This window comes from Acinonyx jubatus, chromosome B1 (assembly GCF_027475565.1).
Source record: "Acinonyx jubatus isolate Ajub_Pintada_27869175 chromosome B1, VMU_Ajub_asm_v1.0, whole genome shotgun sequence".
NCBI classification, from domain to species: Eukaryota; Metazoa; Chordata; class Mammalia; order Carnivora; family Felidae; genus Acinonyx; species Acinonyx jubatus.
This window is the reverse complement of record NC_069382.1, coordinates 119,441,818-119,585,996: the sequence shown is the minus strand read 5'-3', so window position 1 is coordinate 119,585,996 and position 144,179 is coordinate 119,441,818. Positions and strand designations below refer to the sequence as shown.

The following is a 144,179-nucleotide window of genomic DNA, read 5'->3' as shown; positions in this document are numbered from 1 at the left end:
ATCTGCCTCCTCCCCTCTATCCATGTTGTTAAAACCTTAGTTCAGGGCTGTATCATCTTTCCCCTGAGTTACTCTAGCCATCCATCTCCTATCTGGCCTCTTTGCTTTTAGTCCCTCCTACCACCACCATCCATTTTCTTGCGTTGACAGGGTGATCCATATAAATCACAAGCCTGGCCATGTCATCCCTCTGCTTGTAATCCTTTAATAACTTTCTAGTGCCTTCAGGACAAAATCCACACTTCTTAGCGTGGATATAGGACCCTTCATGATTTTGACCCCTGCTCTCACCTTCTGCTTCTGAAACAATGTACTGGTTCATGTCAAGTCAAGGTCTTTGTGTTTGATGTTTGCTTTGCCTAGACTGCCCTTCCACTCCTCTGCCCCCTTCTCCTGAGCAAGCCCCACTTAGATGTTACCTCCCCTGGGAGCAATTTGGAGGTGAAAGTGGGACCACATATTGAGCAATAAAAACACTTCTGCAGCCCACAAAGTGTTTGAAAGTAACAGTCTTGGTGGAAAGGTCAGCAAGAAAGTCATGCCTCTCCCACCACACACTGATTTATAGGGATTCGATGCTAGTGGCAAGAAGTTCAGAGAGCTATACAAAAAGAAAGAGCCATGCTGAGCCCATTCCACTCTGTTCCTTCCTGGCCTCTGGGCTGCCGCACAGAGATAATCAGATGGCAGAAAAACCCGAGGAGGGGCAGCCTCAAGTCACATGGGAAATAAAAGTCAGAAAACATAGCAGAAAAAGTGTAAGCTCGGGAACCAGGAAAACTGAATTCTGGCCACAATATCTAGATTTCAGTTTATTATTTCATTGTGAAAGAATTGGACTCTGTCCAAGGTTTGCATATTGTGCTTCACACAGCCCTAGGTGTTCCAGATGTTTCTCAAGGGCCACCTCAGGGGAATAAAAGGGGCAGAGAGGGGATGAATGTGATTCCCCAAGAACACTTCCATACCTGTCAGATATTCTATTCTTCTGCATAAGACTCCATCAACGCTGCTTAAAATGCATTGCAAGACCCTAAAAGAGACTAATGAACAGTAGGTATCCCATGAACCCACCTTTTCCCAGAGTTAAGGAAGACTTATTGACTGATGCTCCAGTGGTAGCTGGGCATTGCTTCTGGCTGCTTGCTCAGTCACCTCCCTGCTCCACCCCCTCAAACTGTGCTGCCTATTGTCCAAGGATCAGTTGGACTTTGTCCCCAAACCACTCAATGCCAGTTGTATGTGTTGGTGATGTTCTTTTTTTTTAAGTTTATTTATTTATTTTGAGAGTGAGAGAGTGTGAGTGGGGGGAGGGGCAGAGAGAGAGGGAGAGAGAGAGAGAGAGAGAGAGAGAAAATCCCAAGCAAGTTCTGCATTGTTAGCATGGAGCCCAACATGGGGCTCCAGTTCACAAGCCCTGAGATCATGACCTGAGCTGGAATCAAGAGCTCGATGCTTAACCAACTGAGCCACCTAGGTGCCCTGATTACATTCCTTTAATTACGTATTATATAAGCCAGTGAAATACAATGAAATGAGAGCCCTTTTTTCTACAAATACTAAGGAGAATGCTTTGGAAAGACTTAGTAAAAACAACTAACTAAGAATATCGCTGTGGAATTATGTATGGGGAAGTAAACTCTGTGGGGAAAGATTGTATAAATCTAAATGGAATCTACTTTCAGACTGTTCCACAAGGAGCTTGGAGTTCTAATTCCACTTTAAAGAAATCCAACCTAGAAATGGTACATTTCTAGAAATGGTGCATGGTACATCAGAAAGGGGTTTCCTTAAAAGGGGCAACTCTATGACTCCAAACAGCATGTCCACCCTCAAATCAAGCCTTGGCTCTACATGAGTCACTGGAAAATAGGCACCTGTGTTTTAAGATAAAATGAAATATGTAAATGTATATATACATATTATTTTTATGATTCCCCACTTTGAGACAAACCAGAAAATATTCTTTCTGTAAAACCAAGCAAGTGAACAAGCAAGCAGACAAAGCCACAGCAACAGTCCAGGCTCTGAGGGGCATTTCTGTTGGCATTTTTTTTTTCCAAACAGAGAAGTCACTTCTACTGAAGGAGACCCTGACTGGCCCTGCATTTGTGCAGCTGTCAGGCTCAATGGCCACTATAACACAGACAACATGGTCATTTCCAACTACAACAGGTGTCCCTGATTTTTAGTCTTTCTTAAATTTCAGCAGAGACTGCAATATGATCATGAAAAAAAAAAAAAGTTGGACCAGAAGAGGAAAGATAGTCAGGGGTGCAGAGTGAATGGTGTGAGCCGGAGACTCTCTCTCGAACTGGTCAGTACACTTGTAGTGCCAGAGAGCTGTGCTTGGCAAACCCACCATTGCAAAGATTTACTGATTCTACTGTCAGCTGAGATCAGTGGCTAAATGACTTGTTTCATTTTTGTTGGGTAGGGACAGGATGGTGATCATACAAAGCTGTCCGTGCCCAGTGATAGTAGCAAAATCAGCACTGTTAGGGGTCAACAGAAATGTGCCAACTAAGTGGGCATCGACCTAAGAAGTGTAATACAGTAGCCCAAAGAAGATCCATTACATTCTTTGGTGGAAGGTGTAGCCATTCTGAAATCAGAGTGTGGATCCCTGGCGTGTAAAGCAGTTTGTGAAAGACTTAAGTATTTTATCAGGAGTCTCTAGTATCTGTAATTAAAGTATAACCTTTAGTAAACAAATGAAGAACCTGATGCCTTAAATTATAGATAAGGCATGATCCTTCAAAATGGCATCTTGTCACCTATAGAATTCTACCTGGGAAGTGGACTAGTTCTTAAAACCTTTAAAAAGCAAACGTCACCTACATCCTACCAGTGTCTGACCTCTTCAGCCCCTCTTCTTTCTGATAAGCCATTGTCTGAGCCCAGACATATTTTGTACATATTAAAATATATTTCCTTTTTATAGCACAGTTGAAATCACATCTTCTATACTCTTCTGCCACTTGCTTTATGCATCTTATTTTTAAAACTACCATAGGGTATAGTTCCATGTTGTTACTAAAGATTATTTAACTAGCTAGCTCAAGTCTTACTTTATAGAGGGAATAGGGGCATAATAGGAAAAATCCATTAAAACCATACAGAAGGATATATTAAAAAAAAAAAAAAACAAAACGCTGACAATATGGGAGAAACAAGAGAGAGTCTGAGGGGTAAGAAAGGGGCTGACATCCAGAGGATAAGTAATTTATATCAAAAGCAGGAATAGGCCTACTCTGATGAGCCTTTCCATCTTCTGTGAAATTCAAGGCTCACCTCAGGCTCAATGAGCATCTCTTTAATTTCCCAGGAAGCAATCTGTAGAATAAAACTTGTGTAATGTTGGGAAATGTCCCCTAACTTTGCCATTATCCATTACCAATCTCTGTTACTTAATAGGATCTCAACTAAGGTACTAATTATGTTGGAATCAGAGTTTTTCAAAGTCATACTTTCTGGTAGAGTGGGAGTCAAGCCATTATGAGGCCTGTTTATTCCCTTGGTTAATATTTTTCCTTTCATCCAGGACTGTACTTACTTTTTTTTTACAGGAAGCTGAATGAGCTTACCAGAATCTTCGAAACTAAAAGAGCCAACCACAGCACAGTTCTTAATGGGATAAAGAATTGTGGTCCCCAGTTTTCATCAACAGGAAGGAGTCATGGAGTTCCACAAGAGGGGCATTGGCTTTGGGGGTCAGACCATGCGCTTGGGTTCAAATCCAGAGTCTACTACATCCTAGCCATGTCATCTAGGCATGATTCGACTCTCCAAGCCTTTATTTACTCATATATAAGCTGAGGTATATTAATCCCTCCATAATATGGTTATTGGGAGAGGTAAATAAGATAATGTATGCTCTCATGGGCCAAGTCCTTATGTGCATTGCATCAGGCACTGTGCTAGATTTCCAGAAAATGACACATGCTAAGTATATGGCAGACAGTAATTAAAGACTTGTTGACTTGAACTCATTAAGCAATAGGGACACTCAAAAGGTAGACAAATAGGAGACTGTGACTGAAAGGTCTTTGTCACTGTCCTATGAGAGAGTAGATTAAGTCATTTTTTTCCACATATGCTCCCCAGAACTTCTTTTCCAGAAACAGACATAGAGGGAAGAAACAGGGAAGATACATCTTGAGACTGAACAAAAAGTTATAAAAATGATGAATACAATATGTCCACTGCAGGGTGATTATTAATGAAAAAATTCTGTTGTGAAGGGCCATAGCTTAAACTCTAGTCCTGGTCACTTCCAGGATACAGACACTGAGGGCAGTCTTGCACTACTGACATTTTGAGGGAGATAATGCTCTGTTATGGGGGGCGGGGGGAGTCCCATGCATTTTAAGGTGTTTGGCACCATCCCTGACCTCAGCGCACTAAATGCCATTGGCACTCTCCACCAAGTTGTGACAACCAGAAATGTCTCCAGACATTGCCAAATGTCCTATATTCCACAGAATAGCTCCTGGTTGAGAATCACTGCTCTAGGGCCTATTTGACCAACGAACGTAAGAAAAAATGTATTCTCAAGGAACAGACCCAGCACCCAGGCTTAACCCAAGATGAACACCTCACTTGCTGGGACACTTCTGAGTGCAGATGTTTCTGTCATCCAGGTTAGCCCTCCGATCAGCTGTATGCTTGTGCCCAAAGGGGAAAAGGACTACAAAAACTGCAAGGATCTGTTTTCATTCAAGTCTCTCAGAAACATCGAGAAATATCATCCTTCCTCGTCATCTGTCCCTCTTGCTAACTCTATTTTGACTGTTCTCCTCCCTGATGTTCCTCCAATATACTGTATTAATCGTGTCTCTTACTCTATACTTTTGATCCTTTGACATCTTGGGGCTTGCTGAATCTGGAAGGAATCCCTTCCCAGGGCTAGACAATTTCTAGAGATAGCAAACAACCTGCTGGTGGGTGGGACTTTCATATGCAAACCAACCCATCCAGAGCCCACACTACCACCCACCTCCTCTATGGGCTCTCACACTCAGGGCCACTATTTCCTGGCCTCAGTGATCCCCCAGAACCAGGTACCAGATAATTAGGGACAGCCCCTTTGCCTCAGAGACCGCTGAAATTATTCAGATTTGCCAATCCTAAACTGCATACGTTGCCTTGCCCGTTCCTTCCCACAGAAACCACAACAAAGGCTCTTGCCCATGTGTCTCCCACATTCCCTCAGCCTTCTGACTGACCGTGGTGCTTCCTCATGTGCCCCTTCCTCTTGGGACCTGTGGTTATAATAAATTATCTTTTCAATGGCAATTGCCCCCTCATCAGTTGGCCCCTCTGTACCTGTAAAGTAAAAAACAAAAAACAAAACACGTTTTAAAAGACATGCCTGGTATGCTGCCACCACAGATGGCACGTGTTGTTTCCAGCATGGGTTCACTCAAGCCCCAGACATTTCTCCAAGCACGCCGGGTGTCCTCCTTCCACAGAGCTCTTGCCCTTTTGCCCACAGAGCTGTTCCTTTTGCTGGACATGACCCTCACTTTCTTCAGAACCCCATCACCCAGACCTCATGAACTCCTCCACCCTCCTGATCTTATCTCAAGCAGGAACTGCCTCGGAGACCTTCCTTGAGCCCCAGCCAAGGTCAAATCCATCTGCCATTGTTACCATAGCAATCTACTTGTTCTTCTTAGCACTGAACGTAGCTTGCATTTGATTCCCTAAGTGATTGTTTGATTAAGGTCTGGTGTCTTCCATTTTAGATTGAAGACACCAAAAGAACAGCAGCTGTGTCTTTCTTCTCACTATCGCATCCTTGGCACAATGTCTGGAACATGGTGTGTGCTCAATGTTTGTTAATTGAATGAATAGATGAATCCCTTGGGGACTCCTAGAAATGACACGAGTCATCTTTGAAGAGGGCCTAAAGCCCAGCAAAAAAAGTTGGAAGAGTCAGAAAAATATATTTGATTACCGTTAACATGGTTTCACTGTCCCCAGGTAGCTGGATCATAACACACAACATAGTGTAAATACAATATAGCACATACACATGATGGCATATTATGCAAACATTAAAAATGATGTTTGGGGGCACCTGGGTGGCTCAGTCGATCGGGCATCGGACTTCGGCTCAGGTCATGATCTCACAGTCCGTGAGTTCAAGCCCCGTGTAGGGCTCTGTGCTGACAGCTCAGAGCCTGGAACCTGCTTTGGATTCTGTGTCTCCCTCTCTGCCCCTCCCCTGTTCATGCTCTCTCTCTGTCTCTCAAAAAATGAATAAACGTTAAAAAAATTTTTTTAAATCATGTTTGCAACCTAATGTCTCATACATAGTCATGGAAAAAAACACCATGTAGTTATTCAAATTATATTGCAGGTTTATGTTTGTTAACATGTAAAAATGATCCTGATATATATTATTCAGTTAAAACACAAAGCAGGTTGTAGAACAATTTATAAAGGTTGATAATATTTTGTTTAAAATTAGCATAGGGGCACCCAAGTGGCTCAGTCGGTTAAGCGTCCAACTTAGGCTCAGGTCATGATCTCACAGTTTGTGGGTTCAAGCCCCACGTCGGGCCCTGTGTTGACAGCTCAGAGCCTGGAGCCTGCTTTGGATTCTGTGTCTCCCTCTCTCTGCCCCTCCCCTGCTCACACTCTCTCTGTCTCTCAAAAATAAATAAACATTAAAAAAATTTTTAAGTAGCATAAAATTATAAATATGTTCTGATGATATGTCAGGCACTGTGAGAAACATTTTACATTTATATGGAATTTTTTATAACAGCCCTATAAGGAAGATACTATTATCTCTATTTTAAAGATAAAGAAAATGAGGCTTTTATAGGTAAAACTCTTGCCTATGGCTCTATATTAATATGATAACTATATTAATAACTAAGTTAATAGTTATTTTCTTGAGTTAGGACTATTTATTTCCTCTTTTTTCTAAATTTTCTGCAATGAACATGGGTTAATTTTGCAATATAACATAATTAATTTAAAAGAATACATAAATATTTTTAATGACAGAAAATGTTCTTTAAGCAACGTTCTCAGATAAGACAGTAAGATAAATTTTATATACAGTATAATTTCAATTATGTTTTCTAAAAAGCAGAAAGAATATACTGAAAGGAAAAGGGTACAAATGTTACAAACAGTTTTTTCACTTTATTTAAGCACTTTGGCATTTCCTAGATTTCTTACAATGATCTTGTTACCATTATTAAGCAATTTGCCAAAGTTGCCTACTGTATATCAATTAGCACTGAGATACTTTAATTGCTGGCTAAACCCCCAAAAAGTCTCTGAGGCAATTTGAGCTCTTACCCCACGATGTCAGGTTATGCAGGGGATTTAATTTGTTTTTTCTATAGCAAAACTAATTTTTATTTCAAATTTAAGAACAGAAAAAGTCTTGGGGTGCCTGGGTGGCTCAGTTGGTTAAGCGTCTGACTTTGGCTCAGGTCATGAGCTTAGAGTTCGTGGGTTCGAGCTCCACATGGGGCTCCATGCTGATAGCTCAGAGCTTGGAGCCTGCTTCCGGATTCTGTGTCTCCCTCTGCCCCTCCTCCACTTGCACTCTGTCTCTCAAAGATAAAAAAAAAAAAAAAAAGAATAGAAAAGGTCTTGATGCCAATGCATTTCACTCCCCTTTCTTCCCCAGCCCACCCCTTCCTTCACACCTGCCCACACCCCCTTCCTAGGGATTAGCCACCAGTTTTACTGCATCTCAAAATATTAGGGAAAAGAAACACGTTAATATTTCAGAAATATTATCCTTCCTCACATCGAGGTACTGAAACAATCAGACCCCAAACCAGACAAACCGGATTTACCCCTCTGAATGATTGACACATGGCCTTTTCCAGGTAGAGCTAAGTTAGTTGTAAAACCTCCGCCCTCCTGGGACTTAAAGTCAGCCAGGCAGCATGACTCCTCTTTCCTCAGGTTAAGGATTTATTGTCAAATGGAGATAGAATCCTCTTTACCTAGAAGGGTGGTCACATCAGGTCATCCTGGAGGGAACTGAGAGAGTACATTGAAGCCTAAGCTGGCAGCTGCTTTTGGCTATTAAGTAGTCTTTCTGCTCTGGAGCAGATGGTGTTGGTAGTGCCTTACAAGTCACCCTGGAAAGACACAAACACATCGGAAATCGGCTTTGACTTTCCCCATTAAATCTCTTTTGAGTTTATATATAAATATAAACATGTGTGTATATATATACATATATAGTTGTGTTTGATAAATATATGACATCTACATACCACTAGCATTTATATAATGTTTACTCTGCAGGCTCGTCTGTCAGTGTATTTTCAACGTGTACCTAAGCCAGTGCTTGGCACACACTGGGCACTCAATATCAATTTGTTATATTTGTGATAAATAAATGGTAAGTGAATTCTAAAAGGTGAATATCCACAGATAACGTGCACATAACTAAGATGAATTCAAATGTATTCTGTCCATAAAATGACACATGGGCAGTCTTAAGGGGTAAGAATGTAACTTGTTGCCTTTCCCAAAGCTCCACAGTTGGAGCAGGGATCCGTCTGGAGTAGGGAATGCTGAGTTGTGCTGTGCTCAGTGTGGAGAGGGGGTAGTTCCTTGCTTTGTCCGTGGATATACTAGGTACATACCAGAGCGGCCTTCTAGGTGGAGGCATGCCAGGGGACCCAGAGCCACTGCAGAGTCAGTCTCAAGCTCAGTGTATCTCCCAACTCAAAAGAGTCTCAGGTAGAACCACGTTCCCTAGATACCCAGAGCCAGCCAGAAGCATATACACACAAGCAGCAGGTCCTTACGGTGGCTCCAGAGTGTTAAGAGTCTTCTGAATTTGGTTTTGGGGTCAGCCAAGAATCCAATCACAAACATAGATCTTATAATGACTTTGGGAATTTGGAACTCCGTGCCTGGTGACATTCTCTGTTTCCATTATTATCGTCATGATCATTAACTTTGCAATTACATTTATTTGAACACCTACACACTAGGCACTCTGCCAAGTACTTTGTTTCTAATTGTTGTAACCTCTCTAGAAGGTATTATTATCTACATGTTACAAAAGAGAAAATGAGCCCTAGAGAGGCTAAATAACTTTCTTAAGGCTCACAGCTAGGAAAAGGCTTGCCTTCTCAGTTCAAAATCCATTAATGACTCCTCATTTCCTAAAGTCGCTGTTTGTCTCTGTATTTCAAAGAACACTGGGGGTGCCACAGAGGAGCCCCAGGAGCCATGTCAACGGCAAGATCATGTGGCAGGTTCCAGGGTTCCTCCCTGCAGTGCATATTTTGATAATTCTCTGATTTCATCTATTTTCAATACCAGTCATCCGTGTAAGATTTAATTTGATTTCTTGAGGGCTCTGCTGACATTTGAAAAAAATAACAGAAAGAAAGGAAGGGATTGAAGTAGGGAAAGAGGGATAAAAGGATAAAAAAGCCATTGACCTAAAGAAGAAAATCTAAACTTCTTAATTTTGGCATTTCTGGACTTGCAGAAACTGAGACATCATTTCTCCTGTGACAGCAATCCCTGTTCTTGAACACTTCTTCTCCCATCATACTGACCAAATGTTGTTTCTGGAACTCTCCTCTTGTCTATTTGCATCTGTGTCTCTCTTCTTCAGTCTCCCAAGCTTCTGCTGTTTCTTTCTGCCCTCCATTTCCAGCTGCCCCACAGCTTCTGTCCCCTGAAGACTTCACTACTCCCCCTGCCTGGAAGTTATTCAAAAGGGCAGAGGGGTGGGAGGTGGGAGGTGGGGGTGGGGAGAAGGTGCCACTGGCATCTGGTGGGTAAGGCCAAAGATGCTGCTAAACATTCTATAATTCACAGGACAAGCTCAAATTGTCAGTGGTGCCAAGGGAGGGAAACCCTCCAACAAGACACAGAAACTAAATAACAAAAACGGAAAAGAAAAAAGTAAAACCATCTTACTCTCAATGTGATTATTAACGTAGAAATTCCTAAAGAATCTATAAAACACTATGAGGACTAGTAAGGAATTTATAAAGGTCATAGTATATAAGGTCAATATACCAAAAAGTTAATTTTATTTGTATGTACTTGCAGAAAACACTTAGAAAGTATTTTTAAACATAGCGACAAATACATAAAATATTTCAGAATAAATGTAATAAAAGATGCACAAGGGATGTGTGGCTGGCATAGTCGGTTAAGCATCTGACTCTGGATTTCGGCTCAGGTCATGATCACATGGTTTGTGGGATGGAGCTCTGTGCTGAGGATTCTTTCTCTCTCTCTCTTTCTCTCTGTCTCTCTTCCCCTCTCTCTGCCCATCCCCTGCTCTCTCTCTCTCAAAAAATAAATAAATAAATAAATAAATAAATAAATAAATAAATAAACAAACATTTTTTAAGAAGACATGCAAGACCTCTACACTGAAAACTATAAACATTGCTGAAAGAGATAAAAAAAAATCTAAATAAATGGAGAGATTTCGAATTTTCATGGCACAATATTGTTAAGATAGCAATTCACCCTAAATTAATCTACACATTAAATGTAATCACAGTTAAAACATTAAGACTTTTTTGTAGAAATTGACCCTACTATGAATCCAACATGATTCCACAAACATTTGGAGGACCCGCGAATTTTTAAGGTGATTTTAAGACCTATTTTAAAGCTACACTAATCAAGATAATGTGGAATTATCAGAAGTATAGACAAATACATTGATGGAACAGATTAGAAAGTTGGGAAATAGACTCATACATACAGAACTTTTCTACAAAGGTTTCAAGATAATTCAGTAGGAAAGAAAAGTCCTTTAAACAAATGGAACTAGAAAAACTATAATAAATATATGGGGAAAAAATGAACCTCAACCTATACCTCAAGCTTTACATAAAAATTAATTCAAGATGGGTCATAAACTTAAATGTAAAATCTAAAACCATAAAGCTTCTAGAAGGAAATGTAAGAGATGTTTTGAAATTTGGAAGGCAGAGATTTATTAGAGATAATCCAAAAAGCATTAATTATATAAGAAAAACAGATGAAGTTGAATTTCATCAAATTGAAAACTTCTACTCATTTGAAGACACTGCTAACAAAATAAACAAACCATAGACTAGGAGAAAATACTCATATATACATCTGACAAAGACTTATATCCAGACTATATATACTAAAAAGAAACAAAGCAACCCAATTAAAAAATGGGCAAAGTATTTGAATTGACAATTCACATCCCAAAATGAGCATTAATCCATAGGGGAAATCAGCACACATAAAAATGACTGTTTATACTCCTTACTTTCTTCCTGCTTGTGGAAGTCTCACAACTTCACTATCAAAAGAAGATGGGCTAGCCTACTTACAAGTCTAAGATATGAATCCTCTAGGCTTAGATGTTGTTGTTCCAAGTGAAGAGAAAGACAAATTTGAAAATTCTATTCTCATGCAGTAGTCTTGACCTCTGGTAAACTATGATGATTAAGCACAAATATGTATCTCTACACCTTTCCTTCCAAATTCATTAAAACAACAATGAAAGGATAAACATGTTCTAAAACCACAATAAAAGAAAAGAGAATAGATGACAGGAGATGAAGAAAGTCAACAAATTCTTGGCAGCTAAAAAAGATGGTGGATGGGTGGTAACTGGCTTAGGCAGAGTAGAGAAAGCTGAAATGTTAAGTGTCTAAGACACACAGGGAGATTCTGGAAAGAAGCAAACCATTTCATTTAGCAGAACCATGGATAGTCTCAGGAATTGTATTCAACCAGTTACTTTGGAAGGTGAAACAGAAATGAGAAAAGAAATAGGAAAAGTTATGGATAAGGAGCTTGTCACCTCCCAGGTAGCCCCCACGTTCCTTCAGAGCCTGGTGAGTACTGCTGTTCACCCTAGCAAGGGCTGGGATGGGTATTCTCCAGAGAAGTTGCATCAGAGTTTATGGGCTCAACTAGATCAGGTACTGCTTGGATAGAAGATATTGTAGATGATACCTGCATTAAAATCAACCAGGACATAAATTTAAGGAGTGTTAAAAGACAGAAGATTGTATTATTTTAAAGTTTAACTCCCTTTTGTATTTCTTTTTACTGAATATAACCTTTGAATTACTGTGCACCAGGCATTATTTATGGCCAATGATACAATTCAATTTCAAGCTTTTAAGCAAAATTTGGAATCTTAGAAAATTTGTATGTACAAAGAGGCAGTTTCCAAATACTTAAAGACTTTTTCATTAGATAAGTGATACAATAACCAAGTATTTATTTAATACTGTATAACAAGAAAGTGCCAATATTTGGAAGATCTGCAAATGTCTGTGAACCAATCTTTTCCCAATGACCAATGCACCATGTTATAAAATTATGAATGGGTAAAAGATCCACTTAAAAATCCAAGATAGAAAATTCTATTGTAATGTAACAGAATAAGAAGACTTCGTTGATAGAATTTCAGTTTCCACATTGCAGCTAATATTTAGAAAACTGCAACTATATCAAGATATAGTATAATATCACAATTATATGAAAATGCTATTAAAGTACTTTTTCCTTTCCAGCTACTATTTTTGTCAGACCAGACTTCGTTCGTGTACTTGAAACAAAACAACATAAAGCAATTGTTTGAATGAAGAAGCAGATATGAAAATCTAACTATCTCCTAGTAAGCCAGACATTTAAAAATTTTTCCAAAAGTAAAAAACAATGCCACTTTTTTTTTGTTTGGAAAACAATTATTTTTTCATTTAGTAAGTTATTTGTGTGTTTATTATTGTTGTAAATAAATTAATGAAATATTTCAAAATTTCTCAGTTTAGATTTTTCATACTACATAAAACATATCAATAAATAGAACCCACAAAATCAAAAGCTCTTTGAGGTCCTCAATAATTTTGAAGATACAAGGGATCCTGAAACCAAAAAGTTTGAGAAATGCTTCTCTAGGAAATCTCTTATATATCTTAGAAGTGATCTACGTATTAATTGTGTACCAGTAACAGGATGCAATGAGGAAAGTACGGCATGAATTCAAGGATATATACATCTTAGCATATATAGATAGAATTATAGGTATATTCTAATTATATATACTATATATTTAATTATATACTATATAGTCTGAATAAATAGGATTATTAATCAATTATCAATAAATAGAATTATTCAGGGCCACAGACAGGGAGAGAGTCCCAAGCATGCTCTGTGCTGTCAGCTCGATCCCACAAAATGTGAGACCATGACCTGAGCTGAAACCAAGAGTCAGACGCTCAAGTGACTGAGCCACCCAGGCGCTCCAACAGGTAATTGATAATTTTTAAAACACCCTATGGAGGCCAGATTCATGTGTTTTGTGGGCAAGAAAACCACTTTTAAAATAGAGACTGTGGGCTTTTCCCAATATTAATCTTAGGGGTAATTGATACTTTAGATTTGTCAGTTACTAAGTCTTCTTTTCCCTTAGTGGAAACCATATCTGCTGCATTTATAGTCAGTGTAAAATAGTTTTGCTGTTGTAAAACGGGCATAGGATTCCAGAAAGGGACACCTCAGAGTTTCCTCAGAGGTGAGTCACCCAGCAGAACCTGGAGCCATGAGTGGAACTGTCTATATGAGTTTTATTACTCATTAAAACCTTCTCTGTTCCAAAGATGAGCTAAGAACTTAGTGGGAGACCCAGATGAGAGTGGATACTTTTCAAAAGAAGAGACAGAGATTCTGTTTCTCATGGTTAGAAGTAACTGGTAGAGAATTGAAATGGGGATAGGTGGCGTGTGTCATCAAACACAGATAAATAATGAGATTAGGATCCAATGCTAACTAAGCTTATGTTGAGGTTCAAATGAACCTTAGCATCTCACTAGGTAGTGAATATGTATCGAAAACTTCATAAAAGTTGGAGATAAATGGGTGATGGCTTAAGGCTGGATATCTAGGGCCCCAATGTCATAGAGCCCTTCCTGAAAGGGGCTGATAAAATACTGATGGCCTAAGACGGAAAACCTGAGGATACACAGACACGCTGAGAAATGTCTTCCTCCCCAGGGACCAGTGATAAGGACAGCACTAAGAACACAGTGACCAGGCAGCCCAGGACCCAGCCTTGGAGATGACATTTTGAATCTACTTTTGGTGAGGCTGTTACCATATTTTTAACCGTGCTAATCCAAGTCTTTTTAATTTAGTCTAGCATACACAGAGTGGGATCAATAACAAGGAAGGGTATCTAGGGTAGGGTATCTAGTTAAGATATATGTGATTAGGTTTAGGAAAATTAGATGAAATCTATGAAATCTATGAAATCTATGAAATCTATGCTTTCTGTGTGAGCCAATTCTATGATGGAGTCAAAGACTAACCCTGCCTCAGGCAAACTAAGAGATGAAGTCATTTTCCTAACCTGGTGACAGTGAGGATGGGGTGAAGGGTGCAACATGGGGATAAAGATGCTGTGTGTGGATGTCAAGGGCCATCCTAGCTCAGGATGCTAGAAAAAGACAGTGGTACAGCAAAATGAAAGGTGAAATACAGGAGGGAAAGCATTAGGACAGCTTGAGAATTTTTAACCTCATCCAATCGGGAACTTTCTCTTGTAGATGTGTTACTCTGCTTGATATGGTCCTTCAGCAGCCGGAAGGCAGTTAAAGCTCTCAGAGGTTATCAGTGGATACTTTTACCATCACTGAGCAACAATACAGGAAATTTATTTAAGTGACTGCTTTGTGAACACAGCAGCAGTCCACAATGCTTTGCTTCTTAACCCCACAGCAAGGCTCAGTAAAGATGCTCAGTGTGAATACAATTTATCACAGAAATCTTGAAACACTACATGTCTTGTACAGAATGGGAACAGCAAGCCCTTCTTAACTGCCCAGACCTGCTAGGGCCTCTTCTCAGCCCTTGATCCTGAAGAAATCATTTCTCCTGGGCTAGTTTTCTGAGCTCAATCTCTGGATTTTGACTCTTGAGAATGAAACTCCCTTTTTCCCAACTTCCAGTCATTCCCTACCCCCTTTCTTATTTTCTACCCCTACACAGCACCTTTCCAACACACACATGCTCTTTACTTGCCCCATGCTTCTGGTTGAGTGTTTGATCCAACTTGATTTTCGTAGCAGACTGCCTCAGCCCAGTCTTTTCCTAGACCTGCTTTATCTGGGTCAGTCTTGAATAAACTCGCAATGCCAGTCGCTTTCAGAAATGAGTTGCTGATGACTGTTGTTTGTATTTACTATATGCCCTAGCATGTATATTCAGCACCACAGAAAGACATGAAGGGGATGTCTACCCCACACTGGATCGTCTTATGCCTGGTCACAGAGGATCTCTAGGCTGATGAAATTGCTTTCCTTCAAGTTCAAGTAGAACTTGGAATAAGCAAATTGCATCCAAGAAATATGAATTTGTAACGAGACTGTCAGTTATCTCACTGTGAGAAACACTACTGGCTGGAACATTATATTTCCCACTAGAACAGCAATCTGAAAAAATGATCAATGATGTGTTTAGTGTATACAGCCCGAATTTGGCTTGTAAGGGATATTCTGTGAGATTTAGACAAAACCTAGTGGCTTTTCTTGCTTCTAGTACTCTTTTTAGTAATCTGGATGAGGCCAAATGCTACAAACTAGCAGTTCTTACCTCCATAGACTACGGAGATCAGATCTTAAAAGGACTGCTTTCCAGCCTAGTGATTTTCTCTTTGAGTCTAGCGATCTTTGTTATTGAAATTATGTCTCTCTGAGCATTTTATCTCTCAGTATATCTACCGTAAAGTAATTTGGGGGTTTAGACATAACAATTTTGCTTTGGAAATCAGACTATCTATATAAGATACATAATCCTGCAATGCCTAAAAAGTAGATGGGGCTCAGTAAATATGAAAAATGAATGATAAATACATGAGTATAAGTAATTCAAAATTAACTAAAAACCTTTGAAGAACTTCATGAAAAAAATGGACTCAAAAGTGGCCATTCCTTGTTTCAAATTCTCTTGAGAAGAAATTGGTTTTATAGAACTAGTAGCGAATAACAATTTATAAATCATTCACTGAAATGCTTCACGTGCAATGGACCACTCATGAAGGTGGGAGAATACCGTATCATTCACTTGGAATCTAAATTTGCAAGACTTTCTGTTCAGGAAAGCCCAGTAGTAACAACACGGCAGGAATAAAAACCTGCCAATGCAAATCGAGCACATACTCAAAGCTTCTCTTTCCTCCAGTTATAAAAGGGGGAAAGAGCTCTTGGGAAGAAGAAAAGTAAAGAAGAATATGTAGGGTGGTTTGCCATGCGCGCTTCACACATTCAAGTATATCGGCTCAGTAAGGACCAAATGTCATTCTCAGACATAACCCTCAGCCAGTTTTGTTCATGTACACTCTGCCTGAAGCCATAATCAGACTCTCTTGGAATGAATGAATAATCTTTTATACAGCAGTTATCATGCTTTGTACCACGTGATGGTGTTACCGCGAGCACAGCTAATTGGCTAAGGGCAGGTTTTTGAGCCAAAGGCAGTCATTTATCATCTGGCCAGCAGCTTATGAGTTGGTTGTATCCATAACAATGCATAGTAAGGATGTTCCCTGGGCACCCAATGCATACTGCAGTCAGATGCTGTCTCTCTCCAGGGAGTTTAACTCAAAGACAGACATAGCTGGTGGAAAATAAGAGGACCTGACGGGCACAGAAATAAGGCAGTAAATGGAAGCCTGTGACTGCAAGGGTACAGAGGCGGTTTTCACTGGTAGCAGGAAGTGAAAGCAGTGGAGCCAAAGTGCTGAGTCACCAAAATGGTGGAACACTGGCGTAGAGAGTGAATGATATGTCCTGTCAATGGAATGTGAAGATAAAAGCTAATCAAATGAGAGCAAGAAAGGGGCACCTGGGTGGCTCAGTCTGTTAAGTGTCTGACTTCAGCTCAGGTCATGATCTCACGGTTTGTGGGTTCAAGCCCCACATTGGGCTCTGTGCTGACAGCTCAGAGCCTGGACCCTGCTTTGGATTCTGTGTCTCCCTCTTGCTCTGCTCCTCTTCCACTCATGCTCTCTCTCTCTCTCTCTCTCTCTCTCTCTCTCTCTCTCTCAAAAATAAGTAAACATTAAAAAATTTTAAAAAAATGAGAGCAAGAAAGACTATCTATTCTGATACTGTTATAGCAAGGGAGCCTGCCACTGTCACTTGCATTTTGACAGAGACTCAAAGGTAGGCAGAGGATTGGGTAAACTTTATAGTAGAAGAAGGAGAAGACATCTGGTGTGCCCTAACTAAGGCTGTTGGCAAGGGGAAACTGTAGGTGGGCTAACTAGAAGCAGGACATCCTGAGTGATTGGTTAGGGGGGCATATTTGGCTTTCTCTGATTGGTCCTAAGTTGGAAGCAGGGGCAGCAATTAGGGCAACCATCAGTTATTAATCAAGTCCTGGACATTTGGGGCTGATTGTTTCAGAAGTTATCGTTTAGCTTCCTGGGTTGCCACCAGAAATAGCGACCTGGCGTCCTGCAAGTGGGACATGGCAGGTTGTTCATTGCAGACAAGGGGCTGGCTTCCTGGGCAGGTTGCTGCAGATTGCGGGTCAAAGGTCTGCTTATATATATGGTCTAGCCATTGCCCATTGGTATGTTCAGTCTCTACAGAGTCTGGCTGTTGTGTCTGAGCTGGGAATCCAGTTCTCCATAGGGCCTGACTCTGCACTTGTTGAGATTGTTTCCTATATTTTCTGCTTTAAAACTGTTTCTGTTTTTGGGGTGCTTGGGTGGCTCAGTCAGTTAAGTGTCCAACTCCAGCTCAGGTCATGATCTCACAGTTCATGAGTTTAAGCCCCAAGTCAGGCTCTGTACTGACAGCTCAGAGACTAGACCCTGCTTCAGATTCTGTGTTTCTCTTTCTCTCTGCTCCTCTCCTGCTCGCACTCTGTCTCTTTCTCAAAAATAATAAATAAAACATAAAAAAAATTTTTAAAAATTGCTTCTGTTTGTTTTTAAAACTGGGATTCTCTGAGGTTTAACACAAAACTCTCATATCCTGGGAAGGCCCTCAGTTCCAGGGCAAATCGGGATGGTCGATTGCCCTACCTATTAATATCCTTTTAATAGCCCTAATTAACTGAGTGAACAAACAAAGCATCAATGGCTTTTAACATCTCATCCTGTTCAGTGTTCTCTATCCCTTGAAATATAAAACAGCCTAACTAACACAAGGCAAAATGACATCCTCAGTTTTAATAAGCGGAGTAGTGAAAATACATTTGTTTCCTGTCATTTGCATATGAGTGCAATAGAGCGCTGCATTGGGAATCAGGCGGCCTGTCTTTGCTGCCAGCCAGCTCTGTGACCTTGCATAAATTGCAGAAAAGCATAATGGTAATGTGTGCACTTTCTGGAGACAGTGTATGGACTTGGTTTTAACAACTCATTCTCTATAGCTGTGGGAACGTCGCTTTATTTGGAACCCAAAGTTTTCTCATTTGTAAATAGCAATTCCAGTAATCTAGCTTTGGGGATCATTGTATATGAAAGAAGTATATGAAATAATGTATGTAAAACAGTTATCCCATTGCCTGGCATGTAAAATACCTCAATAAATTTATACATTTAGCAAATATATTTTTCTTGCTAAGACCTCCTGTCATGGGCTGAGTCGTGCCCTGCAAACTCCACCAATGCCTTTCCCACACCCCCCCCACCCCCACCAATTCATATGCTGAAGTCCTGATACTCCATACCTCAGAATAAGACTGTATTTGAAAATAGGGTCTTTGAAGGGGCGATTAAGTTAAAATGAGGGCATGGGATGGGGCCTCATTCAGTATGACCAGTGTCCTTGTGAGTAGAGATCAGGACACATGCAAGTACAGATGAAAGATGAGGTGAAGACACAGGAGGAAGGTGGCCATCTACAAGCCAAGAAAAGAGGCCTCAGAAGACACCAGCCCAGCCCACACCTTGATCCCGGCCTTCTAGCCTCCAGGATCATGGGCAGATTCCTGTGGTTTAAGCACCCTGGTCTGGGTACAGTTGTGAATCTTCAGGTGCTTCTGAGCCCTAGCGCACTAATGACCACACAGTGGGGACCCTCACCCAGGAATCTGCTGCAGGGCCAAGGGAGGCCGTTGTCTTGAATCTGGCATCGTGACAGCTTAGCTTTTGATGAAGTACCCAATTAAGGGAGGGCAGGATATTTCAGTGACTGCAGTTAAAAGGTCAAGGCTGCAACTTCAAGCCATTATGCTTTGAGTTCCTTTTTGCTCTTAATCTGTTTGATAATAGGCATGGGTTATCTGCAAATGCCTGACTGGCTTTGAGAGAAACTAAAGTTGTCTCATTTCCTACATCCCAGAAGAGACTGTGAGCTACTCTCACTGGAGAACCAACTATCAGCATGGTTTGGGCATAAATTTTCTCCAAGAAGACAGGAACAGTGCAAGGGTGAAACAAATAATGAAATGAAATGAAATGAAATGAAATGAAATGAAATGAAATGAAATGAAAGAGGCAATCTTGCCATGCTGAGTGGGGACCACAAAGTAACACCACAGCAAATATGCTGTAAAAATAGTAAGCATATCCTCTCAAGAAAACAACATGATAATTTCCGATCCTTTCATGTAGAACATGCAAAAGAGCTTTGAAGGAAACACACACACACACACACACACACACACACACAATACCTGAGATATCCAAGCTAATAGAGGTTTAAAAAAAAAAAAACAGCAGCATGCAGTATCTAACAAGGAAGAAAATATCTAGGGTATAGAGTGCCAAAGTCCCTCATCAATGTCATCATTTGAAGCCCTGGTTTGGTCAGTCATCTGCAACCAGCCCACATGCTTTGATTGACTGAAATTTGGATATTTGGGTTTCCTGTATCATCAACCTCCACGTGACTTCTGAACTCAATTGTCTTCTGCCCCCTTGATGTCATCTGGGGAAAAGGACAGAGTGAAGGTTGGAGGGGGCACGAACTGCTTCTCAGACTGTCAGAGAAGCGGCTGTTTCCTCTGAACAGGGACTGAATTTCAAGAATTTTGTCGCAATGCTTTTTACCTCTTCTCCATCTTTGCAAATTTGGATTCTATAAACATCTGTATGTATTTTTGCATCACTGTGAAAAATAGCTACAACTTTGATTTAATTTTAAAGTATCTTTTTGAATATTTTGAAACCATTTAGATGGTACTATGATCTGAGAATCCTTAGTTTGGAGGATGCATTGTTGTCCAAGGAGCCAAATGGCACCTTCCAACCAACAATTTTAAAATTATGAGAAGCTTGCTGGTGGCTCTGAACTCTCACCTTTGCTTTCTATCAAATGAAAAGGATGGTCAGAAGAAAAGAGACATTATTTCTTTAGTCTTTGCAAAGTTTGCTCAGTCTATAAAATCTCTACTAGACTTTTTCCCGTTTCCAAGGACTGTGGCTCTGAAGTGCTTACTGACTATAACTTAAACAGGTTTCATAACTTTCTGCAAAGGCATGGTTTTAATTCAATTTCAAACTTCTACCCTCTTAAATGATGACTTCTCTCATGCTTGCTTAATTTTTTTCTTGCCTTGTGCCACTGTAATTATTTTAATATAAATCAAATGCAAGAGGATAGAATTTTCAACCATAACCTTCTACTCGATAAAGTCCTACTCTACACGGAACTCAACTCAGATCCCTCTAACAACCTTTAAGAATCTTCTCCAGATGGATACATCCAGTCCTACCCTTCCTAAGCGTCCTACAGCGTCATGTATGCCCATCTAGAATATCACCACATCAGAAATGTCCTTCAACACTGGATTTTACACTCCTTGAGGAGAGAAGCAGTACATGATTTTTCTGTGTTCCCGGGCCTGTATATACAATCCCCGGAATATAGTCAATGCTCCACTAATCCTTGTTGAATTGACTCATTAAGGCTCTATTGAGATCAAAGACACCATCAGATACCTCTGTTTTATGAAAACTCGCTCATGATCAAGGTACTAAAAAATAAAGACTATCCCAAGATGATGTTTATACATGATATTCCATCTTTGGGACGATTTTCCATAAGGTTACCAAAACAGTCTCACATCTGTAACATGATTCTTTTCAGGGCCATTGTCTTTGGAATTCATAAAAAAAATACTACTGAGGAAAGAGCCAATGTCAATATCCTTGCTACTCTGAGAGCTACAATGAATATAAAGATGGCTAGAGCAATTTTAGGACCTTCTGAGTTCTATCCTTTTTTCTCAATATATTTCGTCAAGAAGGGTGAGAATCGAAAAGAATCAAATCAATCTTTGCTTTACATGCTTACTTCTGTGACCATGAAATTTCCTCAGGGGTGTTTGCTTAGTATTATAGATAGATAGATAGATAGATAGATAGATATAGATATAGATACATGAGTGACACCTGAAAGGGGCTTAGCATTTTAGGATTTGATGTTTTAAGGCCTCATTCAACAAATACATACAATTTACTATTTGCCAGGCACAGTGCTAGATGCTGGGATTGTAGCAATCACTGCTGGTTCCTACCCCAATCCAATTCCTGCCCACCCCCACCCCCACCCCCAAATTCCTTATTAATTTTGATCAAGATGAGAATATACCTGGCTAAAAATCTCAAGCTCCCCAGACTGTCAGAATTGGGTGTGGCAAAGCAACACCGTTGCAGATAAGAAGATATAAACCAAGGGCTTCCAGGAAATCATTCTTATAAATTTAAACCATTCTGGGGACAGCTCTCTGTTACTTGCTGCTGAGTAAATTTCTCGCAACGCAGCAAGGCAAACCCAAGGACTGTTGTGGTGTGGCACTTATCCGCCAGAGGAATGATAGGGCTTAAATGTTCACGTCTCATATCCTGAGGCTTTTATTTCTAGACCAATCTGAAATTGTCTCAGTGGGTGGATGAATGAAAAGAATTGAGGAAACACACCTTCCCCTGTTTTAGGGAAGGAAGTGGATTACAGGCCCATATTATTACCACTAGGCCTAAGATACAGTGTGGGTGTTTGTTGTAAGGCAGCATCATGCTAATGAATCCAGCTGGAGTTTGTATTCTGGGGATGGGTGAAGCAATAAAGCTGTAAGCGAAGGATCTGTTCCCACAGTGCTATGCAACACCTCTGGGCAACAATCTGGCCCTTCCAAGGGAGGCAACATGATCATTATAGGAAGACTCGGAGGCATTCTCTATTCTTCTAAATCCAGATTTCCCTACCGACACTGCCGCTTAATGCCCTTGAAGAGAAGGCAGTCCAGGACAAGAGTTTCCTTATTAGCAAACAAATTATGACTAGAAGCCAAAAACAACCAGCAGAGGAGTATCTGGTTTGGGGAGAGGAGGCGATGCTAAATGAATTTAAATAGAGATATATTATTGCATTTCCTGCCTCTCTTTTGAGGTCACCTCAGTCCTTAGATCATCTTTTGTAATAATCATTCACCTCTGACTGGAAAAGCAAAGTCACTCCCACTGGCCATGGGTAAATATAGTAAGACACTTGCAAAGCAATGCCTTTGAGGAGCCAGCATCCTCTATAGGGAGCAACCTCATCTCAATAACAAAGAGATAGTGAGGGACCTCCAGCTGGCCTGCTGGGTGTTCTTGGACTCAAACAGCTGCTTCCGGATGTGTCATTCCCACCTTTCACTGCCTTTCGGCGGAAATATTTACTGGCTCACGCATGGAATAGAAAAATCTTTCCAATTAAGCAAGTTGGTATAAAAAAGGCCCAAGGTGAGAGTTGGCGAAGTTTCCTGGAGGGACCCACTTCATGTGGCAACCTGAGTCCCAGCGGAGAGCCAAGGGGGTTCCGGGCATGTCAGATGCCTTTGGTCACAGATCTGGGACCGGGTGCCGAGGACGACGTCCTTCTCATTTTTTTCCTTTATTATCTCATTGCTGCTGTTGAAGCTTTTAGTTTTTCCAAGGCATAATCACAAATGCCCTGCTCCCCTGACAGCTGTGTGTGTGTGTGTGCGTGTGTGTGTGTGCACGCGTGTGTGCGAAAATGCCCATAGGTTTGTAGAGAAGGAAAAATGGGTGGGAAGAAAGAGCCTCCTGCCCCCTGGAGACTGAGGTATTTGCAATTACTCAAGACATTTGTAAATAACTATACTTACAGTACTGTCTGAATATTTAAAATATAACAAACATGGATAAGAAGGGAGTGGACTAAAATAAAGAGGTGAGTCTTAGGAAGGGGCCTTGCTGCGTGGTTTAAAGAGCAAGGTTTTTTTTTTTCTCCCTCTATCACCTGCCTACCAGGTCCCGGCCAGCTTGTCTTGCCAAGGCCAGTGACTCAGCAGAGCATGCCTCCACAGCTACTGAATGACACCCTCGGAACAGTTACTGTGGGTCTCTATACTCAGGAGCAGCATAGAGACTGATGAGGCATTGTATCTTTGCTCGTGCCGTTTTCATCTCACAATGCATGCCCACCACTGTGTACATTTTCTGCACGTCTCTACATTGCCTCAGTGCTGTAAGTAATGCAGTAAGGGGCCACGAGAGAGGCCTCCTGCAGTCTCTCCAGGCTCCAGCTTGCGATTTTCTTATCTGACTCTGCATTTGGAACAGCTGGATGGCTCCAGCCCTTGCCAAATGTTGCTTGGAGCTGGGCACTGGGGGTATCTTGCTTTGTGACATGATTAAGTGAAAGCATACGCTTTCTCTTTCGTTGACTTTCTCTGTGCCCGGAGCTGAAATCAATCCAATCAGTAAAATCCTGATGCAGCAAATGGTAAACCTCAAGGCTTACTACTGTTACTGAAAAAGGGTCAAACACAGCTCCCTTGACACAGCTGGGGGGGGGGGGTGCCTTTACCTGGAGACCATGAATTTCCCTCTGTTGAAGAGCATGAAATTGCCATTAGATGGAGCTCAATGAAAGAAAAAATAGAGGATGGGCTTTTTCTGGGTTAGAAAGAGGTTTTTCCTGGGAAATCTGGAACTGTTAAAGGGACAAGTTTCATTCTGGTATGTGATTTTACAGAGGAAAACTCCATATAAACTCAGCAGATGTCTCTCTGACATTAATGTTACCAGTGCAAACCCATATGCCTAACCATCAGAGAGGAAACTGGCAAGTGGGAAATATGGGGACCGAGGAAATGACACCAAAATAAAAAAGAATAGGGGTGCCTTGGAGGCTCAGCCAGTTAAGTGTCTGACTTCCACTCAGGTCGTGATCTCTCAGTTCGTAGGTTTGAGCCCCACATAGGGCTCTCTGCTGTCAGCATGGAGCCTACTTCAGATCCTCTGTCTCCCTCTCTCCGTGTGCATTCTCTCTCTCTCTCTCTCTCTCAAAAATAAATGAACATTTTTAAAAAATTTTAAAGAATAATCTAGTTTATGTCATGTGGGAGGTAAATTATACCAGCAAAGTCAGATTTCCTTATAATTTGTATAATGAGCTCTTTTCTAGCTTGTTTCCATCTCTCTGCTCCTCAGTCATCCAGGCCACCAGGAGACTTTCTGGCATTCATACATGGAACAAGCTAGATTCAAAGAGATGGATGGGCTGGGAAGAGAAAGGCAACTCAGAGTGTATGGTGAGAAGGAAGTTTCCAGTCTGGCTTTGTGTGAGGGTTTGCAGGACGGAGTCAACTACTACGGCCAGGCACGATTGTTCTTTGCTTTATGGGGAGGGTCAACTCAGAATGTGTGCGATCCTGTGTAATAGGGAAAATGCATGTGTCATGGGAAAAACATAACCCTTCTGAGTATCACAGAAGAAAAAAGAGTGTAGTTTTTTGTTAATACCCAGCTAGTAATATTACTTAACTGTATCATAATTATGGATATTCCATTGAGTGACATTGGAAATTTGCAAAGGATGTTTCATTTCAGAGCTTCCGCACGCTGAAGTTTCAAACTACCATAGAGTTCACACGTCAAGAGAAAGAAAATAAAAATTAATCATTTCTCTGAGTTTCTTCATACCCACATGAAACCACAGTACGAGATTTTTATGCTATAAGCAGTGAAGAAATTATGGATTTAAAAGGTGAATTTGATTCTATGAACTGATCTGTACCAATAGATTTTTAAAAGGAGTCATTTTCCTTCTGTTTTCTTTTTTTATATATAAATTCTTTTTAACGTTTGTTTATATTTGAGAGAGAGAGACAGAGTGCAAGAGGGGGAGGGGCAGAGAGAGAGGGAGACCCAGAATCTGAAGCAGGCTCCAGGCTCTGAGCTGTCAGCACAGAGCCTGACATAGGGCTGGAACCCAGGGACCAGACTGCGAGATCATGACCTGAACCAAAGTTGGACGCTCAACAGACTGAGCCACCCAGGCAGACCTCCTTCTGTTTTCTAATTGTACCTATGCAATTCTTCCATCAATGTACAGATTGTCCATTTGTCCTTTCCCTTCCGCCCTATACACATCACTTGACATGTCAGAAGAGATGTGCCTTTAAAGTATTTGTTTGAAAATCAAAATATATTTTAAGCTTTTTTTAAACTGATGGTTGCCAGAGGGGAGAGGGGATGGGTGAAATAGATAAAGGGGATTAAGAGGTACAAACTTCCAGTTATAAAATAAATAAGACACAAAGATGAAAAGTAGAGCATATGGAATATAGCCAATAAGATTATAATAACGTTGTGTGGTGACAGATGGTGACTATACTTATCACGGTGAGCACTGAGTAATGTATAGAATTGTTGAATCACTATGTTGTACACCTGAAACTAATATAACATTGAATGTAATTACACTTCAATTGAAAATATGTTTTAATCTCACTGAAAGAGTCTTTATTACATTATTATGGATAATTTCAGACAAAACATCTTTTAGAGAATGAATAATTAAACTGTTGTAAATCATTCTACATAGATAGGAGTTCACATACTAAATATGCATAGTACAAAATACTCCATACAAAGTAGTACATTGTGGTATCCTTTGTGTAGGTGGCAGGTGCTCTCAGTTGGGTCAGCTAGTTAGTGCTTTCTGAAAAGACATCCCCGAGGTCCTTAAAGATGTCAAAGATCTGAGCTCCTTCACTAGAACTCAAATGATGCTCTCCCCCACGCCTCCACTTACATCCTAATTTTCACCCTAAACACAACTATCCACCTGGTCTTGAGTCTGTTCACACCCGAAAACAAAGGTGGCAACGTATAGGAAACAGTAGACTTGTTACCGAGTCTCCAGGAAGATATTTTCTCCCAAAGAATAAGGGAAGAAATCTCCAGGGGCAGGAAGGCAAGACGGAAGAAGAGGAAGAGGAGAACATCGCTTAATTAAACAGTGCCAAGCCATTAGTCTATGCTTCAAAGCTAATTTCATCAATGAGTGCCTGTGTGGAATGTTAATTTGGATTTCTATTCTTGCATTTACCCCCTTTAACAAGAAAAAAAATGTAGATTCCCAGGACTCAGTGACTGATTGGGGAATGAGAAAAGGAAAGGATCAAGGAGGGTGTGGCGTTCCTGATTGGCAACATCAGTAGATGATGGTGTTGTTCACTGAGATCAGGGTGGACACTTCTACAAGTTTAGTGCTAGGTTGATAAATGTAGAACATGTCTATCTGTATTCGGTAAAAGACAGTGTTGTAAAGAATGAAGGTACTATTGCATTATATTTATATAATATTTTATAGTTCTCAAAGTTTTTTTCAAAAACACTATCTCTTTTGATATAACAGCCCAATGAAATATGTAGGTTAGTTATCAATAGCCTTGTTTCAGAGATAAGAAATCTGAGGCCCCAAATGCTTAAATGACTGTCCAAAGATCACTGAGGAAAGAAGTAGCAAGGTGGGGCTTGAACTTCGGTCTTCTGTTTCTGAATCTTTAGACCACTGAGTTTAGGGGCTCCTGGGAGACTCAATCGGTTGAGCCTCTGACTCTTGATTTCTGCTCAGGTCATGATCCCAGGGTCATGGCTTCGAGCCCCTCAATGAACCCCATGTAGGGCTCCATACTGAGCATGGAGCCTGCTTAAGATTCTCTCTCTCTCTCTCTCTCTCTCTCTCTCTCTCTCTGCTCCTGTGCTCACTCTAGAATAATAAATAAATAAATAAATAAATAAATAAATAAAAATAAAAAATAGACCCCTGAGTTTAGTATTTAACTATTCTTTGTAACTTCAAAATTTGTAAGTTAAGTCATTGTTTGGAAATTAGAGCATGTAGTCTCTGAAAAAGAGAATAAGGGTGTATGTTTAGTCCCTGATTTTCTCTATCTTAGCATTCTTGACCTTTTGGGCCAGGAGTTGCCTGTGCATTGGAGGGTTTCTAGTAGCAAACCTGGCCTCTACCTGTTAAATGCCAGTACCACTTTCCAAGTTGGGACAAGTAAATATGCTTTCAGTCATTGCCAGATATTCCCTGAAGGGCAAATCACCCTTGATTGAAAGACACTGATTTAGCATGTTATAATCCTGGGCACATAGACGTCCAGTAAATTCCTGGTGATTGAAAGCTAATACGCATTCTGATATGTTTTTAATAGAAACTGATCAAACAACGAAGTTAAATTGGAGTGTAAAGTCAAGGACTTGGCCTTTTTAGCATTTGGCACGGTGCCTGGTAAACTGGGAACGATTGTGACGGTGACTCTCCTGTGCTGATTAGCAGAATCAGCACAATTCTGTAGGGATTAATGCAGGAAGAGAAGAGGGACACAGTTTCTTTCAAAAGCAGGGATGTGCTGTCTCACTCTGCCTCCACACTGCAGCGGGTCTGGAGGAGAGGACACAGTCATGTACATTTCCCTTGTTTAGAAATCCCAGGCACAGGGGAGGAGCTCATTAAAGGGCGGTGAGTACCAGGAGCCGGGGACTCGAGCACCTTGGGAGTGGAGTCTATTTCTATCTCTGCTACTAACCGAGTAGTAAGACCTTTGGCAGGTCACTGCACTTCTCTGGACTCCGTGTCCTCATTCATAAAATGAGGAGGTTGGAATATATTATCTCCTAGGTACCTTCCAGCTTGAACATTTATTTATGATTCCATGATACAGGTCCCCAGTGCCCTGTTTGAAAACCTGCAGATTGCATGTATTACTGAATTCAAGCTTTCACATTCTTTCAAAGGTACTAAAGCGCATACACTATTTTTTTAATAACATTTCCAATGCGGGCTGAGGCAACATCCTCAAATCAAATACGTGAATATTTCTGCAGTAAAATGTATGCCTGTTCTTACTCAATGAAATAAATAAAGATAATTAACAGCAATGCATCAGTTCGGGTTAGATTTTTTCGGCCACAAAAGCAAGCAAACAGCGGGCGCCTGGGTGGCTTGGTCGTTTAAGCGTCCGACTTCAGCTCAGGTCATGATCTCACCGTCCGTGAGTTCGAGCCCCGCGTCGGGCTCTGTGCTGACCGCTCAGAGCCTGCAGCCAGTTTCAGATTCTGTGTCTCCCTCTCTCTCTGCCCCTCCCCTGTTCATGCTCTGTCTCTCTCTCTGTCTCAAAAATTAATAAACATTAAAAAAAATTAAAAAAATTAAAAAAAATTTAAAAAAAAGCAAGCAAACAGAAACCCTTCTTGATTTTCAGACCACTTTAAACTTCAGAATTGGGGATATGCCATCCTCCATGTGTACTTAATTTTGATTATTGATAATTCATTAATAAACCTTGTTATAAATAAGTAAAGTCTGCTAAATTAGCCTAGGGTAAAGTTTTTAAAAAGATTTTGGGATATAAGAGTTTTATTTAAAAAAATAAAAGGCTACAGGGCACCTGGGTGCCTCAGGCAGTTAAGCATCCGACTTTGGCTCAGGTCATGATCTTGCTGTTTGTGAGTTTGAGCCCCATGTCGGGCCCTGTGCTGACAGCCTGCTTCTGATTCTGTGTCTCCCTCTCTCTGCCCCTCCCCTGCTTGTGCTCTGTCTCTCAAAAAATAAATAAAAATTAAACATTTTTTTAAATAAATAAAAGGCTTTTTCTCAATATGTATTATCTTGGTTTCCAATTTCAAAGCTAACTCAATAGGCAATCTCTAAGGCCTTGATTTTTATTCTACTATTTTGTTATCATGCAAAAATAATGACTATCTCAGGTAATACATGTGACGGGAAAAATATGAATGAAAATGAAAACTAGGGGTGCCTGGGTGGGTCAGTCAGTTAAGCATTCAACTCTTGGTTTCAGCTCAGGCTGTGATCTCATGGTTTCATGAGTTCAAGCCCTGCATCGGGCTCTGAGATGACAGTGTGGAGCCTGCTTGAGATTCTCTTTCTCTCTCTCTCTCTCTCTCTCTCTGTCTCCCTCTCCCTCTCTCTCTGCCCATCCCCTCCTCATGCTGTCTCTCTATCTCTCAAAATAAATAAATAAATAAACTTTAAAAAGTTAAAAAAAAGAAAATGAAAACTAAACAAATTCCTTCTATGTCTTAATGTAAAAGCATACCATAAATTTCGTGAAAATGGTGATCAAATAGAAACTTATCAAAATATACGTATCGCAACAAATTTTAAATAAAATACTATTGTTTGTTCTATGTTATATTAATTAGGGTCACCTTGACTTGCAGTCTGATAAAATGAAAAAGGAAGAAACTTCAGTAAATGCTGTTTATGGGGCGACCTTACCAGAAAGCTCTGATAGTTCCTGGCCGGTCCAGACTTCAATTTCCACCGTGGGACGTGAGTCTGACTCCAGCATGTCTCCGTTTTCCAGATTGCTATTAATAGTGCTGCCATGGATGTCACTTTCTTTCACTCACTCAACACTTTCTGTCACACACTGGTAATACTCCTCAACAGACAAACACCACTGAGCTAAATATGTCCCAAAGTCTTTACCAAGCAGAAAACGCATGCTCCCTATACTGAGAGAGAAACTCAGGTGGGTAGGGAGCCAACAGTGAAAGTCATACAATCTTTCAGTCAGCAGCTAAAAGCAGAATATCATTGCTTTGCAGTTTCTGGGAGCAGCAAAGTAGAAAGCTGAAAAATCAAGGTGGGAGAGTGGTTGGGGGAAGGACAAAGGGAGGAGGAAAGAGGAGGAGGGAAGAGTTTGTGAAACGGTGCTGGTGATGGAAAGTTGCCATGAAATATCCAGCTGTCCAGTTGTCTCTTTTGTCTCTCACCCAGCATTCTGAAAAGGAGGATGTTGATGACGAATGGCAATCACAGTGCTGGGTGCTGGTAGTACAATGGCCAGAAAGACATGTGACACTTAGGGCTCAGGGGTGTGAACATACAATAAACAGGTAAGAAAAAACCCCTTATTTTCAGGTGATGATAAATGCCATGAAGGAGAGCAATTGCATACTCAGGTAACACGTAAGCCGTATGGAATGCTTCAAAGGGGTTGTCGGGAAAAGCCTTTCTGGGACGTGGGAGTTAGACTCAAAACCTGAAGGAGGGCAGTAAGCCAGCCACCAGACACGCTCCTGCTGCCAAAGCCTGAGGTCGGAATGGGCTGGGGCAAGTGCAGAAGAGAAAGGAGGCAGGGGGTGAAGTGGGAGAAGCAGCGGGATCTGGGGCTGCTGGGTCGAAGTCAGGGTAAGGAGGCTGTACTTTCTGGCGAGGACAGCGAGAAGGCCCTGAAGGGCATAGCAAAGGAGAAATGATTGTTTTATGTTTTAAAATGAGCGTGCCAGCTACCTTGTGGAGAATGGATTGGGAAGGGCATGAGTGAAGGTGAAAGCACCCGTTAGAAGGCTGGTTTGAATAAGGCTATTGCAAGAATTTAAGAATGCTCCGATACACTAAGACTAGGGGCTTGTTAAGGGGAGGATGGGCTATTGCCTGTACATGCCAGCTTCCCTGTACCTGTGATTTTTATAAGTTCTACATGTATCTGTTTATATATTCAACCTACAACTTCTGTATAAAAAACGTTTATTTTCTGTGTGGGTACTTTTTTTTTTTTTAATAATCCAAATATAGACAAGACATCCACAAAGGCCATATTGTTGAAGACCTATGCATTCACCCTGACCTCAGATGAATAATTACTCTTTAACTTGTCCATATCTTGTAGGATATTAAAGACTGAAATTAAATTTCCTTTCAAACTTTAACTTCCTAGGCTGAAAAATGTCTGTCTCAAAAAAGCTGCCCCCTTATTAGTATATCTATTTTAGAACCTTCTACCACTCTTTTTTCTAAGTTGACCAGTGGATTTTCTTGAGATGTAGAATTAGCACACCCAAAAAAAAAACCAAACATGGACACTATGTTTTATTTAGTTTCCTTTGGAGCAAAATTTTACCTTGTTTTTTTTTTTTTTTTTTTTTCCATCTGTATGATGCTTAAATGGTCAGCAGTTTCTTTCAGCTAGGAACCATGGGAAGTGAGGGAGACACTTGTTTTGTGTGTGTGTGCATGCATGCTGGCTTTGATTACCATGTTTTTACACTATTAGTCAGGTTTTTATATGTCTTTTCAACTCTTGTCATCCTGTTAAGGATGATTTCATGGTTGGCTGAGTGGTCTCACTGGTGAAATAAGGTTAAATAAGGGATTTAAGTGGTTACGTACTGCTGTGTAACAAATTTCCAAACCTAGAAAATTATAACAAGAAGTGTTCATTATCTCACAGCATCTATAGATGAGGAATTCAGGAGCGTCTTAGCTATTTGGTTCTGCCTCAAGGTCTCTTACAAAGTTGCCATCAACATGTCTGCCGGGGCTGCAGGCATCTGAATGCTTGAATGCAGCAAAGATTTGCTTACAAGATGGCTCACTCACATGTCAAAAATTGAAGCTGGCTCTTGGCGGGCAGCCTCAGTTCCTTCACAGGGATGTGTGAGTGTCCTCATGACATGGCAGCTGGCTTCCCCCAGAGCTAAGAAGCCAAGAGCGAATGAGGCAGAAACCACGTATCTGACCTAGCCCTGGAAGTCATATTCTATCACTTATGCAACATTCTATTGGTCACACAGGTCAGCTCTATTCAGTGCACACATAGGCATGAACACCAGGAGGTGAGAATCATCAGGAGCCACCTTGGAGGCTGCCTACTGCAGGATGTAAACTGGAATGGGGAGGAGCAGATCAGGAAGAAGCAGGCCATGGAACCAGACGCCATAGCAAGATCAACCATTTTCCTTTGGGAAAGTCCCACTGGCCAAGTCAGTATCTGGAAAGCATAGCAACAAATACCACTGTTGGAATGTAGGGGACCAACCACCGTGTTACAAAGGTGTGGATCAGGCATCAGAACATGGCATTGATGTCAGAGAAAGGTATTCTGATTCAGTTAGGCACTTAGAAAGACATTTATGATTCACTTGTTTTGTAAATATTTACTAACAACTGTGCACTGAGCACTAAGAATACAGTGGGTAGGTGGACCACCCCCCCTCCACCCCCGTCATCATGAAGCATAGAATCTATGAGGGACAATGTCACCATAATGTGATGAGCTCTGTGATAGGATAAGTATGGGATGGTGGAGATTTCACAGGAGGCACATTTGAGCAAGAATTGAGATGTGTGGAGGGCTCGGTGGCTCAGTCAGTTGAGCTTCTGACTTTGGCTCAGTTGTGAGTTCAAGCCCCAAGTCAGGCTCTCTGCTCTCTGCTCTCTGCTGTCAACACAGAGCCTGCTTCAGATCTTCTGTCCCCCTCTCTCTCTGCCCTTTCCCTGCTTGTGTGATCTCTCTCAAAAAAAAGTAAAACACTAAAAAAAAAAAAAAAGAATTGAGGGGTGCCTGGGTGGCTCAGTCAGTTAAGGGTCTGACTCTTGATTTCGGCTCAGGCCATGATCTCACAGTTGGTGAGTTTGAGCCTCACATTGGGCTTCATGCTGAGTGTGGAACCTGCTTGGGATTCTCTCTGCCTCTCTCTCTCTCTCTCAAAATAAATAAATAAATAATTTTTAAATTAAAAAAAAAAAAAGAATTGGGATGTTGATGGGGGATAAAGGAAGAAGTAATATTTGAACCAAAATTTAAAAAGGAGCTTGCAGCTGAAATACAGGGAGACAGAGAATATTCTAGACCAAGAGAATAGCACACGGAAAGAGAATAGCCCTGTAGTAAGAAAGAACAAGTCCTTCTATAGTAATTAAAAGTGTGGCTGGAGCTAAGCATGCAACACTTAGGAGAGCAAGATGTGAGAATAAAGTTGTAATCCAGTGGCAGGATTTTAGGTTGGGTTAAGGTACAAGACCACAACCCTGGAAGGGAGCAGAAGCCCTGAGGGAGGAAAGCAAAACCCAGCCCCTGAGACACAGGGTTTCTTGGGAGTTCCCCAGAAAGGAACTGTGAGATGGGACAGACATCTGGTGGGAGGTTTTGCCAACTCAAACGATACCTAAGATGGGAGTTCTCTTGTGATTATTCATTTCGGAAGTGGTCACCCTTACTCCAGTGCTGGGACAGACAGGTCTGGGCATACACCAGGGAGAGGGTCTGAGGTGCAGGATGGCAGGCGAACTAAAAGGGTGAGCCAGCAGATGCACACAGGAGTCCTCAGATAAGAGTGTCAAGAAAATACTGTGCAAGTGGAGGTAAGGGGTGAATAAGGGTTAGGAGCTGAACCCTCAGACTCTAGACACTGTATGTACTGACAGCATCATGGAGTCTGCTTGGGATTCTCTCTCTCCCCTTCTGTCTTTGCCCTTCCCTCACTTGCATGCATGTAGGTACTCTCTCTCTCTCTCTCTCTCTCTCTCTCCCCCAGATCTCAATAAATAAATAAACTTTAAAAAAATAAAATAGGGTGCCTGGGTGGCTCAGTCAGTTAGGCGTCCGACTGTGGCTCAGGTCATGATCTCACGGATTGTGAGTTTGAGCCCCGCATCAGGCTCTGTGTTGACAGCTCAGAACCTGGAGCCTGCTTCAGATTCTGTGTCTCCCTTTCTCTCTGCCCCTCCCCTGCTCACACTCTGTCTCTCTCTCCTTCAAAAGTAAATAAACATTAAATTTTTTTAAATAAATAAATAAGCTTACTCTAAAGCAATAAAATAAAATGGAAATGTGAGAATTCTTTTTTAAAAAAAGAAAGAAATTAATGTCTCCAGAACAAAGAAGATATGTAGATAGCCCTGGAACCTGAAGATAGAGCTGACCTAGGTAGTCAGACTGGATGCTGTTGCCTCAGTTAAGCCAGAGATCTTCAGGATTGGATTTGGAGAGTATGTAGGCTGAGATTTCAAAAACGGCTCCTCAACGGTCCTGATAGTAGGAAAAAATAGGCAGGACCCAGATCCAACAGCACCTGACACATGGGAAATCCAAGGCAGTTTTGTATGGTGGTTCCTAAACTTTAGTCTGCATTAGAATAATGCAAACAAAATCCTTGTGCAAATGCAGATTTCTAGGGTCCGCGTCCCGGCACTCTGATTCAGTACGTCAGGAGTGGAAACTCGGCGATCCATATTTTAAGAAGAATTGCTGGTGACTCTGAGGCTAAAAAGTTGGCAGAGCACATGCTGCAAGCAGCTATTTGGAACTTAAAATTGAGAATAGTGGTGAAAGTGTGGGCCTTGCCGCCAGGCTGCACAGATACCAATGCCAAGCTCGATCACTTCCCACCATCTCCATGGAGGTAAGTCTGTGCCTGTGAAAAAGAGTCATAGTACCCACCTGACTGAGGTGTTATGGAATTAGACAAGTTAACATACGTAAAGTCCAGAGCCTGGTACAGTCTGAATACTCAACAAATGTAAACGATTATGGACTGCAAAAGCATACCAATATTGCTTGAAAAACAAGCTTAGCAAAATTTACATGTGAAATTCCAAGCCTTGTGGATTTTTGCAGTGCTGCAGATTTATGGTACAACCAAAAAGAAGATTTACATCAATGTCGATTTCTGCCTCAACTGATCTTCAAAATACTTCAACATTACTTTCTGCCTATCCTGGAACTTTCAAACGTAGTATAATTACTTGAAAACATTAAAATAGGAAGAAGTTAGAAACAGTATTGGCAACATTGGTTGGGTGGTAGTGAAGGTGATGATTGACATTTGTGTTACAAGTTTTTTGCCTTTGAGCTGTTACAGGGAAGACAAGGATGATGGCCAATTCCACCTCTGTAATCCTAGGCCATTTCCTCTGTAGGGGTATAAAGCAGATCATACCGCCCCCCATTTTGATTACAGAGGAAGCTGGAGGCGCCAAGTTTTCATGACTAATAAAAAAGAAAATCAGGATTCAAACCCAGCCCTTCAGATGTAGTCTAGTTTTTGTTTTGTGTCTTGTGTTGTTTAAACCCACTATACGGTCCTTCTATGCAATAAAAGGAGAGTCTGTTAAAAATAACATTGTACCTTGACATTGAAGTAGGACTCAGAGAGAAAGAGGGGAAGAAAGCAACACATTAATTTTATGCACGTAAGGAATAGTCAGCTAGTGACATCCAAGTATAAATGCTTAGGTAACCACATTTGGGGGATATTTGAGTGGCACAAGAAATGTACATAAAAACCTACACGTATAAAATGGTTTGGAGCCATAAAGATATATAGAAGTAAACTTCATGGCAGTTGTTGAAGCTAACAAAGTAATGTCATATAATGGGGTTATCCGATGGTTGTAAGGAGACAGTGACAAAGGATATTTTCATATCTACTGTTGAAAACATGGAGGATAACTATACTCAGCACTATTTATTGAGCACCACCCTTTGGTAGGAATTTTAGAGAGGCTATCTCATACGGCTCTAAAAACAACCAGGAGAGGTAGGCATTGACCTGAACATTAACAGAAGAGAAACGGAGAATCAGAGTAGTTTGCCCAGGGGCACGGGACTTATAAGTATTGGGGAGAGTTGCTATTTGAACCCAGATCTGTCTAACTCCAGCCCATATGTTCTTGCCCCTACACCAGCTGCTTCAAGTCAACGGAACCAAAAGAATTCTCCATTCTTTCTCTCTTAATTCTTTAATGCCGAGTTTGCTAAAACCTATTCTTGTTAACTGACGTCTCTCCCAAATCTGCCTCTCCTCATGTGCTTTCTCTCTGTGACTCCCTTGGCAATCATCCCAATCAGCCGGGCTTGACGCCTTTCTTCCATTCATCCTACCCATCCAATCTGTTTGCAAGTCCTGGCAATTCTAATTCCATCTTCATTTTCACACCATTCCCCTATCTAAAGCCTGACAGGAACCACCTACTGCAATGCCTCACTACTTCTAGCTTACTAGGTTGAAATAACTTCTAAAATGGCCCCCAGTGAATCCCACCTATTTATTTACACCCTTGTGTAAGGACTGGGCTTGGTAACTTGCTTTGAATGAGCAGAATAAGCACAGTGAATAGAATATGGCACATGTGATGGGATATCACTCCTGAGATTAGGTTACAAAGAGACTCTGGTTTCCATCTTGCTTGCCCTTTCTTTTTCTCCCTTGCTTTCCCTTGCTTTCCCTTCCCTTCCCTTCCCTGCTTTCTGGTTTAAAACAAAGAAATTTATGGCCTCACTGTTCTGGAGGTCCGAAGTCCAAAATCAAGGTATCAGCAGGGCCATGGTCTCTCTGAGGCACTAGGGAAGGATCCGTTGTGCATTCTTCTTTTCCAGCTGTAGATAGATGCATGACTACAATCCTGAGTTTATCTTCACATAGCCTTCTTCACAGGCTGTCTACTTGCCCTTTCTTGCTTTCTCACTTGCTGGCTCTGATGGAAGCTGGCTGCCATGTAATGAGCTACCCTATGGAAAGCTTCACTTGACAAGGAAGTGAGGGAGGCCTGTGGCCAATGACTTGGAGGAGCTGAGGTTCCCAGTCTAATAGCCTGTGAATAGCTGAATGCTACAATAACTACGCCCAAATTTCTCATCTACAGAAACTGAGATAATAAATGCTTGTTGTTTTAAGCTGTTACATTTTGGGATAATTTATTATGCAGCAATAGGTAATGAATATACCTTTAATGGGTATTCCAAACTTGGGAATAGTATTGTTAAGTTGAGGACTGCCAAATCAAACGTTTAGCAATATAATTCTGATTATGTCATTCCATGTTGGAAAACCTTCAATGACCCCTCATTTAGGCCTTAAGAAGATATCTAAGCTTTTCAGCTTAGCAATGAGATCCTTTATCATTAAGTCCCAGACTACCAGCTAATAATTAATTAAAGGTTTATTTCATAGTTGAAGGCAATAGTGTGTAATTCAGGTATCCACTGAATCCACTCTGTCCTTTAAAGCCTAAATAAGATAGGCTCCAACCATCACGACACAGTCGGTGGAAAATCCACCACCCTTCCCAAGATTTCTATCAATTCCTGGTGGGTTTATGATCTCACAATCACCTCTGGCTTCATTTTTCTCCTGCTGAATTAATTCAGTGTATGGATTTTCTCTCTGTCCCACACATTACTGTTCCACATCATGTCAACCCAGATGTAGAAATGTAGAAATTGGTCCTGTTCCTTCACACTCACAAACACACACACACACACACACACACACACACACACACACAACCACATCTATAAACAAGACTGTTGTATGGAGCAGACTTTGCTAAATTTTGAAAATTTGCTTCACATCTCAAATAATTTAGATTGAATTTTAGAAATGACTATTAAGATATTTTGGGAAGTTAGAAAATAAAAACATAAATTAATTTTGGTCTGTATTTGCATAAACACTGGAAAGATACCCTAAAAACTAAAACAGAAATTACCTGGGGATGGGGGAGGGTGGAATGGGGTAGATGGGGGCAAGAGCTGGACTAAGGCATTTCACTGAACATATTGTTCTGATTTATGAACCATATAAATGTTTTTTTCCCAGAAGATTAAAGTAAAAAAAAATAATAATTTAATTTAAAAGATCATTTAAACCCTGTTGGGAATTTCTCAGTGGCCACATCATCCTGCTGGATTCTGAATCCCCTTCTTATTTCTCCTCCTTAAGCATTCCTTCAAGGACTGAATCAATTCCTGCTCCAATTTGGATTTTTCTCACTCCCAATTCAACTCAATTATCTTTTGTCCCACTCTCAGATTCATCTCTAGGGCTACTTTTGTGCATTAAAAACTCACAAATGGGGGCACTTGGGTGGCTCAGTCAGTTAAGCATCCAACTTCTGCCCAGGTCGTGATCTCGCAGTTCCTGAGTTTGAGCCCTGCATCAGGCTCTGTGCTGACAACTCAGAGCCTGGAGCCTGCTTTGGATTCTGTGTCTCCCTCTCTTGCTGCCATTCCCCTGCTCACGTTCTCTCTCTCTCTCAAAAATAAATAAACATAAAAAAAAAAAAAAAACAACCTCACAAATGTACTGATATACACAAAGTACAAAAGAAGACCTAAGAGCAGTACTTTCCAATGCAATTCCAATGCACCTTCCCATCCAGGATACAGAATAAGATGGGGGTGATGGAGAGGAGTTGTCAATGGGGCCGTGTTACCACAGACAAGTTGGAAGGTGGGAACTCAATGGGTGAGGTGAAAGGAGGGCAAAGGCAAATGGTGCTTATAACACAACTTTGCTTGGGACCAAGCAGACCACACCCCTTGGCTTCTCACGCTGTCTTTGCTGGGCATGTGTGTGCTGGGTAAGCTAACAAAACGTAAATTGCCACTAATGACATACGTTGTTCAAGTGACTTCCAATTCAGTAGTGTGACTTTAAAGCATCATAAGTTTTTTTTTTTAATTAAGCAGGAATTTGAACCGACATTTCACACAAAAGAATGTACAAATGGCTAATAAACATATGAAAAGGTGCTCAATTGCATTTGTCACTGAGTAAATGCAAATCAAATACATAATGAGATATACGATGTGCTCATCAGAAAAGCTAAAATGTAACAGACAATCCGGAGTGTTGGCAAGGTTGTAGAGGCCCGCTGGTGGAGGTGTAAATTGGTACAACCACCTTGGAAAACTAGCAGCGTCTACTAAAGCTGAGCTTCTGCACCATATGAATATTCTGACTCAGCTAGTTCACTCTTAGGTATATTCCAAGCACATATGTGTACATATTCATGGTGATACTTTAACATTGTACCTTATGTTAAATTCAACTACATTTGTAAATATGATCGGAGATATTTAAAACCCACAATCTTACTGCTTATTTTATTCTGCTCCTCAGTCATCTGTGTGACCTGCCCACTTCACCTTTCTGGGCCTCATTTTCCTCAGATATTGAATGAGGAAGCTATAAATCACAATCCCAGACCGAAGGTCTTCCAGCCCCAGATGACCGGAAGGACGGGTGAATACTTCTGGAAGTAGTGTGGCACAGCCCTGCTCAAGCTACGAGGCAGTAGGCAAGCCTAATCATGTCCAGAACAAAGCCAGTACCAAGAGTGGAGCGTTTTGTGGTATGCACAGGTAGGGGGGTTAATTTGTAGCCAAGGGTAAAAGTAGTTCCTGACTTCTACCAACTGGAGAAACTGGGAAATTGAGAGTAGCCCAGAGTGTCCCTTCCTCCTCTTGCCCATGCAAGGGAACTGAGACATAGCTCCACCCATTGTGGACAGCGTCTTCTGGCTCTATCCAATCAGAAGGGTTGGAGACATCTCCTGGAAGCAGTGTAACCCAGCAGCACTGGAACTGAGGTGAGTGGCAAAACTGGTAGATTGCAGAACAAAGCCAGTGAGCCTCTTCAGTTGGGGAACTTGGAATGTGGGTTGGCTTGAGTTAAGGCAGCAAATAATGAACTTTACCAGCTTTAGAGTTACTTCTCCTGCTGCACCCAGATAGAAAATCTAATTCATATTCCCATTCATCATTGAATACAGCCTTCAGCCTGCCCAATCAGGGAAACTCACCGTAGCACACAAAGCTGTATAGCCCATTCAACAGCGCTATGTACAGTGGCACTTGAACAGAGAGCACAGCCCATGGCTTTCCTATGTGCAGAGCAAAACTAGTGACCTCATCTGACCAGGGAGTTCAGTGCACACTAGGGCCTGATTTAAGCTCCCAAACAATGAGCTGTACAGGTCCTGAACTCTGTGGTCCCACGGCATGAAAGCTAATGGATAACCCCCATCTATAACTGAATATAGTACCCAGTCCTAACCATCTAGTAAGCCTGACCAGAGAATCCAGGCAACTGCAGAGCCCATCCTACAACTCACTTGGGCAGGAATCAAGCCAGCAGTCCTATCCAGCTGTTCTCAGCCTGTGGCTCCCCCCACCCCTATACACAGAGCTCAAATAGTTGCCTTACCCCAAAATAGCCCATAATAGCAGCTCCCACCTGTCCAAGGACATTACCAGCAAATACACCCAGAAACCCAAACTGAGCTGACTGTGAGAGAACTTTCTATGCCAAAGCGAACCTGTAAAGTCTGGGAGAGGAACCCAGTTACCCAAATGCACAGATACCAACACAAAGAATCAAGGATCACAGGGCGCCTGGGTGGCTCAGCTGGTTAAGCATCCAACTTTGGCTCAGGTCATGATCTCCTGGTTTGTGGGCCTGGGCGCCATATGGGGCTCTGTGCTGACAGCTCAGAACCTGGAGCCTACTTCGGATTCTGTGTCTCCCTGTCTCTCTCTGCCCCTCCCCCACTCACACTCTGTCTCTGCCTCTCTCAAAACCAAATAAACATTAAATTTTTTTTAATTAAAAAAAAAAAAAGAATCAGGATCACAAAAATTCAGGTAAATATGACACCACCAAGGGAAAATTATAAAGCTCAAATAACTCACCTAAAAAAAAAAAAAAAAGAAAATAGAGATCTACAAACTGTCAGAGAAAAAATTCAGAATAACCCTCAGAGTTTGGGAATTTTCCTGAGAAAACTCCTAAGGAAGAGTTCGAAAACTCCTCAGGAGTTCCTCAGAGTTCAGAAATTTTAGCGAACTGCAAGAAAACACAGATAACTAAACAAAATTAGGAAAAAAACTAAACAAAATTAGGAAAACAATGCACGAACAAAATGAGAAATTTGACAATGAAGTAGCAACTATCAAAAAACAAACAAAACCACAGACATCTTAGAGTTGAATAATTTAATAACTGAAGAATTCAATAGAGAATTGAAAAAGTAGATCAGTGATCTGGAATATAAAGTATTAGAAATTATCCAGAGGAGCAAAAAGGAAAAGAATTTTTTTAAAAGTAAATAAAGCCTATGGGAATTTTAGGACACAATGAAAAGAAACAATATTTGCATTATGGGAATTTCACAAGGAGAAAAGAAAGAAAAGGGAACAGAAAGTATATTTAAAGCATTAATGGTTGAAAACTTCCTGAACTTGGGGAGAAAAATGAACATCCAGATCCATTATACACATTGTAATTAAATTGTCAAAAGGCAAAGACAAAGAATTTTAAGAGCAGCAAGAGAAAAGAGAGAAGTTACATACAAGGGAACCCCCATAAGACTAGTTGCAATTTTCTTAACAGAAACTTTTCAGGGCAGGAGAGAAAGGGATGACATATTTAAAATATTGAAACTGTCAACCAAGAAGTCTCTACTTGGCAAAGTTGTCCTTCAGAAATGATAAAAATTTTCCCAAACAAAAAAGCTGAGAGAGTTTATTGCCATCAGAGCTGCCTTACAAGAAATACTAAAGGAAGTTCTTTGAGTGGAAGTAAAAGAATGCTAATTAACACCGTTAAAGCATAAAGAGGTAGTGTAAATATCACTGGTAATAGTAAATATATAGTAATTCACATAGTAATTCACAACAACATAGTAATTCACAATTACTTACATAATTCACTTACAACTCTAGTTTAAAAGTTAAAAAAAATGTAGTAAAAATAACAACATAGTAATTCACAATTACTTACATAATTCACTTACAACTCTAGTTTAAAAGTTAAAAAAAAAATGTAGTAAAAATAACCAAAACTATAATAGTATGTTATTAGTAACACAGTATAAAAACATGTGAATTATAACAGCAATCATTTAAAATGTGAAAGGAACGGGGTGCCTGGGTAGCTCAGTTGGTTGAGCATCTGACTCTTGATTTCGGCTCAGGTCATGATCCCAGAGTCATGGGACAGAGCCCCACATCAGGCTCCTTGCTGAGTGAGGAGCCTGCTTAAGATTCTCCCTCTGCCCTTCTCCCTTGCTCACACTCTCTCTCTCTCTCAAATAAGAAAGAAAGAAAGAAAGAAAGAAAGAAAGAAAGAAAGAAAGAAAGAAAATATATGAGAGAAAGAAGTAGCAATGTGAAGTTTACTAATTTTATTGAAGTTAATTGCAATCCGTTTTTAAAAAGGTGTTATATATTTAAGATTTTCTGTAAGCCTCATGGTGGCTACAAAGGAAAATCCTATAGTAATTACACAAAAGAACAGGATAAAGAAATAAAAACACACTCATACTAAAAGACATCAAAAAAAGCAAAAAACAAAAAACAAGAAAAGATAGCAGGATAAGAAATGAGAAACAATGGATCTACAAAACAACCAGAAAACAATTAACAAAATGGCAATAGTAAGTTCTTACCTATAGATAATTATTTTAAACATAAAAGGATTACATTCTCCAATTAAAAGACATAGAATGGCTGAGTGGATTAAAAAAAGCAAGATACAATAATATGCTGCTTATAAGAGACTCATTTTAGCCTCAAAGACACATATACACTGAGAGTGAAGGGATGGAAAAGACATTTTGAGCAAATAGTAATCCCCATAAAGCTGTACTTATTTCAGACAAAATAGACTTTAAATTGAAAAGGATAAAAGGAGACAAAGAAAATAATTATGTAATGATAAAGGGGCAATACATCAAGAAGAGACAACAATCATAAATATTTATGCACCCAATATGAAAGCACCTACATATATAAAGCAAAAACTAACAGAACTAAAAGGACAAATAAATTGCAATACAATAATAGTTAAGGACTTTACTGCTTCACCCTCACAAATGGAGAGATCATCTAGACAGAGAATCAATATGGAAACAGCGAATTTAAACAGCACTATAGACCAAATGGATCTAACAGATCTATACAGAATATTCTATCCAACAACAGCAGAATACACATTCTTCCCAAATGCACATGAAACATTTTCTAGGATAGACCATATGTTAGGCCACAAAACAAGTCTCAGCAAACTCAGGAAGATTGAAATCATACCAAGTATCTTCTCTGACCACCATGGCATAAAACCAGAAATCAACAAGAGGAAAAACTGGAATATTCATGAGCACATGGAAATTAAATGACAGTCTTCTGAACAACCAATGGAGCAAAGAAGAAACTCAAGAGGAAATAAAAATGTTTCTTTTTAAAAAAAATTTTTTTAAATGTTTTTATTTATTTTTGAAGGAGAGAGAGACAAAGCATGAGCCAGGGAGGGGCAGAGAGAGAGGGAGACATAGAATTTGAAGCAGGCTCCAGGCTCTGAGCTGCCAGCACAGAGCCTGACGTGGGCTGGAACTCACAAACCATGAGATCATGACCCGAGCCGAAGTCGGACGCTCAACTGACTGAGCCACCCAGGCTCCCCAAACGTTTCTTGAAATAAGTGAAAATGGAAACAAAACATACCGGAACTTGTGGCATGCAACAAAAACAACTCTAAGAGGGAAGTTCATAGCAATAAACACCTACATTAAGAAGCAAGAAGAATCCCAAATAAACAACCTAACTCTATATCTTAAGACACTAGAGAAAGAAAAACAAACTAAGCCCAAAGTTAGCAGAAAAAAAACAATAAAAATTAAAGCAGAAATAAATGAAATACAGAATAGAAAAAAATAGAAAGATTAACCAAACTAAGAGTTGTTTCTTTGAAAGTATTTTTTAAATTGACAAACCCTGAGCTAGACTAACCGAGGGAAAAAGAGAAAGTTCCCAAGTCAACAAAACAAATTAAAAAGGAAACATTACAACTAATTACGCAGAAATTCAACGGATCATAAGAGGCTACTATGAACAACTATATGCAACAAACTGAACAACCTTGAAAAATTCATAGAAGTATACAACTTTCCAAGACTGAATCAGGAAGAAATAGAAAATCTGAATAACCCAATTATTAGTTGGAAGATCAAAGCAGTAATAAAAAATCTCCCAATGAAGAAAAGCCCAAGACCAGACAGTTTTACTGGTGAATTTTAGCAAACATTTAAAGAAGAATTAACACGAATCTTTCTCAAATGCTTACAATAAATTAAGGAGGAGGGAACACTCCCAAACTTATTTTACAAAGCCAGTATTATCCTGATATCAAAGTTAGAAAAGGATACTACTACAAAACAAAACTTCAGGACAATATCCTTGATGAATATGGTTGTAAAAATTCTCAATAAAATACTCCACACTGAATTAAACAGTACTTTAAAAGCATTATATACCACGATCAAGTGGGATTTATCCCTGGGATGCAAGAATGGTTCAACATATGCAAATCAATTACTATAATACATCATATTAGTAGATTGGGTAAGATTGGGTGCCCACACTCACCACTCCTATTCAACATAGTACTAGAAGTCCTAGCTAAAGCAATCAGGCAAGATAGGGAAATAAATGGCATCAGAATTGGAAGATTGTCTCTATTTGAAGATGACATGATTTTATATATAGAAAATCTTATAGACTCCACAAGAAACTGCTAGATCTAATCAATAAATTTAGTGTAGTTGCAGGATACAAAATTAATATAAAAATAGGTAGTGTTTCTCTACACTAACCATAAATTTTCTGAAAAAGAAAAAGAAATTAATTGCATTTACAATATCATCAACACCAATAAAATGCATAGGAATATATTTAACTAAAGAAGTGAAAGATCTCTACTCTGAAAACTATAAGACATTGATGAAATAAATTGAAGAAATGGAAAAGTACCCTATATTCATGGGTTGAAAGAATCAATACTATTAAAACATCAACACTACCAAAGCCATCTACAGATCCAGTGCAATTTATAGTAATATTTTAACGGCATTTTTTTACACAAGTAGACAAACAATCCTGAAATGCATATGGAACCACAAAAAGACCTTGAAGAGCCAAAGCAATCCTGAGAAAGAAGACCAAAGCAGGAGACATCATACTTCCTGATTTCAAGCTATACTATAAAAGCCACAGTCATCAAAACAGTATAGTACTAGCATAAAAACAGACAAATAGCCCACTGGAGCAGAATTGAGAGCCAGGTAGAAACCCAAGCATTTTTGGTCAACTAATATTTGGCAAAGGAGCCAAGAATAATCAATGGAGAAAAGACAGTCTTTTCAATAAATGGTGCTGGAATGATTGCATATTCTCATGTAAATGAATGAAACTGGACCCAGGTCTTACACCACTTACAAGAATTAGCTGAAAATGGATTAAAGACTTAATGTAAAACCTAAACTCCTAGGGGAAAAAAATAGGAATAAAGCTCCTTGACATAGGTCTTGGTAATAATTTTTTGGATATGACACCTAAAGTACAAGCAACAAAATTAAAAATAAACACTTAGGACCACATTAAAAAACTTCTACACAGGAAAAGAAGCCATCAACAAAATGCAAAAACAACCTACAGAGTAGGAAAAAATATTTGCAAATTATATATCTGATAAGGGGTTAATTTCCAAAATATATAAAGAACTCATACAACCCAATAGCAAAAAAAAAAGCCAAGTAACCCAATTTAAAAATGGACAAAGGATCTGAATAGACATTTCTCTAAGGAAGATATACAATAGCCCAACAAGGATATTCAAGATGCTCGTCACTAGTCGTTAGGAAATGCAAATTCCTATCACCTCACGCCTATTAGAATAGCTATCATGAAAAAAAAAATGCTGGCAGGATGTGGAGAAAAGAGAACCCTTGTACACCATTGGTGGGAAGGTGCAGCCACTATGGAAACAAGATGAAGTATCCTGAAAAAATTAAAGATAGAACTATCATATGATCCAGCAATTCCACTTCTGGGAATATATCCAAAGAAAATGAAACTTGAAAAGCTATCTGCACCGCCATGTTTGTAGCAGTGTTATTTACAGTAGCCAGGACATAGGAACAACTTAATTGTCCATCAGTGGATGAATAGATAAATTATGCAGTGGAATATTACTCAGCCATTAAAAAAAACAAGGAAATCCTACCACTTGTAAGAACCTTGAAGGCATTGTGCTAAGGAAAATATATCAGAGAAAACAAATACCATATGATCTCACTACCATACGGAATCTAAAACAAAACAAAACAAAAAAAAAACAAAGTCAAAAACAAAAAATCAAGCTCATAAAAAAGAGATTAGACTTGTGGTTGCTTGCCAGAGGGCGGGGAGTGGGGAGAGAAGAAGGTAGTCAAAAGGTAGAAACTTCTGGTTTTAAGATAGTTAAGTGCTAGGGATGCAATGTACCACATGATGACTGTAGCTAACACTGCTGCATGATATATAGGAAAGTTATTAAGAGAGTAAATCCTATGAGTTCTCATCACAAAAAGAATTTTTTCCTTTTTTCTTTTTTTCTTTCTTTTCTTTTTATTGTATCTATATGAAAAGATGAATATGTAAGCTGAATCTATAGTGGTGATAATTTCATTCTACCTGTAAATCAAACTATCATGCTGGACACCTTAAACTTATACAGTGATATATGTCAATTATTTCTCAAAAACAGACAAACAAACCTCGAAAGGAAAAGAACTTGTTGAACTAATTAACTCATTTAAGAATGTTAATACTATCAAGTCACACCTAATACTGCAAAAGAAATCTAGTATTGAAATTTCTTTAAAACATCTCAATCAAATGACCAAGAGACCATCGTTATTTGATAGCTCAATATGTTAGCGCATTAGGGTTTGTGATAAGACAACTAAAGCGATTGAATCTCGTTAATTACTGTACCATGGAGCTCTCATCTAGAGAGAATGACCATGAACATCTGAGAAAGTGTGTGTTAGTTTCTGAGGCTGAACTGAACTCCTTTCCTAAGTAGGGCAGTAGGAATGAGGCAGAAGAGCTGACTCTATTTGTCTCATGTTGGTCTTCTTTCCCTCTCTGGCCTCCTGGGTGTAACAGATGCAAAAGAAAGGCTTTGCACAGTTATAGCTAAGCCAGGAGAACCATCCCCAGGGAGGGTTCAGTTAACCTTCATTAGTTGCTAACTATCTTTTGCAGGTTGTTTCTAAATTAAGTTCTGTAGATTAGTGGCTTTCAGTCTTTCCATGCACGAAGCAGACTGTTCTTGCTCCTGTGAGTAATCCCTAAGGAAGTCATAGCCACAATGATCCATGCGGGGGTGAAAGCTAAACTCAAGACCGGAGGGGTTTTTAGGGTAATAAGATTTTTTTTTTATGTCATTTTCAGTTAGGAATGTAACATAATGATGTAGAATGCTAGCCAATTAAAATGCAGTTACTGTCCAAACAAGAGCGTTTACAGAATGACTTACAAAGAAAAGACAGTGTGTCTGTTTCATCTGACATTTGGCTATCAGCCACAAAGACCATGGGGGTAAATGGAGAACCTCCTTCCCTGCTTGTCTCAGATTTCACTCTATCTGGAAACATAAATGTCAGACCTCTTGTTCCAGGTGGAGTTTCTTTGATTCACAGCAGAATTTTATCTTGCCATGAATTGTAGTTGCATTGCCAAGGATGGAAAAGGATGTGAAATTGGACATGTTTTTGCTGAATTTGTTACAAGGCACCATAATTTTGAGGTCAGTCTTACTGGAAAGCAATCTGGAAATATGTATTCAAAGTTTCAAAATTGGCCTGTCCTTTAACCAAGAAACTGAACTTCTGGAAAATTAATCTAAAGAAACAGATAAAGATTTGTTTTAAATATGTACCTCCAAGAATATTTGTATGAGAACAATTTGTAGCAATGAAAAGTCAGAAATAACCTAAATGCTCAACAATAGAGGGTCGGTTAAATCAACTCTGGTCCAGCCATATCCTTGAGTACTATTCAACTCTTCAGAGTGATGTCATACAAAAATTATGTATTGAAATAAAAAGATATTCTCTATATATTCTTTTAAAATTGTATCTTATGCCCATTTTTGTAAGAAAAACAAATGGCTAAAATGTGTTGAATATTTACTTTGCACTAACATTCATATGCATCTTCATATTTAATCCTAATGCAGTTCTATGAAGTAGATATTAACATTGCTACTACCTTCACTTTACAAATGATGAATGTTCCCAAGGTCACATGAGTAGTAAATGTCAGAGAGAGAGAGAGAGAGAGGAGGAGGGGGAGAGTAAGGACAGAGAGAGATTGGGAGGTATAGATTAGTATATTACATTGTAAAGGATCTGCTCCAAAATGTCAAAAGCTGTTATCTATGATTATATGGGATTATGAATATTGTTGTTTCCTTCTTTTTGTGCATGTATTCTGGGTTTTTTTTTTCCTATAATGAGACTGAGTTGGTTTCATAATTAGAATTGCTTAGTCTATCGAACATCTTTTCTTTTCCTTGATCCTTTTCAAGATAGCCTCATATGTATGGGAGAGAGCACTGGCTCCTGTGACTTCTTGGTTACAGGGCTGGTGGGGAGGGCAAGAATTCATGAAGAATCCTCTAGATCTTGCCAAGCTCTGTTGCAGAGTGGCTGGTCCCAGCTGCTCCTTGGACTGGTGAATAGAGAGATAAAATGAGTCCAATTTGACTTGTGGATAAATCAGATAAGTGGATAAATATCCACTACTAATGACTACATGGTCTTTGGTCATTGGGTTGTCCATTCTCAGAGGCCTCCTTTTCCCAACACCAGACTTTGCTCACCAATGATGCTCTAAGAAACACTGTGCTCCTCTAAGTCAGCACCTGGGCACATTTGCACCCCATGAAAATTCTGTGTAAACTGAGGCTTTACCTCTTTTTTTAATTGTGTTAAGAACAGATAACATGGGATGCGTGGCTGACTCATTCAGTAGAGCATTTTGATCTCGGGGTTGTAAGTTTGAGCCCCATGTTGGGTGTAGGGATTACTTAAAAAAAATCTTAAAATATATATATATATATATATATATATATATATATATATATATATGTTTAATAACAGAGAACATGAGGTCTATCCTTTTAGCAAATTTTTAAGTGTACAATACGGCATTGTTAACTGTAAACTCAGTGCTATACAGCAGATCTCTAGAACTTACTCATCTTGCATAACTGAAATTTTATACTTTATATAAAGTTTTATATGGACAGTAACTCTCCATCCCCCGCCTAAGCCCTTCTACTTTCTGCTCCTATGAGTTTGACTATTTTACCTTATTATTTTTTTAATTTTCTAACATTTATCCATTTTTTTCAATATATGAAATTTATTGTCAAATTGGTTTCCATACAACACCCAGTGCTCATCCCAAAAGGTGCCCTCCTCAATACCCATCACCCACCCTCCCCTCCCTCCCACCCCCCATCAACCCTCAGTTTGTTCTGAGTTTTTAAGAGTCTCTTATGCTTTGGCTCTCTCCCACTCTAACCTCTTTTTTTTTCCTTCCCCTCCCCCATGGGTTTCTGTTAAGTTTCTCAGGATCCACATAAGAGTGAAAACATATGGTATCTGTCTTTCTCTGCATGGCTTATTTCACTTTTGAGAGACAGAATGTGAGTGAGGGAGGCACAGAAAGAGAGGGAAACACAGAATCTGAAGAGGCTCTAGACTGTGAGCTGTCTGCACAGAGCCTGATGTGGGGCTCGAACTCACAAACCATGAGATCATGACCTGAGCTGAAGTGGGACGTTTAATTGACTGAGCCACCCAGGCGCCCCTAAAGGTATAATCTCTCAAGCTCACTCCTGCTGGTACCTCTCCACTATCTCTCTGAATCTTCCTGGACGACATCGCAAATCTGGCTTCTCTTAGCACCTTGTACCCTTTCTCCAGCATGCTCAGGCGAGTAGGATTCCTGCAGGTGGTTCCTTCCCTGTCACCATCTGCATCTCCCTTCTTCTCTTACAGCCCATCCCCAGATGAACGAAGTCTTTCCTTTATTCTTTTTTCTGTCAGATCAGCGCTTTCCTTTCATAAATCTTTACGAAGAGGTGCACCAGGCCTGATTCACGATATGATAAAGTGAGGACATTGGAATGTTACAATTTTCTCTTTCTAAAATGACTACCTTCCAGAATTGTTATTGCAAAATTATGTTTAGGTGCCAGAAAAGGAATATTAACTCTTTATCTCTCTTGATATTCCTTCTGCAACAATTTGAAAACTTCCCTAATGAATCAGTCAGAGGTATCAAATGAATTTCTTCAGAAGATATAGTTCAAGAAAATTCAAAGACCTAATAGTTATATTTCCTTAGTACATTGTTACAGAAAAGATTGAAATCTGGCATAATGATTATATAATTAGGGAACAGGACAAGTTATGTGGGCGTCCGGAGTTATAGAAAACATCTCAGTTAGTGAGGGTTTGAGAAAAATGATCAGATGCTTTGTCTTTCTATAAACATCTGGAAAAAATATTCTGAGAACACTCTCTGAGAATGCTAGGTAGTGGTGTTCAATGAAGGAGAGTTGGAACAGAAAGGCAAATTTGAAAATAGTCGTAAAAAAGTACTAAATGAAATATGTAGGATACTTTGAAAGAAAAGTCAAGAAGCCAACTCAGAAATAAAGGAACTGAAAGAGATGATAGTAGAGAACCATATGCAACTACTTGCAACAAAAGTTGTCAAGTACAAGGAGCTTGATCTTTGAGGTCAAACAGAACACGAATTAAATGCAGCTTTGCTAGTTACTGACTATATGACAACCAGAAGTGATCAATCCTGTCTCTTGCCAACCATTTATTCATCTAAAACATGGGGTCCCTGGGTGGCTTAGTTGGTTAAGTGCCCAACTCCTGATTTCAGCTTACGTCATGTTCTCATGGTTGTGAGATTGAGCCCTGCATCAAACTCCATGATGATCATGCAGCCTGTGTAAGATTCTCTCCCTCTCTTCCTCTGCACTTCCCATGCTTATGCTCTCTCTCTCTTTCTCTCTCTCTCTGCCTCTCTCTTTCTCTCTCTCTCTCTCTCTCAAAATACAAGACTTCCTAAAGAAAAGAAAAGAAAAAATAAAAGAGATGATAATATCTAACTCATTGAATTATACAGAGAATAAAAATCAGATAATGAGTAAATGACATATGTAAATTCTTCAAAGTAATGTGGGGCATATAATACCTGTTCAGTAAGACTGGCTAAACACATATCATCATCATCATCATCATCATCGTCATCACTACCACTATCATTAGAAAAGGCACAGAATATCTGAAAAACAACTAGAAAAAAGGTTATGGTCCAGGCTTAGGAGAAGCCATGTGAGATCATCGCAAGAATGATGAGTGAGAGCCACAAAAGAAGATAGGAGGTAAGCCAGACACTTAAGAAACTCCAAGAGAAAGCACAAGGAAAATGGGGATATATATGATTTCCTTATAGATATGGAACCAGATGTGGTAGTAAATCCAGAGTCTATACAACTGAGTTTAAAAAGGTCATCTTGCTTCCTCCGCTGAGTCACACAACTCTGAAACAAGAGAGGAAGAAGAGGAAGAAGAGGGGAAAAACAGCACCCACTATAGTTGGATTTTACACTGGTCACGATAAGAGCCATGAAATCCTAAATGCATCCTCCGCACATGTGGCTTCAATATCCAGAACATGAAGCCCTCTCTGAACACAGGATATGTTGCAACCTGGATGTTCTCCTGGAGCTTCGACACAGGGCCTCTTCCTCCCATCCTGGTCTTCATTTCTTTGTCTGCCTGTGCAAGAGAGTTTTAACTATTGCAAAACCTTCACGAATTGCTATGCCTGGTGCTGTGCTAGGGACACGGCTCCTGACACTTACGGGAGCAAGATGGCCTAATGTTTGGGACTGGCATGCCAAGAGAAGGGAAGGGTGCCACAGTGAGGCTTAATCTGTGAGAGCCCCCCTTCAGGCACAGTACCTAGGAGAGGTGTTCAATATTTGCCATTTGTTTAAATCTGCTATTTTTTGATGTTTCACTGCACTTCTTCAAATTTGTGGAGCCTTGTTTCTAGCCTACAGTGTGGCAGGTCCAGGACCCCACAATGAATATGCTGACGGATTACTGCCTTCTTCCTTGGGCTCTCTTGTCTCGGAGCTTGGCATAACTATGTGACCAATTAGCAGGTGCGTCTGCTGTCTGGTTTGTTGTCTACTTCTCCACCAGGCAGGAAAGCTTTATTTGGGAACATTCTATCCTGGCATGAATAATTTTGCTTACCTCTGCCAACAGCCCAATATATATGTCTGTTCCCACACTGCATATAGGTCCACAGCTGAGCTGCTATAATTATGATTGGGAATTATTTTTGATCTAAACTAATATTACTATTTGCCTACAATGTATTTTTAGGAGAGGGGAGCTGAAATATCTCGTCTTCATTAATGCAAACCTGTATGTAAAGAGGAGATACAGAAAAAAGCAATTTGCACATTCAGAGAACTTGGAAATGAAAGTTTGCATTATTTATACTATAAGCATGCTTTTCTCCCACAATAGAACTCCAGAAATCCTTTATTCAAATCACTTACTGTGATATAAATATTGTGGATAAAAGTACTAGCCTTTGGCTTTTTCTATCCTCCAATTCTCAAAGCTATCTGTTCATTTAATTAATGCTTCATGCCTCAAATCACATTTATTAGCATATGAAAACACAAGTCAGGTTCAAATCCCCAAACACTTCTGAAACTCAAACACAATCATGAAATCCGAAGTCAGTTCAATTTATTAGTGATCAGTATTTGTTAAGAAATTGCTAGTCTCATTCCATTCCATTCAGTTCAACAAATAGAATGCGTCATGCCAAGAAGAGGGGAAACAAAGGTGTCCTCAAAGACCTGAAGGTCTCCTGGGGAGACTGGAGCATGAACGGATCATTTCAACCTGAAGGTTAAGTGCTCTCATTGGCCTTTGCACAAGTTGCTATGGAAACATGGAGAGGGAACCTTTTACCAGTCGGCCATTTGGAGAAGATCTGGACAAAATGTCCACCAGAACTAAGATGTGAAAGTTGTATACGAATTGATCAGGCCAGTGGGGAAGATGGGCATGTGCATTCCAGCAAAGGAATTTACCCTTATATGTGAAGTGTGAGTGAGAAAATGACAGTAGGTTAGGTCAGAGTTTTAGGTGAACCATAACACATTCCTAGAGTCAATCATTTTGACCTACAGAAATGGCAATTTCGTATGGTTCCTCCTATCAGTAAGGGTCAGTTACAGACAACTTTGTATTAATTCCAGGTTGAACAACATGTGCTTGATCTTGCATGGGGTAGAAACTAATGAATTTTAATGAGGTGAGTTTCTGTCTAAAGTACAGATCTGTGTCACAGATGAGGTGACTCGTCTGTGGGTGGCCCAAGCCAGGTTACTCCTCAAGTCGTTTCTCCCTCTCATTTTTTCTCATCAGGTAATAGCCCAGATGAGAGCTAGTGGAGGCCTGAACTAAGACCGAGGTACTAATGCATAGAACAATTGGAAAAGGTAATCACAAGATAAAATCTGTCAGGTTTTCGGTGGAGTAGAAGAGAGAGAAGAAAGGCTTAGGTTTCTGGTTTGTGTCACCAGAGGGAATGTGGAGCCATTAACTCAAATGAAGAAAGAGAAAAGGAGCCGGACTGGGGTGAACATAATGAGTTACATTTTGGATGCATAGATTAGGAGGTGCCTGTGGAACATTCCAACAGAGATAGTTATCTGGAAGGAAAGTGAATATAGGAGGCTAATCCAGGAGGACTCTGAACTGGAACGAGAAATCTGGGGACCATCAGATCATCAGCAGGGTGGGAACGGGAGGTCCAAAGCATAAGAGCAGCTGACACTACTTAGAGGCACACAATTGTCAAGGGAACTTTAGAGAGCTGATGTTTTCTTTACATGCTTTTCAGCTGAAGAAGCTTTAGAAATAATCTTATTTGTGGGGTGCCTGGGTGGCTCAGTCGGGTAAGCATCCAACTTTCAGCTCGGGTCACGGTCTCACAGTTCGCAAGTTCGAGCCCATGTTGGGCTCTGTGCTGACAGCTCAGAGCCTGGAACCTGCTTTGGATTCTGCGTCTCCCTCTCTCTTTGCCCCTCCCCTGCTTGTGTTCTGTCTCTCTCTCTCAAAAGTAAACATTAAAAAAAATCTTATTTGTAAATATGAAAGAGTTACCCCAGTTGAAATGGGGGCAAGAGTCACAGAGCCCCGCTTGCTCAGACTCCCTCCTCCTCCTCCTTCTCTTAAGACAGCCCCCAGAGATCTCTGAGGAACAGTTGGGAAGTGATTGATCTGGATCAGGGGTCAGAAAACCAAGTCTCACGGGCCACATGCCTACTTTTGTGAATCAAGCTATATTGGAACACAGCTACACACATCCTATTTCTTATTGTCTGACTGCATTCATGCTTTGGTAGCAGAGTTGAGTTGTGGCAGGGACTGTGTCGGCTACCAGAGCCTAAAATATTTACTATCTGGCCCTTTACAGAAAACAGTTTACTGACCCCTGATCTAGACTAAACCCTTTAGTTAACAAATGAGAAAGCGGAAGTCCAGAGAATTTAAAAACATCTGACAAGCTGTTCAGGCTAGAACCCATCTTGGGATCAAAGCTCCCACTGTCCTAATTAAAAAAAAAAAAAAAAAGGCAGAATTAGCAATTAACATGCCAAACAATGAACTGGATGCATTGCCCACCCACAATAATTCTCGTAAGAACAGCAAACGAATAGCTCTTTTACTGAACTTCCTTTCACCATCCAGCAAAATACAGTTTTTAGTATTTCTTTGTTGCTATTATCTTAGAAATGAACTCCCTTTGTCTATATTACTGATTATTCTACTACTACTTTTTCTTGCCTAATTCGGTGAACTTAATTCTTCCCTAATTTAACATTTTATGTTAAAATGTGAAGTAGGGTATCCTCTTTCCTACAGTAAGGAGCACGGATTGAGATGTTAGTTCTCCAAGGTGGAGTCAGTAGGGTGGTTCACAGAGGTGTAACACCTGCTGTTCCAGGTCACACCGCACACAACCTCATTACACCGCCCCCTGCCACGTGTAGCTCCTTCCCCTTCCTTACATCTCACTCCTTTTACACATCACTCCCATCAGCAGATGCCATGTAAGTGGGACCAGAAACGAGCTGGCGCAGAAAGGTGCCCGGAGCTGCAGAAGTGGACAGGTGGACGTGAGGTGGGAGGGGCAGGGAGGGAAGCACAGGGACCAGTCGTTCCAGCAGGTGCACGCGCCATAGTCCTGCCTCTGGGTCCTCCCCCTCGCTGGAGTCCAGCTCCCACACTTGGGCAGAGAGGAGAAACACAAGGCAGGAGGCACACATTGCAGAGTTCTAAATGTAGTTCAGACAGCACCAACTGGGAAGGGAAATTTTTCCCACGGCTCTCCAGAAGGATTTTCATGTAGTCAGAGGTCTGGCGGTGAAGAGACTTGATCTCGGTTCATCTGCTGATGACAAAGCAGTATTGAAGAGCCTCCATTTTCTCCAATCCATATCCTGTTTTTCTAGAGTGATAAAATGAATATAGAGGCATGAATAATAAACACTTATTTGTCATGTTTCTTTTAAGAACGACAAGGGAGAAGTGATCAGCCACTAATGAAAAGGAAGAGGTTATTTTTATAGATAAAAAGAACTACAGTGTTTAAGAATATCAGAATAAAGTTCCCGCTGTGTTTAGTTAAGACTTTGTCTGGACACATGAGGTGGGGAAGAGAAGTGTGAAGGAGGAGCATCGAATAAAGGAGGTCTTTGTAAGAAAATGAGACAGTTAACTCTTTTATTTACAAGCTTACCAACCCTCTTAACATACTCCACTGGTTTTGTAACTCATCAGTTCCATTTCTTATCGTTAGCCATGTTGATTTCAAGTAAAATGAAGAAAAGCATATGAGGATAAATTCTTATCTTGAGGGTGGATATTTTAGTATCATGCATTTATTTATCAAATATTTATATAGTTGCTCACTATTTTACTAGTTTCATAAATATTAACTCTTTCTTGAATAGTTATGGAGTACATCAGGGAAAGAACTGAACACTAAGTTATAAAAGTTGGTACAGGGAAAAAAAAGGAAAATATTACTAGAAGCAAGATTCAGGGGAAACAATGCAAACAGTATGTTGACAACTGGTATTTTATCTTACTCTACCTTGCTTCTACAGAACATTTCCTCTCCTGAACATTTTGTTGCTTCACTTAGAGTGTTTCTGTGAGAAAAAGAATCCCATACCTAAAGGCTCAGCTGCAAGGGTGATTTTATCTCCCCAAGGGGACGCTCACATTGGTGACCGATTTTCATCACTGCTGGGATTTAAAAGAAAAAAAATTGCCTAAATTTATATAATGCTTTTGAAGGTATACTATGCACATCATTTTACAGATTTATATGAAAAAATGCATTTAAATATGTAAATTGGAATACCAAAAATTATTTAACTACAGTATTTGTATACTTCCAGTTACCAAGAATTTTTTATGAGTATATGACAGCCATTTTCTATAAATGCAATCTCCTCATGTTTTCATTATTTTCCTTTCAACTATTAGAATCTTCTTTTTTTAAGAACATGTCCCATCTTTCTAATTGGCTCTTCTTCTGGATCTTTACATGTCTCTGACGTACACATTTCCACTGGATCAATATGCAAGTTTGTGAGCTTCCTTTCCTCCTTCAATTAGCCCATACCTAACCAATTTTTATTCAGAGAATTCAAAGACCCAGCATTATTGTGGTCTTTCCTCCAGCCTCCTCCATCTTTGGTCAGAAGGTTGCTATTGGCCCTGCCTGCTTCATTGCCTATAGCCAGCAGGGGGCTCTGTGAATTTTCCATGCGTTACTCCCATGTGTTAACTGCTGTCTGTGCCCATCGATTCCCTGAGCTCATGCTTCATCCTCAGTCCACTCCTTTCTAAAGATCTTCTTTCTTTATATTATATGAAACAGCTGTGTCAATTTCATTTCATCCTTTCATCTCACAAATACTTGTGTGTTGAACTTCTAGTATGTGCTAGGCACAGGTGCATCATCTCTACACATCCAATGATGAACAAAACAGACATCATCCCAGTCCTCATGGAGCAATAAAAAAGTAAACAAATATTGTTTCAATTGTTGGAAGTGACAGGAAGGATATAAACAAAGATCACTGAGGAGAATAAAAGAACTAGGACTTAGGACGCCTGGTGGCTCAGTCTGTTGAGAGGCTTCGGCTGAGACTTCGGCTCAGGTCATGATCTCGAGGTTTTTGAGTTCAAGCCCCTCATCAGTCTTGCTGCTGTCAGTGCAGAGCTGCTTCGGATCCTCTGTCCCCCTCTCTCTACCCCTTCCCTGCTTGTGCTCTCTCAAAAATAAATAAACATTAAAAAAAAAAAGAGCTAGGGCCACTTATGATGGTCAGGAAAGGCTTCTCTAGTGAAGTGTCACCATAGCATCCTTTTACAGAGGAGTTTTTCTCTGTTAGCAAAACTAGATTAACACACACTTCCTACAACTTTTTTGAGAACTGGGAAAACTTGTTTTTTTTTTTCTTTTGTTGTCACCTCTTGTCTTAGAAATAAAAGAGCTCTATCTTCTGGTGGCCTGTGCATGGAAACATACACCATACTGTTTTCTACCTCAGGGTCAAAATAAGATCCCCTCCATAGATTGCCGTCCTGGTGGCCCAGCCAAACTTGGCCAATGGGAAAGAGGCTTGGCATCAGGGACCACGTAACTAATTTTATCCTGTTTTCCGAAGACTTTTTGATCCGGTCCCTTCCCTCCCCAAGATATTTTTTCCACATTTTAACTTTTATTCTGTTTATCTCCTGTTGTCCTCATCCCCTCTGAATGACAAATCAAGACTCTCTAAACCATCCTTCACTCTTACATCTCTAACAGATTGAAGCACCTTTATTTTCTGAACTCCTAGCTTTGAGGAGGCAGTCCAGCACAGCACGTAGACACCCAGCAATGCAAGAGACCCACCATACTTGAACACCAACCTTACCACTTTCTAGTAGTGAGATCTGGTGCATGTGATGAACTTCTAGATTTCATTTTCCTTACAGGTAGGGTGAAGGACAATACATCTATATTAACTTCCTAGTTCCATGTACTGAATTACCATAAACTTAGTGGCTTGAAACAACACACTCTATTGTCCGTAGCTTCTGTGGGTCAGGAGTCCAAGTACAGCTTAGCCAGGTCCTCTGTCCAGGGGGTCACCAGGCCACAGTCAAGCCATCAGCTAAGCTGTATTTTCATCTGGAGGCTCAGCTGGGGAAAAATCTGCTTCTAAACATCCTTAGTTTGTTGGAAGAATTAATTTTCTTGCAGGATCAGGACTGAGGACCCCAGCTTCTCCTTGGCTGTTGGCTGGGGGCTTGCCCTCGGGTACAAGAGGTCATGTGAAGTTCCTTGACACATAGCTTCTCCAGTGTGGCCACTTATTTCTTTAAGCCTGAAAGTAGAGTTTCTAGCTCCAGTGTGCCAAATGGGAGTCTTAAATATTGCAACATAATCACCTGGCCTTTGCCACATCTCGTAACCCAATCAGGGGATTGGTTGGTGACATACCATCACTTCTGCCATATTCTATTGTTAGAACTCTGTCTACCCCAATGTCAATCATAGGGCTGCTTAAATAAGTACATTAAATAAAATTACACATGTGTTCAGTGTTTTACAGGTCCTGAGTGTAAGCGGGTCCTAAATACTCAACAATTAGCTATTGCTGCACTGCTCCTTTGTTGTACTTTTTAAAATCTACTGCCAGAGGGATGTCAGTTTTTTAAGTTATAACTGAGCACTGGTCACATCTTCTAATCACCATTTAACCTTCACAAGCTTGTCTTTTAAATACATTTTCTGAGACCCTCATTTCTTCTCTTTTTGCTGGTCATTGGATTGGCATTCCCACCTGCTGAGGACGAGGATGAATGAAGGTCATATCATCAGCATCTTCTCTAGCACATTATGCCGTGGATGATCTTAAGGAGAGAATTATATTCGCCTGATCAGCTTTTTTCTGTAGTCCTGAACATAATAAATATTTTCCCACACTCCTCCTTTGGCACATTTGTTATTTCTCTGCTGCTTTTTTGTACCTCTGCACCATCAGTGCTGTGCCCTGTGCAATCCTTGGCAGCTTTGCAGAACGTTTACTTCAAAACTTCTTAGAACAGTGTTTAAAATGTTAGCAGCTTCCAGTGTCTAATTTCACTTTGCTTAAATGAAATTGACTGCCCCTGTCCTTATATGATTGAGCTGGGTCATGTCTGTACCCAAGGCTCTTGGCATCGCATGGGATCCTAGGCCTTGTGTGAAAGGAGACCTAAAAGTTCACTGTCCAAGAGGCAAATAAAATCTAGGGTTGAAAGAGATGCTGTAGTTACTGTTTGAATATGTCAGAATCTGGCTTTAAAAATGGTGCAGTACTGGAAAGGAGGGTCCAACCTTAAGGAGAGATTAAAAAGAGAGAGAGAGAGACAGACAGAGAAGAAGGAGGAGGAGGAGCAGGAGGAGGAGGAGAAGCACCCTAAGAAGGGACCATGATATCTACATAGTAACCAGACTGAGATTAGAGATGGAATCCTACTGTCTAGTGCTCCTGCTAAAATCAAGTGGACTGAGGGGCGCCTGGGTGGCGCAGTCGGTTAAGCGTCCGACTTCAGCCAGGTCACGATCTCGCGGTCCGTGAGTTCGAGCCCCGCGTCGGGCTCTGGGCTGATGGCTCAGAGCCTGGAGCCTGTTCCAATTCTGTGTCTCCCTCTCTCTCTGCCCCTCCCCCGTTCATGCTCTGTCTCTCTCTGTCCCAAAAATAAATAAACGTTGAAAAAAAAATTAAAAAAAAAAATCAAGTGGACTGAGAGACCCAAAAGGGAATTGAAGCAAAAAAAGGAAGAACTCCTCTGTGCTTTGGCATTGATGCACATAGACCCGGGGGTAGAAATGGTGGCTGGTCAGGCAGGTGGGCCAGTACAGTGAACTGGAGGGCAAAAGTATCATACCGTATAAGATGATTCTTGCATCTTTAGCCTCAGCCATATCCAGTCACTTGTAGAGTGACTGTTTTCGCAAGCTGGCACATTGGCATGACCCATCCAATTTATTAGCCACTGGTTCAGCAAATGTGATTCTGAAGACTGGGGTTATCCTGGTGGCCCTGTTGCCTGGCCTGTGGGTGCCATTTACAGCATTTTCCTGTGTGGACCATGGCTGACTCAGGCCATCTTCAGGTGTCAACTATTATGACACTAGCTGCTTTCATTTTTGACCATTGATTAAAATCCAACCTGTGTTATTTCCCTTCTCTCTTTACTTTTCCTGCTTCCAAAGCAGTCCCTTGAAAAGGAAACTCCACTTTCAAAATTTTAGCTAGGTAAAAAATATACATACACACAAAAATATGACTTAACATGTTAACACATGTAGTAGTTTTCTTTGGCTGTTGTAACAAGTTACCACACACAGTGACTTGAAAATACACATTCATCATCTTACAGTTTCATAGTTCAGAAGTCCAAAATGAGTCTCACTGGGCTAAAACCAAGATGTCAGAAGCTGTGTTCTTTTCTGGAGGCTTCAGAGTAGAATGCATTTCCTTGCCCTTCCCGGCTTCTAGAGACCACCAGTGGCCCTTGGCTTATAGACCCTTCCTCCGTCTTCAAAGACAGCACATGAGGCCAGGGTCTTCTCCTACTGCCAGCCATCTCTCTGGTTTTGTCTTTAGACTTTCTCTTCTACTTTAAGGAACTTTATGGTTACATTGGGCCTATAAGAATGAATGATAAGACTCTTCCTACCTCCAAGCCAGTTGATTAGCAAACTTAATTCCATCTGCACCTTTAATTCCCCTTTGCCATGTAATCTGACACAGTCACAGGTTCCAGGACTGGGATGCGGACATCTGTGGGGGCCATTAGTGTGCCTACCATACTAAGATTAGGGGTGATTTTGTTGTTGCTATTTTTATTTCACCTTATGTGTATTTTTAAATTTCTATATAATAGACATGGATTACTTACATACATTTTTAGAAATCACTTCACAAAATGATACAACTTTCTTATCCAAAATTTCCCCGTCAGTGTCCCCCCCCCCTCCCCCCAACGCCACCATGACCACTACCACTTAAGGACAAAATAAGTCACTGAAATTTTCCATAGGAGACTACTCTTTCTTGACTATTTGCTTTTTTTTTTTTTCTTAACAGCTCTATTATATTTCCACAGTTATCTTTGACTTGCTGTTTAATTTTTTTTTTTTTTTTTTACTTCTGTGGTTGGGAGTGGAGAAAATATTTGTTTTTAGAACTTTCTCCATCAGAGTCACCATTGCCTCTTTTACTTGAGAGAATTTTGACATATTTATAACATATACCCCCAGTCTCTGATATTTAGAAAATTCAATCAGCATTTTCTCCATGGATCTTGCCTCATATAATAATAAAAGCTTACATTTATGTAGTACTTATGATGTTCCAGGCACTGTTCTAAGCACTTTACATATATTAAGCTAACTCACTTACTGTACACAACCATTTACTGAGATAGCTACTATCTTTATAACTATTTTATTTTTTTAATGTTTATTTATTGACTTATTTATGTGGAGAGCACAAGTAGGGGAGGGGCAGAGAGAGAAGGAGAGTAAGAATGCCAAGCAGGCTCTATGCTGTCAGCATGGAGCCCAATGTGGGACTCAATCTCATAACCATGAGATTGTGACCTGAAGTGAAATCAAGAGTAGGATGTTTAACCAGCTGAACCACCCAGGCGCGCTCTTATTACCATTGTAAAGGTGGAAATAAGGTACAGAAGAAGGAAGAAACTGAAACACAGTGGAGTTAAGTAACTTGCATAAAGCCACACAGCTAATAAGTGATGAAGCTGGTATTCCAACTCCAGAATCCAGAATCCATCCTCTGATATTTTGTTATATTGCCATTCATATTTTTGTATCTTCTTTTCCCAACATTTTTTTCTTAATTTACAATATTTTTTCATCTCTTATTCCTTTTGCCCAAATTACCATTTTTTTTGAGAATATAATTTTTCCTATTAGCATACCAGGATTAGGAAAGGAAGTACAGCATCTCTCATAATCTCTATTCTTAAATGCCACAAATGCCACAAATTCTACTGGTGATTACTCTTTTTGGAAGAATATTCCTGACTGTTTACTGCTGTGCTTTTCAGTCCTGTATCCATGCAAGTTGATTCTACGTATTCGGTGTCCTTTCACTTGTTTATTATTCCTGATCATGTTTGAATGCTTTCTGCAACATAGTTAAATCCTGTTATATCATAATCAAGACAAATATTATACCCTAAAATCAAATTCTTTTTTACATTTGTTTTAGAAGGAAAACTAATGTATATTGATTGGCTCTTGAGCCAGGAAAGAGGAGATGCTTTTTCAAATGTTTGTTTAACCTTCACAAGACAGCTGTGAGGCATGTGGTGCCGTCCTTACTTTACAATTGAGAAATGAGGTATTAGAGAATAATTCTATCTACAATTTACTGAAGGCTTGCCTTGGTCCACCATCTTTTTTCATGCATTATCTTAGAAACTTCGAAGGTGGTATTGTTTATCTCCATCTACAGAGGAGGAAACTGAGTCCTAAGGAGGTTAATTAATTTCCCAAAAGCTTATAGTAATGATGGTTTCTCTGACTTCAAGCACTATTGCCTTTTCTCATTACCACACAGAGATTTGGGTTCCAACTTCTGCTGGAAAATCTGTTGTTCTTATGTTCTTCACTCTTACTCCTCAAGAGTTTTTATAAACTGAGGTGAATTCAAATGCCTGCAGGCCCCAAACAGGTAACAAAATGGAGCAAGACAAACCACGTGTCGGGTACACAATGGTGTAAGCTAAATGGAAGTCACAACTGATCCTGGACCTTAATATCTCCAAAGGCACATGGATAGAGCTGATGGTGAGGCTGCGTCCATGCACAAAATAGAGGGTGGAAGCCCCACATCCAAGAGTGATTGAGACCAGCTGGCTGAGGGCTCAGGGGCTTAGAGTTAGTGTAACATTTTCATGGGGGAATGCCATCACATGTTCCAGATCATCAGATTTTTTAAGACAAGACAGAAAGTTATATTTTTAAATTATAGTTTCTAATGTTTCAATGATGGCAATCAATATGGCCCTTTGTTCTTGGGCCTCCAGTTTGGGACCTCTCTTCTAAGGCTGTCTTGTGCCTTCTTACCCATTTTATCTTTACTTTCCTCCTCCTTTTGCAAATGTCATAGAATTTCTTTTCCTTATTTCTTATACCATTTTTAAAGAAATATTTCATTTCTAACTTTTTTATTGAGGTCTAGTTAACATACAATTTTATATTAGTTTCAGGTGTACACCAATGTGATTTGACATTTATATACATTATGCAATGATCACCATAAGCCTAGTTACCATTGTCACCGCACAAAATTATTACAGTATTATTGACTGTATCCCTATGCCATACTTATATCCCCATGACTTCTTTATTTTATAGGAAGTTTATACCTCCTAAACCCCCTTCACCTATTTTACCCATCCCTCCACCCCCTTCCTCTGGCAACTACCTGTTGTTCTCTGTATTTATGAGTCTATTTCTATTTTGTTTTGCTTGTTCATTTGGTTTTCTTTTTAGGTTTCACATATCAGTGAAATGATACTGTGTCTGTCTTTTTCTTTCTTACTTACTTCACTTAGCAATAGCCTCTAGATCCATTCATATTGTAGCAAATGGCAAGATTTTTTTGGTCGAATAATATTTCACGGTGGGTATGTATGCATATATATTACATCTTCTTTATTCATTCACCTATCCATGGAAATTAGGTTGTTTCCATATCTTGACTACTGTAAATAGTGCAACAAACATAGGGGTGCATGTATCTCCTCGAATTAATGTTTTTATTCTCTTCAGATAAGTACTCAGAAGTGGAATTATGGGTCAAAAGGTGTTTCTATTTTTAATTTTTTGAGGAAACTCCATACTGTTTTTCACAGCGGCTGTACCAGCTTACAGTCCCACCTACAGTACACAAGAGTTTCCTTTTCTCCACATCCTCACCAACACTTTTTATTTTTTGTCTTTTCGGTACTAGCCATTCTGACTGGGGTGAGGTGATATCTCATTGTGGGTTTGACTTGCATTTCCCTGATGTGCCAATGTTGATCATCTTCCCATGCATCTATTGGCCATGTCTATGCCTTCCTTGGAAAAATGTCTGTTCAGGTCCTCTCCCCATTTTGTAATTGGATGTTTGCTTTTTGGTATTGAGTTGTATGCATTCTTTATATGTTTTGGATATTAATTCCTTATCAGATGTATCATTTGAAAATTTCTTCCATTCAGTAGGTTATCTTTAATTTTATTGATGTTCCTTTACTGTGCAAAAGCTTCTTAATTTGATGCAGTCCCAATTGTTTATTTTTACTTTTGTTGCTCTTGCCTGAGGAGACAGATCCAAAAACATTTCTAAGGCGTCCAAGAGTTCACTGCCTGTTTCCTTTGAGGAGTTTTATGCTTTTAGGTTTTACATGTCAGTCTTTAATCCATTTTGAGTTGGTTTTGTGTATGGTGTAAGAAAATGGTCTAATTTCATTCTTTTGCATGTAGCTGTCCAGTTTTCCCAGCACCGTTGCTGACTCTCTTTTCCCCATTGTATATTCTTGCCCTTTTTGTTATAGATTAGTTGACCATATAAGCATGGGCTTATTTCTGGGCTCTCTGTCCTGTTTCATTGATCTATGTGTCTGTTTTTGTGCCAGTACGTACTGTTTTGTACTAGATCTTGAAATCTGTGAGTATGATACATCCAGCTTTGTTCTTTCTCAAGATTGCGTCGGCTGTTCAGGATCTTTTATGGTTCTATAAAAATTTTAGGACTATTTATTCTAGTTTTATTTTTTAAAATGCCATTGGAGGGGTGCCTGGGTGGTTCAGTTGGTTAAGTGTCTGACTTCAGCTCAGGTCATGATCTCACACTCCATGAGTCTGTGCTGACAGCTCAGAGCCTGAAGCCTGCTTCGGATTCTGTGTCTCCATCTCTCTCTGCCCCTCCCCCACTCACACACTGTCTCTCTCAAAAATAAATAAACAGTAAAAAAATAAAAATAAAAATGCCATTGGGTTGCACTGAATTTGTAGATTGCTTTGTTTGTAGATTGGACAATTTGTAGATTGTAGTGTGGACATCTTAACAATATTAATCCTTCCAATCCATGAACATGGCATATCTTTCCATTTATGTGTGTCTTCTTCAATTTCTTTCATCAATGTCTCATAATTTTCAGAGTACAGGTCTTTCATCTAATTGGCTAGATTTATTCCTAGGTATTGTATTCTTTTTGATGCAATAGTAAATAAGATTATCTTTTTAATTTCTTTTTCTGATAGTTTGTTATTAGTGTATAGAAACCAAACAGATTTCTGTATATTAATTTTGTATCCTACAACTTTACTGAATTTGTTTATTAGTTCTAATCATTTTTGGTGGACTTAACAATTTTCTTTTTCTATATAACCTCATGCCATCTGCAAATAGTGAAAGTTTTAATTCTTTCTTACCAATTTGGATGCCTTTTATTTCTTCTTCTTGTCTGGCTGGTGTGGCTGGAACTTCCAGTACTGTGGTAAATAAAAGTGGTGAGAATAGACATACTTGTCTTGTTCCTATCTTAGTGGAAAAGCTTTCAGCTTTTCAGCATTGAGTATAATGTTAGCTGTGAGTTTGTCTTATATGGCCTTTATTATGTTGAGGTGTGTTCCCTCTATACCCACTTTGTTTAGAGACTTTTTTTTTTTATCATAAATGGCTGTTGAATTTTGTCAAGTGCTTTTTCTTCATCTATTGATATGATCATATAACAATTTGTATTTTTTAATACTACCTTTAATACGAAGTAATATAACCTTTATTATACAGGGAGAAGACAGCCATCTACAAAACAAAAGAGGCTTCCAACAAATTCTTTCCTCATGGCCCTCTGAAGAAACCAAACCTGCTGTCCTTCTGAGTTTCCGACTTCTGGTTCCCAGAACTGAGAGAAAATACATTTCTGTTGTGTGGGCCAACCAGTGTGTGGTATTTTGTTATGGCAGCCCAAGCAGACTGTTACGTCCTCCTTCAGTCTATGTTCAACATAGCAGCCAGAATGAACCTAAATCAAATCATGCCTCTTCTCTGTGAAAACTCCCCAAAACCAAAGTCCTTCTACTGCCCTGAACTGATCTGTTCTCCCTGCTGCCTGCCCTACACCCTCTCTTGCGATGCTCCCCTCACTCTTGCTCTGGCCATGGCAGCCTGTTGGCCTGACGTGCCTCAGGCACTAGATTCTGGCTCTGCCCCAGGGTCTCTTCACTGCTGGCCTTCTGCCAAATGTTCTTCCCAGGATAACCACCTGGCTCTCACTCCTCACTTCCTTCAGGCCTTTCCTCAGGTACAACATTTTCAGTGAGGCCTTTCCTAGCCATTTAATGTAAAAGTGCAACCCTCCCACACCCTACTATCCCCTTGCCTGAATTCTTATTCTCCTTAGTCCCTATTACTATCTAACACAGGATATATTTTACTTATCTTTTAATATTGTCTGCCACCCTATTCAAATGTAAATTCCAATGGGGGCAAGGATTGACTGTTGTGTCCATTCCTTTAGCTATTGTGCCTGACACACCATTGATGCTCAATAAAGAGCTCTTGAATGAATAAAGGAATTAATGAATGAAGAAATTCTTTATACCAGTTAGAAGTCTTCCTTCTTCCTAAACAAAAAGGCTTGGTAATATTATTATCAACTTACCATGCCACATTTAACCATGGTACAATACCGCTTAAAAATCCTAAACAGTCTTGAAAGAGAATGAGAGGCCTTTTTTTCTCCATAACTGCCAATGACTCTTTTTATCATACTTTTTCCCTGATAAAGTAAATCTAATAAATCTAATTTCTTTGCTGTTCCCAAGTTCCTCCCACACCCATTTACAATGGTTCCTCTCTATTACTCCTTACATCTATTCTTACTGCATAGCATTTGAATTATTCCAATAATATCCCTTCAGTGTATCTCTATGGAATTAATAACCAAATGCTCAGTGCCTTGTTACAGCAAATGTACAATGTCTGCTTTCCTAGGAAAGCTATGGATTCCTGCTTTCTACTTGAGGAAGAAATCCTGAGCAATATTAAAACCACTGTAACTTTACCAAGATGCTAAAGATAAAGAGTAATAGATTTCTTTTCTTTTTTTAATGTTTATTTATTTTTGAGAGAGAGAGAGAGAGAGAGAGAGAGAGCAGGGGAGGGAGAGGGAGAGGGAGACACAGAATCCAAATCAGGCTCCAGGCTCTGAGCTTTCAGCACAGAGTCCGAGGCTGGGGTTGAACCCATGAACCACAGGATCATGACCTGAGCCAAAGTCGGACACTCAACTGACTGAGCCACCCAGACGCCCATAGATTTCTTAATTTTCAAAAATAGAACCATAATCTAAACCTGACAAAACAGAGTTATAAACCCTGTGTTTTTCAAATATGGCCTAGAAAAGTTTCAGAGTGATTTTAAACATCCAATGGAGCAAATTGTAGCTTCTAACCACTTCTGTCCCCAGTAAGTCCCTGAGCTAATCCTGGCCTTCTTTTGAACAGGACTGCTGTTTTCCTGCCCACCATGTGACTCACAAGATTAGAAACCAGGCCTTTCTTAAAGTCCCTTCCATCAAGATTCTATGAATTTTGTTCATGCTGGGTAAGGCACTGACCACAGAGGACTTAAGCTGTCATTGGTGTAAGATTCCTTGCTGGAATATTTTTGGAGTTTAAGGAGATATGTTTTTAAGCAGCAATCCAGTCTGCTTTTTAGTTTCTAAAAGATTTCTAGGAATCAGGGTTATCAAGAGACTGCCCTAACCGTTGAAGCTTCAATTACATCTTATTCTTCAACTTGATTTCAATGGCTTCCAAGAAGTATTTGCCAAGTGAGGCCATGGTGGGAGGCAAAAGAGATGCATAGTGTCAGCCCTAAAAATGCTTGCCTTCTGGTAGAGAAAATCAAATTAACATCTTTAAAACAGTGAGAGGCCAAAAAATGCAAATTGGGTAGTGTTGATCAGAAGGGCAGGAGTGGTTCAGAGAAAGGAGAGTAGTGTGGTCTGAAGAAATCAAGAGAAGCCTCAGGAAAGAAGCAGTATGTCAGGCTGAAATTTAGAGGACAATAAGATTAGGGTTAGGAAGGGGGGTCACCGTAGTTAAGAGTAGGAAGGGGGGCGCCCCAGTCAAGAGAAATAACATAAGCAAAAGCATGGACATTGTTCCTGAGGAATTCTAAGTGGAGGATAAAAATATTCATCCTCTGGTCTTTTCCTTTCTTCCTCCAAAATGCATGATTGCCTGGCCCCCACGGGGCTCTGAAAGCACCCCGAGACTGAAGTCCATGTGTACCAGGTGAGAAAGCATGTGGAAGTCTCTTCCCAGAATAATAAGTGAGTAGTCCCTTGGTTTCTCCACTACATTTTGAAGAATATAAATGAGCAAATGTCAGATTCAAATAGATCCCTCAAGAAGGATAATTTTAGTTGACTGTTTGGGACTGGAAGCCTGTCTGGGCACGTACAAGCACACAGATATCAGTTACCTTTGGTTACTGAGGAGGAGCAGGTGTCTAAACAAAGCCGCTGCTAGCCAAACTGATTTAAAATGACACTGTGCTCCTCCACAGCCCCAGGGATTAGTGAGCATGCAGCAGGCCCAGGATCACCTTCTTTACAGATGGCTTTTGAGGACACCTGTACTTAATTAACTGTCACAGTCAATGGCTACATCTGAGCCTGACATTTTGTCCAGAAAGGATCATGAAGTTATACGAGCATTACACTGCTGAGCTTAGAACCTGGAGAAAGTGACCCCAGGCTGTTTGTTCCAGGCTCAGTGGCTTCTAAAACCTCCCAAGTCTCTCTGAGCTCCCATTTAACTTTAAGTACATTAGGCAAAGGTGCAACTTATTCGTTCTTATTTCTGTGCTATTGCCTTTTCTATTTGCCTAAACATGTTTACTGAGTGCTTACTCTGTGAAAGGCTCTCTGCCAGATGTTTAAGCGAAGAAGGGAAACACAGAGATGAATGAGGCAATTTATGTCCTCAAACAGTGTGAACTCTCCTCCAGTAGTAGCTCAGTGGGGTAGAGTAAGTCTGAAGCCATCAGGGATACAGAATATGCCAAGGGGAGGCAGGGCAAGGAGCAATTAATCTTGAGGGAAAGTTTCTGCAAAGACTCCTCAGAGGTATTTTTTGACTTGTGTTTTCAAGAACAGACATATTCTAATTGGGAAAAGAAATATTCAATAACAGAGGAGTGTAAACAAAGGAAAAAAATATGAAAATGTATGATATATTTAGAAAACGATCAGGAACCCAGGGTAGTTGGAGGGATATAATGAAAAATATGTTTTAAAAGGTAGGTTGAAGCCAGATGATGGGGAAGTTCAATGGCAGGCTAAGGAGATACGATTTTTTCTCTGTGTATGAATAATAAAGAGTTACTCAAAGTTTTGAGCAAGAGGATATAGCATGACCACATGTAATTATTAGTATGTGAAGGGTGGCAAGATATGCCACCTAAAATATATTCTTTTGGCATAAGGATTATTTTGAGTGGAAGGCAATGGAGAAGAAATTGATAGAATAGCTCCTTAGCACCACCACCGTGCCATTTGCCTAAAAGCAGGGCATAAATTTGTAAAGGTGTCCCCTTCCCTTCTGTACTAGAAAGGACAGAAGTTAACACTGGAGACAACTCTAGACCTTTATTGGCCCAGAGAAATCTATACAAAAGGAATCTATAAAACAAACCTTGTTAAAACTAGTCCTTAGGTATCATTTGTTCCCCCATATATTTGCCTTCCCACAATTTGCCACCTCTAGAGGCTCAAAGTCTTTTTCCTTTGTCTTGTCACTTCTCTGAAAAAAACTGCTGTCTTTGTTAGGCTTTATAAGCCCAAGTTCTAACCACCCCTTTGAGTTACTCACCACTGGAAGCTCCCATGTGTGTGCACAATGCACTTGTTGATAAACTTGTTCGTTTTTCTCTTGTTAGTCTGTCTTTTGTCAGTCCAGTTTATAGGCCCCAGCCAATACACCTACGATGAGTGGAAAGAAAATAATTTTTCCCTCCTCTACTTGTACTATCAGGAATGTGATAGATGGACTGAAGGTAAAAAAACGCCAGTGAGGACCAGCAGTCACCATATTTCTAGAATGAGATGACAGAGGCCCGACCTGGTCCAGAGATAGTGAGAATGACCAAACGGGGCAGATTCAGTAAGCTGGCTGAGGTACAAGGAAGAATAGAGGTTGGCTCCAACTTTAGCTGGAGTTGGTGTTCACATGTCATCTTCTACCATACTTTCTATGCGCATCCCATCTCATGGAATAGGACTTGAACTTATTTCTGTTCACAAAGAAACTTAAACTTACAGACCTTTTAGATCTTCCTAGAACACAATCAGTTTGAGTAGATTAAGACTGACAAAGGATCAAATCCAGTAGCTGCAAGAATAGAGATACTTTCAAATGAGAAAGAGGAAACAGGAACCAGTTCATGATGAAAGAGACTGGGGACACATTTGATGTTCAGCTGCCTGGTGGTCATTAATGTAGAGATCGCCTCACTGTAATTAGGAATGCTCACTTGGTGTTCTCTCATAGCAGTTGACAGAGGTGATGACTGCTGTTTCAAATATTTGTGAACATTTAGGGTAATCTTTTGTTTGTTTTTCTTCATTTGTTTCTTTGTCAGTTAACTATTGGAGAAACATAAGTTTCAGTTCTATTGAGTCTTCCATGTTGAAGCCAAGATAGAAAATTCTCTCAGAGATTGAATCTCTTCTAGAAAACTTCATCAGCATTGAAATAAACATTAGGGGAAATCTTGTAACAGAGCTATGAAGGCCAGAACCTTTCTTTTAAATTTTTCTTTTTTTTAATGTTTATTTATTTTTGAGAGACAGAGAGAGACATGGTATGAGTGGGGGAGGGGCAGAGAGAGAGAGGGAGACACAGAATCTGAAGAAGGCTCCAGGCTCCCAGCTGTCAGCGCAGAGCCTGGCGCAGGGCTCGAACTCACGAGCTGTGAGATCATGACCTGAGCTGAAGTTGGATGCTCAGCCAACTGAGCCATTCAGGTGCCCCAAGAACCTTGTCTTCTGAGGGGGAGACCAGGCCTTTCGTCTGATGGTACAGGATGAGGATGATTTATTTTAATTTTATCTGTTAAGTCCCTTATTTACATAAGCAATTGCTTTTGGTCTATTACAATGGCTTATGCCTTCCTGAATCCAATCCTAGAGCATCATCTTTCCCAAAGATTCTGAGGAGAAAGGACTTCATTTGTGATCTCGGGAGCTACAAAGAGGCGGCACCTCGAGAGCACACCTCCGTACTGGGCAGCCTGCCTTGCCTCAGGAACAGAGGAGGCAGCCAGCCCTTTGTCCAAAAAGCTTTTTCATGACTAACCGACAGTGAAACTGTTAGGTGGAAAATGTGCTACAGAGTTTCCAATTACTCTGAAAGTAAAACTAATGCCCTCATGTACTTCCAGAATAATTATTAACGTCTTTCGTGATTGAAAACTTTAAAAAGATTCAGATCATTGGAATTAATATGTTCAAGTGATCTTGCCTAGCATCTAGATCATCTTGAGTAATTTAGATCAAAACGTTTGCTTTTATGTTCTAAAACACTTGTGAGACATAATTTTCAAAAATACATTCGTGAATGACAAAAAATATATATATAAAGCAAATGTTGTGGCCCAGGGAATTTTGATATGTTCATTCATAGTTATACTTCAACAGTGTGTTGACCCAACTGACAGTTTTTGAGACTTGTTACCTGCCAAAGAGTATTCATAGCCTAGGGTTCATGAGCAATTGTGAGTTTGTGGATACACACACACACGCGTGTGTGTGTGTGCGTGTGCGTGTGTTTGAGGTTTGCCTCTACTAACAGAAGAAAACTTGCATAAATTTGCCACTTAAGAGACAATCTTCATCCAAAAATAGAACTTGATTCTTGTACTATATCATCACCTTACAGTTTGAGGAAGAGGAAAGCATCATCTGGAAGGAAAAATACGCTTAGGAAATTCACTGTGACTCTCTGATTTCTCAGGTGGTTTCCACAAAGCTGACATGGTTTTGTGTGTGTATGTGTGACTGTTTCTCTCACAAAAGAAATGAGCAAATATATAACAAAGAAGACGTTTTAGCAAGACCAAGTTTCGCCTCTGTTTTTGGTCCTAAAACCAAATATTTTCAAGGTAAAAACTTTCCAAGCAAGGGGAAAACAAACAATAGCGTTCTTTGTAAAAATGCCTTCTTGCCACTAATTTGAATGATTTTAGGTAATTACAGTTGGCCACGATGCAAATTCTCATGATGCAGGGTCAGTATGGCAGTAGGAATAGAAAGTACAGACTCTTTCTCAGAGCCTTGGGCACCATCTCAAGTTAGGTTCTCTCTGCCCCAGGCCTCCCGCTGGCTCATTCCCAACCCATGGCCTCTCATGCTAAACCTTGTCTAAATCTGACAGCTCCACCGGGTCCTACGCTCGGTGGAAAAATACCATGTGCACATGTTATTTCCCATCCTCTATGGCTGGAAGACACTGATGACATGTAGTGCTCCAGACTTCCAGAGTCATTTCCAGTAATGAGATATTTTTCATGGCAGGTGTCCACGAATCACTCCGTCCTATAGATGGTCGGGCTGAGTCTCAAGGATTGAATGACCTGCACTCTGAAAATCCCTACAGAGCAATGACAGAGCCAGTTTCATAAGGTAAGGCCTCCAAAGAAATGGGTCATCCCACATGCAAAGTCAGGAAATGAAAATGTGGCCTCGGGCTCAGTTGCAGGGGAGAAATTTTAGGAGGGCTAAATATAGTCACCCAAACTGGAAGACAGCCAGCGCTCAGGGTGCCCGCTTTAGGGGCTTACACAAGACCACTCTGGCATCCTTAATTGCCACAGGTGTGTTACGTAGTTCTTTTAATCTCTTTTAATCTCTCCTAAAAATAAATCCTTAATGAGTCTAGCTCCAAATGTTGACTGTATTATCATTTTTAAGTTAGGGATGAAAAGAGGCTGTGGTGAGGACTAGAAAGAAGAGGTGTTCCTTCTTGGGAAATCAGAGGTGTAGCCCATGAGTTGCTAAGGGATGATCCTGAAAGTTGATCTTCTTTCTTCTTTTTAAGACAAAATTTCTTACAGACCCCTGTTTAATTTGTTCTGTACAATATTATTTTTTGTTTTGTGAAAGCCTGAGAAATGTGTCTGTCAAAGTGTGGTTCCTCGCTGCCCCGGTCTGAGGATAAAGCCACTGCTTTGTCTGCCTCACCTTCAGAGTTGTCTGTGCGCCGCCCAGAGGTGCTAGTCCCGTGGTGGGAGTAGTGAGACCAACATATGGGCCAGCAAGGTCCCTTCACTCTCCAGGGAACCCCACCTTCCCGGGTGCAGTAGGGGTGGTAGAAGAGACTGGGTGTTAGCAAGGGTTTTGGAACAACGTACGTCTGGCAGTTGAATCGAGGTTTCATTTCTTACTGTCGCATCCATGCACAGACCTCAGGTTATTTGTTTCTACCTCAGAAATAATAACACCAGGCCTTCCAACAAAGGCTGTGAGAACAGATGAGGGAATGGTGCAGGGTAGTCATCAAAGGACCCGACACAGGATATCCTCAGTACACACTTAGAGGATCTTGCTTAGCATTGAAATGATCATCCGGAACAATCAGGCAACCATAGTTGCTTTTATTGCATCCAAAACACTTCTGGAAGAGCTCCTGGCTGGCTCCGTCGGTAGAGCATGCGACTCTTGATCCTAGGGTTGTGAGTTCGAGCCCCACGTTGGGTGTAGAAATTACTTAAAAATTAAATCTTTAAAAATAAATAAGTAAAATACTTTTGTAAAACATGATTTGGCATTTGATAAAGAGTATTGGGGACAGGGTTGGTTTTGCAAACGGCATTGTTTCCATGGGATAACTCACATAGATTAGCGTATGTTATCACTACCAGAAACAGAGAGGGAAGATTCTTCTTAACTGGCATTTCAGATGTCTCCAAACTTTTTTCTTTGACTCTCAGTTTAAAGTCATATCAATTTGCTTCCTTGCTAGAAGGTTTGTACATGAAGGCGGCATTCCACTATGGTAGCCCAGCTATTCCAAACTGGCTGCTTATTAAGGCATTCACCATTAGTGGTCTTCCATATTTTCCTATGTGTTTTCCCCTTCCTCAAAAGCAGGGGCCATATGGGCACCTCTCTCATTCCCTGCGCCCCCCCCCCCCCCCCCCAGTCTTAAAACTAGCTAGAGTTCAATGAACTCTTAGCGATTAACTGTTGGATGCATGTAGAACCATTTACTGCTGAGGGATTTCTCCAAAGACACAACCTACAAGCTGAGTTTCCCATCTCATGAAAGCCACTCTCTCCACCCAAATTTCTGTATTTAACTATAATCTTCAATAGATAAGCAGGTGTTTTGGGGTTTTCGTTTTGTTTTGTTTTGTTTTTTGGGCCACTGGTTAGCTCCTTCTCTGTTTAACTGGTTTTGTTTCCATCCAAGACTACTCTTTTGTTTTTTCTTCCTACAAACTCTTTTTTAAAAAGAGGTTTCTCTCTGCAACTTTTAGTTTCCCTGAGGCTGGGCGGATAGACTTATGAGGCTTGAATTTTGTTTATGTGCTTTGAAAAGTCTAATTATAACTCTTTGGGGAGTTGCTGTGCAAAGTGTTGTATAAAAGGAGAGCTGGATGGGGGACTGACAGGCTGGCAGGGATTAAACGTGCATGTCACTGTGGTGCTGGTGCAGCTGCCGCAGCAGCTAATGCTACAACAAATAACCCTGAGACAAAGGTTTGCTGCAATACATTGTTGTATCTTACTGGGCTCTTAGAGGGGGGACTGGTTAAAGGAGGGCAACATAGCACTCTTAAATATGGTGAAGTTGGCTGCCTTTCCAAGCTGACTTAGGGGAACCAAGGAGTCCCCCCCAAAATGGTGCAAGCCTTTCATTCTATAGCCGAAAGGTCAAATGTGGAATCTAAAAACTCCCTGCTAAAGCCATGGTGTGCCACTACATAAGACAGAGTCACTGACTGGTCAGGGAGTGGCAATGAGGAGAGAACTTGAGGTCAAGGCCCTTAGAAGGAGAGGCTTTGCTGGGGCGCCTGAGTGGCTCAGTCGGTTGAGCGGCTGACTTTGGCTTAGGTCATGATCTCGTGGTCTGTGAGTCGAGCCCCACATCGGGCTCTGTGCTGACAGCTCAGAGCCTGGAGCCTGCTTCGGATTCTGTGTCTCCCTCTTTCTCTGCCCCTCCCTTGCTCATTCTCTCTCTCTCTCTGTCAAAAATAAATAAACATTTAAAAAATTAAAAAAAAAAATACCCTACTTTGGAGTAGGGTATTTATATGTTTTGTTCCTAGGCTGCTCCAATGAGGATAAAGTAAATGTTCTTGTTAAGGATATCCATTGAGGAGTCTCAGGATAGCTACTTTACCCCCCTCCCACCCGCTTTACCACACAGTCTACAATCCACCATGCACGTCTAGCCTTGTAGGCTAAGAATTGTCTCTTCCCCTCCAAGTGTCTGTTTTTTGTCATTATTTGCAAAAGCGAGGGCAAGGAGAAAGTTAGTGGAAACATCAAGTTGTTTATACCTTTGCTTCTCAAAGTGTGGCCAATGGACCAGCAGCATCAACATCACCTACTGACATCCTACTTGTTATAAATGAAGACTCCAGCCCCTACCCTAGACCTACCGAATCAGAATCTGCATTTTAACAAGGCCCCCAGATGATGTGCGTGCACATTAAAGTTTAAGAAGCACTGACTCAGATCTTAATGTAGATTTATTTAATTTTGGTTTGCACATTAGAAAGACAATGGATCATTTCTGGATGTTGAAAGAGGATACGAGGACGCAAGAAGCTGTACCCCGTTCTATTCCTTGATAGATTCACCGGAATGTCTCCGGGGCCCATCATTCTGTCAATCCTAGGCCAAGTCACTTTACTAGTTTATTCCTACTCCCGCTGGATCAATACACTCCACCTGCCGGTGACTAGGTCTCAGTCATCCCCCTTCTTGTGTCCGTCTAGACATTCCCAGAAGAGGAAGGGAGTAGCTCACATATGCTCACCCTGCTACAGACATCGTGTCCAACCATGCTCAGAAGAAGAGGACATCTTTCAGACCTCCATGGCCCACAGCAGCTGCACTCTGGTCTGCTATTACCTGGAGTTCTTTGCCATCTGCTTACTAGGCTCTAATATTTATCTCTATCTCAGGTGAGAACATTTCCCTTAGAGTGGCCACCTCTTTTCTGAAGAGGGGGGCAGGAACGTAAAGGATGGGAAAAGAGGGGGTCCCGTGCAAGACGGTGGGAGGTAGTGGCCAGAGAGCAAAGTGGATCCCCAGGTAATGCTCTCTAGAGATATGGGAGAAGAAATTCAGCACACAGTCTGCTGTTTCGTGTGAAGTTTCTTTCTGAGCTGTGCTCTAACGCCGGCCTCCCTCCATTTCTCCAAGCAAGACTTCAGCAAAATCTGCTGTCTCTGACTTCTTGGCAAGAGAGCTGAGCTTCAGAGACCGTGTCTAGCTTGTGGTCAGGTGATGTGGTGAGTTGAGATATTACCTCACCTTTGAAGGCACACCACACCGGCTGGCTAAGTGACCTAGATTTCAGGGGAAACAAGAAGTTGAGAACAGTAACTATGGACGTGTAAGTCCCCAAAATTCTAGAAACCTTGGGGACATCACTGATTTCCCACAGAATGTGGGATGAGGGAGGTTCGAACAATTACTTTTTACATTAAACACATGAGTGCTCCCAGTAGGGACTCGGAAACAATTCTGCTAGTGAGTGTAACTGTGTCCTTTCCTGCCAGGACAGAAAGGTTCTGGAAGGTTAGGGAGATTAGTTTGAACTGAAGTCAGGAAAAGCCACTGCTGCCTGCCTGCACTTAGCCCTGAGGACCCCCTTTGCCGCTCTCTGAAATCCAGCTTCCATCCCTTTGCCCTCTGCCCCTTGTCTGTCAGACACGTATGTGTCTGAACACTTTTTAAAAAAATTTTTTTTAACGTTTATTCATTTTTGAGAGACAGAGAGAGACAGAGCATGAGCGGGGAAGGGGCAGAGAGAGGGAGACACAGAATCGGAAACAGGCTCCAGGCTCTGAGCCGTCAGCACAGAGCCCGACACGGGGCTCGAACTCACAAACTGCGAGATCCTGACCAGAGCCAAAGTCGGACACTCAACCAACTGAGCCAACCAGGCACCCCTGAGCCCAAGTTCTAATTCCCTCCCAGAGTCACCAGTGATATTGAGGAACCTATAACCCCCAAGAAGATTTTGTCTGTGGAGCACATTTAAAGGGTCTACACTGGGAGCCACCAAGTCCTGATGTCTGCAAAGCTGAGCCTCTGCTGAGCTGTAGCTGAGAGACACAGGGACAAGAGAACTTGAGTTTACTTAGCTGCTACCACACGAGCATGAAAAGTCACCTTTCCTGTTTCTGGAAGTTCTCCTCGTTCTACCTACCCAGCCCGGTGCCTGCCAACGTACACAGATGCTTCAAAGGAATGACTGAGCCTTCTTTTATGCAGGGGTGTTGACTGGTACAAACATGTATATCTAGTTGGGTCACTAGATGCTTGGTTTTCTTCATTCAGGCTTAAAGCACTTATTCATCTAGAAGCCTGAAAATCTATCACCACACCACTTGTGGTCTGCTGGCTCTGCCACCATCTCCAATAGTCTTCAACCTTTGGAGGCCATGAGAATCACTTGGGGTGACAGTCAAAGATGCAGATTCCTTGGCCCTGAGCTCAGTTGAGACTTTGTCCTGGTGCACCATGGGCAACACTGGAGAATCCCTGCTCCAGGGTGCTAAGTCCAAGTTCCCTATCCTCCAGAGTCATTAATTTCTGCCCCTCCATAGCCTTTGGATTTTTTTTTAATGTTTATATTTATTTTATTTTTGAGGCAGAGAGAGACAAAGCATGAGCAGGGGAGGGGCAAAGAGAGAGGGAGACACAGAATCCGAAGCAGGCTCCAGGTTCCAAGCTATCAGCACAGAGCCCAATGCAGGGCTGGGACCCACGAACCATGAGATCACGACCTGAGCCGAAGTCAGATGCCTAACTGACTGAGCCACCCAGATGCCCCCATAGCCTTTGGATTCTTAAATTCCCTTCAGAGGTAGGTTCATCCTTTTTGCTTCAGGCATATTGTGGCTTTAAGAGTCGCCTATTTACCAGCGTAGTCAGGTTCCTCTTTTTTAGTTTCTCTGACTCCATTTTTCCCCCCTAAAACTCTCTCCTCATTCCTCATAATTCTGCCCTTCCTCCTGCTTCATCTCTCTACTTAACCTTCTGGAAAAAATTAACCTTGGTAATAGTCCCTTTTATACAGACCGCAAAACACAACAAAACACACTTACATTTTAAGGGAAACTTCTCTTTACTATCATTAAAATGTTTGAAATACCAAAGACTCCATCTTTATATGATTAACAGAAGAACCTCAGACCTGTGCGCATGGAAGGAGCAGTGACAAACTTAACCTACCTTAATTTTTTTTTTAATTTTTTTTAACGTTTATTTATTTTTGAGACAGAGAGAGACAGAGCATGAATGGGAGAGGGTCACAGAGAGAGGGAGACACAGAATCCGAAACAGGCTCCAGGCTCTGAGCAGTCAACACAGAGCCCGACGCGGGGCTCGAACTCACGGACCGTGAGATCGTGACCTGAGCTGAAGTCGGACGCTTAACCGACTGAGCCACCCAGGCGCCCCAACTTAACCTACCTTAAAATTGTTGCTGTGGCCAAATCATGTTCCCCGTAAACAGGGAGCCACTCTCAAGCTGCTTTCACTGTGAGATCGAGGACCTAAAGCCGTCTCACCGTTCCTAGTCACCATTACAATGAAAAGATGCTACTTTAATAAGAGACTCTTAAAAAATGAGAACAAAGTGAGGGCTGATGGGGGATGGGAGGGAGGGGAGGGTGGGTGATGCGTATTGAAGAGGGCACCTTTTGGGATGAGCATTGGGTGTTGTATGGAAACCAATTTGACAATAAGTTTCATATATTTAAAAAAAAAAAGAAAAGAAAAGATGCTACTTTAACAGTTTAATAGTACCTACATTCCTTATTTTAAATGAAAAAATAAAATGCTTTGAAGATTTATATTTACTAAATGGGTGGGAAAAATAAGTGCTTCAAATATTGCAGGAACAAAAGAATCATTTTTTTTAGGCATAAAATTGGAAGTTTTAGATTCAAATTACTTTTTACTCATTCAAATCCTTTTGGTGAGGTCTCAAATCTTTAAAGGAAAGGACAGCTAGCTGAATTAAGAATTGAACTGCTTAAAACTTGATGAGACAGATACTGAATTGTATCTAAATCATGTAATGGTTTCGTGTTTAATGTATCTTCTGTAAATGTGGTGTTGGGTAATATTGCTTAAATTCTGCTTTTTTAATAAAGAGCTAAACTTTTATAGAAAGGAGGAAGAAAAGCAATGGATTTAATCTCTACTCCAGAGAAGTCAGAGCCCCCAAACCAATGCGGTATGACTGCCACCTAGTGGCAGTATATCCTCATCACAGAAGCCGTGCCTCCTGGAAGTAGGGGAGAGGGCTACATACAGCAGGTGCCCTGACTGCAGAGCTCGTTTACTAGCTGGTGGTGATTTAGTAATCACCACCAGGTGACTGCAGTAGAGTTTTATTTTCCACCATGTCAACTTTCATCGCTTCTAAAGCTATTTTAAGAAATATTTACTTGTTAACATAGTTTCAAAGACAGTTATACAAGGACATGTAAATCATGGTTTTCATTCTCCGGGAGTTTATCTTTATTTCACTCAGGCTCCAAATGGACAAATAATATATATTTGAGGTTCAAGTTTCCTATCAATTTAATTCTATCTTAGAAAACACTTTGTGATTTAAAAAAAGCACTAAGTTTTGCTGATTTTTGTATCTTTGGCATCAGTAAGGGAAAGAACAGTGGGGCTAAATAGGATTCACCCAGTTCAAACACTGACCAGCTGTGGTACCTTAGGCAAATATTTTATTATTTTCCAACTCATTTGTTCAACCTGTTAAACAGAAGAGCTGGAATAGATGGTCTCTAAGATGATCTCCATGAAAAGTTCCAAGACTTCGCCTGTTTCTTAATTTCTACCCCACTGTGGACCAAAACATTTTTAAACTTTAGCTGAGTGGCTCCATTCACCCTGTTCCAGCCCTCCCACCCCACATGATTATGGGCGATTTCAAGACTGACCCAATTTTCATAACCTGATTCTATCCTGGAGCCTTCTGGGAAACTGGAGTGTCTCCGAAATAGCTCAACTGAGTTGGTCAAGCAATTTTTGCTGCTTGCCATTTGCACCTGTGGGTTAGTAAAGCAGTCTTTTCAAATGAAGTTGGCAAAGAAGGCATAAAGGATTTGAATAAAGCCCACAAGGTTCAAAAGTGTGTAACCCGACATAGTTTCATTTTGTTGAGTTAGCAGCTATTTTTGCAAACTTAAAAACAAAAGCTGGTGTGTTCGAGGTTTCATTTCAGTCCATGCTTTCATTATTCAGAAATCAGTGCCAAGACGATTAAGCATGACCTTTCCATACAGATGGTGCCTCCCTTTGCTGGCACAAACAGCACCTGTCACACTCAACCTCAAATGCAGATGTTTGCATATTTTTAAGATACAGTGTCTTAAAATGGTAAAATGAGTGCTGACGTAAAGGCTTTGCGGAAGGGCACATAATATCGCTTAATCTGTTTGAATTACTTGATAAGAAAGCCATATTGCAGTTCTAGGAAATTAGGAGACATGTAAAACAAAGCACTCTTCTTAAGCCACATGTCCACGTGCTTTCTTAAAATTATTTGAAATAATGTACAAATACTGTTGATTCACTGTGATAAGAGGTGTTTTGTGAAACGTACATGATCCCCCAACTTCAACACAAAGTATAACGTGTGCTCCGCATGTGCAGAAAAGCTTCAGCAATCCTGCATGATTGTTTCCAAAAAGTCACAGTACCTCCAAGTTAAAAGGAAGCTTACAAGTCATTTCCTCCCCATATAAGAATCCCTTCACTAGTAGCTACAAAGGCAAGGGAGAGAAAGGGCTGGGAGCAATCTAACCCCAAGAATAGCCTATAAAATTGAAAAAAAAAAAAAAAAGAATCAACTTGAGGAGAAGTCAGTCTGTTTTTATTATCACCAGCGACCAGCGGTTCCAAACAATGTCAATGATAAAATACTCATCCAGGCAGGAGCAGACCGCCTTCACTTCACCCTGCCCCACCCCACCAACTCCCATGCTTTCTACAGGACCTGGCCTCTGATGTAATATTACATGACTTACAGCATACACCTTTTTTTTTTTTTAATAAATCTTCTTTTTATCTCCTAACTATCAAAGTGATATTTTATAACTACAAAAACAATATAAACAAGCATTTCAAAACTTGTGCATGATTTCATTATGCCGTGCTGCTTCCAGCCTACCAAAGCGTGTTTCCCGTCTGTCCCCCTCTTACCATTTTTTTCTTTACATGATTCAGATCATTTGTATATCCATACTAAAGACTGTCAATCACATTTTTAAAGGCTGCATAATAATTCACCATAGAGGGCTGTGCCAAACATTTTTTAACTATTCTGTTAGTGTTACGCATTTAAGCTGTTTCCTGCCTGTCACTCTTATAAGATAATGTCATGGTAAAGATTACCATAATATTACTGCATTTGTCTAAGTATAGTGGTTAATATTCCTGGAAGTGGAATTACTGGATCAAAGATTAAGCACTTCTTACGAAAATCTTAGAAATTATACTGCTAAATGGCTAGTTTGCATACCAACAGCAGTGCATGAAAACGCTGATCACACTAGATCTCACTGACAGCCAGCATTATCAGCTGGTTGGGTTAGAGAAAGAGGGGGCTGTTTGTTTATTTTCATTTGTTTGCGAATTTGATAAGCAAAAATGTATCCCATTGCTAATACAACTTATACTCCTTTAATTACAAGTAGGATTTTGCATTTGCATTTTCTCATTTATGAATTCCTCTTCAAGCCCTTTGCTTGTACAGATAGCCAGGCTTTGGAACTTATTTTTTATTAAAAAATGCACAAAGAAGCACAATTTTTTATAAGCTTGCCTGCCCGGGCAAGTCTCATACTGAAAAGTTTTTCTGCTGCCATGTAACCTTGACCCCACCCACCAAGTGCTGCCTTTTGGAGGCACACGCACACTAAAAAGGCATCCTTTCCTTTCTACGGCCCTCTACATCCTTACAGATAACCATCACAGTCTCCTCTGTGTTTTTCTTCCCAGACTGACCAACTGTTTCATCATCCTATTTGGTCACATTTTAGTTTATTGGAGTCCACTGGAGTGGTGGACAGAAAAGAATACAGGAATCAAGCTGTGGTTTCACCAGGAGGATGGGGCAGGACTTTGACCTCCACTGAATATGGTGCTGTCTCTGTTAGTGTTGCTTAAAGCATCCTTAATCCTTTATCTATCATCTGTCTATCATCTACCTATCTATCTATCTACTTTCCTGCACGATTTCATGGATGTTTCACAACAAGTAAGAAAGCTACCGAAACTCCCAATCTTTTTTTAAATGACTTTTCTCAAGCCAGGTCTCTTTATTCTGTGCTCAAAAGATTGATTTGAAGACCCTAAAAGCAGATCTTTACATTCATGAGCGGGGTGGCAGATACACTAGCAAAGCAAAAAGCAAAAACAAAAAAACAAAAAAACAAAAAAAAGCACTCTCCTCTATTTGGCACACAGCTAGATTTCAATTCCAGGCTCTGCTGCAGCTGGGTAGAGCCACAGGATAAGTCACCTTCAGTGGAATAGGAGAGGTTATATGTATCTGTTATTGGTCCAACCCCTAAAAGGCTCCCTCAACTGCTCCTCCATGTTGACCGGATTTGGGAAACTGAGAACAACTTTGAAATCCATGTGTTAAAGACAGCACAATGACTGATGTCCTGGTATGTAAATGACTGTGAGGTGGGGGAGGGGGGTTGCCCCCGCTGACTTGAATACCCTCACTGGACAGTTACCTGAATAAGAACTAAACTTCCTATGTGCCGAAGTATTAAATGTTGAGTCCACTGGAAGTAGTTATTTAGCATACCCTAACACAGGAGAAAGCAAGCTACAGAGGAAAGAACACAGAATGAGAATAGCATGCGTCTCTCCCATTCCTGACCTCTGCTCCCCTTTTATCACAGGAGCTGGGAGCCCACAAACTGCATCTCATTGATTCCCTTGCCAGCTGTCTTTTAGAAAGAATCTGTCTCTTGGGAGACTAGAGAAAGGAAGAAATCTTTTTTTGTTTTTTAGCTTTCTGCTTTAGGCAGTACAGCCAGCAGCGGTGGTGGCATTTGCGAGCCTCGGAAGCAATAGAGCCAGTTTTCAGCTGCATCAACAGAGGTGTGTCCCCCCCCCAGGGTCCTGGAGACCAGCAGTGGCAGTCTCCCTCCCATGCTCAGCAATGCAGACTTGTGTGCCCGGATCATCAAAGGAAGTCACAGCTTCATGATCTCCTCTTATTCTTCCAACCTCTTTGTAGCCAGTTCCCTGCATTATATCCCTTCCTGGATGAAATATCCAGAATGTTTTCTTTTTTTCTCACCTGGACACTGACAATACACACAAATTCTGTTTCTGGAGCTGTGTTCTAGAATCCACGTTCCTGGAGCATGCACTTTGTTGTTTCTGAGCCCCAACTTTCTCATATGTTAAAAAAAAAATAGCAAGAATGATGAAAACTGCTCTGCCTAATTAACATAACATTCATGATATCTAAAAGAAAGTGATTATGGAAACTCATTGTAATTTATACATACATTATTTTTTTTTCAGTTGTCACACTTCTAATTAATTTAGGGCAAAGCTGTACAACGTAGCAAAGCCCCATTAATTACATTTTATCTCCTACAAACTTAAAAAATTTTAAGTAATAATTCCAGGCCCCAAGGTAGACCATGAACCTACTACCCATTAAAAAAAAAAAATTTCCACCTTCCTAAAAGAAGTGTGATGTTTTGGGCGGACAGATCAACATCTTAGATAAAATTTGTTGCCGTGAAACATAAATTCTGACCTGGTAACCTGACAGAGCGCCAGGATTCTAACACTACAGAATTCAAGGCATTCTTTTGAATACTGTACTTTAGTAGTTTTCAAAGGAAAGTCAGGAAAAGACTTCCAGCTCAGTGAAGACCTTGATCAAAGCATGGTACAAGAGAGCAGGTGTGCAGACCTTGGGAAACGCGTGGCAAATTCAGCGGGCCATGGGAGTGCGTTTCCACGACGGGGCTCTCAACACTCACTGCTTCGGAGCCAGTTTTCCATAGCCTGCTCTCCCAGCGCCCCAGTCCTGCCGTTACACATCTGGTACCTGGCCCCCAGAACAACCACGGCCATACTGCCTGCCCTCCTTAAAGCCTGCGTCCCAGTCTTTGGGAATGATCTGCTCGTCCTGATGGGTTCCGTTCATATACCTCATGGCATTTCTGCCTCTGCTCTTGAATAGTATTCCACAAGGCAGAACCCACATGCTGTCTTCTTCAGCTTATCCAGGCCCATAGTGGTTTTCTTCATGTCACTTTTGCGGAAAAGTTCACAGATTTGTTCTTCAGTTGAGTAATAGGAAAGACTGCCAACATACAACTTACGGCTCTTCTTCGGTCATTTTTCCTGTTCTTCATTGTCACCTCGGAAGTTTTCCTGTTCTTCAACGTCACCCCGAAAGGGTGGGTCCCGGTACTGGCTCAGCTCCACGTAGGAGTCGCTGCTCAGCGCCTTCAGAAGGCCATGGACGCAGTGCAGAGAGGAAGACAAAGACGCCGCCACTCTGGGAACAATGAAGCCCGGCGACCCATTATTAGTATTATTGGTATTATTATTTTAATGCAACCTGATTAAGCTTCCTCTTGTTGGTCGTATCTTTCTCTTTCTAGAATTTCAGGAGCCTCTCGAGTATTTCTAAATCTTGATCCAGTTATAATATATTAGTTATTTCATCCTCTGAAAAAGACTAATATAACCTGCTGCCAACAGGAAGAAAGCTGATCTTCTATAACCACTGAGGTGATTGTATTTCTTATTCCAGGGCAAAGCTTCAGTTGTTTCAACATTGCCTCTTGGCAAATGTCATCAAAGAAACCGTGAGCCTGGCTTCCTGTACATATGCAGAACTGATTAAATGCCAGAGATGGGCTTGGGCACAGAATACATGGTAGACACAGAAGAAGGGTGCCTCAGTATCCCAGGTGAATGTTCCTTGACTTCCACTCACTTTGCTTAGGCTCCTCTTAGAAGAAGCAGGACCTCAGCCCTTTATCACTCACAGCTTCCTGTTATTTCTGGGAGTTCCCAGAAACCACCTCATGTGTGCTGAAGACCAAGTCCCCTCCTGTTCTCTTGCTCTATCTTTTGTACCAAGGGTCCCGCAAAGACCATTTAGCCATGTCCTCCATGAGGCTGCCCTGTGCAGTGTACATGGCTCCCCCATGCTCCCCTGGCTCTGTGGAGGCAGTTCAGTAAAGTGTACAGAAGCAGGAAAGGGCTGGCTTTTGATCCCACTACTGCTCTCCTCAGTAGGGGACTTTATATAGCTGCCTTTAATGGATTTATGACATCATCGTTTTTATGATGTTCTTGGAGTAAGAAAAAATTGTGCTTGAGGTAGACCAGGGAGAGTGACAGGATCACATTGCAGAAGATCGTGTTGGGTAAGAGATATTTTCTTGCACCATGCACAAAAATAAATTCAAAGTGGATGAAAGACCTAAATGTGAAACAGGAAACCATCAAAATCCTAGAGGAGAACACAGGCAGGAACCTCAGTGACCTCAGGCATAGCTTCTTACTAGACCCATCACCAGAAACAAGGGAAACAAAAACAAACATGAACTATTGGGACCTCATCAAGATTAAAAGTGTCTGCACCATGAAGGAAACAATCAACAGAACTAAAAGGCAGCCCATGAAGTGGGAGAAGACATTTGCAAATGACATATCTGGTAAAGGGTTAGTAGCCAAAATCTATAAAAAACTTATCAAACTAAACACCCGAAAACAATCCAATTAAGGAATGGGCAGAAGACACGAATAGACATTTTCCAAAAAAAACATTCAGATGCCTAACAGACACATGAAAAGATGCTCGTTCATCATCAGGGAAATGCAATCAAAACCACAATGAGATACGACCTCATACCTCTCAGAATGGCTAAAATTAACAACACAAGAAACAACAGATGTTGACAAGGAAGTGGAGAAAGGGGAACCCTCTTGCACTGTCAGTGGGAATGCAAACTGGTGCAGCTACTCTGAAAACAGTATAGAGGGTCCTCAAAAAGTTAAAAATAGAACTACCCTATGACCCAGAAATTGCACTACTAGACACTTACCCAAAGGATACAAAAATAAAGATTTGAAGAGGTATGTGCACTCCTATGTTTATAAAACATTGTCAACAATAGCCAAACTATGGGAAGAGCCCAAATATCCATTGACGGATGAATGGATAAAGAAGATGTGGTATACACACACACACACACACACACACACACACACACACACACACAATGGAGTATTACTCAGCCATCAAAAAGAATGAAATCTTGCCATTTGCAACAACATGGATGGAGCTAGAGTGTATTACACTAAATGAAGTAAGTCGGTCAGAGAAAGAAAAATACCGTATGATTTTACTCCTATGTGGAATTTAAGAAACAAAACAGACAAATATAAAGGGGGGGAGAGAAAAAAGAGAGGGAAACCAACCATCGGAGACTCTTAATGAATAGAGAACAAACTGAGGGTTGATGGAGGGAGGTGGGTGGGGATGGGCTAGATGGATGACAGATATTAAGGAAGTCACTTGTGATGAGCACTGGGTGTTGTATGTAAGTGATGAATCACTGAATTCTACTTCTGAAACCAATATTTCCCTGTAAGTTAACTAACTAGAATTTAAATAAAAATTTGAAAAAGAGAAAAAAATGTTGGGTAAGAGATAGAAATATATATAACATATAACTTTATAGATCATATAATTGATTTGTCACAGAAGTAAGCAAAAATTCTATGTAATCAATCAGGTAGAGCTAAACAGAAGTGGTATCCAAAATATATAGATTGCAAATGAATACAAGGAATCTTTTGGGGTGTTGAAAACATGCCAAAATTGAATTGTGATGACAGCCACGCAATTCTTTAAATTTACTAAAAATTGCTAAATTGTATTGCTAAATTGTGCTAGAACAGAGTCCCAGAGGTGCCCTTCATTTGTTGGGTGGTGGGAAGGTCTCAGGCATCTGGGAACAGGGGTGGCCAAGAGGACTGGAGGACAATCAGGGGTTCAGGGCAGTGGCTATTTATAAACTCGGATGGAAGTACTTCAGTATGTTAACAACCAACATTAAGTGTTTTGACAAACAATATGGCAGAGTATGGAAATTGGAAAGACAGGCCAGGGGCAGGAGGAGAAGCATTTGAATATGGTGGCTAAGGAAGCTCCTTCTGAGAAGGTGACCTTTGAACAAAACACCTGAGTGAAGTGCAAGAGGAAACCACATGAGATCTAGAGGGAGAGAAAATCAGGAAAAGGGAAAAACTGGTATAAGGCCCTGAAGCAAAAATGAGCAGGTTCAAGGAGAAGCAAGAAGGATCGGAAAGCTAGGTTGAAGAGAGTGAGTAAAGTGCCAAATGTGTATGGTGTATAATCTGGGGGATACCCTGTCCCTGCTCCAATAACACAGCAGCTGAAAATATGGGTAGGAATGGAGATAAAGTCCACAGCACCCATCAACTTGATCTTGGCATGCTCTTCCTATGGCCCTGATGGAGCCTGTGACTTTTGCTGTACTGTGGATTACAGTGGGTGAGGGGCACATACGGCCCTTAAGAAGTTGTGAAAGAATGGAGCTTATCCTGAGTGACATATGGCTGTGTGATTCTTAAGGAGTCTCAGTGCAAGACAAGGATTTCCCACCACTGCAGGGGAGTCTTGATTCTCCACCTTCCCTGAGATGGGTTTTGTCAACTGCACACTGCTATACTACTTCTATAGAACTTTCAAACACTGGAAGATGATATGAAGGAATTAAACCACATCACTGGCTTGGTGAAAGGAACAAATATTTCACATTAGATAAAGAGGGAATGGAGTTCAAGATTAACTACTGAAAATGAAAAGTGAGAAAATGATAGAGAAGAGGGTAAATAAGAAAGAGGAACAGGGAAAGTTTGGGAAGGTTGAAGTAAATTTTACACCCTGAAGTTGGTGAGTTATACCCATATCCAGACAGCCTCCTTATTCAACAAAGAAGCTAGGACTGCTTATGGAGATGAGACAAAAATGAAATAAAGTCTCAATTCAAGACAACCCAGTTACCTTAGCCTTTGATACTGGATTAAGTGATCATATAATTGTGGCAGAAAACACAGAGGTGGTGGCTTCAAGCCAAACCAAACTGGCATTTTTTTAGTGTATTTATGTATTTTGAGAGAGAAAGAGAGTGCATGATTGGGGGGAGGAATGGAGAGAGAGAGAGAGAGAGAGAGGGAGAATCCAAGCAGGCTCTACACTATCAGCACAGAGCCCAATGTGGGGCTCAAACCCACGACCCTTAGTTCATGACCTGAGCCAAAAGCAAGAGTTGGATGCTTAACCAACTGAGCCACCCAGGCGCCCCTAAATTGGCATATTTTTAAAAGCAATATGGCAGCTCGGAGCCCACCAGAGAATTAAGAGGAGAGATGGAAGCCTTTCCTTTGGAGCTTTCCTTTGGAGAGCTGGCCTGCAGCTAAAAAACATGGTCAGTTCTTTCTTTCTCTGCTGTTTCTGTGCCCTAATTTACTATGAAATCATGATTCTTTTTCTTTTTCATGGGTTGGGAGAGCAGACAGTGGAAAACAAAGTTAGGCTTCCTCTACCCCAAGTTATGGTAACCTCAGTACGTGATACTCCCAAGCCATGGTTTCCCTTTCCAGAATGTATCCTTTATTTCCCACCAACATAAACAATGGAGAGGAGGAGATCATGCTTATTTAATAACAGTTAACCAAGGAAGCTGAAAGATGGTTCTTTCTGTGAAGAGAATAAATAGAATTGCCATTTCCAGGTAACCAGGTGAAAAGCAGACATTGTGATAGTTAAGCTTCAGAAATACATTAGGAAAAGATCAAAAAGGATTTTTTAGAGGAGTCTCAAATGTTAGAAGCCCATTCTCCTAATAAGGAAATTCAACTCTGGACACAATAGCTCTCAATGATTTGGATATGATAGTCATTCCAATAGAGGCCCAAGATTTCTTTTTTTTTTAAGTGTTTACTTATTTTTGAGAGAAAGAGAGTGTGAGCGGGAAGGGGGAGAGAAAGGGGGACAGAGATTTTGAAGCAGGATCTGCACTGACAGCACTGAGCCAGATGCGGGGCTCGAACTCACATACTGTGAGATCATGACCTGAGCCAAAGTCAGACAGACGCTCAACTGACTGAGGCACCAAGGTGCCCCAAAGGCTCAAAATGTCTTGATAAATAAAATTGTTTCCAACAAAGCATAAGATGTTCTAGAATTGTTAAAACAACTTGATAGTTTGTATCCATTTCTGTGTTCAAAACCTGTATGGAAAGAATTCAGTGCCTTGAACCAGCACCATTGAAATAAGTAAAAAGTCATTTGCAACTATGTGGATGGACCTCAAGGGTATTATGCTAAGCAAAATGAGTCAGTCAGAGAAAGACAAATATCATATGACTTCACTCATGTGAGAAATTTAAGATACAAAACAGATGAACATAAGGGAAGGGAAGCAAAAATAATATAAAAACAGGGAGGGGGACAAAACAGAAGAGACTCATAAATATGGAGAACAGACAGAGGGTTACGGGAGGGGTTGTGGGAGGGGGGATGAGCTAAATGGGTAAGAGGCATTAAGGAATCTACTCCTGAAATCATTGTTGCACTATATGCTAACTAACTTGGATGTAAATTTAAGAAAATAAATAAATCAATAAGAAATAAGTAAAAAGTAAATTATGTGATATGAGGCAAGAACTGCAGTTTCTTTAATTTAAAAATGAATACATAATACCTAAAAAATCGAACTTAAAATATATTATGAAATATTTGTTATGAATACCCAGAATTTTGCTGAAACCATCTGGTAATGCTCTAGCAACTGGTGCCACTGTAATCCTGAATGTGTGGAGAGTGGAGCAGGGGGCCAGTGGGGAAGGGTGGGAGCCTGGGGAAAATGCAATAAGTGACAGAAACAACGACTTCAAAGGAGAGGGTCACAGGAGCGCCTGGGTGGCTCTGTCGGTTAAGTGTGGACTCTTGATTTTTGCTCAGGGCATGATCGCATGGTGCGTGAGACTGAACCCCACATTGGGCTCCTCGCTGAGCATGGAGACTGAGACTATCTCTCTCCTTTTACTCTGCCCCTCCCCCACTCGTGCTCGCGCTCACTTTCTCTCTCAAAATAAATAACTAAATATTAAAGAAATATTTTTTAAAAAACGAGAGGGTCACAGGGGCGCCTGGGTGGCTCGACTTCAGCTCAGGGCATGGTCTCGCGGTCCGTGAGTTCGAGCCCCGCGTCCAGCTCTGTGCTGGCAGCTCGGAGCCTGGAGCCTGCTTCAGATTCTGTGTCTCCTCTCTCTGACCCTCCCCCGTTCACGCTCTTTCTCTGTCTCAAATATAAACATTAAAAAAAAAAAGGAGAGGGTCACAGATGGGATAGCAGAATGAGAAAAGGAGAAGGGCAGGAAGATTGAAAGGGAAGAGGGTGATCTTAGTAAATTTTTGCTACTTTCCTGAAAAAAAAAAAGGGGGGGAGGGAGAGGTTAAGTAAAAAAAAAAGCAAAACAAAATTTGCTGAAATGGGAACAAAATAGCAACTGAAACACTGAACAAAAAGCTGTAGAAAGAGAACAGGAAATCTCAGCCCAGCTGCCCCTTATCTCTGCCTTGTGTACGTGCATCACCTCCCAGGCCAGGACTGGCATCTGCTGCAAGTGGACCCAGTGCTCCCCTCTGGGCAAGCTGTAGCAAAAAGAATTTTAAATGTTCACGTGCAATCAGTATGCTGTGCGTTAGCAGAGCTTAGTCTCCCCCAGGCTGTCTTTAGACAGGCAGGAATTTCTCCCACGCACTCAGAGTAAGCCCGGGCCTTGCAAATCACTGACAGACGGAGGTAGTAGGGAAGAACTTTAAGGAGAGATGAAATGATGCCACGGGCAGATCCTCCCCTTTAGGAACAGCTCTGCTGTCTTGGTATCCTATACGGCAGTCTCCTCAAACTTCCAGGGGCACAGGAGTCACCTTGGGAATCTTATTTAAATGCACATGCTGGTTCAGAAGGATGGAACGGAAATTCTGCATGGTAACAAGCCCCTGGTGACGTGAGTGTTGCTGGTCTTCAGACCACATTGGGAGAAACAAGTAATAAAGTACCCTGGTGACTCCTGAGTGAGTCAGGTGTGTGTGTGTGTGTGTGTGTGTGTGTGTGTGAGAGAGAGAGAGAGAGAGAGAGAGAGAGAGAAGGGAGAGAATCCAGAAGAACATTCTCTCCTGCAGGTACATAGAGAAGGCAGGAAACAATACATGCTCTTGGTCCATTTATTACTGCACTTTGTCCGATTCCCAAGGATTCAGAGTTATAGTAGTTTCCCTTTGGCACTTTCAGGCACACAGGATTCTCTCATGAACTGGGACACAAAGCAATACCAGCTGAAAGGAAGCCCAGTGAAGGAAGCGGGAGTTCCACCATGCCCGTTAGTTGGGCACCAGGCTGGCCTCTACAACTTTTCCTATCTTCTCACCCAACTCTTCCTTCTCAGAGAAAACAGTCATGGGCGCATTGGAAAGCTTGGGTGATTGAAGCAGAAATATTGAGAAGATGCTAAAAACCGGACTTCAGGATCAAATCTAGTGGTTTGACTCTGATTTCTTTACCCGCTGTGAGGGGTTCCTGAGATAGAAGCTTCCCTGGAGTCCCTTGTGTTTGTGTGTGTGTGTGTGTGTGTGTGTGTGTGTGTGAAGAAGGTGGGGGTGCTTGCACCCTCTTCTACAAGGTTAATAGCACCAAGAAGAAACTATGCTTGACCTCACGAAAAAAGTTAGAATTGATAGGCCAATCCCAGCTGGCATGATTTTATCTTTATTCCCTTTGACAGAAACTGCATGTGTGGGTGTCCTCAGAGGTAGCTACCTAAGTTTGCATACTTCCTGGCTGACAGAACACTCCTGCCCGTGCCTCAGGGCCAGGGTGGTGAGTGTCAGTGGGAGGAGTAACCAAGTTTCACTTCCTTGCTGGTTGGAGGCTCAACCACAGCAGGCTTCTCCCTCAGAGGAGGAGACAGTGAGAAGCAGTTGGAACTCATCTCTCTCTGCCTTCCCATAGCACCTGGCAGAGGCTCAGGAGACGTGAGGAGCGCGAATGGGCAGAGCAGAATCTCTAGAAGGGAAGATGAGCGCCCAGGATCCTTCAGATCTGTGGAGCAGATCAGACGGAGAAGCAGAGCTGCTCCAGGACTTGGGGTAAGAAAGCAGGTCTTCCTCTCAAAGTACTTCTTGGGTGAGTGTGGGCTCCCAACTCCCACCCAAATGCTCACTTCGATTGATTATCTTTAGCACGCTGCCATCTACATCTTCTGTCCCTTCCACTTCACTCATTTGTGTCTGTTAGGAATCTTTCTGCTTGGGGCCAAAAGCATACAGTCTTTTCCCAGATCTGAAAACAGGTAGGTGGAGAGAATGAGACAAAAATCAAATGTCGGACATTCTTTGAGACTCGGGACAGGATTGAGATGCAGAAGTTGGTGTTGCTTGATTTCCTTGATATGGGTCTGCTTTATGAATGAAAGTGCTGTTCCAGAGTTTTGAGCTCGAAGCTGTATTGCTAGGAAAGTAAACAGAAAGCCCAGCCTACTGCATGGGAGAGGGACTTTTTCAAAAGACAAAGAATGAGGAAGTGTCTGCAATGTCCCATCTGTGTTTCTCTCTCCTGACACTGCGTCTGTGAGTTCTTGTATGTATTCATGTCTGCAGGCACAGCGCTGAGGCTTTTAAATACAAACAAGTCAGGAAGAGGATAGCATTTCTGCCTCTAACAGGTTGTAAGTTTAGGGAGATGGAGACATCACAGTCCTGTCAGAAGGGACCAGATGAGACAACTCATGGGGATAGTTAATAAAAGGAGCAAGTATTATGCAAGAGGTGTAGGGGGTTTCCTAGAAAAACTGGGCCTTTACCCTAAAGCATCAGAAATGTCCTCAAGAGGCTGATTTTGACACCTGGGCTTCACGAGAGGCAAGCCCAGCACCTGTCTTAATAAACAGCATTATCTCCACAGCAACCCACTGACCTAGAAACTGTTACCATCTCCATCACACAAAGGAAGAAAAATGGTACCAGAGGGCTTGAAAACATTGCCTACATACACGTCAACACTTGGCAAAGTTGAGATTTCAACCTGCAGAAGCCTACATTCTTAACCAGAGAAAGACTGAGACAGGGATGAAATCTCTCTGCATTAAGGCTGCAGAGATCGTATCTGTTTGTGTGGTGTTACTGTAAAAGTTCTCAAGAAGTCTTGTCTTTAGATTTTAAAATGGAGGTCTCCTCATTGAACTCTCCCTTCACAAGATAAATCAGATAGAACAGCTAGAATTTTCTAGAAAGTAAACTCCCTCTATTGGGAATTCAGCGTTTCAGGATGTCACTGTTCTCCTAGGTTGAATCTCCAAAGAGAAAGGGTAAAATGCCCCTGGGCATCCAAATGGGTGTCACAAAGTCCAGGCACTAAAGCCAGACCCTTGGGATCTCACTCCTGGCCTTATTAAATTATTAAAGTGTACTTCTTTACATGCTTCATTATCAATATTCCCAGCCCACGATGGGTAGGAAGTTCCAGAAGAGAAGAGAGACAAAGGAGATACTCAATTCAATTAAACGATCCGAGCCCACATTCTGTGCTTGAATGACATTGTCACCTCCCTGGATGACAGCGATGAGCTAGCCAACGTCTCTTCTCTTCACCATATGCCCATAGCAGGAAGTGACTGCGGGTAAAACCCACAAGGAAAACAGAATTGTGCCTTCCCTCCTTGTTCAAAGAATGGACACATTCTCAACACAACCCAGAAACACCCAAAACAGATACAGTTATGTCCAGACTTCTGTATTTCAGAAGGCCTGGAAATTACTAAACATCTGAGGACGATTTCTGTAACAACAGATAAGCTACAATTACCTAGGAAAATTGCTCTACAGTTGTGGTTCTTCAACCTTAATTGTACACTAGAGTCACACAAAGAGTTTTTAAAAGTTCCTGTACAGGCCACAGGCCGGACAAATGCCATTAGTATCTTGGGAGTGAGCAGGTTTTTTTTGACACTCCCTAAGTGGTTCCAGAGAGAGGCCAAGGTTGGGAGTCACTGCATAGAATATAAATCCATCAGAAGTGCTGAAAAAAGTGTGGCCTTATTTCTCATTTGTTGGGTAAGCACCTGAATCTTAAATCCATTCATAAATGTTGACTTCTTGTTTGTTGGTTTGGAGGCATTTTGCTTAACAATTTTATTGAGGTGTGTTTTACAAAAGAGTGGTACAAATATCACCATAAATTAATTTTAGAACATCTTCTTCTGCCCTAAGAAGAACTTTCAGGAGCATGGCTTATTTAAATATACTTTAAATATTTAAATATACTGCTGATATACCACTCGGATGAGGGGTGATTTCTAGAGTCTTCCTATTTCCCTGATGTAAATCCTTCTACCATGGGCAATTTCCAATTGCCAAGGGTTTAACAACCTGCTTGGAAAATTCCTGAACCTTTCATAATGGACTTGAGAAAGTCCATACTTATCCTTCCAGGGCATCGCTGATACACCTTTTATAGGTGATGATATCTGAGAAAGCTTGAAAATGACCTGTTGTCCTTGGCAGAATTCTGAATATAAACGAAACTTTTTCTTTGAAATTTGAGGTCACTGGTTAGGTATGATCTGTACTAAAACTTCTGGTTAGTTCAGTTTTTCTAAAAGCTCCATAAAAACAAAATGATATAATGTAATTGATAGATAATAGGTGGCCGGTTTTAATGACTTCATTTTAAAATTATTTTAAATGTATTATTTGAGTAGTTAGGTAGATTCTTATGTTGGTATTTTGGGTGGTTAGAGAGATCTCATACATCCTTATTCTTTGGTCCCTATTTTTATTCAGGCTCTGCAATATCTAAGTTCTGAAAATTAAACCCTGAACTGCAGCAAATCCATCACTTGCCTTTTTCTAGGACACACATGGCTCACTCAGAGCACAGGTTTATTCTTTTCTAAAGTACCTACGTCAAGCAACTCAGATGCATTTCTGTGTCTCATTTACAGAGCGTCAATCTAAAACATTTATTTTCTTTAATCCTCAATGTGTTCACGTGTCCAAAACAAAGGGGAAATAAAACCATCTGTGATTGTTGCTCAGATTCACTTACGCTTTGGGGGTGTGGGATTGGGGGAGGAGGCGGCAGGTGGGCAGGAAGGGAGGGGCCGGGGGTATGGAGAATGGTCAGCAATAAGGAAGAGGGGCTGGGAACAGAGTCAGGCTGTTTGTGCTTTCTAAATGAAGCAGTGGGGGAATGAAACAAGCAACGAATACAAGCGAGATCACCGAAATCACCAACTAGTATAAAATTGCTGGTTAGTTAATAATTTGAAGTTCCAGACGTTCTTTGATCACAACAAAGGTCCCTGGAGGACAATGGAGGAATAGTATATACTTTGTGGATGGGTAAGCCTTCATCAACTGTGTAACGACAGACACAAAAAGGATACTATAAAACAAAAATATATTAGGACTTTTTAAATTAAATATTCAGATTATCTAGTCAGACGTATTCCTTCAAGTGAGAAATATGATAAATGTTCTCTTTTTATATACTTTCCCAAATCTCAAATTTTAAGAGAAACCCACAGCATGTAGCTGTATTGGCTAGAGTCAAAAAGCTAGATTCTAAGTTCTGGCTGTTGAAAAAAATAAGGAAGTTTCTCATTTCTCTACCTCTGTACATGTAAGAGAAGGTTAGAAGAGAACAGGGGTCAGCAAACTTTGTTTGTGAAGAGCCAGATCACAAATTATTCAGGCTTTGCAGGTTTTATGATTTCTGCCACAGCTATTCACATCTGCCACTGTCATGCAAAAACAGCCGTAGATAACACGCAGACAAGTGACCGTGACAGTATGGCGTTCAACAAATATTATTTATGGACACTGAAATTTGAATTTCACATTATTTTCATGAGTCACAAAATATTTCTCTATTTTTCCCTCCAACCATTTAAAAATGCAAAACCACTCTTGTCTCTTAGTCTACACAAAAACACGTACCCTGGCAGGAAATACAGAAACATGTACCCTGGCAGGATTTGGCCCTCAGGTGGTGGTTTGCTGACTCAGGGAACAGACGATAATAAGCAAAATAAGTCCTCTTTATGAGGCAGACATTTTGCATACACTAGCTCTGGTCTTCAGACGGTCTTGGCGTTCTAATTTGCTATCCAAGGAGCCTCACAAGCAGTCTGAAAACTCAGACTGCCTGAGGTCCCAGAGAATCTGTTGGGATACGCGTTATTTTCTGACCACGTGCTACGTGCCAGTACCATATACCTCTTATGTGCACTATGTCATTTAGCTTTCCCAGTAACACTTTCGACGTGGTATGATTATACTCATTTTATAGAGAGGGAGAGTGAGTTCAGACAAGGTAGGTGAACTATGCAGGTCACAGACCTCATAGCGGTACAGCTGCGGGACATGCCCGCGAGCTTACCCCAAAGCTGATGCTCTTTCCACTGATCAAAACAGCCATGTGTTCTAATCACGACAATTAGTAGTTATTGGATGCTCACCGTGTGCTGGGCAGTGTGTTAAACCGTTTGCGTGTGTGATTTATAAAATTGACACGTCACTGGGAAGCGGGTACTATTAACTAATATCACCTCCATTTACAAATGAGGAGCGTGAGGGACAGCTTTTATCACCATGCACAAGCTTACATGCTCATAAACCTTTACATCCAGGAGTTTGCCTGTCCAGTGATGCAACTTCCTGATTTCTATCGAACTTTTCTCTTCTTGCTACATTAGTGCTATTTGTTAGTGCCAGATGAACTCGGAGACAAAAAGAAAGTTCCGTGATTATAACCAGCAGGTGTGATCACTAAAAGACGTTTTTCTAGGGCGACTGGGTAGTTCAGTCAGATGAGTGTCCGCTCTTGATTTCAGCTCAGGTCATGATCCCAGGGTCATGGGATTGAGCCCCATGTCGGACTCTGTACTGACAGCAAGGGGCCTGATTGGGATTCTGTGTGTGTGTGTGTGTGTGTGTGTGTGTGTGTGTGTCTCCCTCTCCCCCTCCCCTGCTCATGTGTTCTCTCTCTCTAAAATTAAAAAAAAATTTAATTTAATTTAAAAAAACAGACATTATTCTTTCACATTCTTCACATAATAAGCCAGGCCAACACCCTAATTAATCAAAAATTTATTGAATTTTGTGTAGGTTCCATTTTTCGGAGCTAGACAAATAGAGTAGGCTAAGAAAAGTGTAGTAAAGTCAAAGTTTTAAAGGAATCTGTTTACAGGGCGCCTGGGTGGCTCACTCAGTTAAGCATCAGACTTCAGGTCAGGTAATGATCTCTCGGTTCACAGTTCGAGCCCCACGTCGGGCTCTGTGCTGACAGCTCGGAGCCTGGAGCCTGCTTCGGATTCTGTGTCTCCCTCTCTCTCTGCCCCTTCCCTGCTCACACTCTGTTTCTCTCTCTCTCTCTCTCTCAAAACTAAACATTAAAAAATTTAAATAAAATAAAATAAAGGAATCTGTTTACAGAGCTGTGATACCAAGTAGAGCAATAAACCTTGCGCCTCTTTTGTGCGCAACTCTGTAATCTTGGATTCTAAAAATGGAAGGTGATTCTCTCATGGCTATATGAGAGTATGTAACTACTGTATAGTTCAGTCTCTCCTTGACTCAAATGAATTTCCTCTTCAGTGGTTGTGTTTTCTGTTCCTCCCTGGGTGATGGTGACTTCCTTCTACTTACGTGTGGAAATCTGTCCACAAACCTTCTCCGCACTGAGTGGAGTCACTTTGTTTCATTCATTCGCTCCTCCATCCATTCATAGATCCATCTACTGAATGAGGACATTATGCCTTGCATAATGTGGGGACACTGAGCTTGAGAAGACACGGCTGTCACATCGGGGAGTTTACAGCACAAAGGACAGAGAATGCACCTACATGGACAGTTGGAACACAGGAGGCAGGGGGGGCTGAGGGCCATGACTGTGTCTAGATGAAGCACACAGCATTTGGCAGGCAGGAAGGAGATCACTGGTTGTGAAGAAGATGGCTTTGGAACTGATAGGCATTTGTCAGTTGAAGTCAGAACAGATGAGTGAAGGGGTAAAAGTGGCAAAACACATGGGTGTTCAGGAAATAAAAGAAGCCCACATGACTCAGAGCCTCTCGTCCCTGGGACCCAGCAGTTAATGAGTGCTCATTCAGCAGGTTCTGGGATCTGCCTCTCGGAGTCCCCACCGTCTGTCTGCCTCATTCTCAGAGAAGGCACCCACCTGCCTTTCCTCTTCTGGTTTCTAGTGTCATAACCATAGCCTTAGCCATTTAAAAAAAAAACAAAACCTGCATTAATGTCTCACTCCTACCACTTCCCTTGGTAAATTCCACTTCTGGCTCCTACTCCCTGATACAGACCTGTCTGAAACCAGCACAGTCCACGTAGTCAAGACTTAATCATGTTCCTTGCTTCCTCACTAGAGTCTCTGTGGCCACATGTTCTCCTTAAGCACCCACCTGCCAGTGCCTGCCCCCATTATCTGTTTTCAGACATTTTTGTTTACAAATATTTATGACTTTAAAGAGCATAAGAGCAGGGTGCCTGGGTGGCTCAGTCAGTTAAGCCACCAACTCCAGCTCAGGTCATGATCTCACAGTGTGTGGGTTCGAGCCCCGCGTCAGGCTCTGTGCTGACAGTGTGGAGCCTGCTTGGGATTCTCTCTCTCTCTCCCTTTCTCTCTGCCCCTCCCTCGTTCACGTGCTCTGTCTCTCTCTCTCAAAATGAATAAATAAACTTTAAAATAATAATAAGTAATTAAAATTTTTAAAGCTTTCAAAAACTAAATAAAAAATAAAAAGCATAAGAGCAATAAGCTAATTTGTTTTTATAAAAGTATGGTTAGGGGCGCCTGGGTGGCTCTGTCAGTGAGGCATCTGACTTCAGCTCAGGTCATGATTTCACGGTTCTTGAGTTCGAGCCCCGCGTCGGGCTCTGTGCTGACAGCTCAGAGCCTGGAGCCTGCTTCAGATTCTGTGTCTCCCTCTCTCTGACCCCCCTCCGCCGTGCTCTCTCTCTCTCTCTCTCTCTCTCTCAAAGGTAAATAAACATAGAAAAATTTTAAAAATAAATTTATTTAAAAAATAATCATAAAAATAAAAGTATGGTTAGATAAGAAAATATTACTTTTTAGAGACACATGCTGAATGAACTACCTGGGATTAAAGTGTCATGATATCTGTAATTAACTTTAAAAATGTTCATCCAGGGAGGGGTGGGGGAGGGGGAAAATGGGCATCGAGGAGGGCACTTGTCGGGAGGAGCATTGGGTGTTGTATGTAAGCTAATTTGACAATAAATTATATTCGTAAAAAAATGTTCATCCAAAAGCAATGGGTGTTGTATGTAAGTGATGAATCACTAAATTCGACTCCTGAAACCAATATTACACTATATGTGTAATATGTGTAAACCTAAATAAAAATTTGGAAGAAAAAATAAAAAATAAAAATGTTCATCCAAAAATACATAAAGAATATATGGCAAAAGTTTGAAATTTATTCTACCTAAAATATGGGTACTATTAAAATATGTGTATTACTTTCTTCACTACTTTATGCTATTTTTCTCCTTTATTTTTTTTAACAAAGTTTATTTATTTATTTTGAGAGAGAGACACACACACACAACATGTGCGGGGGGGGCAGAGAGAGAGGGAGAGAGAGAATATCCCAAGCAGGCTCTGCACTGTCAGCGCAGAGTCCATGCGGGGCTCGAACTCCCGAATCATGAAATCCTGACCTGAGCTCAAAACAAGAGTCAGATGTTTAACCTACTGAGCCACCCAGGCACCCCTATTTTTCTACTTTCTGAAGTTATTCATTATAAACAGTTAAAAAAAATAATTATCTGTATTAATTGTTGAAAATTTGAGAAATGAAAGCACCCAAATTCAGCCATGTACAACCACTCAGAATAACATACTGTTCAACTTATCGCCAGTCTTTTAAAAATATTTTTCTGTAAACACACACACACACACACACACACACACACACACACGGAATTGTGGCCATACCACATATATAATTTTTCTCTTGCTTTCTGGTAGGATATTTTTCCATTATCTACTTCTTAGTCTGTGTCAAAGCATGTTCTTGGTTTTTCCCCAGCCCAGCCTGTTTCCCTCTATTAAAGCTTGAATATTTAGGTTGGTCCGAATTCCAGAAGACTTTACATAGATTAAGAGTTTGGACTTCAGTCAAATTCCACTTGACAGTATAGAGTTATTGAATGCTTATAGGAACGTGGAATTATATGGTCATCATGTTTTGTTTTTAGCTTAATCTGGAAGTTGAGCGTGGTAGGTAGCAATGGGTCCAGAGCCAAGAAAACAAATTAGTGAGGGAGTTTACAGGCTGGTGAATGAGGAACCAGAGTGATCACCTGGGAATGGCAAGAAAGGAACAGAGGTGAAAGCCAGTAATTCCACAGAACTAAGCACAGTGAGTGATTCACATCCGAAGAAGAACGACTTCTGCTTTTGCATCATTTTTCGAAGTAACATCAAAGGAATTTTGAAAACCTTAATGTCACAAGTGTCTTTTAATTCATTCTTTGTTTACTTTACCACCATACATTTCTAACGTTGTCTAGGATTCATGTTATTGCTTTTATGGTTCTGACTCACCACCAGTAGAGTCTATGTCTTGGGTTGATTCTCCAGATAATAGAAGCGTTTCGCAAATGTCAGTCCTAAGGCAGTAAGAGGTTTGTTGCCCTTCTCTCAGCCAAGCACAGTAAACTCTTTGATGGTGAGCTCCTCAGGAGCAGGGGGGCCCCTTGCCTGCTCCAGCCCAGCCCACCACTTGGCGAAGAGTGGGCGTCCGAATGTTTGAGTTGCTTCAAGTTGAGTCAAGGTCCATAGACCATATGGACCATATGGACCGTATGGACCAAGACCATAATTCAAGGTCCCTGACTTCAGCACTCTACCGCACCACCCTGATGACATATTTGCATTTATTACTCTCAGACTCCATCTGTCCCCTTATACCCAAAAGTTTTTACCAGTGGGACAAATTGACATTGGTGACAGGCATCGTCTGAACCATGGAATACGGAAGATATAACTAATGAAACAAGTATCTGTCTATATTTTTTCATCCCCCCAAAAGTCTGGGGCTCTTTCCTGTAGCTGTGACTTGCTAAAAGTGGCCCTCGCTATCTCCTGGACCAGCCCGCAATGGCAGGTTGCCAGCAACAACCTTGTTGCCAGCAGCAATTGTCCAATGACAACTACCTGCATTTTATGCAGTACAGGCTTCAAGAGTAATGAGCATAAGTGCAAAGTCAAGTTTGACTCCACTCAGAGATGAGCCCTCCTGAGAAACCTCTGGTATGGATCCCCACCCGGCTATTCCAAGCTTCTTGAAGTTCTTATCCACGAAGTATTTGTACTGGTCAGTCTCTGAGCTTTGGATCCCTGTCCAAGTCAAACAATCACTAAGCTGTGACCCCTAGGGAAACAAAGACACCCTTTTTGTCTTGCAACCATTCCTCCATCTGTGTTGGCTGACCTGGGGATTGCACCGAAGGACCCGTGCTGGAATGATATGCACCCCCCGCCCCAGTCCACGGCACTGCCCCTCTGGTCTCTGCTGGTTCTTAACCTCCCTGATGAGTCATTTCACCTACAAGTCAGGCTCCACGGGTCTCTCTTGAACTGTCTGTGTCCTTCTCTCTTTGGTCTCCCGGCCTCTGTCTCCTGAATACTCTGCTCCCATCTGTTTTGTGTTCCCTAAGCCGCTGCCCTCTGTGCTTCTGCTATCTGGGTGAGCCCCTGTGCCTTTCTCTGGCTCTGAGTTTTGCCTATCTTCTCTCTCTCTGTGTCCACATCTCTTGCTTGTTGTGTCCCTGACTCTTTGCACCAGTCTGTGTCTCCAAATATCTGAGTCTCTGTCTCTGTCTCTGTGTTTCCATCTCTCAGAACTGCCTGCCTCACTCCTCAGACTCCTTCAAGAACAGGTTTGCCCTGATCTCCGACTCCCACAGAATTCTCTGCTTCCTTTCAGCCCTGTTTTCCTTTAACTGACCCTTGACTCCTACCAGAAAGAAGAACATCCTTGGGTCCCACCTTCAATTCCTTGTTTGACCAGAGAGCCAGAGCCCTGCCTCTGTGATCACTCAGGTATGCCTCCTAATGCCTGGGGCAGCTGCCCTCACTTTTTTGCTCTTCCATTAGCATATGTAAATGTGGGCATGTAGAATGGCAATATGAAAAGCCACAGACAAACTGTTCCATGACAGAAACCTCTTCAGTGGAAGGACTGTGGTGAGTTTATTTTCGGCCTAACCTATGCATCACACTCATGCCTCTCTTAGGCCTCATTAGAGCATTCAAAAACTTTGCAGGGCCTGTTCGGTTCCCTCCACTTGGACAAAGTCTGTTGCCACGATCAATGGAAAAATCAGCTCGCATTTGTGAATATGGAACTTAATATATTTATATGGACAACACTGTCTTGTCCCCGATATTGTCACAGCCTGATTCTCATATAAATTGCAGCACTGAGAGCTCTTGAGCTAACAAGGCATTTCCCCAGCCTAAACCCATGATTTCTGATGGCACATGGGGCCAAGAGCTTTATTTTTCACAAAGTCACAGTATCTAGCACCAACCATATGCCCAACTGAACGTGAAGGAAATCAACAGCCAAGCGATCCTGTAGAATGACTCAGGTGCTAAGGACAGATGAACCCAAGTGAAGATTGCTTAGAGTAAGATTGCCCAACAGTGTCATCTTATATTCTATCCCTGTTGCATTCTGAAGGATTCCGAGGCCCAGTATTGCCTTAGCAAGGAAGAAAACAGATCAAGTAGCTATATTATCCATGGCCTTTAAAAAGGGGAGTGGCATCATAAACCACACATTTGCTGTCTTCTGTCTAGAGGGTGCAAAGGGTGTCCATGTCATTGAAAAGTGAGAATCATTTTGAAAACGAAGAAAAAAGTGAAAATTCTCTAAAGAGTGCTTTTATCGGCTGTTCGACTCCAAGGACTATTAGCTGCTGTGACACAAACAGGAGTCTCTGTTCTTGCTTTAGATTGAAATACATGTTTTCTTTGTAACTCTGATGGAATAGGTCTAGGTTCTGTGTCACTTCCCTTTGCCAGGAAGGGGAAAAATAAGTCATTAAATATATGAAGAATCTGTAGATGTGGGTTACTAAGAAATTTTCTCACCAAGAACCATATAATCTAAATGGTTGTGTGGCTCATGTTGTGACATGCAAGATCACTTTCTGTGTCCACGTGTCCTTCCAGTGTTATTTTGCATTACTCCCCAACATAAAACCTCTGTTCCAACTAGGCATTCTGTTTCCTATATACGCCATGCAAGTGTCAACCACAGTGCCTTTGCTTATGCCATTTCTCCAATTGAAATGACCTTTTTTCTCACTATTTAGTGAAACCTAAATTTATTCCTGAAGCTCCAATTCATGATCTTCCTCCTCCATGAAGCTTTCCTTGATATGCCAGCCCCTCGTGAGCTCGCCCCTCCTATACCATTTATTGGCCATATCTCTAAGATTGCAGCTATTTGGGAATTTTCTGACCAGGATAGCAGCAAATCCTTCTCTTTTCCTCCCCATTGGTATTTTAAAGCCACTTAGGACTTTCTTTGCCCTCTTTGTACTCCTCTTTAGATGAGACACACTGTGAACTCAAACCATCGAAGTTACTGAAACAAAGATTTTGGGACCAAGAATCCTGAATGAAACCTGTGCTTCTCAAACTCTAAACTGCATATCAATCATATGGAGCTCTTGATAAATACAGATTATAACTCAACAGTTGTAGGGGGCCTGACAACGTACATTTCTAGCAAGATTGCAGGGCACTGAGTAGCAAGGCTTCGCATTGTTTTTCAAACACCAGGCCCTACCCGTTAGTGTTCATAAAGTCAATTTAGTGGCTCACGATCAATGTCTGTTTTAAAATAAATGGAGAAAGGGCACCTGGATGGCTCAGTTGGTTAAGCATAGGACTCTTGATTCCGGCTCAGGTCATCTCACAGTTCATGAGATCGAGCCCCACGTCAGGCTCTGCACTGACCACGAGGGGCCTGTCGTCTCTCTGTTCCTCCCCCTCTTGTGTGCATGCTCTCTGTCTCTCTCTCTCTCCAAAAATAAATAAATAAACATTTAAAATATTTTTTAGAACTAGAGGAAAGAAAATAGTAAATAGTAAGTATCCTACAGAAGAATAGTATTGTTTCTTATAATACTTTGTTTTGTGTGTGTGTGTATGCTATAATGTGTGTGCGTGCATGAATGTGTCTGTTTAGAGAGAGAAAGAGAGAGAGAGAGAAAAATGTATTTTATACTGTGGGCTGATTGAAAAAGTTTGAAAGCTTCTCCTCTAAAGGATAGAGCAAAGTGAAATACCAACTCATATCAGCAAATTAAATTAAGGCAATAAAACCCAAAGGGATAAAAACTATGAAGTCTCCAATAATACTGAGGCAATTTCCCAGAAGGTTCTAGCACAAAGGGGCACCGTACTAGAATGGGAGAAGAAGCTGACTTGAGGAGCAGCATTTTGGATCTAGCTCGTCTGCCCTTCTCTGTGGTTCAATTTACTTCCTGTAGTTCACTGAGAAGCAGCTATGAAAATTCTTTAGAGGGTGGGTGTTTCCTAATTTGTTACTATATCATGGAAGGGATAATACCACTGTTTCCTTCAAAGTCAACTGTTGGTTTTGGTAACCTCATAAACCCAGTGCAAATATTCTTTTGAAGCTTGGGGAGTCTCTGGTCTGTTCCCTCCATTAGCCTGAGATATAATTAACAGCAATGTGTGGGCCTCGGGGGAAAAGGAGACTATAACATTACTTGAATGTATGTTACAAATAGTAGTTTCTTGCTCTTTTTCACTTCTTCAGAAAAAAATGAGACTAAAAGAATTTTTTTTTGAATTTTTTGTTTCAGGAAGATGAACCTTATTCCCAACTATGCCCACACTGAGCACAATACCTAGCATATTTATAACATGTTGTATAATTAGCAAATCTTGCGCCTTTCTCTCTCCTGCAAAAGTTACAGAATCATAAAAAAAAAAAAAAAAACAACTTTGTAAAAGAAGGCCATGTTCCAACATATGAAAATAAGAGGGTTTCCGTTCTGTGGCATTGTTATTAGTCACCTTGCCTTCTGGGAAAATTAAAGTTGCTGCTTGTGTGGGGTCACATAGCTAACAAGTTGGAAGCTGCAGCAGACAGACAAGCTAAGGAAATGACTGGAGACAAAGGCATGGTCTCCCCTCAACAAAATTCTCACTGACACTATCTAGACGTTTGTCATCCAAGTTAGCTGCTTATTAGCATTTCTTTTCAGTTGGCATTTCCCAATAGTAGAACGGTTTCTTACTGCACTTCATTCTAAAGCCATCACCTCTTAAGGCAGCAGGAGAGGAGGTGACAGAACACCAGAGGAAAATGACTTACTTGGGAGTTGTAATCAACAATAGGTTCAGCATGAATCAGCAGCATGATGCAATTGTCAAGAAACTAATGCAATCCCAGGTTGCCTTACTGTGTACCCAGCAGCTAGAATAAGGGAGATCCTTCGGGATCCTTCGGGATCCTTCGGGTCCACATGTTTTACGCCTCAGATCTTAACTTGAAGATAGACTTTTATTTTTTTTAATGTTTATTTTAAAGAGAGAGAGAGCTCATAGGCTGGAGAGAGGAGGAGAGAGAGAGGGAAACACAGAATCCAAAGCAGGCTCCAGACTCTGAGCTGTCAGCACAGAGCCCGACGCGAGGCTTGAACACACAAAGTGTGAGATAATGACCTGAGCCGAAGTCGGACGCTTAACCGACTAAGTCACCCAGATACCACACCTTGAGGATACATTTTTAAAATTTGGGAGGTATTCAAAGAAGTTAAGGTCCTTGAATGATAGAGGGACTGAAAGCCTGTCATAAAAAGAGAAGTTGAAGATCATGGAAAGAGAAAACAAGACAATCTAAATGCTTTTAACTGTTTAAGTAAGTATCATGTATATAACTCCAAGAAGTAGCCCTGGGACCATCTGTGGAAAGCTAGACTGCAGGAAACAGCGATTCAACGTACACAAGTTTTCTGGCCATCAACCATGGCAGTGCGGAAAGAGCTTGCCTATAGAGTAGTGAGTTCCCTGTCATTAACAATATGCAACATAGGTTGGATAAGAGTCTTGTTAGGGTTTAGAACTTTATTTATACACCGCACAAAAGAGTTTTAAAAGAAAGAATTACAAACCAACCTGATGGTTGTGGTGGCGGATTATACGTGGCTTTTATTTACTAAGCTAAACATTCCTAATTGCTTAATGTTTTAGAAATTAAAAGCATAAGTGACTTTTATAATCACTAGAAATAAGTTTACTATGAAGCCAATGAGGCTTCAGCTTCAGGGCCCCTCCCTGGCAGTGATACAGTTAATAAATGTCATCAACTCAAAGAATATTTAAGATTAGTTCCTATACATGAAAATGTAAAATGCCCTGGAATCTTAGAGCTCATATTCGAAAGAAATTTGATAGAGGTCCTGGAATTGGCCAACAATTACAAAAACTTCATTACCAATAAACCTGAAAATAATTTTCAATGCTATCAATAGTTTTTAAGAATATTCTAGATGAAAGACTGAATTTTTGTTTTATTCTCTCTCTAGAAGATTATATTATCAAAAAATTATCATATGAAGAAATAATCAAAGACAATACAACCGAAAATATAGGGGATAAAAGTACAAAGCTATGTGATACAATTAAGGACAATAGGCTATTTTTCTTGGTTTTGTGATGTTTGTGATATTTGTCAGCTTTTTGAGTTTCTACTTTTTTTGTGATTTCTCATTCTAAATAATTACTTTTCTTTTTTTAAATTAAACAACACACTTTTTTTAATGTTTATTTCTGAGAGAGAGAGAGAGAGAGAGAAAGCACGTGTGTGTGTGTGCAAGTGAGAGAGCACACGTATGCGTGTGCAAGTGAGAGAGCACACATGTGTGCGTGTGCAAGTGCCCCACTTGCAGACAGAGAGAGGGAGGCAGAGGATCCAAAGCAGGCTCTGCACTGTCAGCACATAGCCCAATGTGGGGCTTGCACTCACGAAACTGTGAGATCACAACCTGAGCTGAAGTCGGGTGCTTACCTGACTGAGCCACCCGGGTGTCCCTGAATAATTACCTTTCTTATTTTTTTGTAATTTGGTATGAATTTTCTTAAACAGAATTCCATATTTTACAAGCTTCAAGCTCCTTATGATCTGACTCTTCCCTCTAAGAATCAGAATAACAACAAAAAGAATTTTAAGCACAGTTCCAATTATAGGAACTTGGTTGGAACACAGTTCCATGCAGTTGGGATTCTATGTAATGAGCTGTCAGATGTTCCTATTAAGCCATAAGAATCTCTGTAGCTGTCAGCCAAGGATCTGTCAATATCCAGCACGCTGCGTCACGCAGCCAACCTCCTGTCTTCGTCTCACCACACCTGACTGCCTCTTGCTGGCACGCAACCTGAGTCCTTCACTCCACCAAGTGGTGCTCTGATGCTAGATACACCTGCCATTCTCTTGTTTCTAGGTCTGCACTACTGTTCTTATTCCTTTCCCATGCAACAGCTCCCTGAACGATTGACACTCCAAATCTCACCAGCCTTTAAATGGAGAAAAAGTTCCCTTCCCTCTGTCTCTCTCCCCACCCAAGTGCTAGGTCAGTTCCAGTGTTCAACTGAATAAATGAAAGAATAAAACAAATTAGTAGCAGGGCTATCTCTGGAGGTTGTGTGAAGGAAGAAGTGAACTGTTTCTCACTGTTTCAAATGTTCATTTCCCAGTTGATACCTGAATCTATTTTGTTGTTATTTTTTTCATCAGAACAAGCCACATTAGGAAAATTTGATTGAGCTAAAGTCTCCCTTAACAGCACTCCTGGTGCCTTCCAGGATTTGAGTTTGGGGTGTAGTTTCTTCAGGCTTTTATTTTGTGCTTTTACATATCTTTCCACATGAACATATATGTGCTGTGTTGTTTGGGTGGAGGGGAGAGATTTTTTTCTAAATACGTGGTATCATACTGTGCTTTTAACCCCCACTAGTGGTTTTAACTTAATGACATGTTTTGGGATCTATCAGTCTTCATGCGTGTATGTCCACAAAATCCTCGGTGACTCTTAGTGAGGGTGCCCCTGGCTCCTGAGCAGGACAGTTTTCAGTTGTTTCAGGACTGCAGTATTCTTTTTTGGGAGTTAAGCATTCCGGGCACCCCCTTCACCCTCTTGACAAAGTACTAAAGCACCTGATTGCTTGCCCTCATCATTTGGCAATGAAATGCTCTCCACACCTTTTCTCTTCCGGTTAACTTTTTACGTCTTGTATTCTACGAGCCCTCTCAACTTTGTCATTTCGCCATTGGTAGATATTTAGCATGGTTCCAAATTTTTACTCTCACAAACAAGTCTGCAGTAAACACCTTTGTTCATACTTCCTTCTGCTTCTGTGTATTTCACGAGGCAGACGCTGGAACGGCCATCGCTGGCCACATGTCCATGTTTGGTTCACATGTGCTAGATTGCCCTCCACCGTATACCCTTACCAACAGTAGGCGATAATATCCATTGCCCTGGATTCTTCAAGACTTAATACTCTCTAATTCTTCAATTTTAACCAATCTGGCGAATAAAGAAAATATCACATTCTTGTCTTAGTTTGCATTTCTCTGACTAGTATTGAGACTATTTGAAATACCCATTTCCTCTTTTGTGAAAGACTTTCACTTTCTCTTCTGTATGTGTACATATTTTAATTTTTATTACATGTGCTTTATAATCCGAAAAAATAACACACACATTAAAAAGTAACTTACGCGTCTACTCAGATATTGGCTCCTTTAAACAACGGCCTTGATCTTTCTTCCTGCAAACCTGAACGTAGTTTGCACAGTACTTGTCTTATCCTCTTGAATAATTAACGGAGACTAGACTGGGGCTCTCCCATTTGTGGTCCCTCTGACCTGCCTCGTGCAATGCCTTGTGCAATGCTCTGTGCAGATTTGAAGCTTAATAAAGATCTGAACGATAGAAGGTAGAGAAGGTTGACTATGAGAAAACTACCAACTCTACTCTATTTTCAACCTTGGTCTTGAACAATCCTTACCAAAAGTGGACATATTCCTATAAAGGACGTGTAATGTTATTTGGCTCTTGAGTCACTTCCCTGGAAGATATGCTCATCGAAATATCTCGGAAAGGAATACTTAGCTCAACTAAAAGAGGAAGGTCAGATATTTGTGGAAGAGCTTTTGGGGGAATGAGGATCCCATTGCTCAATGGACATCATGAAGTGCTAGGAGGCTGCCTGGCAGTCCCTGTCTTGGATTAGCCCAGGACCAGGACCCCTAAAACCCACCACATGGCAATATTGACTCAACCAAGCTGGCCACCCACAAATTAACACGTGCTGAGATGTGTCAGATTAGAGCATGGTGTGATCCTCCTTGCTTTATACTCAAGTATTCTTATGTGTTTATGATACATAGTAGTATTTAAAAGATTACCATTAAAAAGTTCTTAGTAAAAACTGCCTCCCAGCTGTAATTATCAGAAGAATTCTGTAAATGTTTTAAACACAGACTTCAGATCTCACTGAAAATAACCCGAAGGAATGTCCAAATCTTTTATATTTTAGACTTTTGTTAATCCAGTTTTGTTACGTCAGATCCAAATAAGTGATCTATTGGTTCAAACTGAATCCTACACTAAAGTGTTCATCCAGAAATTAATTATTGGCATAATGCATTTAAGAACATGTGACCTTGGGGCACCTGGGTGGCTCAGTCAGTTAAGCATCTGACTTTGGCTCAGGTAATGATCTCATGGTCCGTGAGTTCTAGCACAGCATCAGGCTCTGTGCTGACAGCTCGGAGCCTGGAGTCTGCTTCGGATTCTGTGTCTCCCTCTCCTCTCTGCTCCTCCCCTGCTCGTGCTCTGTCTATCTGTCAAAAATAAACATTAAAGAAACAAAAACAAGAACATTAAAAGAATTAGAATTTTGGCTGTAGCCAAACCTGAAGTTTTTTATAGCTTCATTTTTAATTCCTCCAATTATTCTGTTTTTCACTGAGGTATAACTGGCATACAATATTGTATTAATTTCAGGTTCCAATTGTCCTTTGAAAGGATTTTGTAATGAGAAGATTTGAACTTGTCAGCAAATTAGCTCAATGAACGGGACTGCTTTACCCGTAATTAACTTAGTGGGTTTGCTTATAAAAAGTTTGTCCTCGGGCACCTGGGTGGCTCAGTCAGTTGAGAGTCCGACTTGCGCGCAGGTCATGAACTTGCGGTTCGTGAGTTGGAGCCCTGTCTGGCTCTGTGCTGACAGCTCAGAGCCTGGAGCCTGCTTCTGACTGTGTGTCTCCCTCTCTCTCTGTTCCTCCCTTGATCGCACTCTATCTCTCTCTCAAAAATAAATAAAGAATAAAAAAGATATTTTTTTAAATGTTTCTCCTTGCAATTGCTTTGAGCTAGTAGATACACTTCTAACATAGGACGGAGGCCTCTGTGCTCCCACAGAGGAAATATGCTAAAGAAACATACATTAGGAAATGCAGATTTAGAAAACAGATAGCTTGGAGACCTATGTAGAAGAAGCTTCCTTCTTGGTCTTACGTGTGCTTTTTATTATCAGGCTGAAGTGACATGCGGTAGGGATGTCACAGTAGATGCCAGTGTGGTTCATGACAGCAGGCTCCCTCACCCTCAGAATAGGGCTCTCCCTTGAGGCTCCTGTACATTATACATACCTCTTCAGTAGCTCTTGGTTCACTGATGTAATCGGCATCGTCTGTATAGTCGCCCGTGTCCCCTTCCTCTCCATTGCCCAGAGGTGTGGGTCCCTGGCGGCAGCCGCTTCCCCCCATACCTAGCTCTCTGCTAGCCAAAATAAATTCAAAGTAATGAAAAATTATATTTGAGCAACAAGAAAATCGCACCGCAGAGGATGTATCGCAATCCATGGCTTTGTGAGTCTCCGGTTTCGTGTAACAACTAATGTGTGCTGCGTTCTGCTGTTTGCCAGGCCTGTTCTGACCATTTCATGTGTGTTAATGGGAGCAGCACTTATAATTGGCCCATGAGTTATGGCTGTTATTAACCCTGTTTCAGAGGTGAGGAAACTGAGGCTCAGACTGGTTATGTAACTTGCCCAAGGTTGCACAGCTGGTAGGGGTTAACACCTGGGTAGGACTCAGGCAAACTGACTCTGGAGACCACAATCCGAATTCACCACACTGGACTGCCTCTACCAAGTCGTTAAAAAAATGTGAAAGAGCTGTCATTAGGAGAAAGGAGAAAGGTGCAGAACTGTATGCCTAGCAAGCTCTTATTGTCATAGAATTAGGAGGTGGCGGAACATACTAGATGCCTTTAGATGCAAAGGATGGCTCTGAGGAGGAAACACAGGAAAATGGTTGACATTGGTGTCCTCTGTGGGAGTGAACAGGGAGACTGGGGACTAAGGGTGAGAACAAGGCTTTATTTTTATTAACTCTTCTTTGGAACGGTTTGGAATTTTTTTTTTTTCTTCTACCATGGATATATGCTACCTTTTCTAAAACAAAAATTTTTTTCATCTCCTTGGGACTTCTCTAGCTCTTCAGATATTTGTCAGTTTGAAACAACATCTGATGGGGCTCATGCGTCATGTGTAAAACATCGGAATTCCTTGCTTTCAACTTCATTTCAGTCATTCCAGTGGACTCCAGTGTAATAATAGCCAGTGGTTTTCCACACTACAGAAAGTAGTACCATACTTGCAAAAGAGAGTATGTGAGAGAGGGATCAAAGAAAGACAGAAATTTGGCCAAATCTTATTCTTTTTTTTTTTTTTTAAATATTTATTTTTGAGAAAGAGCACACGAGGAGGGGAGGGACAGAGAGAGAGGGAGACACAGAATCTGAAGCAGGCTCCAGGCTCCGAGCTGTCAGCACAGAGCCCCACGCGGGTATCAGACCCACCAATCACCGTGAGATCAGGACCTGAGCTGAAGTCAGACCCTTAACAGACTGAGCCACCTACACGCCCATGGCCAAATCTTATTCTTATGGTTATTTTTGACTTGGACTTTGAAAAGGATTTGTTTACGCAGTCACAGTGTGTTTGTTTGCTAGGACCACCATGACAAAGTGCCACAAAATGAGCAGTTTAAACAACAGTAAAGTTCTGCAGGATAGAAGCCAGAAATCCAGGCGTCCATAGTATGGGTTCCTTCCAAGGGTTGTAAGGCAGGGACCTGTTCTGGCCTTTTCTTCTTGCCTTGTAGGTGGCCACATTCACATGGCACTGTCCCTGTGTGCACGTCCGTCTCCAAATATGCCCCTTTTATAAGAGGACACCGGTCATATTAGATTAGGGCCCACCCTACGTGACCTCATTATAACTTGCTAAAGACGAGATGCTAGCTCCAAATAAGGCCACATTCTGAAGTCCCGGGAATTAGGACTTCAACATATGAATCTTCAGGACCCCATTCGACCCATAACACTGCCATGATCCACTTCTCTCTACTCTCCCCTCAGCCTGGCCCAAAGAGTTCCTTGTCCTGACGTTTGGGCTGAGACTTTGGTCTTTGGGCTATCTACGGTGGAGAATATTGTTGACGTCATCCTTGAGGGGAAAACCCAATGAAGGAAAAGTCACCTGTGGTTTGTCCTGAGTGCAAGTGTGGTTCTCTCCTTCCTAGGTGGTACCATGGTAACCTCACACGCCATGCAGCCGAGGCCCTTCTCCTCTCCAATGGATGCGACGGAAGCTACCTTCTGAGGGACAGCAACGAAAGGACCGGGCTGTACTCTCTCTCTGTGAGGTAGGATGTCTAAGAACTATGAATTCAATCTCGCCCCATCTCTTCCTTACATGGGCATTGCTTTATCATCACACTCAAATTGCCAGATAGCAAAATTCTCATGTCACCAGATAAAATTCTCTCAATTTCTGTTAGACCTGCAGGTCTAAGGATTCCAAGCTCTGAATGGTAGACTGTAAAAAAAAACATTCCTCCTCCTTCCCTTGGCAGGGAAGAAGAAAATGTTAGAGCCGAAGGATACTTTACGAATCGTTTAATGTCTTGCTTGACTGATGGAAAAACTGAAACCTGAAATGGTAAAGTGTCTTTTCACCCAATAAATCAGCAATAGAAACAGCACCGGAATCCAAATCCCTAAAACCTGGCCCAGCGCCCTGTTAATATTCATTGCTTCCTCTGGAAAATCAGAATGATTTGTGGCTGTGCAACTTTCATCACAAACTCAAGCAGGCAGTGAGGCAAATTTTAAGTTTTTTCTGTAAATGGACTGACCTTTCTCAAGGCTCCACTTCCCCTGAATGTTAGTAAAACTAATCTAGTCCTTACCAACACAAACCGGTGATGGCCCAGTCCTTCTCTGGTCTTTCTCCTCCCCTGCTTCCTCCTGGTTGGCCTCCGTATCAGGGAAGATGGCCTCGCCAGGTGATAATCAGGACAGCGTCTGTTCCCTTGGCGTCTGAGGGCCTGTAGCAAGTCATTCTGGGTTTGCAGGGAGTTGGCCTCGGCTTAGACTGGGAATGTGAGGAGTCCATGAAGTTGCTCTCAGCCACCCACTCATTAACCTCAAACTGTGACTGTTTTATTACTGTTCTGATGGCGCCTCCATATACCCCTGAAAACAGTCCCCTCTTCGTTCGTCTTTCGCGCTGATCTGGCATAAGGAGGTTTTCTCTATTCTTTTCTGCTCCACGTGGTCTAGGCCTCCTTGTCACTAACTCAGGAGCAACACTTACACTCTTTTCTCTCTGAATCCTCTTTTTCATCTAGTTTAGCAGTAGTTTCTTTTGTTTTGTTTGTTTAATTTTTTTTAATGTTCATTTATTTTGAGAGAGAGCACATGAGCGGGAGAGGGGCAGAGAGAGAGGGAGACACAGAATCCGAAGCAGGCTCCAGACTCTGAGCTGTCAGCACAGAGCCCGACGCAGGGCTCGAACTCACAAACCATGAGATCATGACCTGAACTGAAGTCAGAGGCTTAACTGACTGAGACAGCCAAGTGCCCCTGTTTTGTTTTTTAAAGTCTCCTCTACTTCTGAGAGGGGGAAAAACTGCCTATAAAAGTATTTCCCTAAATAATTGATGGCAGGCTTCTATGAGCTCAAAAGAGAAGAATCACCATATTTTTTTATCTTCTCTTTGGGCTTCTGGACCTACGTATTTTCTACGCCACATAACAAATTACCTAAAATGTAGTGGCGTTAAACAACATAAACTGATTATCTCGCAGTTTCTGTATGTCAGAAGTCCCAGTGAGTTCTCTGGATTCTCTGCTTGGGCTCCGACCATGCCAAAATTAAAGTGCTGGCTGAGGCTGTGGTTCATCTGGGCCTTCACATGCTCTTCCTTCAGTCTCTTCTTTCTTCTTCAGCCCTTTTCACTCATGTCCTTGTTGCTATAGGACTGAGCTCCCCACTTTCCATCTAGCTATTGGCCAGGGATCGCTGTCAGCTTCTGGAATCCACCCACCATTTCCTGCCGAGGGGCCCCCACAGGCAGTTCATAGCATGGATGTTTGCTTTCTTCTAGACCATCTAGAGCGAGTCCCCTCTCCTGTGGCCAGCCAAGGAGACCCTTTTGCTTTTACCAAGACTTTCATGTGATTAGGTCAGGCCCACCCAGAGAATGTCCCTATTTTAAGGTCAGCTAATTTGGAGCCTCTATTACCTGCAAAATCCCTTCATAGTAGCATCTATATTAGCATTTATTGAATAAATGGTGGAAAGTGTATGTAGTCCAGGGGCTGAGAATCTTGGGGTCCTGTTGGAACACTTCCATCCAGGGCATGTCTATAAGCCTATTTTAAGGGGAGTGGAAGAAATAGGTGGGAGGGTGAGGAGGTAAGTAAGAGGGTCACAGATTTTTAAAAACCACCTTTATTAACAGTTTTCATGTTACTCTGCTCTATTTTGCTTTAAATTTTTTCTAAATAACATTTTGGAAAAATTATTAATCAGACATGAATTTGTGCATGGGTGGAAGCAGGAATGTTACTTTCTCTGATCGACAGCAAAGGTGAAAAATTTATCAAGGGGTCAGGCTGCAAATCCTTTAATGCAAAGATCTTCCCCCGATCTCAAACAAACATGTGGAATCATTAGATCAAAGAATGCTAACTTGTCATCAATATATTTCTCATCGGAATGGTTAGATCAGAAACTTCTTCCAATTAGGTGACACATATATATCACATCTATGTAAAAATGTAAAAAAAAAATAACCACGGGGGGCACCTGGGTGACTCAGTCAGTTGAGTGTTGGACTCTTGGCCTCCGCTCAGGTCATGATCTCACAGTTCATGAGCTCAAGCCCCACGTTGGGCTCTGTGCGGACAGCACAGAACCTGCTTGGGATTCTCTCTCTCCCCCCCCTCTCTGCCCCTCCTTGCTCTCTCCCTCTGTGTCTCAAAATAAATAAATAATCTTTTTAAAAAATCACCAACAGAGGTGACAGGAACCACAAACCAGCTCAAAAGAATGCCTTTTTTACTCATTCATTTGTTCACTCCATCAATAATAAATATCTAAGAGCATCCACTCTATGCCAAACTCTTTGATAAGTGTTGTGGAAGGTTCAGGCTTTGCCCTCAGGAAGTGCAGCTCACAGGACAGTAGGACACTATACAAGTAGCTCACGACAAGGAAGAGTGCAGTGAATAACGGGAAAGGAGCCAGATGAGTGTGTGGACTGTCGAGGGGAGAAAAGCAAGTAACTCATGTTGTGAGTATCATGGCGTACTTGACCCAGCAGGTGTCTTTGGGCTGACACTTGTTCAGAAACAAAGGGGGTGATGTTGCTGGTGAAGGGGGCTGCAAGAGCTCAGGGACAAGAGCGGAAACTGTGAGGAGAATTGTAGGTCCGGTTGGATCGGAGAAGCAGTCCTCAGGGTGTGGTCCCCAGACTGGCGGCATCCCCAGAGAACATGTTAGGGATGCAAATTCTTGGGCCCCACACCCTGGACCTGCCAAATCAGGAATTCAGGGGGCAAGGCCCAGAAATCTGGGTTTTAACGAGCCCTCCAGGTGATTCCAATTTCTGATGCGTGCTAACGTTGGAGCAGGACTTACACAGAGAGGAGAGGAATAGCGGGAGTCAAATACTTATGTATTTAGGGGCACCTGGATAGCTCAAAGCACCCGACTCTTGATTTCTGCTCAGGTCAATCTCACAGTTTCTTGAGTTCGAGCTCCGCATCTGGCTCTGCACTGACAGTGTGGAGTCTGCTTGAGCTTCTCTCTCTCTACACCTCCCCTGGTCATGCGATCTTTGTCTCTCTGTCTCTTTCTAAGAGTAAATAAATACACTTAAAAAATTATTTTAATACTAGTGTTTTCAATAATTGTGTTGTAATTCTCAGTTTTTAGAAGGGTTTCATGATGATGCTCATGCCTAATGTTATATTTCCCTTCAAAACAAGATAATTCATTTCTTAAATAACCTAAAGCATTTCTTTTTCCCTTTCAGAGCCAAAGACTCTGTCAAACACTTTCATGTTGAATATACTGGATATTCATTTAAATTTGGCTTTAATGAATTCTCATGTCTGAAGGATTTTGTCAAGCATTTTGCAAATCAGCCTTTGATTGGAAGTGAGACAGGTAAGCCACGAACAGATAGATACTTGACCTATGAGACATTGTTTCAGGATGGAGGAAGGAAAAGGAGGATTTCATTAAATAGTTGTCACTTCTGTTGGGTTATGTACATACGATATGCGATTAGATATGGTTAGAAACAATTTTTTCCAATTGCTGTGCCATATGCTACATTAATAAATTTAATCTATATCTGTATCTATATATCTGTATTACCTTTACGAGAAAACAATGTGCTTTGAACAAAGTAGACAGTTTTTTTAGAATGTGATATAATAATGGATTGATTTAAAGTACACAACTTAAAAAAAATAGTCTATTCATTTTACAATAATATATATAGTAAACAAAGAAAAAAGAAAGGCTAGAACAACTTTCTGATTCCTCATAATTTTAGACATGGACAGTTTACATATTGGGACCACCCATAAAAGATAATGCTGAGCATTTTTTAAAACAGAATTCATACTTAAATGTTCACAAATATCACGGAATGTTAAAAATATTGACTGGAAATTGCTCTTTTGAACAATGCCTTTATTACATCATAAAATTCTGTTTCTCTTGGTTTTTGTAAGTCTTTACACTGGACTTAAATATGGATGGAAAATTTTGAATTTCCCTGTTTGAATGGTTAAAGTCCAACTAGAATATTCAAGTTAAAAAACAAAAGACACACTACCCGGGTATCTGAATTATCTAACTTGTTTTTCTGTACCAATTAAAGTAAGCAAAAGATCACCCCTATATCTGTGATACAGAATCACAATTTTATGTGGCCTAAACGATGGTAATTCTTGGGTAATCAAAAGTTGGGTGATTCCAGAATGTGTAGCAGAAGAGGAACTCAAGACTTAACAATACAGCTATCTTACCATGAATGTGTTTATACTTGCTTTCTTGGTAAACATGGCCAGTGGACTTTTTGTTAACTTCAGTGTGGTTGTAGAGATGCCTCGCCAGTCTTTCCTCCTCTGCTGTTTCTGTGGCCTGGATAGACCCTGATATGAATCACACGGTATCAAGTGTAGATGAAAAGCACAGTGGAAACCACAGAGTAGTTGCCTTACTTTATACTGACCGCATAAGACCTATACTAGAATATTCCAAACTGAAAAACTGAAGCTATAATCTTTTTTTCTGGTGGAAATTCTTCCAGTCGGCCCTGAAAACTACTTTACCAGCAGTAGTTCACATAAACAAATGACAAGTGGGCATGCATTATTTATTTCCATTGCTACTTTGGCTATGGCAAGCATTTTAGTTTCTCAAATCCCTTCACTTCAAACTTACCTCCTACTTGTTTCCCACTCTATGCTCGACTTTATTCACTTCTTGATCACGAGAAATTGAGATTTTGAAACTAAAAACTTTGTTTTGCTACCCCTATTTGTGTCCTTCTTTATGTCCCCCAGGTCCTGATATAGTGCATGACACTGTGGGTGATGGATGGATGGGTGGATGGATGATGATTATGAGTGGGAACTCTTTGTCACTTCAAAGCCATGATAAGTGTTATCTTCCAGCCTTTTTTCTTCCTCCAAGCAACGTCAGCTTCCTTCTTTTGAACTCTCCTCCTAGACTCTATATTTAACCCATTTGATCATTCTCTGTGCTCCTTCCTGGACTTTATCCAAGTTACAGAACAGGTATACATTCTGTCTACCAAAAGGTTTCAAAAACCTTTGAGGTCAAAGTGAATGCAGTGGTTTCTGGGTGAAACTTTCTGGCACAGGTCCAATCTCCAGGCAAGAGGATCACCTAAGTCTTCTTCAAAGTAAAGGCTCCTTGACATTGAATTTAAGAAATGTTAAATTTCCCTGCAAATACAGTAATCTAACTAAAGAAGTTTTACTATTAATCCTTTGGGAGAGTGAAGATTTGTAATCCTGATTCCTAAGGTAGTTTTATCCAAAGCTAAAGTTTGTTGTATCGTTATCATTTCTATAATCATTTTTTACAATAAAATTCAGGAAACTAAGATTTTTATCCTCTCTGCTGCATCTTCTCTGTGCCATTCATTATCCAACAGGAAATTTGCTATTATTTGAATCCCTTGCTACAGGCTCTTGATGCTTATGGATATATACTTGGCTTCCTAGCTTCCAGGCCTTGAGTTAGATATCACCAACTCTGAAATATTCCTCTTATCTGTCCCAGCCAGATGAAGCAAAGCCACCGAAGCTGGGAACAAGGGGAAAAACCCATGACAAACAAGTGTTCCAGTGTTGCCCCTCTGGGAGTAATAGGCCTCAGGAAACAAGATAACGTGCTGAAGTCATGATGACTCTTAAACCCAGCAGATTTTCAGAAGCCACAATCGGCACTATGACCTGTGAACAACAGTGAATGGAAACCAGGATGCCACCTTCTAAAAATAGGCCCCTTCTTGTTCATTTGAGTATTGGCTCTTGGTGTTGAGCGGCAGTGATCAGGAGGCCTCCAGTCTGATGATTTCTTGGTCTGCATCAGAGAAGTGCAAACTCTTAAAGTTTTCATGCAATTAAAGGTTACCAGGGGAAGCATTTGTCTGCACAATGGATGAGGCCAGCCAGGGTTCTTACCTCCAGATCCTAGAATGGAAAGGACTAGAACAGGGGATTTCAGGCCACTCCTTTTAGCCCAGACCCCCGTCAGGCCAGCAGCACCTTGCAGTGCCTAGAGAGTGAGTTTATTTAAAAGAGACTTTCCCACACTTACCCACTGACAGGGACGGCACTGCATCTGAGGGCAATGGGCAGGACCTCCAAATAACCAATAGCTTTACCCGACTTCGCCTTGCAGTTAAATATAGTGTAGAGGGAAACCCAGAACACTCGGTTCTGGGTTCTAAGAAAATATTTGTATTTGGGATGCGTAAAAGTGTTAACCTAAGGGGAAGAATACTATTTTAAGATCTCTTCTTTCCTATTTTATTCCTTTTCTCTACTCCTCAACTTCTCAGGATTTCTGTTTCCTTAATCTGAAGAATGAAGATTTCCTAAGCAAGAGCTGAAAGCCTCTTGACAGCCTGAATATTCTACGGTTATAATTTCCTTATCCCTTGCTATAATCTGCATTTAACCTTTCCAATCTCCATGAAAGTTTCTGTTCACTCTAATTTCTCCTTATTAACAGCCATCAGCAGAATATCGTTAGATATTTCTGATTGCCAAATCCCAGTCATTTCCCAAGTAAATATCATGGTGACATTCAACATGCTCTCTTCCTTTACTTTCCTCAGTGGCTCTTTTGTCTTCTAACATTTTGTTTAATTCACTTTTTAAAAAATTTTTGTTTAATGTTCATTTATTTTTGAGAGGGAGAGAGAGACAGAGTGCGAGTGGGGGAGGGGCAGAGAGAGAAGGAGACACAGAATCCCAAGCAGGCTCCAGACTCTGAGCTGGTGGCACAGAGCCTGATGTAGGGCTCTAACTCGTGAACCTCAAGATCATGACCTGAGCCTGACCTAAGTCGGAGGCTTAACCGACTCAGCCACCCAGGACCCCTGTATAATTCACTGTTTTAAAAAATCTTTGCAAAAAATTAAAAAAAAAAAACACCTCTTTGCATTAGTATGTGAACCCTTTAAGAAGAGGGATATTTGTCATTTTTGTACCCTGATCATATGTCCCAGTAGGTACAAGAATGAATGGTAATAATTTTCACAACATTTCATAATTTCATGTTGGTTTCCCTTTATCTCATTACCAAAGCCTGCATTGCAGCTTGAATGACAACACATCAACCAGTGAAGTTCTGACAATTAGTTTTTACTTCCAAAGTTTTGTTTTAATGTTTATTTATTTATTTTTGAGGGAGAGCATGAATGCATGCATGAGCCAGGGAGGGACAGAGAGAATCCCTAGCAGGCTCCAAAAGGGCTGTCAGTCCAGAGCTCAATCAGGGGCTTTTTGTGGGGCTCGATCTCAGGAACCATAAATCATGACTTGAGCCATCCAGGCGCTTCTTACTTCCAAAGTTTATGCAAAGCATCATTTAAAATGATGCTTTGTGTTGTATGTATGCTCAGTAATGCTTAAATTCAGAATTTGCCTTTTTTTTTGGGTACATTTATTTTTGAGAGACAGAGACAGACAGAACGCAAGTGGGGGAGGGGCATAGAGAGACTGAAACACAGAATCCAAAGTGGGCTCCAGGCTTTGAGCTGTCAGCACAGATCCAAACACAGGGCTCATACTCACAAACCATGAGATCATGACCTGAGCCGAAGTCGGACGCTTAACCAACTGAGCCACTCACACGCCCCAGAATTTGACTTTCATTCGTTATGATAAGCTGCAATATAAAACTTTTCTTCCTACTTGTACATGGCTTCTAAATTCAACTCAAATAGACTTGGAAATTTGAGCCTTTTTTATTAGCATGGATACATTTGGGCCATTATTAATTTTTACTGTACCCTCTTATAATCAGCTAGGTTTCATACACATATATTCTTTGAACATAGAGAGCATTTATCTTTATCCTTAAATGTCTTAATATTATTAGAACAAAAATTACCTTTCTTATTACCTTGTGTTTCTATTAGAATACTTCTGTATATGAAATTGCCATATACAATTTGTTATAGGAATTACTGTGTTGTGACTGTAAGCATCCACCCAGCATGAAAAAGGATGACACGAATCAAGTGTTATGTTTGTACTTACCCTTTATAATAATCCGTTCTCGGTTTTGAAGATCCCATCTGGTTCTTTCTTAAATGTCAGATTTCCACTTCTCTTTTTGTTTTGATGTGGGGATTCCCAACCTCTTGATAACTGCTGTCATTATTATTAATTTATTTTGTAACACCAGCCTTTTTACCCAGGTGGCATTTTAAAATAATTACGTTAAAATTCAGTGTAGTTTGAGAATTATGTGCCATTTCCGAAAATAATCGATGACAACTCAGAATTCTGCCAAACCACAGCCAAGCATCACTCCTTTAGTTTCTGCTTGCCAAAAAAGCAAGTTTTCTCAGTTTGTCATAAGGTGTGTTTGCAAAAGGAAGAGGCAGGCAGGGAAGGGAATACGGAAGCAACACGTATGGAGTACTCACTGAGTTCTGAACGGGCCGTTGGATGTTTTCGCAGATACCAAGTTATTGAATCTCCTGAACCATCCACGGTAATGTGAAAGTGGTCCCATTTTTAGATGAGGAATTGAAAACTAAGACATGTGAAGTTATTTGGCCAGCGTGGCACAGCCAGAAAACATCAGAGCTGAGAGTGAAATCCAAGCCAACCTGGTTCTAAACCATAGGGGCTTTCCATTCACCTCACTCTGTCCTGACGCTGGTCTACCAGTGACACAGCAGCACGACATTGCCACAGCACAGTGTGACCTTGAGTGGGTTTGGACAGGAAGATCTTTGCCACAACGACACAGTAGGACAGGGCAGAGCTATCCCCCAGTCTCTTCTTTAAGGTCTGTAACAATATTTTCGGTATGTGATGTAAAGGCATTGTTCTAAAGAATGTGAATCAATCTAAACTTCTGTCTTCGTGTTTACCGCTGTTCCTATGCTATTTACATGAATTGCCACTTGGGAAATTATCTTGGAGGACATCTTAAAACATAAAAGGCTGACTAAAAAACATACATAGGCCCATCGCATTTATGTCTCTCCGGAAGAGATATAAGACAGCCTATGTAAATATGATACAGTAAAAGAAAATGTAAAGTTTGGGGTGCCTGGGTGGCTCGGTTGGTTGAGCATCCAACTTCGGCTCAGGTCATGACCTCACAGTTTGTGAGTTCAAGCCCCGCATCCGGCTCTCTGCTGGCAGAGTGGAGCCCGCTCGGATCCTGTCTCCCCACCCCTCTGCCCCTTCTCCCTTGTGCTCTCTCCCAAAAATAATCAACATCAAAAAAAAAAAAAAAAAAAAAGTGACATTATAAAAAAGTAAATAAAACGTAAAGGTTAAATGAGAATGTGGAAGAAAAGGAAAATGAGACACAAAGACGCAATGATGTCAGAAGTAAAGTACTTTAAACGGGCAGTGTGCTTGGCAGGAAACAGGACACACCCTTGGTTACTAAGTGTCCTAGTATCTCTTGCCTCTGCATTAGGCTTGTGTGTGTAACTAGATTTACAGGATATTAGAATGGGAAGGGATCCCACAGACCGTTTCATTTTTCCTTTACAAATGGAGAAACCAAGGCCTGATGAGAAACGTTGAGGCAAAAACTCTCATCTCCTTTCCTCAGGCTACCTCCTCAAGGATCTGCTTGTTCGAATTTTGATTTCCATGTACACCCTTGCGCCGACAATAAAGTACATTTCACAGGCCGTAGAGAGTTTCCATTACTCCATAATGAGTAAATAGGTGAACTCCTAGTTCAGCTCCAGCCTCTGCCATTCATTCACCAGCTGTATGTCCTTGGGAAAATGATGTAACCTCCCTGAGATTCAGTTTCACCATCTTACAAATCAGAGCTGGTGACCTAACAGTTCATACCTTAATAGTTCCTGACTTGCTATTGAGGATTGAATGAGATTGGGTATGAAAGGCTATAAAAATCATTTTTAGCTTGGCATAAATAATCACTATTATTGTTTTTTAACAAAGCACCGTTATGGTAATCCCATCATATTGTCCGCAAGACCTGCATATTCTTTGGTATACCATGAAGAGTTAGTTGGGGGCAATTAATTACATTTGTATTTATCAAGTGTTTATGTCATCTTCAAATTTTAAGCCAGCTCCGCAGAGGATTCAGATAAAGGATCAGATAAAGTGACGGCTCCGCAAAGAGCGACCTGACCTGACTTGGACGTTTTAACAGACTCTTCTGACCTGGCCAGCTGATCTACTTCTCCTCCCTCTGTGTAGCTCTCCCTGTGAGACTGGAAAGGGGCTATTAAAGCCCCTGTGTATGTAAGCGAACGTAGTTTGACCAGCATCATCTTAAGGATGGGTTAAAGTTCATTTGCAGGGTAGGTTGCAAAGAAGCAAGGAGAAAGAGCTTGAATATTCCTGTCACTCCCTCTAGAAAGCCGCTTCCCACCGGCAAGAGATGACAGAGAAATCCGCCATGCACACACCAGTTGCCTAGCTTGTTTTCTGAACCTGAGGGCAATAACGAAGCATGAGTGGATGTAGTCTTATTTGAATTTAATTAAACAAATATGTATTGGGCGCCAGCCACGAGCTGAGGACTACTAGCTACTGATGATGCGGTGATGAATCAGGTATCAACCTCATCCTCCAACATCTTACAGTCTAGTTGGAAACCTGATGGGCAAGCACAATCTTTAGTGCCTAAAAGAAATATTCTAAATAAAAGTTTCCCTGTTCAGAGCTAGGTGTGCTCTTGTGCTACACTCCACTTCAGATATCGAACCAATGCCTGAGGCTTGAAAACTGTTCTGTGTTTCTGAAGCGCTGTGGGATACAAGATAAAGAGTCCTCCAATGCAGTCTCACCGTATCACAGACAGAGTGGGTGTCCTGTAAGTTACAGTTCAGCCAATGCAAACTGAAATGCTTGCCTTGGCCTTGCTCTGATCACCTCAAAAATGTACCTCCACCGAGTGTTTCTGAAACCAGGTTTCATATCAAAGGCAGGAAACAACAATCTCCTTCATGTAGTTCAGAAACTGAAGTGAAACTTGCAGCCAGGTTTCCAAGAGCTGGGCTGTACAGCTTCCTCTCTCCTCCCTCCACCAGCCCCTGCCTCCTGTTGCTTTTTATCTGAATCTTCCAACCAAATCCTGGAATTAATTTGCCCTGAATATCACTAAACCCAAGTTTCTCTCTTATAGGGCCAAGGCACTACCTTGGACCTTAGGTGGAAATACAATCTGTCGTGGCTACATATTGAAGTTTCTTTTGATTGCAACCAACCTTGGCTAGCTGAATTTAAAAAAAAAAAAAAAATGGAGGGAGGGGAATACAGGGAAATAAGTGGATTTTCCTTGGGGGTGGTGGTGGTAAGGATTGGTATTCTCTCCCAGATTTTAAAAGCAGACTGAACACCAAGAGATAATAACGAATCAGCCCCATGATCACGCCACCGCTGAAGCTTTCAGCAAACTGACATGACTGCCTTGGTCCTGCTCTGATCACCTCAAAAGTGGGCCTCCACCGAGTGTTTCTGAGACCAGGTTTTATGCCAAAGGCAGGAAAGAACAGTCTCCTTCATGTAGTTCAGAAACTGAAGCTGGTGGGCCTTCTCTCCAGAGAAATCACTAAGCAGATCCCCGGAAGTAAGTCCCGTGAGTGCAGCCTGAGTGAGGTGTTTGTGGGGGAGGCCCAGGGTCTGTGGGGATCTACACTGGCATACAAGGATGGGGCAGTGTCTACGGAAGGGGAAATCACTCTTAGCCCAGCCGCCGTGCCAGGAAGCTCTATATATTATTGTTTTCTCTTGGGCAGACTGGTCAGCTAAGACCTTTCAGGGGGCTGGATGTTTATCAGTGGAAGTTGTCATTTTATAAGTGCTTTGCCATTTTGTTCATTCCACCATTCAATCCTGCCTCCTTCATGGTCTTACTAGTTAAAGTCAATGTATAGTCAATTGTACTTTCCTGTTGACTCAATATCATTTCCCTCAGTTTAGCTTTTGTTGGTGAAACTTTGGAAGAGGTTTCGAAATAGAATTTGGTTCCCCCTAGTGGAGATTTGGACAGCTGTACTTGGCCTTGTGGCCGAAGCCGGCCTTGCCCGAAGCCGGGGTAATCTTAGACCTGGGAGGCTGGTTCCCCCCAGGCTCTTCTCTGACTTAACCCTGAATTACTGTGGCATCCATTTATCTACCCACTCATCAAGCTTTCATTATGTCAGCATCTCTACCAGGAAGTGGGATTGCAAAGGTAAATTTGGCACTGCTCTAAAGAGACTCACAGGGTGGGGAAATGCACCTGTTGAAAAGGCAATGGCTTCATAATACCAAGTGGTTATAGCATTGTGATTCAGGCAGAATTCCTTGCACACAGATCTTACACTATAGCACAACTGGCCCCGAAGGCTATACTTATCTCCTGGGCACTGTACTATGGTAGGCAAGCTAACGGCCCACCCAAAGATGCCCATGTCTCTCCCTGGACCTGTGAATATGTTATGTGGCATGAGGGAATTAAGATTGCAGATGGAATTAAGAGTACAAGTCAGCTGACTTTGGATGGGGAGGTGTGCGATTACAATGGTGTGTCCATTGTAATCATAAGGATCCTTATAAGTGAAAGACGGAGGCACAAGAGGGAGACCCAGAGACATGGCAGTGTGAGCAGGCCTTAATGCACTGTTACTGGCTTTGAAGATGGAGGAATGTGGCCACCAGGCAAGGAATGCAGGCAGTTTCTAGAAGCTAGAAAAAACAAGGAATGGATTCTCCCCCAGAGATTTCCGGAAGGAAAGCGGTCCTGCCAATACCTTGATTTAAGATTATGAGACGCATTGCAGACTTCTGACCTCTAAAACTGTAAGGTAATAATTTTGAGTTGTGTTAAATCACTACGTGGTGATTTGTTACAGAAGCAACAGGAAACCACTACAGGTAGTATACTTGGGTACGTGCCAGAAAAAAAAATTGGCTAGATACATCTTTCTAAAGCATCATTTAAAAAATTATTTTCATATTGGGGGACGTAGGTGGCTCAATTGGTTAAGCGTCTGACTTCAGGTCATGATCTCGTGGTTTGTGGGTTTGAGCCCCCTGATGGGCTCTATGGTGACAACTCAGAGCCTGGAGCCTACTTCGGATTCTGTGTCTCCCTCTCTCTCTCTCGCTCTCTGTTTCTCTCTCTCTCAAAAATAAACATTAACTTTTTTTTAAGTTGGGTTATAGATGTAGTTTGGATCCTTATAAAACATTATTTTCATATTAAACATGGAAAAGTAGGGGCGCCTGGGTGGCTCAGGTGGTTAAGTATCCGACTCTGATTTCGGCTCAGGTCATCATTTCACGGTTTGGGCTTGGTGCTGATGGTGTAGAGCCTTGGGATTCTCCCTCTCTCCCTCTGCCTCTATCCCACTCTTTCTCAAAATAAATAAATAAGCTTAGAAAAATGCATGGAAAGGGGAGAAAGCATAAGACTTCACGTTTTTTCTAACTTGTGAGCTGCTTTGAACACTGGGGTCCAGTCCCTTCTCCTCCACGATCAGACGGAAGGGTTTAGGAGGCACCAATACATCTTGGAGCTGCCATCAGTGGCTCCTAGACTCTGCCATTTTTACTCTCAGCACAATGTCACACATGGGTCTTTGTAAACTCAACATTTAAAAATTCATGCTCCCAAAGACGCAATCATTAGATTTTCACTCAAGAGTTTACAACTACTCTATACCAAAGCATAATAATATCTAACATTTTCTTTTTCACTATCTTTTTCACAAACAGTTCTTTATTTGGTGCTTCAAAGAGCCTTGTGAAGACAGGGTAATTCTTCCCATGTGTCCGGGGAGGAAACAGAAGCTAGAATGACTGTCCAAGGGTCAACAGGCACTGAGTGGCAGGGGTGGCTCTTTCCATGATGCCACGGTGACTGCCTGGCGCATCACTGGGGGTGGTCCTCTGGGGAGGGGGGGTCACCATGGAGCCAACTGCACATTCTGCAAGCATCTGGCACGTTGTGATTGTGTCACACGGCCCCTGAGCCTGCACAACGGCTGCTCTTGATTCACGCGTCTCTGCTTTCCTTATGACTGTCAAACCGTAACCGGCCTCTTGTCCTGATATGACTGGATCTGTTCTCATGAAAGGGTCACATTGACAGGAGAGCACTGACGATGTGCAAGAGTGGGACCGGGGCTTCAGATACCTGTGAAGGCCAGTTTTCGCTGTGATCCCAACACTATGGGTGTGAACTGGATGCTCAAGAAGGAGGAGGCCAGAGTCTCATTCTTTTCTGGGGCCAAGGTCAAGGACCTTCTCCTGGCTTCTCTCAGTGTTCCTTTTCAAGTGATAGTAGGACGCCACGTGGGCTCAGTATCAGGGGCCACGGTTGTGGCTCGAGCCCCGTGGAATGGTTGGGCTTTGTTTGTAGGTCTATTATTGTTATCAAGTGCTTTTTAACTGCAGAGGTGGTCTTTCTCTTTCCTCGCCTCTCTCTCTCTCTCTCACTCTAATTCAAAGTCCATACTTTCTATAATCTGTTGAAGTACCTTTTCAAAGAGGCCTTTCTGACCACCCTTTAAAATACCACCTTCTCCCGATGCCACCCTCATCCCCCACTACGCCTGTACCTTGCTCTATTAGGGTTTCCATAACACTTCTCTCACCTGACATACTTCTTTTCATTTTTTCTTCTCCTCCCCTAGCAGAGGATCAAGTGCTCTATCTTCTTTGTTTGCTGTTGTATTCCCGCTGCCTGGACAAGTGTCTTGCCCATAGTAGAGCTCAAGAAATATTTGTTGAAAGAATTACTGTATTCTTTACATCTCTGCCCATGTCGGGTACAATCTCCGTCCTGCCTTTGTAAGACCCAATGAAATAAAAAGCAAGAAGCCATAGCAAAGGGGGAAAGAAAACCTTAACTTACTCATTTTGTAAAGTATCTAGTTCCTGCCCGCTGGGTGATTGGGGCAGGGAAGGGTGTAGAGGGGGATGGTCAGAAACATGGTGTCAGGTGGGCTCTCAGCTTCAATGTGCCATGCCCAAGGCCCCAAAGACTGGCCCCTTTTGGAGCCCTTGTGCTGCCCAATCCCCTCCTCCAGATGGAAGTGAAGGCAATCACACATAAGCCAGTTCAGGTCATGTTCACTGGAGGAAAGCGAAAGCTTCACGTAGTTTATTTTGTTAATTGGGTGGCAGGAGACAGTAGGGAAAATGCAACGAGTCCAGTTTTTTGAGATCCACTGATTTGTTAGAAGGCTTGTTCTGAAATGAGTGAGAAATAAGATCTATGGACTGAATCCTCCCATGCCTCCGTGCGTTTGTTGGGTTTTGCTCTCATGGTTTTTATAAAGCCTACCTGGAAAACTTCCAGTTGTAGCTTCAGGTCCGGATCCATGTTGTCTCCTCTACGAAATCTTTTCCAAAGTGTTCCAAAGGAGGGGTCTTCGGGGGCCCCGGGCACCACCGGTATGCTTTGCCCACATCTCTGACGCTGGCCTCGTCACCCTGTTCATGCACATGACTACCCGTTAAGTGACATCCCATGCTAGTTCTGTCTGAGCACTACGAGGACAGAAACCATCGCATCATGCTTTATATCTTCAGCGTCCAGCTTAAGTGCCTGACATATAGTTGGTACTTGATAAACGTCGAGAAATGAATGAGTGAATAGGTGAAAAACAAGAGACTGAAATCTAGACACGTTATCTGGTCATTTAGCATTTGGACCTTCTTTCTGGGGCTCCTCTTTGATGAGTTTCTTTTATCTTCATCCAGGCACTCTGATTGTTCTGAAACATCCCTATCCAAGGAAAGTGGAGGAACCATCCATTTATGAATCTGTCCGGGTTCACACAGCGATGCAGACGGGAAGAACGGAAAGTGACCTCGTGCCCACTGCACCCTCTGTAAGTGGCCCTCCATCTGACCACAGCGCTTTCACTGTCTAAACGTGGTAATATGCAGTAAGAGTTCAAAGGTTTTCTATATTTTTTAAATGTTTATTTTTGCGAGAGAGAGAGTATAAGCCAGGGAGGGGCAGAGAGAGAGGGAGAGAGAATCCCAAGTAGGCTCCACACTGTAAGCACAGAGCCCGATGTGGGGCTCAAACTCACGTACGGTGAGATCATGACCTGAGCCTAAGTCGAAGGCTTAACTGACTGAGCCACCCAGGTGCACTGAGTTAGATAGTTTTAAAAGGATGTTTGTTCACATAAAAATTCTAACTTGTGATATAAAACCTGGAAGGAAACATAAGGTTTGAAGCCCATGACTCAGTTCATCTGGTCCATCTGGCAAATCATCAAAAAATACATTGCCATAGTGAGGATTCTAAGTACCTTGAAAATGGCACTTAGGGGTGCCTGGGTGGCTCAGTCAGTTAAGTGTCCAACTTAGGCTCAAGTCATGATCTTACAGTTTGTGGGTTTGGGTCCCCTATTGGGCTCAGTGCTGACAGCTCAGAGCCTAGAGCCTGCTTTAGATTCTGTGTCTCGCTCTGTCTTTGCCCCTCTCCCCTTGTTGTCTCTCTCCTTCTCTCTCTCAAAAATAAATAAATAAACACTAAAAATAAAAAAAAGAATAAATAAACACTAAAAATAAAAAAAAGAATAAAATGGCACTTAAATTCTTCCCTTTACTTAGCTAAACAAGTTCTTGGTAGAATGGACGAGAGACGTAGATGTTCACATAGTTGGCTAAACTGTTATTCTGCCACAAGTTTCTTATATTAAGAAAATTTGGGGGGCGGGGGCACCTGGGTGTCTTAGTCAGTTAAGTGTCAGACTTCAGCTCAGGTCATGATCTGTGGTACATGAGTTCAAGCCTCGCACTAGGCTGTCTGCAGTCAGCACAGAGCCTGCTTCAGATCCTCTGTCCCCCTCTGTCTCTGCACCTCCTCTCTCTCTCTCTCTCTCAGAAAACAAACAAATAAATAAATAAAAACATTAAAAAAAAGGAAGAAAAAATTTTTTTACATCTCAATGGTCTGCAGAGGAACAATATTCCCCACTTTGACTATAAAACATCAGGATGTTATTTTTTTCCTATTCTTTTTTTTCCCTCCTGAATGAAGGGTATGGACGGACGGACAGACAGAAAATATTTGCACTTCTTTTTTAAATTTCTTTTATTGTTTATTTATTTTTGAGGGAGAGACAGAATGTGAGTGGGGGAGGGGCAGAGAGCGAGAGGGAGACACAGAATCGGAAGCAGGCTCCAGGCTCTGAGCTGTCAGCACAGAGCCTGACGCGACGTGGGGCTCGAACTCACAAACGGTGAGATCATGACCTGAGCCAAAATCGGGCGCTTAACCAACTGAGCCACCAGGCGCCCCGACATTCGCGCTCCTTTGCAATGTGGGCCTTTGTTCAATTTCAGTGCAACAGCAGCACTCACTGTTCCTCAAGTCCATTTCTGTTTGCTCTATGAGCTGTGAGCCTGCAAGGAATCCTCCCAGAACTGCTTCCCTGCCCTGTGCTCAGGGCTCTCACACTCTCCCTCTCTGCCTTGCTTGCCAAATACTCCCGGTATAAGACATCAGGATTTGTGTGGATAATAAAGAAGACAAAAAATGAAATACGGAGAACCAACTCTAGACGGCAACTATGACACTTGAAAAAAATCATCCCTTGAAGGTATTAGGCTACAAATGACAAACGTGTGGCCTCTTTGTCTCTGCAGAACTTTTCCTACCCTGCCACCAGAGAGATCTTTCTTAAAAAGCAGATTGGTCACTTGACCTCCCTGCTCAACCTTGGGTGGTGGCCGCTGTCTTCTCCTCCCACCTGGCCCTGTTCATCCTTCTGGCCTCACCTCTGCTCCTCTTACACTCACGGTCATGTGCATCCCTCTGGCTCTGCTCCTTCTCCTCTCCCTGCTTCAGGTACACTGTGAACACCACTGCTGTGCCCTCACCCTTCAAGGCTCATCAGAGATCGGTGCCTCTCAGGAAGCCTTCCTGGGCACCTCCTAGCTTTGGTGAAAATGCCCCCTTTTGTGCTCTGAGCACCCACTGTTCACTTCGATCCTGCCATCATCACGCTGGAGGCTAATAACCACTTGTGCATTTGTCTGCCGTCCCCGCGGTCTGACACTTCTCAGGACAAGAATCCGAGCTTGTCATTGGAGCTCTGTAGCCTAGCCTGGTTCCCAGGCGCACGTTACATTTTTTGCTACTCTGCTACGTCTCCTTGAAAGTAAGCATTGTGGGAATTGGGTGAAAGGGGTATTTTAGCTTTGTTAGAGTTGGAAGAGGAAGTATCAAACCTCAGAACCAGCAACATTTAGGAAAGCAAGACAATGAAGAGTCCCAAGTCAGAACAGACCAAAGGCCAAATGAAGACTCACTCTTGGGGTGCCTGGGTGGCTCAGCCGGTTGAGCATCTGACTTTGGCTCAGGTCATGATCTCACGGTTCGCGCGTTCGAGCCCCGCGTCGGGCTCTGGTGCTGACAGCTCAGAGCCTGGAGCCTGCTTCAGATTCTCTGTCCCCCTTTCTCTCCGCCCCTCCCCTGCTTGTGCTCTGTCTCTAGCTTTCAAAAATGAATAAACATTAAAAAAACAGAAAAAGACTCAAATCCTAATCGTTTTCCAGCCAGCCCACCCCTCCCTGACTTCGTCTTTATGCATCCTTACCGCCTTACCAATCACCTCACATCTCTTTCATTTGTCCAGTCCATGTAACTTCACATTCTCCTCAGCTACGCCCCCCACCCCCCACCGAGATCCCTGCTGCTACACCCGCCCTCCCCCCACCCCTCACCGAGATCCCTGCTCAGGGTCAGCTGCACCATACTCTACTACGTGTGTTCTTTATCAACAGTAAATTGCAGGGCCTGATCTGTAGAGCTGGCGCGAGCATGGGATGTAGCTCCCTTAGGTAGAAGTAGACCTCTTTGAACCAAATTCTGAAAGCCTCATTGCTTACCTTCTTTGCTCACTCCGAGTGTGGGATGGATTCCCCTGCCCAAGCATCTCAGTATGACTATACACAGAACGTTCTGTACAATGGGGTTTTTAAAACAGTGGTGACTGATTGGTGGAGTGCGGCTGCACCCACACTGCGAAATGACAAATCCATGAAGCTTATTGTGCATCAATACAGGCAGAAAATTACCAACATTTTCCGGTGTCGCAGGCAGAGAGAACAGTACAAAAGCCCTGAGGCGGGGACTAAACGGAGGTGCTTTGCAGACTGGCAAGATCAGAACGATTGGCATGAAGTGAGCGAGAGGGCAAGTGGTGGAAGATGAGATTATTGAGGGAAGGAGGGGTTGATCGCCTACAGCAGTGGGGTTCTTAAGGGGCCTGCTGCCCAGCTGAGTGTTTGGAAATTTGCGGTGCTTTGGGGCCCTCCTGGCATCAGTGGGTGTCAAGAACTGAGAAGAGCCTTAGACTTCACCCTGCTTGCAGACTAACAAAGCTCCACAGCCTCATGCCAGACTTCTGTGCGTCTGCCTTTCCTCTGGAGGGAAACACTATTTCTATCTTCCAAAGTCATTTGATCAGGAGCGCCTGGGTGGCTCAGTCAGTTACGCGTCCGACTTCGGCTCAGGTCCTGATCTCGCGGTTGGTGAGTTCGAGCCTCATTGGGCTCTGGGCCGACACTGCGGAGCCTGCTTGGGGTTCTCTCCTTCCTCCTCCCTCCTCTCTCTGCCTCTCCCCCACTTGCACTAAGGTTGTTTGTTCTACAAGCATGCCTTCAAAATAGCTCTGGGACAAAGGGCTGGTGCCTTGCTCATAAGACATACGGAAATATGAGAACCCCTGAAGACTTGTTTCCCAACAAAGGCAGGGGCCATGGAGGCTAAATGTGCCACCACACATAGGGGAGAATTATCACGTCCAAAATGTCAGCTGTATTAACAATAGGAAAGGCCTTGTAGAGAAAATAAATACTTTATTTTTGTTCTAAGTGTCAAGGAGAAATGATACGGGTTTTGAGCAACGTAATTTAAGTTTTAAAATTTTAAGACGCTCATTCTCACCACTAAGTGCAAAGTGGAATGTGTTGCAAAGTTGGGGCGAGGTGCCCAGTTAGGGGGGCTGTTGGCACAGTCCAGGGAGAGACGGTGGCAGTGGAAACTGAGAGTGGGGATAAGAACTGGTGAACTTCAGGGTGTGTTTTGAAGGTAGAAGAGACGAGACTTACAACAGGTTGAATGTGGTATGTAAAGGAGTCACAGAGTAGGCCTCCTGCACTTTACTCATACAGCCAAGTTGGCAGGAGGGGCGGGTTTGGCAGATGGGAAGAAGCAGTTCTGTTTTGGCTCTGGGAAATGTGAAATGCCAGTTGGTTCTGCTGATGGAGATTAAGTGAGATAATATATTTCAAGAGCCTGACATAGAATAGGTCCTATCTAAAATATTAGCTCTCTGGGGCTCTTGGGTGGCACAGTTGGTTAAGCGTCTGACTTCAGCTCAGGTCATGATCTCATGGGTCGTGGGTTCAAGCCCCGCATCGGGCTCTGTGCTGACAGCTCAGAGCCTGGAGCCTGCTTCCGATTCTGTGTCTCCCTCGCTCTCTGCCCCTACCCCACTCACACTCTGTCTCTGTCTCTGTCTCTCTCTCAAAACTCAGGACACATTAAAAAAAAATTTTAATACAATACACTATAAGACAATAAAATGTTAGCTTCCTGGGGTGCCTGGGTGGCTCAGTCAGTTAAGCATCGGAATCTCGATTTCAGCTCAGGTCATGATCTCACAATTCATGGGTTCGAGCCCCACATCTGCCAGTGTGGAGCCTTCTTGGGATTCTCTCTTTCACTGTCTCTCTGCCCCTCCCTTGCTCGCTCTCTCTCTCTCTCAAAATAAATAAATAAACTTAAAAAGTATAATAATAAAATATCAGCTTCCTTAGCTTCCCTGTTATGGGATTCATCCTCTTTTTAATGACTCCTTCCAAAATTTCTGTTCCCTTTGCTTCTGCAACATTTTTTTCTCTTTATTCTGTTATCTTACTAATATAAGATACATTGTGACATCATAATAGAACAAAATACCCTATAAGGAATTTGGTTTCTTCAGAAATTTATGAAGTTACAAAGTCTTCACCTTAGGGTCCTTGTTTTAGGCATATTTCTATTTGCACTGTTCCCCACCATTCCTTACATTTTATAGGTGCTAGCTATGTGTGTGATAGTTACCCTTGAATTAATGCTACATGAGTGAAGAAATTATTCATTGTCACTTCAAGTGTCAATAAATCTGCATTCCTGAAATTTCTTTCCACTGAACGGAGGCCTCGAGAGATGGTCTGTGAAAAAGGGATGCTAGGATAGCAGAGGATCACGTGATAAAATAAATATGGAAATGCTACCTCTACTGTTCCCTCTTAAAATTCACAAGGCATATTAGCATCATACAGACTCGGGGAAGTAAAGAAATGTCTCTACTTAGTCCAGCGTTTCCCAAATGTATTGACCCAACATCAATCCACGGGTGTGTGCCTGGGTGTGTAATACCCGTGCAACAATCAAAGCAATGGGTTTCACGTGACACACTTTGCCAACCCCGACTTTTACAAGTGATGTGATGTCGCTTATCATTTGCAAATTGCTAACTCAAGTTAGAAGAGAGTCTCTCACTTGTTGTCTGTTGCTATAGGATTCCCCCAGAAGATCCAGTCTGCAAACAGTTTCTCCCCACACAGGGAGGATGTTCAAGAAGGCGATTACTCAAAGATCAATGGCAAACTCGTGTTCCTTTTTAAAATAGGGCAGAAATAGACAAAAATCACGTTGTGATAGATCTGAGCTTTACTTGGTGCTTCTCTCTTTTTCAGCTGGGCACCAAAGAGGGTTACCTCACCAAACAGGGGGGCCTGGTCAAGGTAAGGAAATGGGTTTCTGCCTGGAGCCAGCCACAGAGAAAGAGAGCATGTCAGCAGACTCAATTCCCACGTTGACATTCTTTTAAAACATGCTTGCCCACTCATTTTGACCCAGTTAAAATATTTCTGTTTCAAGAGTTGATCTTTATGACTAATATTGGTCAAAATTCTGGAAACTCACTTGACTGTCTTTGGCAAAGTCAAATGTGTAAGAGTAAGCCTACAGTTAATACTCCCCAAAACTCACAGTCCTTTTAATGGAACAATAGAGGATGAAGGATGAAAGTAGCAAGTTGACTCTAGAACATTCTTCTTTTTCATTTTTTTTAACAAAGAAGTGAAAATTGTATAAAATGTTTACCCAAAAGTAGGCCAAAAATATCACTGGCATTAACGTAACTATGTTATAAAATCCCAAAGGAAACACAGTTTAGAACTTTACTAGTGTGGGGTATCCAACTGTCCCTCCATTTACGTCATTGTACCAAGATGGCCTTCATGGAATAGGTCTACTCTTCCCTATTTTAAGAGTCGGGGCACTTAACCTCTGTCATGGGTACTGGCCTGCTTGAGTTCAACCTAAATATTTATTTATTTGTGTCCCTACTAGACTGGATGCTTTCTAAGGATAGGAAGTATTTATATTCACAGCATATCTGTTTTTAAGTTCTCTGTTACCTCTTTTAACTGGACACATTGCCACCCGAGATGAGGGTTCTGTCAGTACGTAAGAAGGAGGAGGTGGGAAACACCAGTTCCTGCCACCAATACCGTGGAATTCTTAGGCAAGTCTTAGAAAATTATGTGGTTTGAGGTTCCTAAACTTAAATTTGTGTATTTGTTAAACAAGAATATTGGCATCATATAAGGATTGGCTATAATATATATGAACCTCCAAGGATAGTATGTAGCCCATAGTAGGTGCTCACAAAATGGTATATATTCTTATTATGGAGTTAATAAGACAGACATTTAGTAGTTTGTTATAAATAACCTTGGATATTTCTGATAGACCATTTCTTCTTATTTGTTTAAGTATGTCAATATCTCTATCTTCATTATGAACTTAAAGCATGAAATCACTTTAGTTTTTGTAGATATTTTGAAACTTTTCTTCAGAAATGACTTACCACAACAATATTTTATTGGATCTAATCTTTTAGATACTATTGAAATTAAAGGAAACGATCCAGTTCAAAGATTGCATTCCTATATTCAAAACCTGCATGTTTTACTTATTTTTTTTCTCAGACCTGGAAAACAAGATGGTTCACATTGCACAGGAATGAGCTGAAATACTTCAAAGACCAGATGGTGAGAAACATAATACATTTGCCCTTTACAAATCAGCTCTCTAGATGCAGAGAACATCTGCCTTTGAAATCCCTGAGATTTTCTTTATGAGTACCTGAAACGCCAAGTTTCCAAGTGATTGGAAATGTGTGTTCTTGATTCCTGATATGAGAGTTGTTTTCTTTTTAAGTAATCTTTACCCCCAACATGAACCCTCGGGGTTCAAACTCACAACCCCGAGATCAAGAGCTGCATGCTCCACTGACAGAGCCAGCCTTGTGCCTTAGGCAGAGTTCTTCCGCAAGGATGAGATGTGTGTCCCAGAAACGGATCTTTTGAACTGCTAAACCAGCTTCCCAAGGCACATCATTCCCTTGTTTAGGGCAATGGGTTTGTTGTCTTGCTGGGGTGTATTAGCTTTGTCTGCAGCAGTTTCTCCCTTTAGTATAAAATATGTCCATTTCCCATGCCCATTTCATGAAGCCAGTTTGAAATTATTTTATTTCTTCTCACTTTCCCTACACCAAATTTCCGAGAAAGTAGAAGTTTAAAAACATGAAAGAAAAATATGACTCCCTTCTATGTTTAAAATCCATCTCCAATAAGACAAATATATGGCTTCACTCATATGAGGACTTTAAGAGACAAAACAGATGAACACAAGGGAAGGGAAGCAAAAATAATATAAAAACAGGGAGGGGGACAAAACATAAGAGACTCTTAAATATGGAGAACAAACAGAGGGTTACTGGAGGGGTTGTGGGAGGGGGGATAGGCTAAATGGGTAAGGGACATTAAGGAATCTACTCCTGAAATCATTGTGGCACCATATGCTAACTAACTTGGATGTAAATTAAAAATAAATAAATTATTAATAAAATAAAATAAAATAAATTTTAAAAATCCATCTCCACTAAATTTAAATTGATAAAGGAGCACCTGGGTGGCTCAGTGGGTTGAGCATCTGACTTCGGCTCAGGTCATGATCTCACGGTTGATGAGTTCGAGCCCCCCGTGGGGCTCTGTGCTGACAGCTCAGAGCCCTGGAGCCTGCTTTGGATTCTGTGTCTCCCTCTCTCTGCCCCTCCCCCACTCATTTTGTCTCAAAAATAAATAAACGTTAAAAAAATTTTTAAATAAATAAATAAAATAAATTGATAAAGACAATCTCTTCCTAACATCCAGTTTCATGAATAGCAAATCCCCAAACCAGGGGTTATGACTTCCCTTCAGGAAGGTTCTCTATGATCAGTCCCCTTAATGAAAGTAAAATCGACAAGGGCATATAATGGAAGATTTTCAGGGGGATAAATGATGGACAAATTTGTGTGTTTTATTGTGATGACATATAAGTTGCTTTTTTTTTTTCTTTTTTGAAGTCACCAGAACCAATTCGGATCCTAGACTTAACAGAATGTTCAGCTGTACAATTTGATTATTCACAGGAAAGAGTAAACTGTTTTTGGTAAGTTGTCTTGCAAGGAAATGATTTTAAACGTCTTCTTGGCAGACAATTACTTTAGCTGAGGAATAAAAAAACCCTGTATGTACAAATGTCTTGATCTGAGGGGCACGGATGTAACTAACACACAGTGTATGTATGTTAGGAATGCTACAGCTGAGCGTGACATAATACCTCATTTAAAGTGACTTAAACCAATAGGCAGGTCCGGCAGCATAACTGTTTACGTTGTACACTGCATAAGTATATACGTAACAGAATGCCACCAACATCTCAGCTTTATTCCTTTGGAGTTTTTTACTCATTTTAAATTTTAACTTTGTTGACTGCAACAATGGGTGATTTGTATTATCATGACTATTTCTGGCAGATAACACAAAAGTGTTTCGTTCTAACCTAATCAGTGCATCATGACAATTCTCTGACTAGGAGATGTGTCTTGAAAAAGGAGTACTTTATTTTCCATCAACCTTAATGTTTTTCAAACATACCCACATACCTTTCAGTTAGATGCATTATAAGTATTTTGCCATTACCTGCTATATCTCTATCCATTCACTTTTTTTCCTGAACAAATTGAAAGTAAGTTGGAGACATCATGGCACTTTATCTATATATACCTGGGCATGTACCCCCTAAGAATAACAATGTCACCATTACACATCCAAGAAAATTCACGTTAATTCTGTAACATCTACCAGTAATGGATATCTTTTTAAAATTCACTTAAAGGGGGGTGCCTGGGTGGCTCAGTCGGTTGAGCAACCGACTTCAGCTCAGGTCATGATCTCATGGTTGATGAGTTCGAGCCCCCCGTGGGGCTCTGTGCTGACAGCTCAGAGCCTGGGGCCTGTTTTGGATTCTGTGTCTCCCTCTCTCTCTGCCCCTCCCCGACTCATGCTCTGTGTCTGTCAAAAATAAATAAACATTTAAAAAAAATGTTTTTAAAGAAAAAAAATAAAAATTCACTTAAAGGTACCATATGAGCCAGCGGTGGGGCGGGGGGGGCGGTGGTTATTGGTTATATAACAAAATATCAGGAGGCAGGCAGCTAACATGACAAGATGGGAGCCAGTGTCTCTACATTACTCTTGACCTTGAGCAATTCATTTGCTACTTTAGTGTCCAAGACAACTACTCCAGCTTTAGGCCTCACATTTTCATGTCAGTCATGAAGAGGATGTAGGAATGGGATCACCCATACCTGTCCCTTTTTATCAGGAAAGCAGGCATTTTCTCGGAAATCTATCAGATTTCCCCTCCTATCTGATTGGCCAAGGCTGGGTCCCATGGCCATCAGCAGCAGCAGGGAAAGTGAGAAAACTAGTATGATCATAATTGGCTCCAACTAATTATAATTTATTGCCTGGGGTTCTGTTAGCAAGAAGAAAGGAAAAATTATCTGCATTAATAGGCAGTTAATAATGTCTCTCACAGGGAGTACCAACCAATGACAATTCCAGAAACCAGTTCTATATAGTACCACCACTATCCCCTCACCACCCAACTGGGCCTCACACCAAGGTTTACCTTCTATACACAGGGACTTACTTCTTGTCTATTCAACATTAATCACTGATACAAACAAGATATGCTGCTTTGGCTTTAGGATATAGAAACCCTTCTGACTTAGAGTGGAAGGCTTTTTAAAAATTTTTCTCACGAGTGAGGAAAAAAGGATTCTTAGTGTTTCGCATCTCAAGTATAAGGACGGGAAGTATGGGCAAGATGTAAGTTAGGGCTGATCTTTTTAGTCAAAAGATTTGACTAGATAGCCAAAGAGAGACAGTCAATGAAGAGCTACCATATTCCTAGAATAAGTTTTCATGCCAGTAGGAAAGTTTGTCTTCTTCGAAGCAGAGATGAACTCATGACACAATGGGCAAAATGAATAGTTGAGATTTATTATCTTTTTTTTCCTGTCCTAATTAGTTAAAAGTACCTACATCCAACAAAGCAGCTTATTTCTCACTGAATCAGGCCAACACAAATGGGTTTCTTCAGCAAACTCTTACCCGTCTTGCTGATTCTTTGAATCATAGCACGCGTTCAGAGTCATTTAACACATCAGCTGAATAAACACACAAGTGCTGTATTCAGTCTAAGACATAAGCCTACAAAAGGATATGGGGGTGTCCTGGACATGTTTTTTTTTTTTCTGTTTTGACTTCTCATTAGAAAATATAAACTGACCAGTAATAATACTATGAATCCACAACTTCCTCCACATTTCTGCCCTTTGCTGGCAGGAATCACTCTGTATTTATCAGTTCTTCAAGTTGCTCTTTGTTGATTATTTTTTCCTGTTGCATATTCTAATTACTGTTCAACGAAGACATTCAGCCAACCACCTGGAGTATCTTATGTTTTTCTTTCATCTTCTCAGCCTAGTGTTTCCATTCAGGACATTTTATCTCTGTGCAAAGACAGGAGTAGAAGCTGACGAGTGGATCAAAATATTACGCTGGAAACTGGTGAGTTATACAAGTCCTCTTGATGTCTAGTACTCAGAAATAACATGTTGACAACTTCAAACATATTTCTATCGAAAGTGTCAGACTATCTCCAAGAACGAATGGGGTGTCCACTGGCAGACTTCTTGTGAGTCACTGAAGGCATGGAGATGGGGGTAAAAGAGAAAGGACAGGGCTACCCTGGGGTCTCAGCCCTGGAGCCTTAGCCTCTCGCCCTCGAGATTAGTCTTCCTTTGAGTGGGTGGCCTGGTCCAATTTTGCCTGGAGGACATGTGGGACTGGAAGGTCAGACAGAGGAAAGCCGCCATATTTCTAGTGTAGAAAGTCCTTTTAAATAGAGAAGGAAGATTGATTGCTAGACGAACTTCCCTTAGCTTCCAGTATGTCTTTGTGAAGATCAAGCATGAAATGTGGCTTATTTTATCTGCTTTCTTATAAGGTGCTTATAAAAATTCACCAGTCTCATACATTTTTTGTAGATGTGTTTGCAACTTAGTGAGTTGTTAGTCAAGAACATGTCCTTACGGCTTTCTAAAATGTTCTGTAAATACCATCTTGAAACCCTTGATGTTTTCAAACATCAACAACTTTTCTTAATTTTTTTTTTTTACGAAGAAACTTGTTGAATATTCTTTTGTAGATGCTGGGACTTTTGCTTTTGGTTGTATTTTCAGTTTGAAATCCAAATAAGTATACCACTCATTTTTATGTTTTATTATTTAAAAACATTTTTTAAATGTTCATTTATTTTGAGAGACAGAGAAATAGAGAACAAGCAGGGGAGGGACAGAGAGAAGGAGATAATCCCAAACAGGCTGAGTGCTGTCAGTACAGAGCCTGATGCAGGGTTCGAACACACAAACCGAGAAATCATGACCTGAGCCAAAATCAAGAGTCAGACACTTAACTGATTGAGTCACCCAGTCTCGCCCCCCAACCCCATTCATTTTTAGATAGTTCCAATGTATTTGACACTCAGTGGGGAACTACTTTGCCACATGAAACATTTGCTCAGATAATCAATTTTTCATTCTTTGTATTCTGTAATTATGCAAGTGACACATCATTATTATAGAAAAATTAAAGTAAAAGTATATCAAATTCACACACTTTCAGACTTCTCCCTGTGCAAATAAATATTTAAAAATCAAAACTGAATCACTCTTTACACACATACTCCACTGGCAATGTGTCATAAACATTTTTCCCTATTAATAAATTTAGATCTAAGTATTCATTTTGATTCATTGAATAGTATTTCATTTTATGAATTACCGTAAGTATTAGGCCAGTTCCCAATTTGTACATGTTTTAGCAACTACTTTTCAATATTTATCCTGCAAAAAGTATGGAAAGCCATACTGAAATTCGGTGGGGGGTAGGGGTGTCACGTGTTCATTAACTTACAGATGCAATGTGTCCTTACTAACCAGCATGTCTTATTTAATATTTGCTAAGTTCGTTATCATAAAATTGCTCACCAGTAAATATGTATGTGTGTATGCTCTATTACAGTCTCAAATAAGAAAGCAGCTCGACCAAGGGGAAGGCACAATCCGATCTCGGTCGTTCATCTTTAAATAGGCCTTCCCTGCCCAAGCGCGCAGGGCGGAATGGTCCCTGATGTTGTGATCCACAGCAGGCTTCAGACGAAAGCTGACTAAGGCTTTTTCTTTCAAAACAAACCAAAAGCACATGCAGATTTGGACCTTTCGGAACCCACCACATTTGCTGACTTGTGGGTAACTGCTTGCCCTTCAGGATGTTGTCACCTCCGTGAGAATACCAAAGCTGTCATCGTTCTGATGGAAGCCGATGAAACCACCAACCCAGGCGTGCTCACTTTTAGGAAATGTAGAAGACAAAGGGGTTTTGTGTTCTCTCATTGCGGTCCCCAAGCCGCATGGCATCCCATTCTGCATCACAGTCAGCTCCTCCGACATCCAGGTTGTGCTATCAACCAGGAAGGGAACAGCTATGTGCTTTGACTGCTTCTATAGAAAGTGTCTAGAAATAACAAACACTGAAGATTGAGGATGGGGGCAGCGCTGGTTCTGTTTTTTGTTTTTGTTCTTTCTTTATACAGAAAACCAAACAAAACCAAAATGGGAAATTTCTTTTCTCTTCATAACAGGCTCAGGCATCTAGTGGGTCCTTCCTTCCCTTCTAATGATGAGCCCGTGAGAAGTACATGTCCTACCGGCTATTAACTAGGATAGAAAGATAAAGGAAGGTAATCATTTTGGGGAAAATGTTTTAAAGAGTAGGAAAGCCTAACTTGAGGAAAGGTCATAAAAGAGCCGGTTACTTGTAGCTTAATAACAATCCGTGTTATTAGTATTATAACTAGAACAATAATAGAGTATTTGTAAGCGCTGGGTTCTCTTCATGCAACATCTCTGCGAACAGACTGAGAGACTTGTGAAGCCGAGTGTGTTGGGACAGTCCCTTCCGCAGGGCGAGCTGCCGGTGTCGGCCTGGGGCAAGTCAGAATTCCCTTGCACTGAGATAGCTGAGCACTCTCGCCTTATTCAAGAGCAACTTCTGTGGCCACATGAAGGAGCAACACTAAGTCCGCATGAAATGAACAATGATGTGTTACACCGCATTTTCGAACTACAAAAAGAGGATTGAAATAGGGTAACGAGATACTGGCATCCAGAGCTCAAACAGATTCTAACCCCTTCTCTTATCTTTATGAATACTGCTTTTTTTTTTTTTTTTTTTTTTTAGATAGAAGTTTAAAGGGACAGAAAAGTGGAGGGAGACCCCAAATACAAGAGATTATGGTATATGGTGCGAAGCGATGTCGTAACACTGCTTTTGCAGTTCCAAATGCGTACCTTGACGAAAAAGTTGCTTCTGTTACTCAAAACACCTAGGACTCAGAGATTACATTACATTTTTGTGTATTTCAACAAGGTTTTTCATGTATTTTGTTATGTTTGTATCATATGAGATAAAGCAAATGGCAACTTAAAAATGTATTATGTCAAGTTCACAAAGTAAGCAGTTGCAAATGAATCTTCACTGAGATGTGCGGTTCATGTTTTATTTTCTCAGAACCAAGTTTTTCTTTGTGTAGGTAACATTGTTCCTACTTTTTGTAAAATATGTCCTGTTTATTTATATTCTTTGGTTAAGTTTATTAAAAAGAGCATTTTGCTGTGCCTGTAATATTTTGCTATTAAAATATATTTTATCTGTAATTTAAAAGGAAATACAACTGATTAATGTCATAAATGGCAATGAAGAATCCACTTCTGTTAGACTGTGTGCTATGAAGAATTTGGAGTTGAAGAAATACTCTCGGTCTTGAAGGAGTTCTTAGTTAATATGGGAAAGATAATAAATAAATACATACAGGGGCACCTGAGTGGCTCAGTTGGTTAAGCATCTGACTCTGGATTTCAGCTCAAGTCATGATCTCATAGTTCATGGGTTTGAGCCCTGCATCAGGATCTGTGCTGACAGCTCAGAGCCTTGAGCCTGCTACAGATTCTGTGTCTCCCTCTCTCTCTGCCCCTCCCCTGCTTGTGCTCTCTCTCTGAAAATAAATAAAATTAAAAAAAAAAAGGGGGGGACGCCTGGGT

General features: G+C 41.3%; 1 protein-coding gene, 2 long non-coding RNA genes and 1 pseudogene across 3 annotated transcripts in view; 2 read left to right on the top strand and 2 right to left on the bottom strand.

Moving 5' to 3' along the window:
• LOC128314243 (uncharacterized) overlaps positions 1-8,933 on the bottom strand; it is an 11,188-nt gene extending 2,255 nt beyond the window's left edge. The window contains exons 1-2 of the long non-coding RNA XR_008295737.1: positions 8,637-8,933; positions 7,986-8,123 (exon numbers count right to left, since the gene is read on the bottom strand). This is a non-coding gene — a long non-coding RNA (uncharacterized LOC128314243). The remainder of the gene's footprint in view (positions 1-7,985; positions 8,124-8,636) is intronic.
• Positions 8,934-39,045: 30,112 nt separating this feature from the next.
• On the top strand, positions 39,046-76,853 carry LOC128314505 (uncharacterized). Its single transcript, XR_008296230.1, has 4 exons — positions 39,046-39,416; positions 67,426-67,525; positions 72,504-72,611; positions 75,935-76,853. It is a non-coding gene; the product is annotated as an uncharacterized LOC128314505 (long non-coding RNA).
• A 4,149-nt stretch (positions 76,854-81,002) lies between these two features.
• Positions 81,003-84,635, bottom strand: LOC128314504 (nuclear cap-binding protein subunit 2-like; annotated as a pseudogene).
• A 7,539-nt stretch (positions 84,636-92,174) lies between these two features.
• On the top strand, positions 92,175-143,962 carry DAPP1 (dual adaptor of phosphotyrosine and 3-phosphoinositides 1). Its single transcript, XM_015069099.3, has 9 exons — positions 92,175-92,442; positions 113,046-113,168; positions 116,850-116,983; positions 129,301-129,431; positions 135,310-135,357; positions 136,609-136,671; positions 138,030-138,115; positions 140,499-140,586; positions 142,102-143,962. Exons 1-9 carry the CDS (start codon positions 92,342-92,344, stop codon positions 142,168-142,170), a joined length of 843 nt encoding a protein of 280 aa, XP_014924585.1. The 5' UTR covers positions 92,175-92,341; the 3' UTR covers positions 142,171-143,962.
• Positions 143,963-144,179: the final 217 nt, after the last annotated feature.

Bases quoted from the DNA above. Each gene is read 5' to 3' on its own strand.
- DAPP1 (XM_015069099.3), top strand. From the start codon at position 92,342: ATGGGCAGAGCAGAATCTCTAGAAGGGAAGATGAGCGCCCAGGATCCT. The intron at 113,169-116,849 runs GTAGGATGTCTA...TTTCCCTTTCAG, and splicing joins CTGTACTCTCTCTCTGTGAG to AGCCAAAGACTCTGTCAAAC. The intron at 138,116-140,498 runs GTAAGTTGTCTT...TCATCTTCTCAG, and splicing joins GAAAGAGTAAACTGTTTTTG to CCTAGTGTTTCCATTCAGGA.